The 110703-nt window shown below is 41.7% G+C and overlaps 2 protein-coding genes across 4 annotated transcripts; one reads left to right on the top strand and one right to left on the bottom strand.

Annotated features, from left to right (window-relative positions):
- Positions 1-8694: 8694 nt before the first annotated feature.
- On the bottom strand, positions 8695-66530 carry LOC115113707 (12S rRNA N4-methylcytidine methyltransferase-like). Of its 2 annotated transcripts, none has more exons than XM_029641647.2 (6): positions 66428-66530; positions 65583-65831; positions 29532-29668; positions 23462-23653; positions 18525-18703; positions 8695-12741 (listed from the first exon to the last, which is right to left on the bottom strand). In XM_029641647.2, exons 2-6 carry the CDS (start codon positions 65826-65828, stop codon positions 12308-12310), a joined length of 1188 nt encoding a protein of 395 aa, XP_029497507.1. In that variant the 5' UTR covers positions 65829-65831; positions 66428-66530; the 3' UTR covers positions 8695-12307. The 2 variants fall into 2 exon arrangements, with proteins under 2 accessions (XP_029497507.1, XP_029497506.1); XM_029641646.2 differs by lacking the exon at positions 66428-66530 and adding an exon at positions 66130-66335.
- A 64-nt stretch (positions 66531-66594) lies between these two features.
- LOC115112766 (kinesin-like protein KIF18A) lies at positions 66595-92476 on the top strand. Of its 2 annotated transcripts, none has more exons than XM_065013134.1 (18): positions 66595-66724; positions 67117-67449; positions 67771-67928; positions 68103-68207; positions 68335-68445; positions 68573-68770; positions 71185-71361; positions 71600-71674; positions 71784-71893; positions 72711-72873; positions 73030-73194; positions 78780-78901; positions 79732-80000; positions 82379-82438; positions 90418-90823; positions 91244-91333; positions 91454-91551; positions 92102-92476. In XM_065013134.1, exons 2-18 carry the CDS (start codon positions 67140-67142, stop codon positions 92236-92238), a joined length of 2754 nt encoding a protein of 917 aa, XP_064869206.1. In that variant the 5' UTR covers positions 66595-66724; positions 67117-67139; the 3' UTR covers positions 92239-92476. The 2 variants fall into 2 exon arrangements, with proteins under 2 accessions (XP_064869206.1, XP_064869205.1); XM_065013133.1 differs by having other exon boundaries at positions 66597-66724; positions 71182-71361.
- The last annotated feature ends 18227 nt before the right edge of the window (positions 92477-110703 follow it).

Genomic DNA, 110703 nt, shown 5'->3' on the forward strand with positions numbered 1-110703 from the left:
TCCTTACATCCCTGTTAGTGTGCATTTCTTCATTAACAAGGTAATCCATCCACCTGACAGGTGTGGCAAATCAAGAAGCTAATTAAACAGCATGATCATTACACAGGTGCACCATGTGCTGGGGACAATAAAATGCCACTCTAAAATGTTGTCACACAACACAATGCCACAAATGTCTCATGTTTTGGAGGCAGCATGCAATTGGCATGCCGACTGCAGGGATGTCCACCAGAGCTGTTGCCAGTGAATTGAATGTTCATTTCTAAACGATAAGCCACCTCCAACATCATTTTGGAGAATTTGGCAGTATGTTTAACTGGCCTCACAACAGCAGACCACGTGTATGGCATCGTGTGGGCGAGCGGTTTGCTGATGTCAACGTTGTGAACAGAGTGCCCCCATGGTGGCGGTGGGGTTATGGTATGGGCAGGCATAAGCTATGGACAACGAACACAATTGTATTTGATCGATGGCAATTTGAATGCATAGAAATTTCATGACGAGATCCCAAGGCCCATTGTGAGGGCCATGTTTTTAAGGTATCTGTGACCAACAGATGCATATCTGTATTCCCAGTCATGTGAAATCCATAGATTAGGGCCTAATGAATTTATTTCAATTGACTGATTTCCTCAGATGAACTGTAACTCAGTAAAATCTTTGAAATAGTTGCAAGTTGCGTTTATATTTTTGTTCAGTATAATTCAATGTGCGGTTTCCTTTGTTCATATTTACCAGGTTATGTTAGAGTTTCGTGTGTTTGTGTCCTGTCTCCGTGTGGCTGTGTCCTGTCTCCGTGTGTCTGTGTCCTGTCTCCGTGTGGCTGTGTCCTGTCTCCGTGTGTCTGTGTCCTGTCTCCATGTGGCTGTGTCCTGTCTCCGTGTGTTTGTGTCCTGTCTCCGTGTGTCTGTGTCCTGTCTCCGTGTGTCTGTGTCCTGTCTCCGTGTGGCTGTGTCCTGTCTCCGTGTGTCTGTGTCCTGTCTCCGTGTGGCTGTGTCCTGTCTCCGTGTGTCTGTGTCCTGTCTCCGTGTGGCTGTGTCCTGTCTCCGTGTGTCTGTGTCCTGTCTCCGTGTGGCTGTGTCCTGTCTCCGTGTGTCTGTGTCCTGTCTCCGTGTGGCTGTGTCCTGTCTCCGTGTGGCTGTGTCCTGTCTCCGTGTGTCTGTGTCCTGTCTCCGTGTGGCTGTGTCCTGTCTCCGTGTGGCTGTGTCCTGTCTCTGTTATTCTGGTTGTGCGTAATAGGAACGTACAAACAGAAATAGGCTACGTTGCCTGCGGACTACACTTTGGAATCAGTACATTGAACAAGATACAATTATTGTCCCATGTATGAATGGGGATGGAATATCATTAATAATCATTAATTCTGATAAAGATGAATGTACCAATGTAACAATGGATGTGGAAATTGTATTTTACAATGTAGTTGTAATTGCCAATGTTGTAATTGTATGATCCTGGGAGGGGCCAAGTGCTTATGTACTGAACCTGTTTGAGCTCCTATTACACATATTCGATTTGGTTTCTCAAGGGGAGGCTCCAACTATGGATAACTGCATACTTGGACTGTTTCTGAAAGTGGGCGTTGCAAAAGAAGTGGGTGGCTCAACAGGGATGGGTGTAAAATCAGAGCTTCATTATTGGTCAGACCGGCCATAGTCAGGATCACCGCTGGTCAGCTTAATGTTTACATTGCAGGTTAAGAGAACTTATGTAGCAGGTTAGGAGAATTAACGTAGCAGGTTAGGAGAATGAACGTAGCAGGTTAGGATCACTAACGTGGCAGGTTAGGAGAGTGAGGTTAAGGTTAGGAAAAGGGTTAGGCTTAGCTAAAATGCATAGCAGGTTAGTATAATTAGTATAGTCAACCTGCCTTGCCTTCTGCTGATGTCATTCATTTACCACTGCTACAAGGTCCCTATTTTACAATTACATAATCAAAATGTGCTGTAGACAAAATAATCAAAAGGGCTGTCTGGTAGCCTCAATAAATAAACAAATATTTGTAGTTGAACAAGTCCTTGCATGTATAGATTTTTTTTAACTTGACTTGAAAAAAACTCGGTGTAACGCTCATTCCTTCGATGATAAACGCGAATCCGACCATCACTCCAGGTGATACAAAACCGCGACTCGTCAGTAAAGAGCACTTTTTGCCAGTCCTGTCTGGTCCAGCGACGGTGGGTTTGTGCCCATAGGCGACGATGTTGCCAGTGATGTCTGGTGAGGACCTGCCTTACAACAGTCCTACAAGCCCTGAGTCCAGCCTCTCTCAGCCTATTGTGGACAGTCTGAGCACTGATGGAGGGATTGTGCGTTCCTGGTGTAACTTGGGCAGTTGCTGTTGCCATGCTGTACCTGTCCTGCAGGTGTGATGTTCGGATGTACCAATCCTGTATAGTTGTTGTTACACGTGGTCTGCCACTGCGAGGACGATCAGCTGTCCGTCCTATCTCCCTGTAGCTCTGTCTTAGGCATCTCACAGTACGGACATTGCAATTTATTGCCCTGGCCACATCTGCAGTCCTCATGCCTCCTTGCAGCATGCCTAAGGCACGTTCACACACGAGCAGGGACGCTGGGCAACTTTCTTTTGGTGTTCTCAGAGTCAGTAGAAAGGCCTCTTTAGTGTCCTAAGTTCTCGTAACTGTGATCTTAATTGCCTACAGTCTGTAAGCTGTTAGTGTCTTAACGATCGTTCCAAAGGTGCATGTTCATTAATTGTTTATGGTTCATTGAACAAGCATGGGAAACAGTGTTTAAACCCTTTACAATGAAGATCTGTGAAGTTATTTTGATTTTTACGAATGATCTTTTAACCTCTTAAAGATCGGGTCTTGAAAAAGGGACGTTTTTTTTTTGCTGAGTTTATATCACTTTTGCAACAAACGGTCAAAATGAAGACCAGAATTGACGTGTTTCACTATAACCAAGCCTAAAACATTTATTTTAAATTTTTATGAAAGTTACTCTTTAAGGCCAGGATTCAATCAGATTAAAGTTAACCCGCAATCACCGACAAACGCATAACATATCATTGTTTTTGTTTAGGCGATGTCGGAGGTGTAACTGCATTGGTGCTGTCAAATTGGTGAGTGGCTGCTGTTGGGGTCATTGTGACGAAACCACACCCATCCTTATATCCCACCCACGTTAGTTCAGAATGAGAAAGTGTCGGACATACAGAAATGACACTCAAATTGAAAATCATAAAACAAAATAAGTATTGATATCAGCCTAATCAAGGTTTAGTGGCCTAATATTCTGAACAATAATCCCTCCTATGATTGAAAGCTAGCTGTAATCATCGGAAGCCATATGAATCTCAAGACAACAGCAGAACAACAATAATGGATGATAGTAATGTCTCAGTATGCACTTTGGGCTGCATAACAGGTTCTTTACAAAGAATAAATGTAAAATAAATATCAATATGGAAAGCACCTCCACACCACACCTGCCAACTCCCACTGCTTGCCCTTGTACAATACATTTAGTGTTTTAAGCAAAAGGGTACAGTACACACCTATATTCGAGTGTGATACAACTCGTTATTACCTAACACCTGAAAACAATGAAACATCCTGTCCAGCTCCAGATATTCTCTTTTGTTTTTATCAGTCTCCTCACTATTTGAGCTCACAAACAGAAACTTAACGTCTTGTGTGCTGGCTTTGAAGAATAATAAGGATGGGGAGGCTGATGTGCACCTCTCTCCCCTGTGAGCATGCCTGCCTGTGAGGAGGATACGGAGAGAGAGGACTGGCGTGCGCCATAGATGAAGTGATCCTCGTGAGGAGGAGGCGGCACATTGAAGCAGATGCAGAGAAATGTGAGAGGGTGTCAGTGAGACTGGTGATGACGCGCTCATGGCTGCGGAGAGCTGGCGAGGCCGCGGCCCTGGCTCTGACTCACCTCATCCCCACGAGGCCTCCTGGCTGACGTCACTCGGCGGGCTGTGGCATTTCTCTGCTTCAACTTCACTTGCAGGCAGGCGCACTCGAACCCTCTCCTCTAAAAGACTAACAAATGTGTACACTCCCTCCTGCAGTCTCATTCACTCACAGCCTCTTTTCTGGCATATTGCTGTTTATTGCTGCTCATGTCAACACTTGTCTACCTAATGATTCCCTCTTAACCCTACTTAGTGCTGGAAACAGATGTGAATGGCTGGGTATATCATTTTATCATGTCTACAATATCAAATTAAATGAAAAACAATCACACTGGACTAGATCACCAACTGTTTTCTCCAGAAAAGTGACACTTTTAGTCTGTTTGCCACCTTTGCACAGGTCTCATGATGCAATAGTTGCACCACATTATTCAATGGGGTTTGGGCTGACCAATTTGGTTTATACCTTTTGTTAAGTTGGGGAGAACGTCACTGGTTTTACTACTCAGGGAAACATGTATATACTGTGCATTAAAGGACCATGATGCTGCAGGTTTGTGTACATTGGTGGCCTCTCCTTTTGAATGAAAACTATGCAAGAGAACAACACACACAAACACCACAAGTTAACAAAGCATAGAACAGTAAGAGGCAGGGGTACGTTGCAATTAAATCATAAGTGGGCCGACCTCAAATGTGGAAATTGTACGTTATTATCTCGCCTGGCAAATAATGCATCAGTGGTAATTGCTGTGGCACTTACGTCTTGTTTTGATCAATTACTTGTAATCAGCAATAATCATGTAATTTGCCTGGTAGAAACCAGAAATACCAACGACTATTCCTGTCTCTTTTTTTGCCCTGCCTCCTCTTGCTCCCTTTCTTTCTCTCTGGTAAAATGTCAAGCATGCGGTAAAAAAAACAACTGCCTGATTCAATGGTAATTGTATCTGTTAATAATGAATAAGGACAGTCTTAGTCATGCTGCTGGGCAAGAGGGAATGTTTTGATGTGGAATATTAGACTAAAAATCATTGTGTTAAAACTGAGATGGAAGATACAGTAGTTGTAGCTGTGTGTGTGTTCGAGTGTGTGCATGTGATGTGATTCAGTCAGAGGAGGCTGGTGGGAGGAGCTATAGGAGGATATGCTCATTGTGATGGCTGGAATGGAATAAAATGGCATTTTTATATGTTTGATGTGTTTATACTATTCCATTCCAGCCATTACAATGTGCCCAACCTCCTATAGCTCTTCCCACCAGCCTCCGCTGGATTCCATTTTTGTGTTGTACATACTGTACTGTACTTCAAATGCATCAAAGACAGTAGCCCCTAAATGAACCATTAGTATCCAAAGATATTGACAGAGCTGCGGTTCAACAAGGCCATTCAAAACTACAAAAATATAGTCGGTTAAGGATAAAATATATTATTACAATAATTTTATGTTCCTGACTCCACTGGGGATCCTTATTTTTTGACCAATTAGGATCACCCATTTCTCTGTGCCGGTTACAAAGCAGAGCGCTGTTAAAGTGGAGCTTAATTTCATGTGGGGCAGCTGTAGGTTTGTGCAGTGACTCAGGCCTGTGGCAGCCAAGGAGCCGATGACCATCTGGCCAAGAGGGTCCTCATTGGTCATGTTTATTTGTCCTCCACATTTTGACCAGTGGAGGCTGTTGAGGGAAGGATGGCTCACAATAATGGCTGGAATGGCGCAAATGGGATGGAATGAAACATGGAAACCATGTGTTTGATACTATTCCACTCCAGCCATTACCACAAGCCCATCCTCCCCAATTAAGGTGCCACCAACCTCCTGTGATTTGACCCATAGCAAACACATTTTTAATTTAAAATACATCTTTGACACTTGATCATGCTGTTCCATAAATCATTTCAGCTACACCATGCAGCACAGTGGAATAATATAGGACTGCTCACAAGTGTTTCAATTCACCTGGGACCGGATTGATTCTGGTAACACTATGGATCAAACAGACAAGGTGACAGTGTAAAATGAGGGAGGAGTCATAAAGACATGAAAAGGTTTAACAGAGGAGAGGAGGAATCATAGGAACCTTCCCTCTCATCATCTAATTAAATGCTCCATCACAGCTCACAAATCCAACACCAGGGATCATTAACAGTCTCTTTGGCCCTGATTAAAAAAGGAATCACCCACCCCGCTAACTGCATTAGAGTTCACTAACGATGAGAGACAGATGCCGTGACCATTATAGACAGACCACAGGACTCCTATTGGTACACTGCTCCAGCAATCTGACACACCAACAGGGTAGCTGCTGATAAGCTGTCAGGAGAGACCAGGCTGAGGAGGACTCCATTTGGGCCATACAGGAGGATGTGTTGCTTTTGTATGGAGTAAATGACACCTGCAACAAACCCTGTCATTACCTAAGGGTGATTGTTATGTCTGCAACCTCCAATTCACTGTCTTAAAATGGTGCCACGGTGAGAGCCCATGGACAGCCACTGGGAATATTACAGGTCGCAGTGCAAACGTGATTTTCCTAGAGAAGGGTAATGCAGCCAAAGTGGAAGGGCCGCTGGACTGAGTCAGGGCCCCCCGCTGTGAGGGAGATGATTTTATTATGCCGCCACTATTCAATACGTTGCCTCATTGGTGTTGATTACTGATAGCTCCTGGTTTCTGGGCTTCGTCATTCCCCACTGTGCCAAAGAATCCTCCTGTCAGTGTGATTTCCTTTAAAGCACCTGACAATTTTGTTATTTTAACAAACGACCAATAAAAAGAGATTGGTAAAAAATAACCCATCTCAATTCATCTGTTCCCATGTACGAAAATAAATTGCATTTTTCAAAACTCCAAATTCATAAATGGACTTTGGTGAAGCCTTAACCAACATACTTTTTCCAATAGCCATACTGTGCTTACAAGCTAGAGCACATCTAACCTCAGGCCTGGAGAATTTACTGATGAGGAAAAACTCCTGGCCCCAAATCCTACAGTAATGTCTGTGCCCTGTGTAAATTACATTACAGACTCAACACAAGGTATTCCCCTAGCTCTGGGACTTCTCAGCCTGTCCAGTATGTTGATCATTATTATGTGAGCAGAGTGATGTGGAATTCAGTCCATTCATACAGTCCACTGGGGAGTCTGTCTCCAGGGTATCTACTGTCCTGAGACGAGACCACTCTACCTCAGGTTACTATGTAATCTGACAACGCAGAGGGGTGCATTCTATTACAGGTGAGAATAAAATAGATTATTTTGAGAACAGACTGAGTCAGAGGGTGGATATTTATGGTTGGGTTCAAGGCATTAGCTATGCATTCTCAGGAGGGGTAGGACTTCATAAATACTATTTTCATTTAATATTTTATTTTCCATATCCAAGTTTTAATCGAAAGTCAGCAAAATGCAGCTGAAGCCCCCACTACAGTAGCTGTGCTCCCCAGCTCCGCTTCAATGTCGGTCTTCTCCCACAGCCCCTGCGTCATTCACAAAAATCATTCAAATGGCTTTGACCTCAAAGCCTTTTTCATTGAGAAATCTTTTTATAGCAGGAGCAGCAGAGACAGGCGGGAGTGAGTGAGAGCAGGAGGGTGGGAGTTGTGGAGGGAGGGGGTTCGCAGACTGTGCTGTCCTTACCTGACTAGCAATGTACTCTGAGCCACTGCTTCTGCTCCTCTCCATCTCTCAGAGGGGGAGCCATTGGCCGGCACATGTGTCTGTTTCATCTCGTGTGATGAGCTATTGGCCAAGATACATATCTCTTCTGCTTCGGATAGTGAAAAATTGGCTGGAGCAAGCAACAGTCAGACTGTGCAACTATTGAACAGTAAACCATTGGCTGGAATATCCCTCTGGTTAGGGATTGGCTAGAGAAGGCTTTTTGGCTCAAACTACAGCAGTGCAGACAGGTTTGAGTGAAACAGTGAGCTAGTCTTGGAAACAGGCAAAAATACTTCAGCTCCTTTGTTCATCTCCCAGTTTAGCAAGAATGCACAGCACACACACAGCCTACACACGCATGTAGAGCTCCGATTCCATTGGTTGGGTCATGGACATGTCTTCAATCATTGACGTTTTCCCAATTTCAAGAGGATGTCATTTTGTCAGCCATACTAATTGAATCTTAACATGATTCTACCCACTTTTTTCATTAAATGCATATTTCATATATTATCTTTCTTTTATATTCTTCATTCTATACTTCCTTTTTCAAAGCTATGGATAGTGTTCCAAGACTTATCATAAATATAATTTCCCTTTTCCAAGGTGACTCGACAGCGGGGATCCAGCATGCACGCTCAACCTCCACAAATAGCCTACCCCCCACCACCATACCATCTCCACTCAGCCCACTCAGGATTTCACATAATGGACAAAAGGTGTCTAATTATGGCTAATTAGAATGAATGCAAGCAGGTATCTCATTACTTGCCCAGATATTCTGTTGACTCACATTTTTAATTGGTACATTAAAAGAAACAGTACGCAAAGTCAGGGTGGAGTTAGGAGATGAATGTATTCATTTTGGTCTAGAATGAGCAGCCCAAAAGTAATCCACAGAGCAGGGAACAGGAAGTGTTAAACATTCTTTCATTGCCCCTCCCCATTGTAAATATAGCCAAACTTGTGGAAACATCTGGAAAAGTGTCAAATCGTTAATTAAGAAAGCAGATCCATTCATAGCTTTATCCTTTGTCTCCTGACAGAAAGGCGTATTCCAATATGGTCAAGGCTGTCAAATCTATTCCTTTTTGAGACATATAGTAAACAACCGAAGCATACACAGAGAAAAGGACTGGATTTCATTTTTTATTTGCATTCAGTTACAATTTTCCTCTGTAAATCCTTTCTCAGAAAACTGAGGTGAGTTAAGAAATCGGTTTTGTGAGTTTGTTCCTATGGCAACTGACCCAATACACACCTTTTGTTAGTACATGGGGACGGACGTGTGTAACTCGTCTGCACACTGAAAGACTTAGCCAGAAACAGGCTTCTGAGAACTGATTAACATCTTCCTGGTAGGTATTACTTATTACTTGGTAGTAATTCAATCCAAGGATTGATTCATGACTGTTAATAACAGAGCAAGTTATCCCAACGACTGTTCACTTACGCCACTGTTTCCATGGTAATTGAGAACATACAAGTACAGGTCAGTCTCATTTACAGCCACTGACATATCTGCTTTATGCTCAAGATTAACTCAATTGATGTTCACAATGAACAGTCGTGGCCAAAAGTTGAGAATGACACAAATATTAATTTTCACAAAGTCTGCTGCTTCAGTTTGTATGATGGCAATTTGCATATACTCCAGAATGTTATGAAGAGTGATCAGATGAATTGCAATTAATTGCCAAGTCCCTATTTGCCATGCAAATTAACTGAATCCACAAAAAAACATTTCCACTGCATTTCAGCCCTGCCACAAAAGGACCAGCTGACATTGATTCTCTCGTTAACACAGGTGTAAGTGTTGATGAGGACAAGGCTGGAGTTTACTCTGTTATACTGATTGAGTTCGAATAACAGACTGGAAGCTTGAAAAGGAGGGTGGTGCTTGGAATCATTGTTCTTCCTCTGTCAACCATGGTTACCTGCAAAGAAACACGTGCTGTCGTCATTGCTTTGCACAAAAAGGGCTTCACAGGCAAGGATATTGTTGCCAGTAAGATTGCACCTAAATCAACCATTTATCAGATCATCAAGAAGTTCAAGGAGAGCGGTTCAATTGTTGTGAAGAAGGCTTCAGGGCGCCCAAGAAAGTCCAGCAAGCGCCAGGACTGTCTCCTAAAGTTGATTCAGCTGCGGGATAGGGGCACCACCAGTACAGAGCTTGCTCAGGAATGGCAGCAGGCAGGTGTGAGTGCATCTGAACGCACAGTGAGCCAAATATTTTTGGAGCATGGCCTGGTGTCAAGTACAGACTGATATTCTGCAAAAGGTACAGGGATTGGACTGCTGAGGACTGGGGTAAAGTCATTTTCTCTGATGAATCCCCTTGTCCGGAGAAGACAAGGTGAGCGCTACCATCAGTCCTGTCTCATGCCAACAGTAAAGCATCCTGAGACCATTTCTGTGTGGGGTTGCTTCTCAGCCAAGGGACTGGGCTCACTTTTGCCTAAGAACATAGCCATGAATAGAGAATGGTACCAACACATCCTCTGAGAGCAACTTCTCCCAACCATCAAGGAACAGTTTGGTGACGGACAATGCCTTTTCCAGCATGATGGACCACCTTGCCATAAGGCAAAAGTGAAAACTATGTGGCTCGGGGAACAAAACATAGATATTTTGGGTCCATGGCCAGGAAACTCCCCAGACCTTAATCCCATTGAGAACTTGTGGTCAATCCTCAAGAGACGGGTGGACAAACAAAAACCCACAAATTCTGACAAACTCCAAGCATTGATTATGCAAGAATGGGCTTCCATCAGTCAGGATGTGGCCCAGAAGTTAATTGACAGCATGCCAGGGCAGATTGCAGACGTCTTGAAAAAGAAGGGTCAACACTGCAAATATTGACTCTTTCCATCAACTTCATGTAATTGTTAATAAAAGCCTTTGACACTTATGAAATGCTTGTAATTATACTTCAGTATTCCATAGTAACATCTGACAAAAATATCTAAAGACACTGAAGCAGCAAACTTTGTGAAAATTAATATTTGTGTCATTCTCAAAACTTTTGGCCACAACTGTACGTTACAAGTCTTAATATTGCCAAATCGGGATCCATGAACAAGAGCATGCAGTGTAAAACAGAGAAAAAAAAAATACAAAAGTTGACAGGTTATGAGAAGTGGGTAGAAACAAAGCAAAGTTTGTTAAATTGGTTCAAGTTAGACAAACTTGGGAGAACTGAAGAAAGCTTTAATTTGGTCAGGTGGCAGAGAGGGTGTACAGGAAGGAAAAGGCAGATGATGTGTACAGGTGCTGACGGATATCTATAGAATAATTTATGGTTGGAATTGTCACCACTTGCACGATTATGAGTCACAGTTATATAGTGGTCATCAAAAGGGAGAGTCACATTTTTAGTTTTGAATTCAGATTCCAAACACCAGGTGTTCCATGTCTGAATCATTCCTGATTAGATGGGAGAAATGGGGGTCTACAGAGTAAGGGGCTTAGAACCCTTGGACCATCCATTAAAGACCAGATCAAACAGGATTACCATTCTTATTTCAAATTGAATTCAAATAACCATGACGACTGTGTGACGTTGACTGACCTCAAAGAGAGGGGCGTCAAAATTCTACATACGGCATCGTTTCGCAGAAGATTAAAACAGCAAACACATTTAGACACAGTTAAATGTTACTTGTGCTGTTTAGTTTCCAAGGTAACAAGAAGTGTATATTTAGAGTGTACAGAATGAGGCAGAGGGGAAGAAAAGTGTTGATCCTCTTGATGAAGCAATTACAAATAGACAAAGTCCAATAGCACAGATCAAAACAGCTCATCTGTTAACAGTTGGAGGAGAAGGCTCATGAACGAAACAGTCATCCGCTCATTCACCACCACTTGTGACACTTGAGTCACTTGGTATTTAAAGACATTACTGATTCATGCAGTGCAGTACACATTCGGCCAAAACTACCTAGGAAGTTGTTATCTCATTGCTGGAGTATACAGACATCAGTGAGGGAGGTTAGTGCCTACATCCGTTGATCTGGATACTCATCAGTCGGTTGGAGGCAACATTGTTCTGATGAATTAATCAGTCAAAAGAGCAAAGACATTATGGGTTCAGCCAATGGGGAGAACTGAGGAAACTCAGAATTCAAGACAGAACTGTTACTGTATGCAACGTTGTCAGCTCAGCCATAAAGTAATGCAGTACAAATTGAGTGAGTGAGTGAGATACTTTTTGTCTTCTGTATCTCTGGCTTCAGCCTAGGTTGAAGATACCCAGATTAGAATATTTCGAAAAATAAACAGATTCATGGGACCGTTGCTAACTAGCATAGCTGGCCCCTTTGTTTTCTAATTATTTCTCATTTATGCAAATAGTTATGGGATATTAGAATCCTTATCTTAACCTTTGTTATCTTCAATTTAGGCTTCAGCACAATTGTATTTCCTATACTTCAAAAATGGTACACAAATCACTTAAACTAAATGAAATAAAAACTCTGTGCCAACACACAGTATACTACGAACTAAAGAGCACATGCCTACATGGATTGTTGACTGTTAGTGCATGGCAGTTAAATACCAGTCAGCCTCAGCGTTCCACCATTAACAAGGCACTTGTTCTGTATGTCACCCAACCGACACCAGTGAGACTGTGCCTGGATATGATCAGTATGGTCGTGTCTGACGAAGACCAGCCTGGTGGTTCTGTAGTCTAGTTAAAAACAAGGAGGATTTAATTGGTGCAGGTTGAGGCCAAGTTCCAGAGGGTTATTGTTTGAATGCTGCCCTGAGTTTGGCTGAGCGTCCCCGTGGATTCTCCAGTACGTCTTCTGCCTGTGGCATCAGCACCCCTCTCTGCAGGTCAACCCAGTGACCACTGTCCTTTTCCCCACCCTTCTCTTCTTCCTCCTCCTCTTCCTCCCATCGCTGGACTCTCTGACGGACACTCCGGCGGGGTGGGGCACCTACATCCTCTCCATGGAGAAAACGCTTTACCAAGCGGTCCTCTAGTGAATGGAAGGTCAGCACACAGAGGCGGCCGCCAGGTTTAAGCACTGTCTGAGCAGTGCAGAGTCCAGCATGCAGTTCATTCAGCTCATCATTGACAAACATACGCAGCGCCTGAAATGTCTTGGTGGCAACGTGTGAGGGTCGCTGAAGCCGATCTTTGCGGGCATAGAGAGCGCTGGCAGCAAAAGATCCTAGAGACAAAGAAATGCTTTTATTTTAAATAAATCAAACAGTTGGCATGAAGCATTTATATAGCGCAGGAAGCATGTTATTCACCTGGAGAGCAGCATACCTGAAATGTTTCACATTCAATCCAGGAGACACGTGGTTCTCAGCAACAGACCAAAAGTCTCTCAGCTCTCTAATGACGCTTAGTTTTTAACCTAACTCGCAGTCTGAATAAGCCCCAATCATAGCCACATTTTCCCATATCTTGTCCAGGCTGCAGCTTTAATATGTGATTGACAATGACAGTAAGTAAAACCTGTAAATAAACAGGTGCTTGTGATAATATTGAAAATAAAGTTGTGGTTCTCACTCAGATTACTCTCTTTTCATCCCCCCCATTTCTAGCAAATAGCCTATAATGGTTGCCTTTGCTTGTGTGGTTTGATGACGCCATGTTCAGACAGACTGTGTTCAAGTAAGCTCAGATGGTCATGTTTGCATTTGGTACTGTTTGAAGTGCCACAAAACAATCTGTGCTGGGTGAAGAGCACGACCACTCCTCCCTGCTCCCTGGCACTGATTGACAGGCAAGGGGTCCAGACTGCAGTGCCTTCCTGGCTGCTGAAGCGCTGCTCTGTTTCCTATCTGGAGCTTTGGTGTCCCATGTCCAGAGTAATGCCAGCATTGACGTAGGACCCAGCCCATATGTGTACGTGAGAGGAGAAGACCTGGAGGGTGGGAGAGAGAGCGCGGGGGGAGGAGAGGAGAGAAGAGAGAGAGCAAGAGATAAAGCAAGAGAGAAAGCAAGAGAGAGAGGGGGAGAGAGAGCAGTGTGGCATTTCTCTCCTCCTGCGTTAGACAGCACTGACTGTGAGTCACCCAGCAATCAATAGAAAACCTGCGCTGCGGCCGTGGCCCAGCCTCACCAAGTTGTTCTCTCTCTAATTCATCTTTCAAGGGTCCCACAGCTAGAGTGCATGAGGAAAAAAAGCAAAGATGCCACAAACAGGCAGACTGGGAAAGCTAACAGAAATCTAGCTATATCCAAACAATCTCACTGATCAACTGAACAGGCTGAACAAATAGCATTGCCAAACAGACACCAAATCCTCCAGACCTGTTGGAGGCAGCGGAGTTCTGAAACCCCTCTGGGATGTGGTGGTTATTCCCATTTTATAAGACCAATCACTTTGTCTTCATCGCTAATGGATAAATAATCATCTAAAAATACGTTTGTCTAATGTTATTTGCTACAACCCTGACATAAAATGTGGAAGAATTACAAAAAAGCTTAATTATTAACGAATAATTTAGTCTAAGAATGCCCTTGTTTAAATACATTTCTTCTCCAGGTGATGTTACCCCTGGTGATTGTCTGGTCCGAAGGCTGACGTGATGGACTCTGTCTTGCTATGAAATGAAAGGGTATCGCTGAGCTGTACATGTTCTTCTCCATCTCATTTTGTTTCTATAAAGGGGGTCTGGGAAAGACATTCACTTCACAATAATATTACAGCAATTACTTCTCAATAAGGACAGTACTGCACTGTGGAACAACACACCACTAAAGATAAGGGATCCAAAGTACATGGCTTCATTTGGAGTCCTGGAAGAACCATTCCTAGGCAGCCATACACTGCCTGTTTATGCACAAGAGTATTTCAGACTGATGCTTGATTATTAGTTCATAAATCCTGTGTTCTATAAAGCAGTGAGGCACTTGAGGATGTATTACATCATTAATATTGTCAGCGCTTGAGGCATGAGTGCAACGGACTGCTCGTGAACTCTCCATGGAGCTTGGGCTTGTGCCGTGGTGATGATTTGTTTCTGTGAGCTGAAACCACCGCCTCATTCACAGTCTGTGGTTAGTGAAACACCACCGCCAAATGTCACCAAGTTGCAGACACCATGACGAGGATAGAAAACATTCACATTAGAATGTTATTCTTTTGAGGTTGTTTAACCCTGGAAAGTGTGATTTAGAAATCAACACAGCGTTGCAATTCTAAGGGCTGTTCATTTATAATTGAAGAAAACTAGTGTCCATTTAGCTGGGCAAACTTCACACTGACACAATGCATTTATTGCGAGGCAAACAGCCATTACTAACCGCATCCGTCACGTGAGTGAATGTTGAGTTGAAAGGCCACACACTCCTACAACAGTCAATCATGTTATCCTCACTAACTGTGTCCATCACCATATCAAGGATGTGCCTGTTCACTCTGCTGCGTTAACTCTCAACACTGTGAGTCCATTTGAGATGCATTAGTGGTTGGATGCACCACTCTGACCCAGTGAATAACAGAGCCTATATGGCAGGGGTAGACAACTAGATTCATCCGCGGGCCTATTTTTGTCGGAACGGATGGTCAGGGGGCCGGAACATAATTAGAATAATTTTACACTGCAAATTGACCACACCTTAGCCTAAAAAGAGATTGTTATTTTCAAATACAATAATTTCATACCTTGATTACATTGAGCCATGACATATATATATAACTTTTTGTTGTTGTTGAGAATTAAACACATTTTTAGCTGAATTCCTGGATATTACGGTCTTATTTGACAAAATAACGTGTTGCTGACCCCTGCTATATGGGCTAAATGGATTGCTCTCCATAATAATATGTTACGAGTTCTTTAAAAAAATATATGAAAACATTTTAGGGGCCTCAGTCAGCCACAGCTGTGTGGGTTAACACAAAGGAAGGAAGAGAGAGACAAGGAGATGTATGGAGGGAGGGAGTGAGTGGGGGGAGCAAAAGGCTCCCAAGGCACCTGTCATTATGGTGTCTCAACACCTTCAACAACCCAACCACCACTGCTTAATTTGTAACAAAATAGATGCTGGGGTGCAAGCGAGAGGGGGTAGGGAGGACTCATTAGGCATTACTGTTGACTCTGGCAGGGAAGGGGTTGGGCGACAATCGGCTTAGAATTAATATATATAAATATAAAACTGCATGATTGTGTTATGCAAATGTATGTAAGCTAAACACACAAAATTAATTATAATAGTCTAATATTTGATTTGTTAGTGGATTGTAGATTTTGTTCATCATACCCCGAAAATATTTAGTTGTATTCATATACATTTTTATAACCTATGGGTTGGTTAAGTCATATTTATTTGACTGGTTTGTCTATTTCTGTGGTGTTTTTCTCCTCATGAAATCAGATCCATGTCCTTTAGCTAGCTCTGCTAAAGAGGTTAATAAACAGATGAATCAAATTCAAATTTCGGAATTACGTTCAGTACAATTAACTCTGAATGGCTCTATTGAGGCAGGAACTATTTGAATTAGTACGTCACTACATTTTCATAATACAGGTGAATGGAAAGGAAATGTAGAAGGCAGGTCTACTACTCCTTATAGAAGGGCTGCAGGGCTACTACTCCTTATAGAAGAGCTGCAGGTCTACTACTCCTTATAGAAGAGCTGCAGGGCTACTACTCCTTATAGAAGGGCTGCAGGGATACTACTCCTTATAGAAAAGCTGCAGGGCTACTACTCCTTATAGAAGGGCTGCAGGGCTACTACTCCTTATAGAAGGGCTGCAGGGCTACTACTCCTTATAGAAGGGCTGCAGGGCTACTACTCCTTATAGAAGGGCTGCAGGGCTACTACTCCTTATAGAAGGGCTGCAGGGCTACTACTCCTTATAGAAGGGCTGCAGGGCTACTACTCCTTATAGAAGGGATGCAGGGCTACTACTCCTTATAGAAGGGCTGCAGGGCTACTACTCCTTATAGAAGGGCTGCAGGGCTACTACTCCTTATAGAAGGGCTGCAGGGCTACTACTCCTTATAGAAGGGATGCAGGGCTACTACTCCTTATAGAAGAGCTGCAGGGATACTACTCCTTATAGAAGGGCTGCAGGGCTACTACTCCTTATAGAAGGGATGCAGGGCTACTACTCCTTATAGAAGGGCTGCAGGGATACTACTCCTTATAGCAGAGCTGCAGGGCTACTACTCCTTATAGAAGGGATGCAGGGCTACTACTCCTTATAGAAGAGCTGCAGGGCTACTACTCCTTATAGAAGGGCTGCAGGGCTACTACTCCTTATAGAAGGGATGCAGGGCTACTACTCCTTATAGAAGGGCTGCAGGGATACTACTCCTTATAGAAGGGATGCAGGGCTACTACTCCTTATAGAAGAGCTGCAGGGCTACTACTCCTTATAGAAGGGCTGCAGGGCTACTACTCCTTATAGAAGGGATGCAGGGCTACTACTCCTTATAGAAGAGCTGCAGGGCTACTACTCCTTATAGAAGAGCTGCAGGGCTACTACTCCTCGAAGAGCTGCAGGGCTACTACTCCTTATAGAAGGGATGCAGGGCTACTACTCCTTATAGAAGGGATGCAGGGCTACTACTCCTTATAGAAGAGCTGCAGGGCTACTACTCCTTATAGAAGAGCTGCAGGGCTACTACTCCTTATAGAAGGGCTGCAGGGATACTACTCCTTATAGAAGAGCTGCAGGGCTACTACTCCTTATAGAAGGGATGCAGGGCTACTACTCCTTATAGAAGAGCTGCAGGGCTACTACTCCTTATAGAAGAGCTGCAGGGCTACTACTCCTTATAGAAGAGCTGCAGGGCTACTACTCCTTATAGAAGGGATGCAGGGCTACTACTCCTTATAGAAGGGCTGCAGGGCTACTACTCCTTATAGAAGAGCTGCAGGGCTACTACTCCTTATAGAAGGGATGCAGGGCTACTACTCCTTATAGAAGAGCTGCAGGGCTACTACTCCTTATAGAAGAGCTGCAGGGCTACTACTCCTTATAGAAGAGCTGCAGGGCTACTACTCCTTATAGAAGGGATGCAGGGCTACTACTCCTTATAGAAGAGCTGCAGGGCTACTACTCCTTATAGAAGAGCTGCAGGGCTACTAGGCTTCCTGTCACTGTAGTCTATGAGGCTTAAGAGATCTGCATCCTGATCTAAGTGTGCCTGCAAAAAGGTAGAGAGATGGAGAGAGAAAAAGAAAGACCCGTCCAATAAACCTATAGCACACAATCATTTCGGTCCTGAACACCCCCAACCATTGCGCTACAAAGTGTGCCCCCTTACACAAATACAACCTCCCCTCCCCTCCGCCCACATGGCATTCTTCCCTAGGCAACGGTGTCACCAGCAGCCTAGCTGACCCCTGGGACCCGCACGAGTCAGGACCTCTCGGATTGATTGGAATAAAGATTGCTGGTGACTCGCTCTGCTCTTCAAGAGATCAAACAGCTGTCCTCCCTCACACCTGTTCTCCCTGTGTGACGCACGTAGCGCCTAGCTCCGTAACAGCCATTGAGAAGACCTCTCTTTCTAGCTCTCAGAGGGAAGCAAAAAATATATTTTTAAAATGCATTAAAAAATGATGATCCATCCTCAATGTGTGCATGAGTGTGTGTGCATGTGTGTGAACGAGACGGGCTGCGGGGATGGGCATAAAATAAGACAGGGTGGGAAACGAAATCAAAAGCAACAAAGGGGAGGAGGAAGACGGGAGTAAGGGAAGGGAGAATGGGGGCTCGTGTGAAAAAGAGAGGTAGTCACTCTCTCTTGTCAGAGCGGCAGCCGCACCCTACGCATCTCTCCGCCTTATTACTAGTAATCTCATCAGGAAAGGGGTGCGAGAGGCATCCAAAATCCAGACAGGAGAGGATGATGCTTGAGATTAGAGCCATCGTGATTTTCCCCTAGACAAATAGGTCCCACAAGGAGACGGGGGCTTAATATTTCCCTACCGTTTCTGCACTGAGCCTCTAAGACGATGTAGGGAATTAATGAGGGTACCTGCCACCACGCTGGCCAGCTGCTGTGTCCGGGTGATGGGGTAGACACTGCGTGCCTCCACCATGGCCGAGGCTATTTTCCTGGCATGCCTCTCCTCCCCATAGGCAGTGAGGATGGACGCAAGCGCCTGTTGATCTAAGGCGTTCACAACGTCAGCGGCGCAGGGCATGTCGGGGTACCTACGCACAAAGAAGAGCCCAATTAGGCTGCTTGACGTCACGTCCTTGCTGACAGCGGCGAAGTCCGACATATCTCAGACACAGCTGAAAACCTCTGTGGCTACCAAGGGAGATGTAGCCAGTGGCAGAGCCATATGTCTATATTTGCCAGTTCATTTGTCTCCATTTACTCATCGACAGGTTCTCGGTACATCTCGTTAGAGAAACATAATTAATGTGGATAAAAATACACCAAAGTGTTTGGAGGGAAAGACATTTAAAGCTTTAGATTAATAACGTGCCAATGATCATACATATCATGTGTCGTTTTAGTTTGTGCTGGGAAACAAATGCAAAAGGTTATGTCAGAGGAAAAATCAACGCTGACCTCTGCATATTAAAATTCCACATACGCCTCAACAGATTGGAATGCATAGAAAAGGAGCAGGCACACAAACATCACCTGTACAGTAGACCTTGAAATAGACAGTGTAGACGACTATCTACAGTCGGAAGTTTACATAGACCATCGCCAAATACATTTAAACTCAGTTTTTCACAATTCCTGACATTTTATCCTAGTAAAAATTCCCTGTCTTATGTCAGTTAGGATCACCACTTTATTTTAAGAATGTGAAATGTCAGAATAATAGTAGAGAGAAAGATTTATTTCAGCTTTTATTTCTGTCATCACATTTCCAGTGGGTCAGAAGTTTACATACACTCAATTAGTATTTGGTACCATTGCCTTTAAATTGTTTAACTTGGGTCAAATGTTTCATGTAGCCTTCCACAAGCTTCCCACAATAAGTTGGGTGAATTTTGGCCCATTCCACCTGACAAAGCTGTTGTACCCGAGTCAGGTTTATAGGTCTCCTTGCTCGCACAAGCTTTTTCAGTTCTGCACACAGATTTTCTATAGGACTGAAGTCAGGGCTTTGTGATGGCCACTCCAATACCTTGACTTTTTTGTCCTTAAGCCATTTTGCCACAACTTTGGAAGTATGCTTGGGGTCATTGTCCATTTGGAAGACCCATTTGCAACCAAGCTTGAACTTCCTGACTGATGTCTTGAGATGTTGCTTCAATGTATCCACATAATTTTCCTCCCTCATGATGCCATCAATTTTGGGAAGTGCACCAGTCCCACCTGCTGCAAAGCACCCCCACAACATGATGCTGTCACCCCCGTGCTTCACAGTTGGAATGGTGTTCTTCGGCTTGCAAGCATCCCCCTTTTTCCTCCAAACATAACGATGGTCATTATGGCCAAACGGTTCTATTCCGGTTTCATCCGACCAGAGGACATTTCTCCAAAAAGTACAATCTTTGTCCCCATGTGCAGTTGCAAACTGTAATCTGGCTTTTTAATGGCAGTTTTGGAGCAGTGGCTTCTTCCTTGCTGAGTGGCCTTTCAGGTTATGTCGATATAGGACTAATTTTTACTGTGGATAAAGATACTTTTGTACCCGTTTCCTCCAGCATCTTCACAAGGTCTTTCGCTGTTGTTCTGGGATTGATTTGCACTTTTCGCACCAAAGTACGTTCATCTCTAGGAGACAGAACGCGTCTCCTTCCTGAGAGGTATGACAGCTGCGTGGTCCCATGGTGTTTATACTTGCGTACTATTGTTTGTACAGATGAACGTGGTACCTTCAGGCGTTTGGAAATTGCTCCCAAGGATGAACTAGACTTGTGGAGGTCTCCAAGTCTTGGCTGATTTCATTAAATTTTCCCATGATGTCAAGCAAAGAGGCACTGCGTTTGAAGGTAGGCCTTGAAATACATCCACAGATGTTGTCAATTAGCCAATCAGAAGTTTCTAAAACCATAAAATCATTTTCTGGAATTTTCCAAGCTGTTTGAAGGCACAGTCAACTGAGTTTATGTAAACTTCTGACCCACTAGAATTGTGACACAGTGAATTAAGTGAAATAATCTGTCTGTAAACAATTGTTGGAAAAATTACTTGTGTCATATACAAAGTAGATGTCCTAACCAACTTGCCAAAACTATAGTTTTTTAACAAGACATGTGTGGAGTGGTTGAAAAACGAGTTTTAATGACTCCAACCTAAGTGTATGTAAACGTCCGACTTCAACTGTATAAACTTGAGATCTGCCATATGAACAATTATTGAAAGAGGTTCATTGGTCATTTCAACTAGGGTAACAGAACAAGGGTAATATAATAAATATTTTTTTAAAGGAATATGAATTACAATAAAATGCTTTATTGAACTTAGTACAATTGTCATACCTTATCATAACCTAAAAACAAAGGATGTTTTGCTCCCTGTCTGAGAGACAAAAATATGTAGCTTCAAATAGTGTTTAAAATACATTACCTTTGAGGTTCCTCAAATGGGGCAAAAATAAACCACATAATTGACCGAGATGGGTTTTTACAGTGTAAATGGGTGGTAAAGATAAAGAACAGATGCAAGCCCTAATATATTGTTCATCTACAACAGCAAGAGTGACTCATTCATTCATCGAACACTAACATGATATTAACCACTCTGCTTTGCTACTGTGAGATGTATCAATCATTTTGCTGCTGTAAGGGTTGGCCGATGCGGCGGAATCCTACTGATTATACAATAACAATTGCCGTTCCTCTCCGCAGAAACATAATACCTGTCAATTTGAAAAGCTCATGTCACATCACTGTCAAAGTCCTCGGAGGCAAGGATAGATTGATAGACTACAAATTCCAATGTGCATATATATATATATATATATATATATACACACACACACACTCACACACACAGTGGGACAAAAAAGTATTTAGTCAGCCACCAATTGTGCAAGTTCTCCCACTTAAAAAGATGAGGGAGGCCTGTAATTTTCATCATAGGTACACTTCAACAGACAAAATGAGAATCCAGAAAATCACATTGTAGGATTTTTAATGAATTTATTTGCAAATTATGGTGGAAAATAAGTATTTGGTCAATAACAAATGTTTCTCAATACTTTGTTATATACCCTTTGTTGGCAATGACAGAGGTCAAACGTTTTCTGTAAGTCTTCACAAGGTTTTCACACACTGTTGCTGGTATTTTGGCCCATTCCTCCATGCAGATCTCCTCTAGAGCAGTGATGTTTTGGGGCTATTGCTGGGCAACACGGACTTTCAACTCCCTCCAAAGATTTTCTATGGGGTTGAGATCTGGAGACTGGCTAGGCCACTCCAGGACCTTGAAAAGCTTCTTACGAAGCCACTCCTTCGTTGCCCGGGTGGTGAGTTTGGGATCATTGTCATGCTGAAAGACCCAGCCACGTTTCATCTTCAATGCCCTTGCTGATGGAAGGAGGTTTTCAATTCTTTCCTTTACACGGATCAGTCGTCCTGGTCCCTTTGCAGAAAAACAGCACCAAAGCATCATGTTTCCACCCCCATGCTTCACAGTAGGTATGGTGTTCTTTGTCCTCCAAACACGACGAGTTGAGTTTTTACCAAAAAGTTATATTTTGGTTTCATCTGACCATATGACATTCTTCCAATCTTCTTCTGGATCATCCAAATGCTCTCTAGAAAACTTCAGACGGCCTGGACATGTACTGGCTTAACACGTCTGGCACTGCAGGATTTGAGTCCCTGGCGGCGTAGTGTGTTACTGATGGTAGGCTTTGTTACTTTGGTCCCAGCTCTCTGCAGGTCATTCACTAGGTCCCCCTGTGTGGCTCTGGGATTTCTGCCTACTGTTCTTGTGATCATTTTGACCCCACGGGGTGAGATCTTGCGTGGAGCCCCAGATCGAGGGAGATTGTCAGTGGTCTTGTATGTCTTCCATTCCCTAATAATTGCTCCCACAGTTGATTTCTTCAAACCAAGCTGCTTACCTATTGCAGATTCAGTCTTCCCAGCCTGGTGCAGGTCTACAATTTTGTTTCTGGTGTCCTTTGACAGCTCTTTGGTCTTGGCCATAGTGGAGTTTGGAGTGTGACTGTTTGAGGTTGTGGACAGGTGTCTTTTATACTGATAACAAGTTCAAACAGGTGCCATTAATACAGGTAACGAGTGGAGAACAGAGGAGCCTCTTAAAGAAGAAGTCTGTGAGAGCCAGAAATCTTGCTTGTTTGTAGGTGACCAAATACTTATTTTCCACCATCATTTGCAAATCATTTCAATAAAAATCCTACAATGTGATTTTCTGGATTTTTTCTCTCATTTTGTCTGTCATAGTTGAAGTGTACCTATGATGAAAATTACAGGCCTCTCTCATCTTTTTAAGTGGGAGAACTTGCACAATTGGTGGCTGACTAAATACTTTTTTGCCCCACTGTATATATAAATAAATAAATATATAAATACATATATATACATATATACACATATATATATATAAATAATATATAAATACACACACACACACACACACACACACACACACACACACATACCTATGGGAATAAATTGTTGACCCAAATGACTTTCCTCTCATGCCAGTGACAGAAGCAGGGAAATAAAATTGCCTCCACAGATTATAAAATTTCCCAGCATGATGTAGGAAGGAGATGCCGTATGTGTGTTGAGGAACACATACTATGTTAGAGTAACCTGGGCTGAAGGTAGTTCAATGTATCCTCCAGACACATAGGCCTATATCATTAATAATCACTGATAGTACCCTATAATACATAGTGATGGACATAAAATGACAATAATGCTTTGTGCAACTTGTGGTCGAAATCGTGCACGGAGCCTTCACCGTGCACTGCCACTTTAAGAGCGCATCAGCAGTGTAGGGGTGATTATGCGTGGTCCCACCTGTCTGCATCCATCCTCATGTCCAGAGGGCCATCCTTACTGAGGGAGAATCCTCTCTCGGGACAGTCCATCTGCATGGAGGAGCAGCCAGCATCCAGAAGAACAGCATCCACACTACCTGACTGCAACCTCAGTCTAGACAGCAGGGCTCCCAGCTCACTGAAACGCCCCAGTAACGGGTGCACCCGGCCACTGGGGGAGGGAGGGAGGAGGGGGGACCTTTCATCAGATAATTAAATGTCAGGAAAGAGACATGGAGAAATGGGTACAGATTATGTAAACACATTCAACACAGGTCAGAAATACTGTACAAGAATTTGTACAAAAACTCCTGTTGACTCTTCCTGTTTGTTATGAATGCTAATGAGAAAAATAAAAAGCACTATAAAAACCTTTAAAGCAAAAGTGGTGGACAGAAAAAGTCACCCTTTCCTTGCTGTTCAACACCTGTCTCCTCTGGACCCCATCCCCATGCAAATCCTTCCTGTACAACACACAGCCTCCTGCCTCAACACACACACAGCCCTGTACAAGACACAGCCTCCTGCCTCAACACACAGACAGCCCTGTACAAGACACAGACTCCTGCCTCAACACACACACAGCCCTGTACAAGACACAGCCTCCTGCCTCAACACACAGACAGCCCTGTACAAGACACAGCCTCCTGCCTCAACACACAGACAGCCCTGTACAAGACACAGACTCCTGCCTCAACACACACATAGCCCTGTACAAGACACAGCCTCCTGCCTCAACACACACACTGCCCTGTACAAGACACAGCCTCCTGCCTCAACACACAGACAGCCCTGTACAAGACACAGACTCCTGCCTCAACACACACACAGCCCTGTACAAGACACAGACTCCTGCCTCAACACACAGACAGCCCTGTACAAGACACAGCCTCCTGCCTCAACACACAGACAGCCCTGTACAAGACACAGACTCCTGCCACACACACAGGTAGTGGGATCTTCCAATCACGGTCATGCATTTTTCATGTGACCTTTTCAGATAGTCAGCAGAGATGATGGCTGGTGTGAGCTAGAGGGGCAGCCATAAATCAGCCTGAGGGGTCACCCAACACTGGCAGACAGAAAGGGAGAGACAGAGGCGAGGTCTTACGACACCACACCAACCTGACATATAACGTCTTCCACATCTCAGCACCGCAGACAATTGCGATCCCTCCGCATCTAACATCCACTAATCTCCTCTCAATAGTCTTGTTGAAATAAAATAAAAGACCCCCATTGCGGCAATAAAGATATAATAGCAGTGGCCATCTCGATAAGGTCTCTCCCACTAACGGCTTAGCAAGGGGCGTTACCAAGCAGCCCTTGGGGTCCTTGTGTTTATACACCCACTGACGCTTGAGAGACCAAAGGTTGAGTGCAGCATCTCGCCCGCGCTGTCAGGCCAGGGCTTTCCTTATCATGCTCTAGAAGTTTTCCATTCTTCGCTGCAGTCATTAATATGCTGTAAAATCTATAGCAAGGCATTCTCCACACCCACGTGCTTCACAGACCCGTCCACCCCCTCCCGGTCCCATCTCAACAGAGCAGTGCCCCCAGACAGAGCAACCATGCCTACTGTGTACCAACACAGTATACAGTAAGACCTTATGTCAATATGCTGAGAATTTATGGCTTCTGCAGCTCCTTGGTTTAAGACCATTTTTATCAATCAGGACTCTTGATGCAAGTCCCCTAAAAAGTTACATTGAGTATAAAATGTAATAAAGTGTAGGAAAACTGAAGGGATATCATATTATCCATAGATTGTTTCATGGACATAAAATCTAAAATGTACAAACCTTTGTAATCCCCCTAATTCAATTAAACGTGGTTACCATGGTAAACAACACAGTGTGTGGAGATACATTTAATTTCATCCAGGTAGTTGACTTGTTTAAATGCATCGTAAGGTTTAATCATAAACTTGGTTTGGTACAGATGGTGTCGTGTCAACTCTTCTAGCCTCCTCCACAAATCTTACATTGTCTTCAGCAATAAGGCAGGCAGGCAAGGAGAGGAGGTGGATTAAGTAATGAAGAGACAAAGACCCTAACAAACTGTTCTTATAGTAGTTATGGCTAAAACGTGTTGAACTACAAAAGATTATGATGGAGCTTTCTTAGTAAGGGATTTTAATCTATGGGCTTTATTAATTGATAATTGCAAGAGATGAGACACTGACCAAGTGGGCAATTTCCTTATCATTAGTAACCATTTTCAGTTACTATATTTAAGATCCTGGTTATTTTTTTCTACACACCCTCAGCTATGCCGGTTGAACTCCCCAACACGCTGAGGAGGCTCCGATGCTCTGTTTCTGTGAGTCACAGGAGGATTTAAGAATATGCAAAACAGTTATAACGTTTTTTATTGATTAACTTCTTTATGTGGCTTAGACACATGGTTGGATATATAAATGCCTTATGTAAGGTGTTATATTATTAAACATGCCCAGTTTCAGAAGTGTGTGTGTGTGTGTGTGTGTGTGTGGTCCAAGTATAGGCTTATAATTGCTTTAGAGAACTGATCTATATGTAATTGTGCAACCCACAACATTGACATCATTCTTAACTTAGAACTGAATAAAAGGTTGTTGTTGTTTTAAATGCCATCTCCCCTGGCCCACCTACAACATGTTAAATGATTGAAGAGAAGGCCACATTGGGGCATATGGTGGATTGAATGACCTTAAGTAAATGCTGGACGATGCCCTGCCCTGCTGAGTGAGGTAACAGGGCTCCAGGCAGGGCAACCTTGTTTAAAAAAATAATGATGAACTGGTTATTGTTACAACCACTCTCCTTCACGTGCATGTGTCAAACTATGGCCAGTAGGGACACTCTTCCCTCTGGATAAGGTAGGCCCCAATGCCCCAGGGTGGTGACTGGGGTTACTGTCCTGCAAAGAGCGCCATTCGTCAGATGAGATGTTAACACTGAGGCTCTGACTGTCTGTAGTCACTACAACTTCCATGTCACATATCACATTAAAAGGTGTTTTGGGAACTGCTTCCATTTAAGTTCATTAGGGTCTTCAGGACGTGTGAAGATTGGCCATTAAACGGCAAAACTTCTGTCTTTCTTAATCAACACCCTGTTCCAATTTCTGTCAAGGTTCTCCACAAGTGCTCAGCTTGCATCTATTTTTGCTACTTGCCCCAGAAAATGTCCCCAGTTGTCCACAAATGTTATAAAGAAAGCCCTTCCCCTGTCTGTGTACTGTAGGCCCATCCTGGAAGTAAGTATTGGTGGTAGTATTGGTGCCCTGGAGCAGGACCTTAATAAAGGAACAGAGTTTTGAGCTGCTGCAGTCTACTTCATATGAGTGTCTGTCACCTGGTTATATGGGTTTGAAGTAGAGCAGATAAGGGTTTGCCTACACATATTCTGTCATTGTAAATAAGAATTTGTTCTTTACTGACTTGCCTAGTTAAATAAAGGTTAAATTAAAAAATAATTAATAATACAATTCCTCTGTTGGTTTGTTTAATCTTTTAAGCACTTCCTCTGACGGATGACACAGATGTACAGTACGGATGTACTGTGTAAAGATTGTGTCCTTTGTTTTCCATTTTCATGACTGTAACCTGAACACATTACACAAAAATGCACTATTTTCAGCAGCACTTGAAAACACACATCCGCAGATGCCATTCCCCTCCCAACGCCCCATCTTGAGGTAAAAGTGCCAGGAGTCCTCACCGTTGAGTGCTAAGCGTGTGTGTGTGTGTCCAACGTGATGCGCTGCTTCTCCACAAATCAAGTCTGAAATATTCCCCAGTGCTGACCTGCTCAGCTCCTCTACCTGCGTCACTAAGGCCTAAGACAAGATGCTGATTGATTGCTTTCAGCAGGGGAGCAGTGATGAAAATATCTACAGGACATGAAAAAAGAACACACACAAAGTACCACTGGCGAAAGATGCTTGTGTTTGGTTTGGAATGTGAACTTAAGCAACCTCAACTCTAGAAGTTTAAACTAAACTTAAAAATAAACAAATTTAGCATGAAGTGTTTAAGATGTAAGCCTAAGACTAAAGAGAGTTAGAGCTACGTAGATTCTCAGTAGAGTGCCACAACTAATGTCGTTTCCCCTTTCTTCTCCCTGGTAGGCCTGTTCACTAGATTTCACCCTAGGAGAGTGGAATGGTGTCTAAAGTAAACATGATATATCAGATACTGGCAAAATATTGCGATACTGGTATCGTCTCAGGCCTTCTTTCATTTTGATTTTGGCACAAATGAAAATGTGCAACTGATTTGCCCATTGCTTGACGTTTCAACATTGTCTCAATGAAGAGTTCAGCGTTCGACTAGCCATGTGTGACATGTACGCACAGTTACAAGCCTGATAGAATTTGCGGCAGGCTTCATACCATAGTAATACAGATGAAGCCTGAGTTGGAATCTGAAGCTAATTGAAGCTGGTTAGCTTTAGAAAACCCTGAGTAGATCCAGCTTCCTTCGTAGGATACCCCTCAGACCACTGCAACCAATGTGAAAGTTGTCAGGGCGTCTACTACGCTAGAAAATCGAACTCTTCCTCTGGGCACTAATCTAAGCAATTACATAAGTGCAGATTCACATCGCTCTTCAATAGTTTGCATCAAGGCTGTACTTTTTGCAAGGCAAAAGAGAAGTGAAATCAGTGAGGATAAAAATACGAGAGAGAGAAGAGAATGCTCTCCAGCCCTGTTGTGTGGAGGCATTACGTGGGCTGCAAGGGTCTTTTATACAGGCTTCCAATAATATTAGCTAATTGCTAGATTTCTCTGGCTTCTCTCAAATCGTGAGTGGGTGTGGAAGGGTTTATAGCTGGGGTATATTGCTGCTGACAGAATGGCGTACTCTGATTTTCTATCTTCCGTCTCATCCCCCTCTCATAGGCACGTTAGTGTAGCAGACATTCCCCCCCGAGAGAGGTTTCCCCGGAATCTACGTAAAAGGATTCCTACCCACGCCATGGTCTTAGGAACATCTAATTTTCATCCTCCCTCATGCACTCTCGCTTGCTCTCGCACACACTCTCTCCCTCATTATTAAACACAGTGGCCCGGTGTCTCCCTCCTCTCTCTTCGAAGTTTGCTGGGCTCTCCTCTCTCTTTACCTCCCACTCACCACTGACGGAACCTCAGTGGGAGGCAGCATCTCCCTCACACTGGGGCCGTGGGCCTCTGTTCTGACAAATGAGACGCCAGGCCCACCAGCTAAGCGTGGGGGGACTGGGTTTAAGTCTCCCTGACACAATGGATGTGGATGGTTTGTGAAACGAGGGGCTTTAACAGCAGTTACTCAGTGATTCATTTTCTTTCAGGGTTTGAAGGTTGGCAGGGAGGTGGAGAGGGTTGGGAGCTGGGATGCAAAAGGCTGTATCATGATCTAGCTAACCTTCAATCCAAACTATGATCCATAAATTGTTGACTATATAACTTTGAGGGAAAATAACCCACATAACAGCATTAACAATGCAAGCACATACCAATCACATTCGGCAGTAGAGCTATTGTGAATCAGACTTTATTAGAGTGTCTATTCTGTTTTGTAGTCTCACTTCAAATAACTGCCTCTAAAGCATGTATATATTAATCATAATGTAAGCAGGTACAGTGAAATTAATTGCATTGTAGGTAGCCTACACAATTTACAATGACTTTTATGTTTCTGCATATTAAGATGTGTTAAAGGGATCCTTTGGGATTTTGGCAATGAGACCCTTTATCTACTTTCCCAGTCAGATGAAGTCGTGGATACAATTTTTATTTATTTGTGTCTAACGTTAGCACCATTTGTAACTAGTTAGCAACTTCCTTCATACTGCACGCAGAGACATAAAAATGGTATCCATAAGTTCATCTGACTCTGGGGAAGAAGAAAGGGCCTCGTTGCCAAAATCCCAAAGGATCCCTTGATGTTCATTGACATTTCTACATGCAGATTACATTTGCAAACAAATGTATTTTGACTTGCAAATCTGTGAAATATGTGACTTAAGTACAATGTATAGCAATATTATACATACCACTGTAATTATTATAAAAAAGGCAATCACCTGTGTTCCTTGGCCAGCTGTTGAGCTAAGCTGAATGCTGTGGGGTCTCGGTCTAGAGCCACGACTGTCACCTCAGGAGATGCCCTCAGGATGGCTTTGGTGTGACCTCCACCTCCAAAAGTCATGTCCAGAACAACCTATGGACACAGACAATAGGTAGTCTGATGTCAAGGACAGTGCTTTCAGAGGCCTTACAATTACAACACTCTATCAATTAGCCTATACATGGTCCACATTTCTAAGGTGATTGCTCAGAGAATGATTAGTTAGCATACCTCAATTCCTAATGCACTATTACACTATGAAAGACTAAATAATCATGAAATGTCCAATCATATAATTGCAATTATATTATATATTATTGCCATTGTATTAATTGCTATCATGCACTTAAACATAGTTGTGAACATTTGAAGAACCTTTTAACCAACCGTGCTTTTTGAGTCTCTTTTTGTTGTCACAAAACAGCTATCTAGATAGACAGTTCTCCATTCGCATCAAAAAGTCAATTGTTTAGTCATCCTTGCCCCTCTTGAAAGATCTTTGTCAACTCAGCCTGCCGTCCAAGCTACACCCCAGCCCCAAATTCCCTGGACGATCTAAGCTACACCCACACATCACACAATATGTGTCCTGATAAATAAAAATGCCACTGAAAAATAAAGACTTACCCCCAATAGCACCTTCTGAAAAATGTACAATTAGTTTGACTGCCAATCTCTTTCTGGAGTTATAAGCTCAGCCCCTGCACATACTTTATCACGAGCCTTCTCGGGTCTCTACTCCTCCCGTTACGGGGTCTGAGACGCCGAAGCCCCTCACCATTAGCTCTGACAAATTGAAAACCCTAGTCATTGGCGACTCCATTACCCACAGTATCAGACTTCAAATGAATCATCCAACGATCATAGACTGTTTACCAGGGGGCAGGGCTACCGACGTTAAGGCTAATCTGAAGATGGTGCTGGCTAAAGCTAAAACTGTCGAGTGTAGAGAGTAGAGGTCGGCCGATTATGATTTTTCAACGCCGATAGTGATTATTGGAGGACCAAAAAAGCCAATACCAATTAATCGGACGATTTTTTAAATGTATTTGTAATAATGACAATTACAGCAATACTGAATGAACACTTATTTTAACTTAATATAATACATCAATAATAATCCATTTAGCCTCAAATAAATAATGAAACATGTTCAATTTGGTTTAAATAATGCAAAAACAAAGTGTTGGAGAATAAAGTAATAGTGCAATATGTGCCATGTAAAAAAGCTAACGTTTAAGTTCCTTGCTCAGAACATGAGAACATATGAAAGTTGGTGGTTCTTTTTAACATGAGACTTCAATATTCTCAGGTAAGAGGTTTTAGGTTGTAGTTAATATAGTATTTATAGGACTATTTCACTCTATACCATTTGTATTTCATATACCTTTGACTATTTGATGTTCTTATAGGCACTTTAGTATTTCCAGTGTAACAGTATAGCTTCCATCCCTCTCCTCGCCCCTACCTGGGCTCGACAACAGCCACCCTCGAAGCATCGTTACCCATCGCTCCACAAAATCCGCAGCCCATGCAGAGCAAGGGGAACAACCACTCCAAGTCTCAGAGCGAGTGACATTTGAAACACTATTAGCGCGCACCCCGCTAACTAGCTAGCCATTTCACATTGGTTACACCAGCCAGTTGATAGGCTTAAAGTAATAAACAGCTCAATGCTTGAAGCACAGTGACGAGCTGCTGGCAAAACGCACGAAAGTGGCGTTTGAATGAATGCTTACGAGCCTGCTGGTGCCTACCATCGCTCAGTCAGACTGCTCTATCAAATCATAGACTTAATTATATCATAATAACACACAGAAATATGAGCCTTAGGTCATTAATATGGTCGAATCCGGAAACTATCATTTCGAAAACAAAACGTTTATTATTTCAGTGAAATACGGAACCGTTCCGCATTTTATCTAACGGATGGCATCCATAAGTCTAAATATTGCTGTTACATTGCACAAACCTTCAATGTTATCTCATAATTACGTAAAATTCTGGCAAATTAGTTCGCAATGAGCCAGGCGGCCCAAACTGTTGCATATACCCTGACTCTGTGTGCAATGAACGCAAGAGAAGTGACACAATTTCACCTGGTTAATATTGCCTGCTATCCTGGATTTCTTTTAGCTAAATATGCAGGTTTAAAAATATATACTTCTGTGTATTGATTTTAAGAAAGGCATTGGTGTTTATGGTTAGGTACAGCAGTGCAACGATTGTGCTTTTTCCGCAAATGCGCTTTTGTTAAATCATCTCCCTGCGTTGCATCAATTATATGCAACGCAGGACACACTAGATAAACTAGTAATATCATCAACCATGTGTAGTTAACTAGTGATTATGATTGATTGATTGTTTTTTATAAAGATAAGTTTAATGCTAGATAGCAACTTAACTTGGCTTGTACTGCATTCGCGTAACAGGCAGGCTCCACGTGGAGTGCAATGAGAGGCAGGTGGTTAGCGCTGTAAGGTTGCAAGATTGAATCGTGGCCTGTTGAGGAGTGACTGACTCCATCCTAGCAGGAGGGGTGCTCTCATCTTATCTACGAACAGAGACAGGGCTCTAACTCCCCTAGCTCCACAATGAGATAGGGTGCAGGCCAGGCAGCAGGCTGTTAGCCAGCCTGCCAGCTTAGTGGAGTCTGCCACTAGCACAGTCAGTGTAGTGAGCTCAGCTATCCCCATTGAGACCGTGTTGGTGCCTCGACCAAGGTTGGGCAAAACTAAACATGGCGTTGTTCGCCTTAGCAATCTCACTGGAATAAAGACCTCCTCCATTCCTGCCATTATTGAAAGAGATTGTGATACATCTCAAAATAGGGCTCCTTAATGTTAGATCCCTCACTTCCAATGCAGTTATAGTCAATGAACTAATCACTGATCATAATCTGGATGTGATTGGCCTGACTGAAACATGGCTTAAGCCTGATGAATTCACTGTGTTAAATGAGGCCTCCCCTCCTGGTTACACTAGTGACCATATCCCCGCGCATCCCGCAGAGGTGTTGCTAACATTTACAATAGCACATTTCAATTTACAAAAAAAGTTTTCATCTTTTGAGCTTATAGTTATGAAATCTATGCAGCCTACTCAATCACTTTTTATAGCTACTGTTTACAGGCCTCACGGGCCATATACAGCATATCTCACTGAGTTCCCTGAATTCCTATAGGACCTTGTAGTCATGGCAAATAATATTCAAATTTTTGGTGACTTTAATATCCACATGGACCCACTCCAAAAGGCTTTCAGAGCCATCATCGACTCAGTGGGTTTTGTCCAACATGTCTCCGGACCTACTCACTGCCACAGTCATACTCTGGACCTAGTTTTGTCCTGTGGAATAAATGTTGTGGATCTTAATGTTATCCCTCATAATCCTGGACTATCGGACCACCATTTTATTACGTTTGCAATCACAACAAATAAATCTGCTCAGACCCCCAACCAAGGATCATCAAAAGTTGTGCTGTAAATTCTCAGACAACCCAAAGAATCCTAGATGCCCTTCCAGACTCCCTCCACCTACCAAAGGACGTCAGAGTACAAAACTCAGTTAACCACCTAACTGAGGAACTCAATTTAACCTTGTGCAATACCCTAGATGTAGTCGCAACCCTAAAAACAAAAAACATTTGTCATAAGAAACTAGCTCCCTGGTATACAGAAAATTACCTGAGCACTAAAGCAAGCTTCCAGAAAATTGGAACAGAAATGGCGCTACACCAAACTGGAAGTCTTCCGACTAGCTTGGAAAGACGTACCGTGCAGTATCGAAGAGCCCTCACTGCTGCTCGATCATCCTATTTTTCCAATTTAATTAAGGAAAATAACAATCCCCCCAAAAAAATGGATACTGTCGCAAAGCTAACTAAAAAGCAGCATTCCCCAAGAGAGGATGGCTTTCACTTAAGCAGTGATAAAATCAGGAAATTCTTTGAGAAAAATATAATATAAATATACATTTCGGACTCCTTTAAATCTGCGTATTCCTCTAAAGCTCAGTTGTCCTGAGTCTGCACAAATCTACCAGGACCTAGGATCAAGGGGGACAATCACGTTTTTTAGTATTTTATCTCGACACATTAATGGAAATAATCATGGCCTCTAAACCTTCAAGCTGCATACTGGACCCTATTCCAACTAAACTACTGAGAGAGCTGCTTACTGTGCTTGGCCCTCCTATGTTGAACATAATAAACGGCTCTCTAGCCACCGGGTGTGTACCAAACTCACTAAAAGTGGCAGTAATAAAGCCTCTCTTGAAAAAGCCAAACCTTGACCCAGAAAATATAAAAAACTATTGGCCTGTATCAAGTCTCCCATTCCTCTCAACATTTTTAGAAAAAGCTGTTGCGCAGCAACTCAGTGCCTTCCTGAAGACAAACAATGTATACAAAACCTTTCAGTCTGGTTTTAGACCCCATCATAATGGCGTCAGACCGAGGCTCTGCATCTGTCCTCGTGCTCCTAGACCTTAGTGCTGCTTTTGATACCATCGATCACCACATTCATTTGGAGAGATTGGAAACCCAAATTGGCCTACACGGACAAGTTCTGGCCTGGTTTAGATCTTCTCTGTCGGAAAGATATCAGTTTGTCTCTGTGAATGGTTTTTGCTCTGACAAATCAACTGTAAATGTCGGTGTTCCTCAAGGCTCCGTTTTAGGACTACTATTTTCACTATATATTATACCGAATGATGTCATTCGGAAACTAAATGTAAACTTTCACTGCTGTGCGGATGACACACAGCTGTACATTTCGATGAAACATGGTGAAGCCCCAAAATTGCTCTCCCTGGAAGGCTGTGTTTCAGACATAAGGAAGTGGATGGCGGCAAATGTTCTACTTTTAAACTCGGACAAAGCAGAGATGCTTGTTCTAGATCCCAAGAAACAAAGAGATCTTCTGTTGAATCGGACAATTAATCTTGATTGTTGTACAGTCGTCTCAAATAAACCTTGGCTTTACTCTGGACCCTGATCTCTCTTTTGATGAACATATCAAGACTGTTTCAAGGACCGCTTTTTTTCATCTACGTAACATTGCAAAAATCAGATACTTTCTGTCCAAAAATTATGCAGAAAAATGTATCCATTCTTTTGCCACTTTTAGGTTAGACTACTGCAATGCTCTACTTTCTGGCTAAAGCACTAAATATACTTCAGTTAGTGCTAAACACGGCTGCTAAAATCTTGACAAGAACCAAACATTTTTATCATATTACTCCAGTGCTAGCCTCTACACAGGCTTCCGGTTAAGGCAAGGGCTGATTTCAAGGTTTTACTGCTAACCTACAAAACATTACATGGGCTTGCTTCTACCTATCTTTCTGATTTGGTCCTGCCGTACATACCTACACGTATGCTACGGTGTCCTGGCAGAATCAGAATTCTTTAGGTAACATTTATAAATAAGATGTTTTCTTAATATGTATAAGCATGCTTATGTGGGAAAAGTTACTTGGGGCCCAGAGAGGGGAGAGGTCGGGTTAGTCTTATCTGTGAATGTGTCTGTAAACTATTCCTAAAACATGTGAAGGGATGGTGTGATTAATGGGGAACCAGTTAGGTGGCTCCACAATGTCTGTGTGCCAGTCACATCTCTCTGTAAGCTTGTCCAGGAGGGGGTGTATTTGATATATGCCATTGGATGAGGTAATGTTTTTGGTTCTAAGTGGTACCAAGAATGAGATAAGAGCTTTTGTTTAGGAGACCAAACTGAACGATAATTTATAGCTAATTCTATAAATTATGGGATACTCCTTTTTCTGGTAAAAGGTTATTTCCTAAGATCTGTTATTCGTCATGCGAGTTTTGATTGGTGTGTCTTGGCTATAAATGATACTAAGGACTGTTTTGTAAGCAATCTCAGAGAATAGATTTATAGACACTGAATTGATCTGAGAGTCACAGGGCTATGGTGAAGCTCATATAATTAAAAATGTACTTTATGATAACTCGAACTTGTGTGTGGTTTGCTCTCTCATGATTTGGTAATACAGGAAATTTCCACAACAACGTTCACAAGACACAGGCCTCCTTAATGTCCCTAGAATTTCTAAGCAAACAGCTGGAGGCAGGGCTTTCTCCTATAGAGCTCCATTTTTATGGAATGGTCTGCCTATCCATGTGAGAGGCGCAGACATGGTCTCAACATTTAAGTCTTTATTGAAGACTCATCTCTTCAGTAGGTCCTATGATTGAGTGTAGTCTGGCCCAGGAGTGTGAAGGGGAACGGAAAGGCACTGGAGTAACGAACCGCCCTTGATGTCTCTGCCTGGCCAGTTCCCCTCTCTCCACTGGGATTCTCTGCCTCTAACCCGATTACTGGGGCTGAGTCACTGGCTTACTTACTGGTGCTCTTCATTGCCATCCCTAGGAGGGGTGCATCACTTGAGTGGATTGAGTCACTGACGTGATCTTCCTTTCCGGGTTGGCGGCCCCCTTTGGGTTGTGCCGTGGCGGATATCTCTGTGGGCTATACTCAACCTTGTCTCAGGATGGTAAGTTGGTGGTTGAAGATATCCCTCTAGTGGTGTGGGGGCTGTGCTTTGGCAAAGTCGGTGGGGTTATATCCTGCCTGTTTGGCCCTGTCCCGGGGTATCGTTGGACGGGGGCCACAGTGTCTCCCGACCCCTCCTGTCTCAGCCTCCAGCATTTATGCTACAGTAGTTTGTGTGTCTGGGGGCTAGGGTCAGACTGGAGTATTTCTCCTGTCTTATCCGGTGTCTTGTGTGAATTTAAGTATGCTCTCTCTCTCTCTCTCTGAGGATCTGAGCCCTAGAACCATGCCTCAGGACGACCTGGCATGATGACTCCTTGCTGTCCCCAGTCCACCTGGCCGTGCTGCTGCTCCAGTTTCAACTGTTCTGCCTGTGGCTCTGGAACCCTGACCTGTTCACCGGACATGCTACCTGTCCCAGTTCTGTTATAATCTCCACTCAGCACAGCCAGAAGAGGACTGGCCACTCCTCATAGCCTGGTTCCTCTCTAGGTTTCTTCCTAGGTTTTGGCCTTTCTGGGAGTTTTTCCTAGCCATCGTGCTTCTACACCTGCATTGCTTGCTGTTTGGGGTTTTCGGCTGGGTTTCTGTACAGAACTTTGTGACATCAGCTGATGTAAGAAGGGCTTTATAAATACATTTGATTGATTGATTGATCACTCTCTGCATCATCACTGTGAATGGGGATTGTGGAAAATGGCTGTCTGTGAATGAGCATTCAAATAAACAAATGGTAAAATTGTTGAACATAGTAAATAATATTGATGACATTTGTCAAAAGTATTTGTCTGAGAAAATCACTACATAGTTTTGTAGAAATTACCCATTGATTATTTTCTGAGAAAATCACTACATAGCTGTTTCTCCACTACCTAGCCGCCTCTCTCTTTTACTTCAGTGGTTTGTAAAATAATTGAGTCATCCAGACATCTTTTTAAAACACCTACAGAGCTGTTCTCTTCCAGTGAACAAAACACAATGAGCATAAACAAGTTAAGATATAACTTGTTAATCAAGGTAATTTGCTTATAGATCAGTCTATGTAAAGTCTATTCACTCCCCGACTGTTTTGGCTCACAGCTACGGTTTCCAGCTTGAATTGAAGACTCTCGGGTATCGGGTTACATATCCACATCCATTGGAGGCTGGGAAGTCCCGCCTAAACTTTCATTCGCTGGTCAGACTGTCTGTACATTTTTGGTGGAAGGATAGGTCGCACCCTCATATGCAGCACAGAGTTGGAAAACTAAGAACCTTCCATATAGATAGCATCTAGTTGTTCTACGATAAACAAATGGTTTTATAAATTATATATTTTTTAAATGAACAATTTGTAGACAGTCATTATTCATACTTCATTACAGCAGGACAACAAGTATAGGAGACGAAGGCTGAGATCTTAAATTCGTAGAGTCACTAACCAACTCTGTGAGATGTACAGGAGGGGAGGAAAGAATGAATCAAGGCAGTACTGCAGGAAATAAGGATACTTTTCCAACCCACTAGTTATATGATTAATTATTACAGTAAAAAGGCAGCTGAACTCTTACAGGATGTAATTTATGAAGTTTATAGTAAATATACAGTACAAGTCAAAAGTTTGGAAACCTACTAATTCAAGAGTCATGTAGTAATCATATGCAGTAACCACAAAATTGTTACACAAATCAAAATATATTTTAGATTTTAGATTCTTGAAAGTAGCCACCCTTTGCCTTGATGACAGCTTTGCACACTCTTGGCATTCTCTTAACCAGCTTCATGAAGTAGTCACCTGGAATGCATTTCAATTAACAGGTGTGCCTTGTTAAAAGTTCATTTGTGGAATTTCTTTCTTTCTTAATGCTTCTGAGCCAATCAGTTGTGTTGTAACAAGGTAGGGTTGGTATACAGTGAAAGAACCGACGCTGGAGTCGAGAAGCAGGTATGGGGAGTAGAACATTTAAATAAGGAACTAACAAAGAACAAGACAGGAACTACGTCAGCACACGGGTACACAATTACAATCAACAATCAATGCAGCAGCAGGTAACAGAGATGGGGAACTGACAAATATAAGGGAGGTAATACGCTGATGCGAGTGACGGGGAAAGGCAGGTGTGTGTACTGATGGTGGCAGGAGTGCATAATGCTGGGGAGCGTGGCATCTTCGAGCTCCAGGGAGAGGGAGCAGGCACAGGCGTTACAGTACCCACCCCCCCACCACAAGCCTGATGGGCCGGCCGAGGAATGGGCGCTGGACAAGCCAGCTGGGTATGAAATCCAGACAAAGCGGCAGAGGCGTGGGAGCCTGACGAGCTGGCTGGGCTTCATACGAAGCACTCCCTGATGCTTCGTATGAAGGCTTCTGCATTGATTGTCTTATATCCTTGTGCTGACGCTGTTCCTGTCTTGTTTTATGTCTGTTCCTGATTGAATGTTTGACTCCCCGTACCTGCTTCTCATCCCCTGTGTTGGTCCTTACAGAATGCAGAAGCCTTCATACAAAGCATCGGGGAGTGCTGATGTTCTAGTTGTTGGTGACATCTACATTTGAGATTTTTGGTTCCAACCGCCGTATCTTTGTGAGACGCAGAGTAGGTGAACGGATGATCTCCGCAAGTGCGATTCCCACCGTGAAGCATGAAGGAGGAGGTGTAATAGTGCTTTGCTTGTGACAGTGTCTGATTTATTTAGAATTTAAGGCACATTTAACCAGCATGGCAAGTTAAGGAGAGTGATGGAGTGCTGCATCTGATGACCTGGCCTCCACAATCACCCGACCTCAACCCAATTGAGATGGTTTGGGATGAGTTGGACCGCAGAGTGAAGGAGAGAATGCCAAGAGTGTGCAAAGCTGTCGTCAAGGCAATGGGTGGCTACTTTTAAAAATATATTTGGATTTGTTTAACACTTGTTTGGTTACTACATGATTCCATATGTGTTATTTCATAGTTTTGATGTCTTCACTATTATTTTACCGTGTAGAAAATAGTCAAAATAAAGAATAAGTAGGAGTGAGTTGGTTTCCAAACTTTTGACTGGGACTGTATATTTTTACACCCCTCAAAAATATCTCTCTACATTTTGGAAAGGAAACAATTTGCCAACTTTTGTGTCTTATTTGGGACAGAAGACTAAAGGTTGTCGGCAAAGTCTGGGTGAGCGACCATAAAATTCTAGTCTTGTCACCTCTAACTGGTTCAGACATGATCCACTCCATTGCCATAAGGAAGAACAGGGGGGCAGGGGTTGACCAGGGGGTTAAATGTCACTAGGTATGTTTTTTTATTTGATCCTGTCACAGAGACAGAGCTTTTCCCTGTCAGGACATGCTTGCCTTTTTTGTGTGGCTGTCAAACAGAAGGTGGGGGCCAAGTTATCCACACAGATTCTGTGACAAAATGTTACTTTACTGCCTTTCCATTCATTTTCTTTTTCTACTATAAAGAATGTTATGTAAAAATGATTGAGGGTGTGCACAAATGCCCAATTACAGAGCAGCCTACAGTACAATTATCTACATTGCACTTGCATCCAATTACAGCAGATGTGGTCATATTGTTATGCTCCCAGTGTAATGGGGCATGGCTTTGGAAAAAATGTATGACGGAAGAAAGAAAACGGCAAGCATCACATTTTTTGATTAGACCACAAATCATTTTGAATAGAATTTGTTTTGATGACAGTTTGTGTAGATTCTTACCAACGTATTCAGCTCATCTGGATGAGGTGGTTCATGGTGGTTTTGTGAAGAGTAACTTTTCCTGAAGACTTGTGTTAGCTCCCAGAGTGTATGGCTAGGCTTTAGCTCATCGGGATAACAGTCTTGTGGCATGCGAGACAGCTGGGTTTGAACCTATTTGTTGACATTGGTGCCATGCCTCAGATCGGTCTTTGCAAGAAGATCCTCAAAAGTGGGTAAAGTTGAATGAAGATGGTTTGGTAAGACATGCTTGTGCATTGCCTGAGAGTTGAGGACTTGTGATACATCCCGAGCTAATGACTACGATTCAGCTCAGTGAGCTAACACAGTCTTGTGGTGTGCAGGAAACCCGAGTTCGAACTCAGTCGGTCACATGTACATAACCATAAGTATTCAGTAAACACAAATTTTAGCCACACTGTACTTTCAATATCTTATTTTTTTCTTTCTGTGCCTTTACAACCATATGCCTATTTATTTTGGGTTGGAAGGGAAATTGTTTTCAGCGTCTCTTAACAGTGGATGCTCCCTAACCATTGCATTTTTTAAGAAAGTGAAAGGAAAACATTGCAGTCAAGTTGTCTGTGGCTTATGACTTCTGCCTTTTGTCACATTGCATCAACAAAAAGGGCTTTTTGGTGGCCAACAGATGGAAAATGACAATGGGAAATGTCTTCCGTTCCCCACAGAAACATTAAACATGCCGATCGATAGTGACGTCGGAGGTGGGGTGTGTGTGCATGTGAGAGAAGAGGTGATCAATGGCGTTTCCCTCTCCCATCTCCCATCTAAAGCACAGCAGCAGATGGGGCGGAGGTGTGGGCTAGTGGGATGAGTCACACGCATAATGAACTCGCCTGTTGTGCCATTCAATACAAAAAAAAGAAAAAACAACAAAATTACAAACTGCAAAGTCTGCTGGCCTTTAACCAACATGTTAAATAAGACAACATCTTATGGCACAATAGGAACTGTGAAATGACACACACAAACACTATCATACACAATCTACACACGCCTTCTTTAGTTGTATTATTTGTATATTGTTGTATTTAACATTTGTGTGACTGTTCTCGTCGTGTTTTGGTTTGTTTTTGTGTGGACCCCAGGAAGAATAGTTGCTGCTTCGGCAAAAGCTAATGGGGATCCGAATAAACCAAACGTTTCAAAACCAAAAGGGTAAGTATATGCTACTAAAAGGCAAACTAGTTATTAGCCTAAACAAAAATTCACAAATTCTACAGCACAACGCCAGAGTCATGTCTTAAGTGTAAAACTAACATTATAAACTGTGGTTCGAGCCCTGAATGCTGATTGGCTGACAACCGTGGTATATCAAACCGTATACCACGGGTATGACAAAACATTTTTTTTCACTGCTCTAATTACATTGGTAACCAGTTTATAATAGCAGTAAGGCACCTCAGGGATTTGTGGTATATGGACAATATACCACAGCTAAGTGCTGTATCCAGGCACTCTGCGTTGCATCGTGCTTAAGAACAGCTCTTGGCTGTGGTATATTGGTCATATACCACACCCCCTCAGGCCTTACTGCTTAAAAATCCAAAAGTTATGGGCGGAGTTAGAAAGTTGGCGGTCAGAAGTATTACAATGTAAATGTACTTTTAATCTGTTTGTCTGCATATGTCAAGACATGGCATTTGAGGGTGCAGTAAGATACCCAATGGGTTGGGCAATACTTTCATCAATCATCTTGAAAAAACATGTACTTAAAAACTGGAAATCAGCCAATCCTGCATCATTAACACAATGGAAAGGTCAAATGCTCTATTATCTACATTTTTTAAGTGTGTGGGCGACGGAGAGAAACAAAATGGTGCCGTTTGAGGCCATGTGGCGGAGAGTGATACGGGCGCGTGAGCAGGTGGGTCTGGGCAGGGTGATGTTGTGGATGTTTGTGTGAGTTTGTATGTTGTCGTTTGTAAATTGATGTTTTGTATTGTTAAAAATAAAATCGTACAACAACAAAAAATGGAAAACTAGTCTTCTATGGGGGCAAGCAGGGGATCCAATCTCATCAACTCTACCTCAGCTCAGCTCAAGCCTCCTAAATCTTTAGAACTGTGGCCATAGAAGCAACAATGCTGATCCTGCCTAGGTGATGTGGATTGCTAAAGTAGTAAGTCGAAAGTGATAATAAACAGTGTAGGCTTACTAGGCTATGTGGCAGTATTGGAATCAGAGGTAGATAAGGAGGAATCCACCTATGAGCATCAACTAATAAAAACTTTTTTTTTTAAATGCCTTCTAATACAGTATTAACCTGAAGCTAGTAAACCTGTTAATGTAATCACAGCACAACCCACTCCAGTCTAGACACCAATCCTCATGATGTCTCCTAGCCCAGTCTAGGATAACAAGGACTGCCTCTGGGCATGAACAGATAATCTATTACATTTTTAATCCATGCTTTAGATGTATGATGGGAAGATCACCACCACCATGACTGCTCATTGAGGATTAGGCGTGTGAACACATGGGACCTTTCAAGCTTCGGGCACCAAATACACCCCACAGTCCAATTTTTGGGGGAATGGTAAAACGTTTTCAGTGTACACTACATCGACTAAAACCAGATATACACTACGTAGAAAATAAAATTGACCTATATATTTGTTAATAAGATCATCTTTGAGAACTATCGACCACCAACAACAAAAAAGGCACAGTCAAGGAGAATCAAAAATGTATACATTCAGGAGTATTTTTTATCATGGCAGGATTTGGTTATGTTTGAGTTTCTCAGATAGCATAAGCCATGCCAAAATGTGTAGAATTTCAGGAAACTGGATTTTAAAACTGCAATTATTTCTCCATGCTCAATTGCAAAATGTGTAGAATTAAAAAAAAATTGGCTTAAAAAAAAGCAACATTTTGTCTCTGTGGCCAAGAGAAGTGTCGCAAAAAAATCTGGTCGGCGGCGCACCAATGGCCAAGCCCATTGTCACCCCCCACATATCTAAGCCCCATTTTGATCCAGAAAAAAACCCTGCCTATGTGTTAAACCTCATGTGACAAATGGAAATATATCCTACTACGGGAAGGAGCATGCAATGCAACAAGTCTACCAGATCCAGCAGTGTCATTGGAGGGTATTTTCATTTGTTTACCCACAACTCTCCTCCTGTGATGTATTTTTAGAGCATGATGTCTGTTTTGAAAAAGAAAAAGAGAAAAAGCCTCAAATAAGAATGCCTTGTGTAACATCTACAGAGGCCATCATTTTATGTGATCCTTCCCCTTTAAACAACCTGCCATCTCGGCAACCAGACGGACCAAACAACTCCCTGAAGGATTTGGCTATAATGGGCTTGGCATTTGCAGTGACGATTGACACTGAAGTTGGATCAAATCATTCGCATACATACAGAGGGGTGTCTGTAGTGCTCTAGCCAAGTCTGCCTGGACCAAGACATCCTGGATCAGGCAGGAGGGGAAAGATATAAAGAAGCTGATTAAACTGCATGATCATTACACAGCTGCACCTAGTGATGGGGCCAATAAAAGGCCATTCTAAAATGTGCAGTTTTGTCACACAACACAATGCCACAGATGTCTCAAGTTTTGAGGGAGCGTGCAATTGGCATGCTGACTGCAGGAATGTCTACCAGAGCTGTTGCCAGATAAAATGATGTTCTTTTCTCTACCATAAGCTGCTTTCAAAGTCGTTTTAGGGAAATTGGAAGTCTGTCCAACCGGCCTCACAAACACAGACCACGTGCGTGGCATAGTGTGAGTGAGCGGATTTCTGATGTCAACGTTGTGAACAGAGTTCCCTATGGTGGTGGTGGGGTTATAGTATAGGCAAGCATAATCTATAGACAACACAATTGCATTTTATTGATGGCAATTTGAATGCACAGAGATACCGTGACAAGATCCTGAGGCCCATTGTCATGCCATTCATTCAGCATGATAATGCACAACCCCATGTTGCAAGGATCGGACACAATTCCGTGAAGTTGAAAATGTCCCAATTCTTCCATGGCCTGCATACTCACCAGACATGTCCCCCTTTGAGCATGTTTGGGATGCACTGGATCGACATGTACGACAACGTGTTCCAGTTCCCGCCAATATCCAGCAACTTCGCACAGCCATTGAAGAGGAGTGGGACACCGTTCCACAGGCCACAATCAACAGCCTGATCAACTCTATGCGAAGGAGACGTGTCAAACTGCATGAGGCAAATGGTGGTCACACCAGATACTGACTGGTTTTCTGATCCATGCCCCTACCTTTTTTAAAGGTATCTGTGACCAACAGATGCATATCTGTATTCCTAGTCATGTGAAATCCATAGATGAAGGAATAATGACTGATTTCCTTATATGAACTGCAACTCAGTAACAGTTTTGAAATTGTTGTGAGTTTATATTTTTGTTCAGTATACTTTAAAATGACTAAAACAAAATCAAAATGTGTAGAAATGATAATGGACCTACATTTAAACAGTTTCTTGACTGTCCAGATCACTAATAATCACCGGAATTAAAGCTGCACAGTCGAAGAGTATAGAAATGTTCAAAAACTATGCAAGTTTTGACGGCGAGGAAATATAACCAATATTCAGTGCGGCGCCCCCAAAGACCCCGGTTAAAGATTGAAGACGGCCACCGAGACAAAATTAGTTTGACACCCCTGTCTTAGATGAACATATGTTAATGATGAGGTTGTAATCTGATTTGACAAGGCAGGAAGAAAGGTAAAGCAATCATAACAGGTGAGACATACATCTTGAACCTTAGCCTTGTGAATGATCATCAATATACAGTTGCATGCATGTCCACTAATTAAGGGATGTAATATCTGCCTTTTCCAGCAGAGGGAACAGGAGAGTCAGGAGCGCACCAAGTGTCGCAGTTGGGCATTGAACCTACAAGGCAGTGGTAGTTTGCAGGGCAGTTGGGCATAGAAACTACAAGGCAGTGGTAGTTTGCTGGGCAGTTGTGCATTGAATCTACAAGGCAGTGGTAGTTTGTAGGGTAGTTGGGAATTGAAACTACAAGGCATTGGTACTGTAGCTTGCAGAGCAGTTGGGCATTGAAACTACAAGGCAGTGGTACTGTAGCTTGCAGGGCAGTTGGGCACAGTCACCTCACTGCATTCCTCTAAACACCTTCTATGCTCAACATCCTAACAGAAACAGGGGAGAAAAGTTAGATACTGCTTAAGGGTAAAGTTACACAATAGCCTATATGAAAATCCTTCTGGGATGCCCTTGCATTTTATAAAATGGTTTTACATATCGAGTTCATTAGTGATTTAGTTCATGCAGACATATGACAGTCTGGCTATATGAAAAAAAAAAGGCCACATCTCGATAATCTCCCTCTTCAGTTCATTAGGAAAAGGGGACAGGAACCTGAGAGATGGCAGAGGACTCACGAAAATCCTACTTGTGACTCCCCAGCCCGGGTCAGTTACAATGAGGGATCTAAAATGTCATTGAGGGGAGTTTTTAAATATCTTGTTACACTAACAGACAGACCATTAGGGAGACCGATCCACTGGTACAGGATCGCTTTCCTTGTCGCATCTGTTGCCATGACAGGGATGGGGGAGTGGGTTTGCATTTCCCCCGTCACTCAAAGTTCAGAGCAAGATTAAGTATACATAAATTTGTCAATCTTGTGATGGAGTGTTTGTATTTTATGTAGGGCACTCAGTGTCTTCAATGGCTAATAAAGGTGCAGAATGTGATGGGGGTGAGGGCAGTTGTCATCGACTGGATGGCTTTATGGTTGAGAAGCAGAAGTGTCTCCTGTATAGCCATTGCCCATGGATTCACTCAATTGCACGGAAGGCAGGCGGCCAACTGGCACTTACTGGTTAAGGCTATTAAAAAGCTGTAAAGAACTGTTAAACATCTACATTTACACTGAATCTTAAAGACTGGTGATAAAATCTTGGAATAAGGTCAATGTGCTTTACAGAAGAAGATGTTTTGTTTATTAGGGTCAACATTTCCCTCTCATCACAGACACGTGCAGATCTCACAAAAGAAAAAACATCTTAGTGCTAAATCAGTATTTCTCGCTGCACACCTGTTCAGGAATTATAATAAGTCTGGGCCGAACACAGGGAGCGAATAAAACATCATACTGAAAAAAAGATGTACAGTATCTGGACAAGCCAATTGGCAGGTAGCCTGGCAGGTATGGGCCAGTAACCAAAAGGTTGCTGGATCGAATCCCAGAACCAACAAGGTAAAAATGGGTTGTTTTGCCCCTGAGCAAGGCAGTTAACCCCCAACAACTGCTCCCTGGGCAGCAATGATGTGGATGTCGATTAAGGCAGCACACCATACCTCTCTGATACAGGAGGGCTGGGTTAAATGCAGAAGACACATTTCAGTTGAATGCATTCAGTTGTACAACTGACTAGGTATCCCACTTTCCCTTTACTTTAAACCAAGTTCTGTTGCTCCAAGTGCACATATAATTTACAACTTTGCACAGTGAAACAGAGTTCACACTTCATTTAAAATAGGTCTGCTTCAGAACAGGCAAGCCAGAGCCACGCTGAAGAACTTGCACTAATATACCGTATGGACCTCTGTAGCACAAGATGTATCAATATTTCACATTATTAATCAAGGTCAGACTCATTCCCACTAGGATAACTTACTATATACAAACATGTCACAGAAACTCTTAACGGAATCCAATACAAACCAAGTGGAAGTTTAAAATGTTACAGAAAAGAAATAGCAAGCTACATCATAAAACAAATAATTGTCTAGGCATCATACACCAAGGCTTGAACAGCAGCAACACAAAAGGCAAATGAGAGGTGAATATCTCACGGACAAGAAAACTTCTAGCAATTACTCTGTCAAGACTGAGGTTATTATGTTGATCGGCTTCATTGCTGTTCGTGGCCAAGACACATGTGGTCTCTTGCCTCAACTGTCTCTACAGGCTTTGAATAGACCTACCTGAAAAACTTCCCTCTGTGTGTGTGTGTGTGTGTGTGTGTGTGTGTGTGTGTGTGTGTGTGTGTGTGTATGTGTGTGTGTGTGACCTGACAAAAAATGAGATGGCAAGAGGGTCGTCTTCGACTACCTTGCTGTATGTAGAGGTAATCTCCCTTTTGTTAATGGAATGCAGTAGAGTTACAACAAATACAAATATTCTTTGTCCATTCAAACCTCTAGAGATTTTAAGTAAAGATTTATTTTGGAGAAAGCTTTTAAGCTAGCAAGAACAAGACAGAACTGCATGAGCCAAAACATTTGTTACTATAACCACCCTGTCTGAGTAGGTTTAGGGAATATTTCCTAAACAAATGAAAACATTAGCAGCTGAATTCCATCAAGAAAAAGATTCAGAGGCCCAGAGCACACAGTCTTTAGTACCCTACCATAACACCTCTGTGGAGAGTCCGGCCAATGGCTGCCATACTAGAGATCTGACCCATCCTAACCTCGGAACCCATTAGCACATCTCTCACCAGGTAGCTAGTTAACTCTATCTTCATATTTATATGAATGTCTGTTACGAGAGATTAGACCCATCACGATGTTCACAAAATCGTAACTGCCTTTTGTAGACCAAGACAGATTTTTCAGTCCAACAAGTCAGCATGTAAAAAAACAATTTCATGCAAATCAATTGCAAAACTACAATAACATTTTTTTTACAAAAACAAGTTAGATTTTTTTGTGATTTTCCAGAAATGTACTTAAATCGATAATCACTTAGGCTTCTACCTTCAGTTTATACATCTTATACACATTTTACAGACAGACAATCTATTTTTACAATAGTTATATTTAGTTTGTTTTTACTCCTTCCTCTATTTCTGATGTCCATCCAGTTGGATTTCTATTTGTAACTGTGCTATTTCACAAAAGTTCTGAACCTATATACATTTGACAGACCCCGTATGTTTTACATGGTTTATCTTGCCATTAGTTCCACCCTTCAGCTCCATTCAACCGCTCCCATCTATCTCTCAACATCATCCATTTTGGATTTCTATTTGCCATATATTTTTCAACTCTGCAGTGATGCTTCACAAACGAATTGAACCTTTCTATTTGCATAGCTTCTACAGATTGTAAATTAAAAATATATTTTTTTGCTAAAATAATGATTATATTATTGATTGATTAACTATGGCTTTTCAAATCACCCAGTATTGCTATCTGGAGCGTTAGTTCTAGGCAAATGTTGCAATTCTTCAGCCATTCCTGGACCTGTGACCAAAAACGAGCTACATATGGACAATAGCCAACTAAATTATCTAATGACTCTGCCTAATCACAGCAGAATCTGCAGAGCTGGGAAGATTGTATATATACAGTGGGGCAAAAAAGTATTTAGTCAGCCACCAATTGTGCAAGATCTCCCACTTAAAAAGATGAGAGGCCTGTAATTTTCATCATAGGTACACTTCAACTATGACAGATAAAATGAGAGAAAAAAAATCCAGAAAATCACATTGTAGGATTTTTAATACATTTATTTGCAAATTATGGTGGAAAATAAGTATTTGGTCACCTACAAACAAGCAAGATTTCTGGCTCTCACAGACCTGTAACTTCTTCTTTAAGAGGCTCCTGTCCTCCACTCGTTACCTGTATTAATGGCACCTGTTTGAACTTGTTATCAGTATAAAAGACACCTGTCCACAACCTCAAACAGTCACACTCCAAACTCCACTATGGCCAGGACCAAAGAGCTGTCAAAGGACACCAGAAACAAAATTGTAGACCTGCACCAGGCTGGGAAGACTGAATCTGCAATAGGTAAGCAGCTTGGTTTGAAGAAATCAACTGTGGGAGCAATTATTAGGAAATGGAAGACATACAAGAACACTGACAATCTCCCTCGATCTGGGGCTCCACGCAAGATCTCACCCCGTGGGGTCAAAATGATCACAAGAACGATGAGCAAAAATCCCAGAACCACACGGGGGGACCTAGTGAATGACCTGCAGAGAGCTGGGACCAAAGTAATAAAGCCTACCATCAGTAACACACTACGCCGCCAGGGACTCAAATCCTGCAGTGCCAGACGTGTCCCCCTGCTTAAGCCAGTACATATCCAGGCCCGTCTGAAGTTTGCTAGAGAGCATTTGGATGATCCAGAAGAAGATTGGAAGAATGTCATATGGTCAGATGAAACCAAAATATAACTTTTTGGTAAAAACTCAACTCGTCGTGTTTGGAGGACAAAGAATGCTGAGTTGCATCCAAAGAACACCATACCTACTGTGAAGCATGTGGTTGGAAACATCATGCTTTGGGGCTGTTTTTCTGCAAAGGGACCAGGACGACTGATCCGTGTAAAGGAAAGAATGAATGGGGCCATGTATCGTGAGATTTTGAGTGAAAACCTCCTTCCATCAGCAAGGGCATTGAAGATGAAACGTGGTTGGGTCTTTCAGCATGACAATGATCCCAAACACACCACCCGGGCAACGAAGGAGTGGCTTCGTAAGAAGCATTTCAAGGTCCTGGAGTGGTCTAGCCAGTCTCCAGATCTCAACCCCATAGAAAATCTTTGGAGGGAGTTGAAAGTCTGTGTTGCCCAGCAACAGCCCCAAAACATCACTGTTCTAGAGGAGATCTACATGGAGGAATGGGCCAAAATACCAGCAACAGTGTGTGAAAACCTTGTGCAGACTTACAGAAAACGTTTGACCTCTGTCATTGCCAACAAAGGGTATATAACAAAGTATTGAGATAAACTTTTGTTATTGACCAAATACTTTTTTTCCACCATAATTTGCAAATAAATTAATTTAAAATCCTACAATGTGATTTTCTCTCATTTTGTCTGTCATAGTTGAAGTGTACCTATGATGAAAATTACAGGCCTCTCTCATCTTTTTAAGTGGGAGAACTTGCACAATTGGTGGCTGACTAAATACTTTTTTGCCCCACTGTATGACATTCTATTGGAAGCAAGAATTTTGTATAGTAATTTAAATTGAAAAACTCGAAGTTTTGAATCCGGCGTTGTTTTGCGTATGAATTCATAAACTATGTGCCATGGAATGGGTACATCGCAAATCTCTTCCCAACTACTTTGCAATCTATATGGCACAGCTGTCAGTTTTTTGGTCCTTAAATGAAATTGGTATATGTTTTTATTTATCATACTTTTCTTAAAACATTTATGTTCTTTAATACAGAGCCGTCATACAAGTTCCTTACTTGTTTCCCCTTCTACTTGCCTCTTCCATTTTTGTGGCAATGCTGCAATTAATTGGAAGAAAGAAATGGACTTAGTGTGCAAGAGGAACTGTCCCCGGGACCCAGAGGTGAAATTAGCTGTCCAATGTTTCAGTCAGTTCTACCTAGCACACACAGTCAGTGGATGAGCTCTACCTTCTTTCGCCCTTTGCTAGCAAGGAAAATAGCTACCACATAGGCTATTCAAGCTGCATTAAAAAATATATATATATTTGCACTTAATAATTTTCTCATTATTAGATGAACTCAACATAATCAAATAAATCCATATTAATTCCTTTAGGGCTTAGGGTGAGGGATCTAGTGTATTTTAAACTAATTTGCATTGCCCTTAAATCTAGCCTAACATCAAACCACATTGGCCTATATCATCATTCTCTGAATCACAGGACATTGGGTGAGAACAAACAAAGGATTCCGTTTTTTTTATGGCAACCAATTCTGTCATAAATTCATAGCTTAATAATTGTCTCATTCGGGTGATCAACTCTTTAATGATCCTACAATCACTTGCTGTTTTACAGATCATGAGGCTACCACGTCGTGTCCCCAAGCCACACTGAGTGGAGGAGGACAGAGGGAATTGGGAGATAAATCTTCTCTCTCCATCAACGCCCCCAAAGATGTTTCTAGATGTTACAAATGCCATCGACAACTCCTGTCCGAGCCTCCTCTTCATAAAGCCCCTGTCAACCCTGCCTCCCACGGTAGGTGCCCTGAGACTGCCTTAACAGATACAGTGGTGGATGGAAAAATAAGGAGGAGCCTGTATATGAAGCCCTTAATTCTACTGTTAAAATAGACTGCAATGAATCACATACTGAACTTGTCAGCAAAATACATTGCTAGACAAATGTCTGAGCTATATCTGATGTGAAGAGTACTTTTTCCTCTGTCAAATACAAGCAAAAATGTTTCACAGGTAAAAGTCCAATATGGTGGCAATCTAGTCTGGAGGCAATGAATGGCAGCAGGTAATGAGTTATTTGAATGTTCCAGGTTAAGGAGAAGGAACAAACTCTTCTAAGTGTGTGCATGAGTCATCACCCCATACCCAGAATTCTAGACAGATTTTGCCCTGTAGGTTAGTGATTCACCAGCACCTCTTATTTTCCAAATAAATTTGGACTTACTCATTTATATCATCACCATCAAATAATATGCAGATAGATAAAACATTTAAGATAAAACATTTAAAATAAAAAGGCTTGTGAAAAAGTGTCGACAGATGTACGCAGACATCACTCGACTGAAGGAAGTGTTGATTTGAAGAAAAAAAAAAAGAAAGTCTAACGAGAGTGAAATTTGATGAGTAGGCTGAATCCAAGCCATAGCTTTGAGGTACAGAAAGGATGTTAGTCATGCCTGCTGTCTCTGGGAGGAGGTGGAACTGAGAATAACAAAACAAATATTATAAAGCTTGAACTAGGGGCGTAGCTTAATATTGCACCAAAATATTTTGATTGCCATTCATTTGAAATATTTCTTCCCACTATAGAGATGAGAAAAGCTCCAGAGGTTGGGGGATGAGGGGAAGGATTTAAAAGAAATGGCAATGCCAAAAAGCTCTTCTTAATTCATTTCAACAAGAACAAAACAAAAACAGGGTCAAACATGATACAGCGGATCTTTTCAAAATGACTATGCGGTCGGTTGGTGCCCATTTTAAAAGACTCCACTTTGTCAAATGGATGAGAGAGTGTAACAGTATTGTCAACACGGCGTGCAAAGGAAACAATGCAAACTATTTATAGCCCAAATGAAACCAAATTGAAATGAGGGGGTTCAGGGGTAGAATCCTCTAACTACTGTATATTCACAAAATGTAAAGAAGCAGCGGGAGAAATGGCTTCCTTCCTGAAGGTGAATTTCATGGTACTAAAGGAAGACAAAAGAAGAACAGGGTCATGTCCATTAGTATGTGTCAAGTGTGGCATCAAGCTAAATGAAGACCTCCCAGTGAAAGAGTACTCAAAGAAGAAAAACAATCTAGAAGCATATGAAGAGATGCTTCTGGTAGTTGAAGGCTCCTTTCACAATAACCGATGAAAGAAATAGAATTGGGGGCAGGGAGTGTTGGATGGGTTGAGAGACTGTGCCATCCTTCATCATGTACTGCAACGGTTTAAAGATTTCCTGATAAAGTGGATGCCCCAGGCAATTTGAAGACAGGAATTATCATCAGTCCAAAGCTAGCTATTTTGTATACATCTAGCTGTTAGAAAGGGGGTGGTGTGTAGCCTACTAAGTGCACAGCTTTTCTAGTTCAACCTCTCAGACACTATCAAAACACAAGAGAATTTTCACTTTTTAAGCATTAGAAACCCCTGAAAGTCATTAAGGCACCAAAACATCCTCAGATGTTAATCTATTATCTTTGTTTTGCGTTGTATATGTTTTGTATGGTACAGTTGTAAATGGCACATAATTCAATGTTGGCAATAATATGCAGAGGTTGGCATTCCTGGACGTGCTATGGGACTGGGCAGAATAATCAAGGATGAGGAGTAGGACGGAAAAGAGTGTTGTGGGCCTGATCTGTTAAAGCCACAAAGCAAGCATTGATCCACAGTAAACAGCCTTCGTAGTGAAGCTCCTTTGAACAATAGATGGGCAGTTGAGCTTGACAATTTTCATCAGCGCACTTATACTGAAAAATAAAATAAAACAACTTCAAAGATTTTACTGAGTTACAGTTTATATAAGGAAATCAGTCAAATCCAAATAAATTAATTAGGCCCTCATCTATGGATTTCACATGACTTGGAATACAGATTGCTCACAGATACCTGCGTTGTCTCACTCACTTCAACGGCTGTTTGAAGTCGTACATGTCGATCCAGAACACCCCAAACATGCTCAATGTGTGACATGTCTGGTGAGTATGCAGGCCATGGAAGAGCTCGGACACTTTCAGCTTCCAGAAATTGTGTACACCTCCTTGCGACATGGAGCCATGCAATATCATACTGAAACATGGTGATGGCGGAGGATTAATGGCCTGGAAATGGGCCTCAGGATATCATTGCAGTATCTCTGTGCGTTCAAATTGCCATAGATAAAATGCAATTGCGCTCATTGTCTGTAGTTTATGCCTGCCCATACCATAACCCCACCACCATGGAGCACTCTGTTCACAACATTGACATCAGCAAACCGCTCGCCCACACAACACCATACCAGTGGTCTGTGTTTGTGAGGCCGGTTGGACAGACTGCCAAATTCTCTAAACCAACTTTGGAGGCAGGTTATGGTAGAGAAATTAACATTAAATTATCTGGCAACAGTTCTAGTGGACATTCCTGCAGTCAGCATACCAATTGCATGCTCCCTCAAAACCTGAGACATCTGTGGCATTGTGTTGTGTGACAAAACTGCACATTTTAGAGTGGAATTTTATTGTCCCCAGCACAAGGTGCAGCTGTGTAATGATCATGCTGTTTAATCAGCCGATATGCTAAACCTGTCAGGTGAATGGATTATTTTGGCAAAGGAGAAATGCTCACTAACAGGGATGTAAACCAATTTGTGCAAAGAATTTTACGCTGCTGCTACTCTCTGTTTATCATCTATGCATAGTCACTTTAACTATACCTACCTGTACATATTAACTCTGTACCGGTACCACCTGTATATAGCCTTGCTACTGTTATTTTCACTGTTTTCTTTTTATTTTTTATTTCTTTACTTATTGCTTACCTAATACCTATTTTTAACTTAAAAATTGCACTATTGGTTAGGGCTTGTAAGAAAGCATTTCACTTTAAGGTCTACACCTGTTGTATTCGGAGCACGTGACAAATAAACTTTGATTTGAAATAAGCTTTTTGGGCATCTGGAAAATGTCTGGGATCTTTTATTTCAGCTCATGAAACATGGGACCAACAGTTAACATGTTGCGTTTATATTGTTGTTCAGTATAGTTTCTGGAGCAAGCACTAACCCCAATATAACTGTAGTATAATTACTTTGCAAGGAAAACAAGCTGTAGTCTAGGTGTTGTACTAAATACGCTTTCCAAAGTTGTACCAAAGAAAACCATTGGAAAAGCTGAGTAATCTAATGAGTAAACAAATATTAATGAGGCTGTTTATATCGGAGTTTGATAAATTACAAACAAAATATATGCCTATGCTGCCATAAAAACAGAAGACACGGTGTAAAGGTATGAATGAAAGTTTGAAAAATAAATCTGTAAAAAGTAGGCAACTTATCATCAAGATTATACTACTTAGTATCAGTATTATTAAGGGAGAAACTGTTCAAGACCCAATCAAGAAGCAGGTTTAGGACTAAGCTATGTGCACAGGGTAGGAGTTGAACAGTGGGGGAGAGTGCATGTGTTCAGATACCTGGTCTTCCCCTCCAAGACTCTTATTTGTTTGTTTGTGTGGGAGCAGTGAATTGGTCTAGCTCCAATTAAGGAAACGGAAAGGGGGATACCTAGTCAGTTGCACAACCGAATGCATTCAACCGGCATGTGTCTTTCACATTAAACCCAACCCCTTTGAATCAGAGAGGAGAAGGGGGTTGCCTTAATCGACGTCATTGGCGCCCGGGGAGCAATTGGTTACTGGCCTTAACCGCTGCGCTACCTGCCTCCCTTCCCAGGCTAGTGCTTTAAGGGTTATTGGACAACTAAAAATACAAAAAACGTCTCAGAAAATATTATTGTGACAGATTCTGGGTATTCCAGCTTACAGGCATGTTTGAATATGAACTTCCTTTGAAACAGACTTGAAGTTGTCAAAACATATCAAACCATATTACAATTATAGTACAAATGTAGATTTCTAATACTTAGCTGGCAGGCACATCAAATCAAATGTTATTTTTCACATGCTCAGAATACAATACAAAAACCTTCTCGTGAAATGCTTACTTACAACCTTAACCGATAATGCAGTTCAAGAAATAGAGTTAAGAAAATATTTACTAAATAAACTCAAGTAAAAAAAATTATAAAAAGTAACAATAAAATAATAATGAGGATATATACAGGGGGTACCGGTACTGAGTCAATGTGCGGGGGTACAGGTAATCAAGGTCATTTGTACATGTAGGTAGGGATAAAGTGACTATGCATGAAATCAGACTGAAGACTGCTTGTTGAAAGTGTTAAAAGCCCTGCTGCACCTACCCTTCACTACCCCATACCAATGTTTCCCCAATAACAATAACAGCAGAATCATCCTGGGAATGACAGAGCCAACTCAACCCTACCTGCAAGCCAAATATGTGGCACTTCACTTCCCTTCACTAGCCCAGTGTTTATTCTGGGGCTGTTTGAGCCGCATTGAGTGTGCTTGTACTATGACACAGATACAATGCAAACAGATGACCTACCCAACTAACAATAAGCAACAATCCCAGTGCATACAGGGAGCTCTATGAGCCTGTTTCGTACAAGCTAAGGCAATATGTGTGTAGAGTACACCATTCATAACTGGTACTAGTCTGGTTGCCCCAATTTCTGTTAGACAACAATATATGCTAACTGAGAGATTACTCGTTTGTCACTTTGAGCCTTGAACATTTACAATGTTGGAAACCCAAAATGTTCTACTTTGGCTTGGGCAGTCCTAGATTTTGTTTTGGTTGCCCCTTGCAGCTATATCTGCATATCAAATCTCACATCTTTCATGACGCAACCATTTGGGTTTGTGGGACATCATTTATGAGGACTAACATCTGCTGGTGAAGACTGCTTAACCACATATCCTTTCATTCTGGTTTTGCCAGGGTGAGAATATATATATATATTTTTGATTTTTTTCCACAGCTGATTAGATGCAGGTGTAATTCAGCACCACAAGGAGTAATGCATCCTACCCCACCTGAACCCTGGGCCACTAAGCAGCCTGAGCAGGAACCAACACCGCAGTATAATCCTACTTTCAATGGGCTCAGTGTAGAACATTTATAGCACTGGAAAACCATTATTTAACTTTACACAATCATGTACATAGTGAATGCATATGACCTTATGAGTTCGTAGATAAATTCAACATATTAAATTGTTGCCGTTAGTATCGATACTGTATCGTATCGTTGTGTGGCCATGAGGTTTAAAAACCTTGGATTGAGCTCCTACTTGATATTGTGTTTGTATTGCAGATAAAATATTGTTAACATTTTGTTATATTAAAGCTCAATGCAGATTGACCAAATCCCTGCTATAATCTTTTCAGGGGTTTTATTGAATGTGAAACATTCATGTTTATAAAAATTCACCTTCAGCAGTACTTTTTAACATTGCTAAGTGAAATGTATTTTCTCTCAGGAAATGGTCTCCCTGGTCATCATGAAATTTACAAATGTTTTCTTATATCACTAACAGTGGAGTGATTCCTTATTTTTCCCGGACCCTATTTTTAGCTATATTTTACATAAATAAATTAGTCATGTATTCAATTAATCAATTAGTTCATTCCCATGAGATAGTGAGCTGTGTGGCTGCTGATGGCTGATGCTTAGAGAACTAACAAGACACAAGTACAGGAAAATTCTGATAAATAGGCAAGAGTGATGTATGTTTATCAAACACTCAACCATCATTCAAGTACTATCCATTAACTCAATAGACAGTCACGTAGAGAAGTGTTTCCCAACTCCAGTCCTCCAGTACCCATAACACAACACATTTTTATTGTAGCCCTGGACAAGCACACCCGATACAACTGGTCAACTAATCATCAAGCCCCAGATGAGCTGAAAGAGGTGCGTTTGTCCGGGCTAAAACAAAAATGTGTACTGTTGGGGTACTTGAGGACCAGAGTTGGCAAACACTGATTTAGATGGCATGGGCTGCATTTAGACAGGTAGCTCAATTGTGATATTTTGTTTCACTAAATTGGTCTTTGAACCAATCAAATCAGCTCTGAAAAGGATCTGCTGTGATTGGTCAAAGGAACAAAATAACATATTTGAATTGGGCTACCTGTGTAAATGAGACAAAGTCAGTCTGGTCTAAAGTATGCTATACATATCACTGTAGACTGAAGGTCATGCCAAAATGACTACATGTCAACAATCAGTCAACAATCAGTTCAACTGGATTTGCTGGCAAATTCATGAAATGTTTTACATCAGTGATGAGTTTAAAATGTTGAATTGTACATCAATAACCAATGATGATTACAGTGCCACAGTGTTTGACATGTCCTGTATGATAGGAAAATGACAGCACAGTGTTAGGGAGGGTCACAAAACGAAACAAGACAAAATGACAGGCTTCTCAACTCACCCCCTCTGAACTTGCCTCAGACAAGAGAGCTAGTTTAATTTCCAGCGCTGTATTACACTAGCACTACAATTGTTCCATATGCTTACCAAACCTCTATGACCTGTGTATGCACTATACACAGGCCCCATTACTTATGAATGCCTTTATTGGATCGATGCATTGTTAGCTGCCCCCCCCCCCCTCCCCCACACGGCTGTCAAAAATAAACACAAAACCACTAGGGGGGATCCATGGTGGCATGAGCATACTTGCAACAATAAATGAATAGGGGTACATACTTTGAGGACTTGTCACATCAGGTGATTGGCTAACAACTGCACTTCAATTAAATCTGAGGCTGTTTCCCATTAGTTCAAATTAATATATACACTGATTGTTTAAAGCAAAACCTGAACAATCCAAAATAAAGTCTATTGTAAGCCCCGTTCAGCAGGTATAGCCAGATGAAAGTTGTGTCTCGGCTACTGATATTGCCTGGGGTTGTTGGGCATGCAAAAATACTTGTAGCTCAATGACAATTACATGCAGTTCGACACTGAAGTAGACACATCAGTTATCACAAAAGATGAGAGGTATTTCAGAAGGTAGAAAGAAACACAATTCGTAACGTTTAAATAGATGGTCTGACTGATGCATGCTACATTTGGATCGGTTTGGGGTCCGCAGACCGATGCACTTCTATCTTAAACATTTGAATTGGGGACCGATGCGTATCGGTAAATAGTTACATCCCTAATATTAACCCCCAAAATAATTCATCTGCCGTAACTTTACTGTATCATAGCTAACAATTATTACATACATCTATTCATAGGGGTGGCTCAGAGATAGATAGAGGACGAAACATTGTATCTGTCCCATTATGGCGTCTGTGAGAGCATGGGCAGATGAATTGAGGCCATCACCATTTTGAAGTAGTACATTTTCTTCTTCTACTACTATTTTATGAGTTGGTAAACAAACTGAAAGGGTCCATACGGCCACCTGCAGTGTGTTATTTGTACAGGTATGAAGCCAAGGTTGGCAATTTACTGCCACCTACATGGAATGTGGAATGTTTGCTCACGTGTAGAATTCATTGGCTGATCCCTTCTGGTGACCTGGATGGAATTATGTGATCCTTCCTTAACCCATAGGAAGTCCCAACCAGTTGACTACTTCAGAATGGTGAAAGTCCTCAATGGCACTGCCTAATCTAAAACATGCTTTTGGGTACTAGAGTCCTCTATCCATCTCTATGGGTTGCCTACACTTCCAGGATTACAAGCTAGCTAGCATCAGATCGTCTGAGAAACCTTGAAGGTTCTGATGAGAATATGAGGAAGATATGTAACTTCTTATAACATGTCAATCTGATCTTAAAAGCACGTCTCGGCAGAATTTTTTTATTATAATATATACATTTATATATGTTTTTTAATGTGCAGTTGGGCAATGATTTGGCAGCGGTGGTGCGCCGCTGCTAAATAAATATAGGGGAACACTGAACCCCATACTCCCCCTCACCCCAAAGATAATAATAACTAATAAAGGAAATATTAGTGGACATAATGATAACATTAAATTCACAAGCATAGCTGGAGATGTACTTTTTCAGGAAACGGTTTCATTATGGAGATCTACTGTAATACATTTAAGAGAAATCCTCATTCAAATAATGCAGTTTTTGAGCCCTCATTCAAACCCCAATCAAGGACATGTTGCAGGGATGAGTCATCATCTCAATCCAGCTGTCCACGGGGCATACATCTGATTAGCATACCCACGCTCACACACCAGGCGCAAATGTAAATATTGTAATAAAACCCTCTGTAATAACATTGCTCTCGTGTCTTGGAAAGGCTTTGCTTTGTTTATTTTTCCCACTTTCAGCAATATTGTATGACTGTGAGCAAGTACGCAAATAATAGTTATTAAAACTGGATTTCAGGTGCAGCTTTCTGAGATCCTTCTACAGGCAGCCTCCTCTCTATTCTGTTCCTTATGCTCGCTCTCCTGACATTTTTATCATTAGTATAAATATCATCCTCATTATTGACAACATGAGTAACCATCAAGGCAGATATTCAACTGTACATTTTGATCTCAAGATATCAATAACTGAAGTCAAATTCATGGAACCTGTTGACAAAACAAGCACCTTCTGCACACGGTAATGTTCTCATTTGTAATGTAAGCAACTAAACAAACTGGCACAAGGATACGTTTGGGTGTGATACGATAAACACGGCTATATTCACACATTATGGACTTGTGCCACTAATAGTTTGCATGTAGAGTACATTGATGTACATGTATCTAAATGAAACTAAAGCCGCAGACTGTGTAAGATGAAAGGGTTAAAGTAGCTCAACATGACAGTCCGGTGGAGCACCCACAAGGGGGTTGTCTGCTCAGCAATGCTGAACCACCTGCTGCTCTATAGACTCAGGCACCCCATTTCACTAATGAAGTCCCAGACTCTCTTTCACACCACGCCCCCATCACCACTATGAAATGGTCTACTCATGAAAGTAATGAGCCAGGGAGGGAGAGAGACTCTGCTGGCCACTGATAACCTCAGACTAAACTTGCAACCTTACGAGACAAGGGCTTAATATCTGGCCGTCAATCAGCCCCGGCGTCCCTAGCTGGAGTGTTTAATTACAAGGATCAATTATTCACCAGCCTCCTCTTTTACTACACTGTGCTCCGAAAAACAATGGAGGAGTGAGAAAAAAAAACATTGGCCGTGGCCCACAGGGGGCCCCAATTTTACCCTTGGGGGACAGTTAACCCCCTGCTCTTGTACATACACAGAGTGTGCAAAACATTATGAACACCTGCTCTTTCCATGACATCGACTAACTGATCAGGGGAACCCAGGTGAAAGCTATGATCCCTTATTGATGTCACCTGTTAAAGCCACTTCAATCGGTGTAGATGAAGGGGAGGAGACAGGTTAAAGAAGGATTTTTAATCCTTGAGACAATTGAGAAATGGATTGGGTGTGTGCGCCATAGAGAGGGTGAATGAGCAAGACAAAATATTGAAGTACTTTTGAACGGGGTATGGCCAGGCGCATTGGTTTGTGTCAAGAACTGCAACGCTGCTGGATTTTTCACACTCAGTTTCCCGTGTGTCAAGAATGGTCCACCACCCAAAGGACATCCTTTGTCTATGGGAAGCATTGGAACGCTTTTGACACCTTGTACAAAATATCAACAAATTGAGGCTGTTCTAAGGGAAAGGGGAAGGTGTTCCTAATATTGAGGTCCTTCTACTTCAAAAAGCACAAGAAAGAAGATTTCGACTCCCAACATCTCAGATTGTTCTGAAATTGTTTCTGTTGTTAGAAACTGATAAGATTCTGTATACTGGTTGTTAGGGTGGGATTGGCGTGGGGTGCAGGGGGTCCGTGGGTGGCTTTTGACTATTTATTTGGATTCCGCATATCTTACCCCCTGTTAGAAAAAAGTTTGGTTCAAATCAGATGTTAGGAATTTATTGAATAGTATATGAATCCTATAAATTAAAAATTGCCAATTTGAGAGCAATTTAATTAGCTTAATTTATCAGAGATCAAATTATATTTCAACAAAATAATGTTGCAGGAATGTACAAGGAATGTATTATCCATTTCTAACTACGGAAACTATTTCAGAACAATCCGAGATGGTAGGTGTCATGTCATGAAATGACCCACTTCCAAAACTGTCATTGGCATGGTTTTAAAGTCAGTTTTAAAGCTAGTTTCCTGCAATTTTACATATTTTGCCATAGTATGAGTACACAGCATAAGCCATCTGAGTGACTCAAACATTATAACAAAATCAATGTGGGCCTCATGCCATGACATTTTTTTATTCTACATGATTCTCCACCATAATTTGCAAATAAATTCATTAAAAGTCCTACAATGTGATTTTCTGGATTTTTTTTCTTCTCATTTTGTCTGTCATAGTTCAAGTGTACCTATGATGAAAATTACAGGCCTCTCTCATCTTTGTAAGTGGGAGAACTTGCACAATTGGTATCTGACTAAATACTTTTTTGCCCCACTGTATAGCGCCATTATCTTTTCTACATACTTTATATATGATTTAGTCGTTTAAGTTTACACTGAAACATGTAAACAAATATGTATGTTTTATGATATTTTTGGGAGTGGAGGCAACGATTTAGCAGCGGTAGCCTTTATGTAAATGGATCTATTTATGTAAATGCATAGGCAACCACAAACAGTTGCAAAAGTCTCTGGATAAGAGCCAGTTAGGTCATCCATTTCTTCACTTATTTATTTAACAGATTGAACTATAGATTTAAAAAACTATTTATGCTGAGTAAATTGAATCTCTGCAGTTCAGCACATACACTTTCCTGTCTCCCTGTTTTTCAGACAGCAGAAAGTATAAAGGTGCTTTGATTTCCTTCATTATTTGGCTAACAAATATCATTGGAACTAAAACAAAAGGACATTGTACTTGTTATGTATTTAAATTCAGGTAAGGAGAAGGTGTAACACAGGAGGCCATTTTAATTCCACAAGGGGGAGTGTGGTGAGACTGCAGTGGCCACCTCGTTTTCCCTGCTAAAGCAGTAGTGAATCTTTCCCTGGACACCCAGTTGACGGCTCATTAATCTGCCCTGGCGGAGGTCCCCAATCCTGGCACCAGAGAAAAGGATTCCCCACACCTTGTCCTCACTCTCACCTGCCTGGGCAAACCACTGAGATAAGGAGGGGACGAGAGCCACAACAACAAGACGGGGGATTCCTGACAGCATAAAAACAAAGAAATCACTTCCTGCACGTGGAGCCACCGGGATGTCATCTGTGAGTGGGCGTGTGAAAGTGGGGGGGGACCACACATACGGAGAAACACTCACCCACTATCATCTGTGGGCTTGTAATGAGGGATGCTGGAGGAGAAAATCTATTGCAGTGGTCGTGGGTGGACCTGACAAAAACAAAACACTCAACAATATTGAGTTCCGGGGCTGGGCGACAGGCTTTTAGTTCATACATTTTGAAAAGATGTCTCTTTTCCTAAGAGTGATTGGGGAGGTCGTGAATGGGGGCTGGATAAATGGTTCAACTTGCTGAGAAAAGTTCAAACGTATTCTTTCTTTTTAAATATTGTATAAAAGCTATGTTCTACACTTGCAGAGAACACTTGTGCAAGACAGTTTTCTTCATTGTTTCATTCAAACAATTAGGTTACAACAAAGGGAGTGTCAGGGATGATGCAGGGGGTTCCATCAAGGCTATTAACTTAGCCCGATTAAAAAAGACGAATTGTATCATCAGCCAGGGTGTAACACAGTGATTTATGATTACTGACTGATGGGCTAGGAACACAGAGATACTCTCTGTATGTTCCTAGCTGACGGGGCAGCCCTGACATTATGTGGTGATGCTGACTGACACTACCTTCTCTAGTGTATTATGATCAGTCATTAAACTAATGACTTGCAAGTATCACAAGGAGTGACAGAGTAGGGGATACCGTACATCAGGTGGACTTTTAAAATATGGCCATCCTATTCATCCATTTCAAAATCTTAGTGGCACTTTGTTAGTGTTAGTCATCTTCTGACACCTTCTTACTTTGATTCAATTGGATTTATTAGAGTCATTTTCATAGCAATAAGCAGCCAGAAATCCTGTTCCTCCACGTAAATAAAATACCCTATCCTCCAGCTCCTCCTGTCTTGAGTAAAGTAATAACCTCCAGGTCAGGAAAAGCCTGATTCTGCCCTGAGAAAGGATATCCTTCTCCAAGCCCCCGACCGCCGTCTCCCACATCACAGTTTACCTTTAGGCCTCACACTGCCCATTATTCAATTAGCCAAATGCTACAATTGCATCAAGATGATGAAGAAAATTAGGTTAAAATGGTTATCCGGCTGGCTAAGCGCATTCATGTTCAAGGTGAATAGAGAAATATTAAATTGTACAAACTGTAATCTTTTGAGAGCTAATTTGGTGGTTAATGAGGCCAATCTAGTTTGGGTAATTTATGGTTGATGGGCAGGGAAGGAAGGCCAGCAGGAGAGCAACACTGTGGCTGCTTGAGATAAAGCTCATTTCTGGAGTATAAAAAGGTTTTACAAGGTCCATCTCTAGACTTATCAACTATCTCTAGACTGATCAGCACAATTAAGACCTAAGCCCACAACCTTATCGTCATTTCTGTAAGTAGTACAATCAATTGTTATTTTAAGGGCTGTGCATGTGCATCACTACTAGCCCTGACAGTGTGAGAGAAATGTGGGGAAATATCACAGTCCACCTGTGTAGATATCTGCGCTGGACTTCATGCGTGGGAAGCGGCGGGGCATGAAAGGCTACATTGCCATTTACCCACTTTGGTGTAATTACAGCATTTGCTCTCAGATACCCATCATCTCCCTAAGTGCTCCATTCATACACACTATGCTTAGCCTGACAAGAGCAACTACGCAGGGTTGATTGCTTTACAATAGCAGATCAAAATATTAATCTGACTCAGTTCAGTGATTTAAGTGAGTATTTGGCTAACATGGAGCGTGGGTTTCCTCCCAGTCATTGACTTGTCAGTGAAACCCCCACTTAAACAAACAGGGTCTGTGATTACACTATCTAGCTGCTCTACAGGACAGCTGATGAAAACAGAGTGCAGACACCTGATTGCCTGACTGGTTCATTAACAGAAATGGTGGGGGATTTCACATGGAGAATCTCTACCATAAGAATTTCTACTGTAAGACTGCTTCAGTGTTTACATGTATTGGTAGCTGTTTATTTACATGTATACATTGACCAAGGCTGCTATTACATATAGCCTAATAGACCACATGAATGAAAAAACATTTTATTTATTAAGCGCATGTTTGTGAGGTCTTATATTACAGTTTATAAATAGTTGCCATTATCGTTGCAATGTTTCAGCGAGCAGTCTGAACATGACGCATTTGAATTCTCCATCAAAGAGAAATTACAGTAAGAGCTGGATTCAATCAAACATGCCAAAGTAGGCTTAGTGTTTATGTAGTTTCTATTTACACAGCTAGCCTACTTCCTGCACACACAAGTGTCTCAGTCTGAAAGTTGAAGAAGGTAAGATGGGTGTGCAGTACCCAAAACATTCTGCTAATGTATTTGAGTAAGGGGGAGTGGACTGAGTATGCCAATGTGTATATACTGGAATGCTGGTTTGACAATGTTGCTACGAGTGTAATTACAGCATCATACACAAGTAAGCACAACTTAAAGGGGCAATCTGTGACTACCACATCCCACATGGACTTCTAAATGAATTATGTATACCCACTGATTCTTGAAGAATACCTTATAAATTCCTCAAGAGCTTAGTTCAACTGTCGTACCCCATCAGAAACCAAAATATTGGCTAAACTGGTTAGTAATTATAAAACACTACGGCCTCAAAACATGGTTAAAACTCAAAATGTTGCATCATGGATAGTCAGTCCATACATAGCTCTGTCTATGAATATGAAAGTGGTTACATTTCTCAAACCCCATCCCTCAGCATTTTACCAAAACAGTGGCAGGGTGTCTTTATTATTGTTTAAACAGCAGATTGCTGCTTTAATGTAAAGTATTACAGCTTTTAATTACTGTTCTACGTTGCCGGTCTTCCAGCTTTTAATATGTTTTATTTCAGCATTTGGGGTTGAAGCACAAACTGTATCAAGCAATACCGTAATATATATGCATCTAGGCTACACCCTAGATAGGGCCTGTCAATGTGCAGTGACTAGAATTACATTTAAAAAATCCATGTAACACTTGTTTTTAATGGCAAGCTCTTGGCAAGCTTTATTGGGACAGTTGGCCAATGGGCGGACATTGAAGGAGTTACAGTAAGAGGTGCTAAAGTTCAGGCAGGAGTGTTGCAGACAGCACTCTATGTCCTGCCAACAGCCTTACGATGGCACAATGCCTGACTAAGATGTTGACCCCCACCTGCCCTGTCCGTGCAGCATCTCTCAGCCACCCAGGGGGCCCATAAAGTCTCCATCAGCACTGCCCACCAGAAACAGAAGGCCTTTGACTCATGTCCATCTGTCCTGGTAGTATGTAAGGGAAAGCCAAGGTAGTGGGATCCTGGTGACTTAATGTGCCCTCTCAAGAGAAGTAGCTCATCTTATGAACTGAGAAACAATGTTAGGCCACGAACAATCTTTCAAAGAAAGCAGATTTCCATATGATTCTTCATTGGGGTAAAACAGGCAAAATGCACAACAAACCTTACCTGCTGTTCCATAGAATATTTAACCATCAAGGGCTCAATAAGAAAAGGTGGGTTGACACACACTTACAGCGTATTTAGAGAAGACTTACCTGGCCAGGTTGAATATCTAAACATCGGAGCACTTCTTTAAGCATGACAGGTGTGTGCAGTGTCTGTTCAGCCAAGATGGTGGAGTCATCTTTAAGTCTGTCCTGGTGACCAGGCTCCATGGGAGCAAAGCCAGAGTAAGACAACCTACTCCCCTTCCATGGCTGGCTGACTCTACAAGCAGCATCAAGAGCCACTCTCCATGATGATCTCAAGGTGGGACAAGCAGACACATGCTGGCATGCCATGGTCTGAAGAGAATTGGGAGGGGACAGACATATGATGAAAGTGACATGACAAACACACAGCAACTTTGTAAGATAATATTCTAGCTAGTGGCTAATGCAATAAATGCCACTAATTATGGATGGCATAAAGAATGGTATTAGAGAGCTACAATATGTAGCTAACATTTCTAGCTAAGCTAGCTAGGTATCAGAAAATATAAAGCATTGATCCGTTATTTCTATCTAGTTATCCAGCTACAGTAAATAGCTAGCTACTTAGCCAACTACACAGTAAATCAAATCAAAGTGGGCTCCAGGGCACCTTTTACAGTAGAGTACAGTACTCAGTAGAAGAAACCACGTTGAAGAGTTGTCAAATTCCAAAGTGGAGAACTGCGAAACAATTATTTGTGTAGCTAACTTGGAAGTTACTAGCGTAAGACAGCCACGAGCTAGCTATTCTCAGGTGCATCTTCATAAAAAAACTCTCGGGGAAAAGTGTTTGGATATGTGAGTTCCGTTCAGCTGTAGTAGCTAGGGTTACAACACCTTGAATAGCTTGCAACTGGACGATGCAAATCGTACTTAGGACATTGGTATTGACGCAATATTATACTTACTTTGTTATGTTAGCTATGTGTCATAATGGTTTCAATTACATTATTTTAAATTTAAAAATGCTAGATAATAGCTGGCATACGAACAGATTTTTAAAACCACTTCCTACACCAATACTGCAATCAAATGACGGCAACACCAAGCTCACCAACGTCACTCAAGGTGCATAGCCAATCAGCTGTTGCGAAGGAAGAGGGGGCTTGTTTTTGAAAAGACGCGCTCGTCTTGGGAGAAAAAGTAGCGGTGGCTGTAACGTTACTTGCTAACAAGCCGCAAATGTGAGACAATTAGACTCTAAGGTAAGCTGTGGGTGTATTATCCTTCGCTCCAGAGCAAAAGTAATGTTTACGATGTATTTTACAACTCGCAGCACTTGCTGTTTTCGCTCGGAGGTGAGCTTATATGGCTCTTTGTGGACTGCTAATGTTAGCTAGCCACAACAAAGCACTACGGGCGACGAATACACGATACATTCAAGTCGCCCTGTTCTTTATGTAACAACATATTTGTATATGTTCACTGCTTAAAATGTAATGTTGTCGATTGCAAGTAGCTAGCTATGTTATTACATCTGGCCACGCCCAATTCCACAAAGCCTGGCCTCTGCGCCATTCCATTGGAGTATATCAGAAACATCTTTCACCTTGGAGTTTAGTCAGCTAAAGCATCTTCCTTTTGATCTCTCAACTAGATCAATACACAATAAGAAGAGTCATGGACGTGTGCAGCCATGTCAAAGTGGTTGTTCGTGTGCGGCCAACTAACGACAATGAGAAGTGCGAGAACTTCAGGAATGTGGTCCAAGTTGTGGACAACCACATGCTAATATTTGACCCCAAGGAACAGCAAATGACATCTTTCGGGGGACCAAGAGTTCGAAACAGAGATGTCAACAAGAGAGCCAATAAGGACCTGAAATTTGTCTTTGATAATGTTTTTGGGGAGGATTCTTCTCAGGTGGATATCTTTGAGAACACCACTAAAAGGATACTTGATGGAGTGTTGAATGGCTTTAACTGTACAGGTAATAAAATAGGCCTAAGCTTACTAATCTTTACAGGACTATACCATCTGATTAGTAGGCCTATGGCTATGTGCACATTGAGACAGACTTTGTGTAAACAGTGTTTCAAATAGCTTAATTTAAATGAATGTCATAGTACAGAGGCCCATTTTAGAAATAGTCATTAGTATGCTACAGTAGCCTATATCTTTGTACTCCATTTAGCAGTTAAATTCCAATACATTTGGTGTTACATTTAAACCTACCAAAATCTGATTTATTTTAATTTGGGTGGAAGTTTTGATCATGTTTATTTACTAATCCTTCTCTGAAATGTTGCAGTCTTTGCTTATGGCGCAACAGGAGCAGGCAAGACACACACCATGTTGGGCTCAAGCAATGACCCGGGTGTGATGTATCGCACCATGACGGAGCTCTTCAACCGTATGGATCAAGTCAAGGAAGAGAAAATATTTGATGTAGCATTTTCTTATCTTGAGGTAACTCTTTGATTTTGTCTGTCTGATTTTTCAATTAATAAATTTACACAGAATTCAAGGAAATATCTTCCTCCATCATACCTGGGAATTAAAGAAACAGATTTTATTAATGAACAATCAGGATTTAAATTGTCAATAGAAATCAGTCAAGTTTTTGTCATAACTGGTTTGCAGGTCTATAATGAGCAGATCCGGGACCTCTTGGCTAATGTGGGCCCTCTTGCAGTGAGGGAGGACCCCTCGAAAGGAGTGGTTATCCAAGGCCTTACTCTGCACCAGGTTAGTGATCAACAGGTTATTTGTTGTGTCTGTCAGGTGTGTTGTAGTTTTTCTTTTTTACATCTCTTTTTGATTTATGTGTTCTGGTTTTATTTGTTTAAAAGTATTCATGTGACCTCTTTTGTAGCCTAAGTCTGCTGAGCACATCCTTGAAGCTTTGGATTATGGCAATCGGAATAGAACGCAGCACCCCACTGACATGAATGCCACCTCGTCACGGTCCCATGCTGTATTTCAGGTAGGCTATCTCAATGGAGTGGCGTCATCTACCTTTCCTCCTTTACCAGACGTTGTGTCTGTCAGGTTTACCCACTGAAGTCACTGGACAGGTGAAGATGAAATTGTTGGTGTTCTTGCCCCACTAGATTTACTTGAAGCAACAGGACAGGACGGCTAGCCTTAATCCAAATGTCCGTGTGGCCAAAATGAGCCTGATTGACCTCGCTGGCTCCGAGCGAGCAAGTGCCACCAATGCAAAGGGAGCACGTCAACGGGAAGGCGCTAACATCAACCGTTCACTCCTTGCCCTGGGAAATGTCATCAACGCTCTGGCTGACCCTAAGGTATGTGTAAAGCATCTTGATTCATGTTTCTGATTGAATAGGACCTTAAATTATTCAAAGGAAATGTTTCTGCTCATAGAATACAATATAATTCATAATGCTGGTTGATCTTTTGACAATAAAACCCAGGGGCATTTCTGTGTGACTCGTAAACAATGTTGAGCAGGCCTTGGTGCTGCGTCCTCACCACTGAGAATACACAAACTTATGTCTAGATTTAACACTATGACAGGTGTGTCAAACTAATTTTTCCCTGGGGGCTGCATTCGGTGTTCGAAGTCCAGAGGGATGCACTGAAACTTCTATTTCCTTGCCATCAAACTTGGCTAAAGATAGTGCTCCATCTATCTATCTATCATTTTTGGAATTTTCAATGCTCCCAGATTGTCTGGCTTTCATTTTTGGGATTATAAGCGAGCTGGACACAGTCAAGAAACCGCATGAATGTAGGATCATTATCTTTTCTACACAGTTTCCATTTGGTTTAGTCATTTTAAACTATTGAATTCATTCCCCCACACACACACTTTTATCCAAAGCAACTTAGTCACGTGTGCATACATTTTATTTGTGGGTGGTCCCGGTAATTGAACCCACTACCCTGGTGTTACAACTGATTTCTTATGTTTATCCCGCCAGTGAATGGTGTTAGGGTTATACCTTGCTGTCATTCATTTTCTCTGCCAGTTGATTTCTGTGGTCACACTGCATTTTTTAAGATAATGTTTTTTCTTGTTGTGGATATTTAGGTTGGTCTAGTCTAATTTATTCTGTCTTCATTTTGTCTGTATTTTGTTTAATTGATTGCAATTTTACATCCTACTGGCAGTAATACTCCCCTGCTCAATCGTTGCCAGAAAAAAAGTGAGCAGCTCCCTGTGATTCAAGGAGCATTGCTTGGTCTGTTAGCAAGCCAAGTATTTGGGAAAATATTTCATTCCAGTTGCATACATTAACCTGTCACTGAGTCGTCTCGGTTTACCACTGTCCCTGGGGATTCCACAAGCAGGCCACTTGCATTTAGGAAATGCTGCACAAACATGCCACCACTGTACTGACATTTTTTGTTTTGTTTATTTTTATGGCACCGTTGTTCGCTTTAGGGAATGGCACCTTGATGTCCCAGCTTGGACTGGTCCCATGGCCATGAATTGCAGTTGCATATTTAGCCTTTGTGGTTTTCTCCATTGGCCCATTTCCTCTCTCTCAGGCTGTTACTCTGTACATTGTAAATCCTGCTCTGGCGAAAGACTCACTCTGCTTAATTGGGACAACCTCCTTTAAGCTGCAAACTTTAGGCTCCCATGGGATCAGCTGGAAATATAAGGGTTTCCTGGTTCCAGATGTAGGTTTCGGCCAGGGAGAACAGCTGGGCAGCCCCCAGCCCATTGCAGATCACTTTTCCTCTGCAAGTTCCTGGTAATTCCTGCCATTTGAATCTCCATGTGACTGTGACTCACCTGAACAGATGTAATGTACTCAAGACGCATGTGTGCCATTAGTGAAGCCAGGCTGAATTCAGACATAGCACATTCACACCAGCAGAAGATAATGTGCTTGGGCGTTTTTATGGAAACAAATAGCTACCGTCTGCCAATAAGAATGTGTATATACAAAACATTAAGAATACTGTCCTAATATATGCACCCCCCCATTTTGCTCTCAGAACAGCCTCAATTTGTCAGGGCATGGACTCTACAAGGTGTCGAAAGCGTTCCACGGGGATGCTGGCCCATGTTGACTCCAATGCTTCCCATAGTTGCTGGATGTTCTTTGGGTGGTGGACCATTCTTGATACACACTGGAAACTGTTGCGCATGTAAAACCCAGCCGTGTTGCAATTCTTGACACAAACTGGTGTGCCTGGCACCTACTACCATACCTCGTTCAAAGGCACCTAAATATTTTGCCTTGCCCAGTCACCCTTTGAATGGCACACATACACAATCCATCTCTCAATTGTCTCAAAGCTTAAAAATAATTATTTAACCTGTCTCATCACCTTCATCTACGCTGATTTGAAGTGGATTTAACAAGTCATCAATAAGGGATCATAGCTTTCACCTAGATTCACCTGGTCAGTCAGTCATGGAAAGAGCAGGTGTTCTTAATGTTTTGTACATTCAGTGTATTTGACTATTCTAAAATGCCCCCCTATACAGCCTTATTTGTGTGTTGTCACTGGGCATTTACTGTATGCCTTGAGTCCCAAAGGGTCATAGGACTGTGGTCAATTCCATTTTAACGCAAGCAAGTTGGAATTAATTGATATAAATAAATAAAAGTATTAATGTCCAGTGAGGTTTTTCAGACCTTTCCCCACCTCAAACCTGAATGTGTAGGCCTAACCATTTCCTGTTTTACACTTTTACTCTTCTCGGCTAATGTTGTTTTTTCTTTCTTTATTTTAGCAGACTAAGAAAGCCCACATACCATACAGGGACAGCAAGCTAACACGACTCCTTAAAGATTCTCTTGGCGGGAACTGCAGGACGGTCATGATCGCCAACATTAGCCCCTCCTCCAAATCTTATGACGACACCCACAACACACTGAAATACGCCAACAGGGCCAAAGAGATCAAATCATCGGTCAGTAAACTACTCACCCATCCCAACAATGTTATAGGATTTACTTAGGCCTCTTTGGCCGTGCTTTCCTTAGTGTACCTTCGTTTGTAATAAACTCTGTTTTTAAAAGCCAAAAATAAGTTCAGAGGTGGTTTTGACAGTGAAACTTATACTACATGGCATTTCTTACAATATTTCTGTTTGTAATGCCTCTCTTTCTCCCTCCATGCATTTTTACGTGCATCTACCTGTCCTTTAGCTCAAGAGTAATGTTGTCAGCTTGGACAGTCACATCGGCCAGTATGCAGTGATATGTGAGAGGCAGCGAGAAGAGGTAATATAAGATGAAGCACCCATCTCTACTACACAGGCTGGAGGCCTTTATGGTCAGAAAAGGTGTGGACATAAATTGTGAAATGTATCAATGGTTTATGCCATTTCAGATCGTTCAATTGAAGAAGAAGTTGAAAGAATATGAGGAGAGGAAGATGGACCCTCTTGTTCCTGGAGGCTCTAATACCATCTCCAGTCAGAACCAAACAGAGATTCACAAGTAAGCACTTATTTCTTGTGCCAATGTGCATGCAACAACCAAAAGGCAAAACTTGTATTTATATAGTAATACAAGTGAGTGTTTTTCTTTAAACTTGTACACTTTAATTGAAATCCATAGATAATTTATAATGTTGAGGGAAAAGTACTAAGCCCAAGGACCTGGTGGGTGGAGAGTTTGCTCTGCATTTTTGATAAGGGCAGCTGTGAGCCACGGAAATTAAGCTACACAATATATCGATATTAGCTAAAAATGTCCTTCCTTCAGTCCCCTCTGAGGGCTGCAGTGGCATCTGTTTAAAAAGGGAGAGAGTGTAGGGGGGCGGGGGGGGTGGAAAGCTGAATGAGTCTCATTCCCACGCATTTCATTCACCGGCATCAGAATTCACAACTCGCACAATGTGAGGCTCTGAAGAGAGGCAGCATGCTTCTCACACAATAAAAAATTCATCAGTCTGGCAAGGCCACGGCGGCTCCTACGTCACAGGGGTTACATTGGAGAGTGCAGTCACATCTCAGCGGCTGCTCTCCACTGTCTGTTTATTTATTTACCTGCATACCCCTCTTCCTTTACTATAATAAGACATTGTTGCAAGGCCTCTGCCTTATTAGGTAAAAGCTGCTGAGGGTGGTCCAGGGCAGCTGCCTGATTTGAACACTGTTCAACCTGTTGAGTTGTACAATAACATGACATTGGATTTTTACTTGAGGAAGGGCAAACACTGAAACCTTTTAAATTTTTATAAATATTTGCCCTCCATTATTAAGCAAAGACTCCATTTAACAATAACTGGCTGGTTGCCCCTTTTTCTGGACAGGGTGTCAGAGTCCCTACAGAGCATTTTCTCCAGCCGTACTCAGATCAGGAGGGAGCACCTTGTTCTGGAGCGCCAGCTGAAGGAGAACGAGTTACGTCAGCGCCACAGCGAGGAGTGCAACCAGCAGGCCCAGCTCTTCAGTGCCAAAGACAAGACTGAGAAGGTCTGTTAAAGGCCCTGCTTATCACCATGTTGTTTTAGCCAGAAAATGGTCCCAGAAGGAGCATGTCTTTTATGATGTACCAGTGATAGATGGATGTTTTAAAGTGCATACACTCCTTTGTCGTATCCCAATCTGACATGCTCTGTTGTTGAATAGGCCACCTGCAAGCACGAGCGCAAGCTGGCTTCCCTGCTCACACAGCAGCAGCACATCCGCAAGAGGCTGGAGGAGGCTGAGCTGCGCTTCCTTGAGAACAACGGCTTGCTGCACCGCGTGGAGAATGACATGAAGCTACTGGGACCGGACTCCCAGCCACCAGTGGTGAGGCAACTGCTGGAGGGGTCAGGAGATATGGTAGCTCTTGACCCAGGGGTGGTATTAGTGGTGTGATATATGGGTTATTTTGTTCATGTACTGGTAGGGGAAATGTAGAGGAAGATGGTCTCTCCAGGATTCCGTGATCATATTTTTTGTTGTTGTTGCTAAATCAACAATTCCCTGCATATTATATGAGGGCTTGCAAATTTGACAAATCACTGCACTATTTCTGCATAAAACAGTAAAAACATTGCAATGTTATCACACAGCTGACCCATCACCGCAGTACAAAAAGAGGGCTCACAATTTGATTTGAACTGCATTTGTCATATGCACCGAATACAACAGGTGTAGTCCTTACTGTGAAGTGCTTACTTACAATCCCTTAACCAACAATGCGGTTCAAGAAAGAGTAACACAATAAAATAACATTAAATAGGCTATATACGGGGCGGCAGGGTAGCCTAGTGGTTAGAGTGTTGGACTAGTAACCAGAAGGTTGCAAGTTCAAATCCCCGAGCTGACAAGGTACAAATTTGTCGTTCTGCCCCTGAACAGGCAGTTAACCCACTGTTCCTAGGCCGTCATTGAAAATAAGAATTTGTTCTTAACTGACTTGCCTAGTTAAATAAAGGTAAAATATATATATGCAGGGGCAAAGGTTAGTCCAGCTAATTTGTCCATGTAGGTAGGGGGAAAGTGACTGCATACAGTAGGAAATAGACAGTGAGTAGCAGCAGTGTAAAAACAAAAGGATGGGGGTAGGGGTCAGTCAATGTAAATAGTCCAGGTGGCCATTTTCTGAAATGTTGAGCAGTCTAATGGCTTGGGGGTAGAAGCTGTTAAGGAGCCTTTTGGACCAAGACGTGGAGCTCCGGTACTGCTTGCTGTGCAATAGCAGAGAGAACAGTCTATGACTTTGGTGACTGGAGTCTTGGACAATTTTTTGGGGGGGCCTTCCTCTGACACCGCCTAATATATGGGTCATGGATGGCAGGAAGCTTGGCCCCAGTGATGTACTGGGCCATGCTCACTACCCTCTGTAGCGCCTTCGGTCGGATGCCATGCAGCTCTCGATGGTGCAGCTGTAGAACTTTTTGAGGATCTGGGGACCCATGCCAACTCATTCTGTCTCCCGATGGGGAAAAGGCATTGTCGTGCCCTCTTTATGACTTTCTTGGTGTGTTTGGATCATGATAGTTTGTTGGGATTGCGGACACCAAGGAACTTGATACTCTTGACCAGATCCACTATAGCCCCGTCGATGTGAATGGGGTCCTGTTCGCCCTTCCTTTTCCTGTAGTCCACGATCAGCTACTTTGTCTTGCTCACGTTGAGGGAGAGGTGCTTGTCCTGGCACCACACTGCCATGTCTCTGACCTCCCTATAGGCTGGCCATCGTTGTAGTGATCTACCACTGTTGTGTCGTCGGAAAACTTAATGATGGTGTTGGATCACGCAGTCGGAGGTAAACAGGGAGAACAGGAGGGGACTAAGCACGCACCCTGAGGGGCCCCAGCGTTGAGGATCAGCTTGGCAGATGTGTTGTTGCCTATCCTTACCACCTGGGGGCGGCCCATTCGGAAGTCCAGGATCCAGTTGCAGAGGGAGATGTTTAGTCTTTTGGGTGAATTTTGGCCCATTTCTCCTGACAAAGCCGGTGTAACTGAGTTGGGTTTGTAGGCCTCCTTGCTCGCACGTGCTTTTTCAGTTCTGCCCAGAAATGTTCTATAGGATTGAGGTCAGGGCTTTGTGATGGCCACTCTAATACCTTGACTTTGTTGTCCTTAAGCTATTTTGCCACAACTTTGGAAGTATGCTTGGGGTCATTGTGCATTTGGAAGACCCATTTGTGACCAAGCTTTAACTTTCTGACTGATATTGCTTCAATGTATCCACATAATTTCCCTGCCTCATTGTGCCATCTATTTTGTGACGTGCACCAGTCCCTCCTGCAGAAAAGCACCCCGCAGCTTGATGCTGCCACCCCCTTGCTTCAAGGTTTGGATGGTGTTCTTTGGCTTGCAAGCATCCCCCTTTTTCCTACAAACATAACCATGGTCATTCTGGCCAAACTGTTCTATTTTTGTTTCATCAGACCAGACTACATTTCTCCAAAAAGTACGATCTTTGTCCCCATGTGTAGTTGCAAACCGTAGTCCGGCTTTTTTGTGACTGTTTTGGAGCAGTGCTCCTTGCTGAGCAGCCTTTCAGGTTATGTCGATATAGGACTTGTTTTTACTGTGGATATAGATACTTTAGTACCTGTTTCCTCCAGCATCTTCACAAGGTCCTTTGCTGTTGTTCTAGGATTGATTTGCACTTTTTGCACCAAAGTACGTTCATCTCTAGGAGACAGAACGCGTCTCCTTCCTGAGTGGTATGATGGCTGCGTGGTCCCAAGGTGTTTATACTTGCGTACTATTGTTTGTACAGATGAACACGGTACCTTCAGGCGTTTGGAAATTGCTCCCAAGGATGAACCAGACTTGTGGAGGTTTGGCTGATTTCTTTTAATTTTCCCATGATGTCAAGCAAAGAGGCACTGAGTTAAAGGTAGGCCTTGAAATACATCCACAGGTAGCTTCTAAAGCCATGACATAATTGTATGGAATTTTCCAAGCTGTTTAAAGGCACAGTCAACTTAGTGTATGCAAACTTCTGACCCACTGGAATTGTGATACAGTGAAATAACCTGTCTGTAAACAATTGTTGGAAAAATTACTTGTCCTCCACAAAGTAGATGTCCTAACCGACTTGCCAAAACTATAGTTTGTTAATAAATTTGTGGAGTGGTTGAGAAACGATTTTTAATGACTCCAACCTAAGTGTATGTAAACTTCCGACTTCAACTGTAGGTGTTCCTTTTGAGTCCGCAAAGAATTTCAATTTTAAACAATCATGCACATTTATATGGTTCAATCAAGCCACACGTCTCAACACATTTTTTTCCTTGTCAGTGCATTGTTTCCCGCAAATATCACAGAAAATCCTCACAAAATCCAGGAGGGATTGTGAAGATTTATTGACAATGCTGCTTAATTGTAAGCTACCTAAACTAAGCCTTCTTTTTGGTTGCTGACTCTCTGGATAAGATCCATATAATAAACTAATTGCTAATTATACATAGAAATGGTTCTACTTATAGTTAAGGTGAACTATCCCTTTTTAATATGTAATTTTTTCATCTCCCAGAGAGAATTGGGAACGCATCACAGGAAGTTAACTCTATGCTACTTTAAAAGTGTATATATACACTGCTCAAAAAAATAAAGGGAACACTTAAACAACACAAACGCATAAAGATCATTGATCCATTCACCTCAGTCATCCACCAGTGTACAAGAGCAATAAAATAAGCACAGTTCTAATTACCTGGAGAACAGATGGAAGAAAATAAACTGTCACAACAAGTTTGGACGTATTTGCAAAAAATAAATATATATACACTGCTCAAAAAAATAAAGGGAACACTAAAATAACACATCCTCGATCTGAATGAATGAAATATTCTTATTAAATACTTTTTTCTTTAGATAGTTGAATGTGCTGACAACAAAATCACACAAAAATTATCAATGGAAATCACACTTATGTGAAATCAAACTGTCCACTTGGGAAGCAACACTGATTGACAATGAATTTCACATGCTGTTGTGCAAATGGAATAGACAACAGGTGGAAATTATAGGCAATTAGCAAGACACCCCCAATAAAGGAGTGGTTCTGCAGGTGGTGACCACAGACCACTTCTCAGTTCCTATGCTTCCTGGCTGATGTTTTGGTCACTTTTGAATGCTGGCGGTGCTTTCACTCTAGTGGTAGCATGAGACTGAGTCTACAACCCGCACAAGTGGCTCAGGTAGTGCAGCTCATCCAGGATAGCACATCAATGCGAGCTGTGGCAAGAAGGTTTGCTGTGTCTGTCAGCGTAGTGTCCAGAGCATGGAGGCGCTACCAGGAGACAGGCCAGGAGACATGGAGGAGGCCGTAGGAGGGCAACAACCCAGCAGCAGGACCACTACCTCCGCCTTTGTGCAAGGAGGAGCACTGCCAGAGCCCTGCAAAATGACATCCAGCAGGCCACAAATGTGCATGTTTCTGACCGTTTCAGCAGACCGACTCCATGAGGGTGGTATGAGGGCCCGACGTCCACAGTTGGGGGTTGTGCTTACAGCCCAACACCGTGCAGGACGTTTGGAATTTGCCAGAGAATACCAAGATTGGCAAATTCGCCACTGGCGCCCTGTGCTCTTCACAGATGAAAGCAGGTTCACACTGAGCACATGTGACAGTCTGGAGATGCCGTGGAGAATGTTCTGCTGCCTGCAACATCCTCCAGCATGACCGGTTTGGCGGTGGGTCAGTCATGGTGTGGGGTGGCATTTCTTTGGGGGGCCGCACAGCCCTCCATGTGCTCACCTGAGGTAGCCTGACTGCCATTAGGTACCGAGATGAGATCCTCAGACCCCTTGTGAGACCATATGCTGGTGCGGTTAGCCCTGGGTTCCTCCTAATGCAAGACAATGCTAGACCTCATGTGGCTGGAGTGTGTCAGCAGTTCCTGCAAGAGGAAGGCATTGATGCTATGGACTGGCCCGCCTGTTCCCCAGACCTGAATCCAATTGAGCATATCTGGGACATCATTTCTCGCTCCATCCATCAACGCCACGTTGCACCACAGACTGTCCAGGAGTTGGTGGATGCTTTAGTCCAGGTCTGGGAGGAGATCCCTCAGGAGACCATCCGCCACCTCATCAGGAGCATGCCCAGGCGTTGTAGGGGGGTCATACAGGCACGTGGAGGCCACACACACTACTGAGCCTCATTTTGACTTGTTTTAAGGACATTACATCAAAGTTGGATCAGCCTGTAGTGTGGTTTTCCACTTTAATTTTGAGTGTGACTCCAAATCCAGACCTCCATGGGTTGATAAATTTGATTTCCATTGATAATTTTTGTGTGATTTTGTTGTCAGCACATTCAACTATCTAAAGAAAAAAGTATTTAATAAGAATATTTCATTCATTCAGATCTAGGATGTGTTCTTTTAGTGTTCCCTTTATTTTTTTGAGCAGTGTATATATATTTATTTATTTATTTATTTTTTGCAAATACGTCCAAACTTGTGACAGTTTATTTTCTTCCATCTGTTCTCCGGGTAATTAGAACTGTGCTTATTTTATTGCTCTTGTACACTGGTGGATGACTGAGGTGAATGGATCAATGATCTTTATGCGTCCCTCACACAGCCAGTTACCTAAAACCATGTAGATGTTTATTTTCTCTTTATCATCCCTCTTCTAGGAAGTGGCACAGAACAATGATTAATCCGCTTGTCAAATGTTCTCTCTGCTGTCGTTTCGTATACTCTTTTACGTCAGAGTTGGATGACAGCTTTTTTTTCTTACCCAGAAGACAGGTTCTCAGAGATGAAGCATGGCACAAAATAAACCCCTCAAGACTCATTGTCTTGTGCGTCACTGATGACTCCCTGCCAGCCTGTTCTCTAGCTGTGGTCAGGGCTACTCAATATGTTCCCTCGTGGTCATTTCACCAGCTCTTCCACTTTCCCCTTTCCCGTCCAGGTACTCCAGAAGGACCTTCGCTGCCACAGGCTCCAGCTACAGGTCGAGGACCTCAAGCAGCACATTGAGCAAATGACCCACCTCATCGGCATCCAGGACCAGGAGAACAAACAGACTAAAAAGTAGGTCATTTTTCTTTTTTAGTATTAAACACGTAATGTTGTCACCATACCAAAACTTGGACTTCCATACCGATATTCATTGTTGTATTTGATACTCTTCACCCCAGTGATACCACAGTGGAAAAATACCTCACTTACTGTGTAAAACATGTGGCCAAGCCAACGCTCCAGCTGGAAGCTACTGGGTGTGCAGGCTTTTGTTCCTGTTGAGCAGCTGATTGCTGGAGTCTGGTATACTACAGCAGGACTGGAACAAAAGCCTGGCATTGCGTGCCAGAGTTGAATCATCCACCTGTATCCACTGAAGACCGAGAGTAGAAATGCAGTGATGTTACTATAATATAGTCTTAAAGGGGTTTGTCAGACTTTTCAGACCTGTCAAGTAGACTTAAGTCAATCTGAGCCAATACTCCACAACATCTGTTGTACAGATATTGCCACATGTTTTAGAAGGAATCTTCAGGCCTCAAGCCTACATGAATGGGTAAATATGGTCAGGTAGATACAGACATATTAAGATGGGAATGATATGAAATAATATTTATGAAAATTGGAGTATGAGTCATGTGACTCACACTGTACTATGTGAGTATGAATGGCTGTGTGCCATCCATACCGGTGTCATACATTACCTCCAGAGAATGTACAGTGTCGTTGTTGGTTACTTATATGAATTAGTGAATAGAGACTATTAGTCTTTTGAATTACACTATACTAGGTGTTGCATACATGTGCAAAAAAATTCACTTTGGCAACTTTACACTATAGATTGTGATACTGACTCAACAGAACATCTTTTAAGCCTGAGTTTCTTGCTTTCTTCTGTTCAGAATGGTGCACATGCTGCTGCCTGCCTACAGCAGACAGTACTGGACGCTGAGGGGGTCGGGCCTGGTCACAGCTGCCGACGAGGCTGAGAACCAGGACCTGGAGCACCTGGTCCTCAGGGAGAGGGGTGTGGTGTGGGCCGATCAGGAGAAGGCCGGGGAGCAGAAGGACGAGGAGACCCAGGCTGAGGGTTCCAGGCTTAGGCCAGAGCTCGTACCTATCCTGTCATTTTCACACCTCATCTGTCCCCATCAAAACAGTCCCTGCAGTAGTAAGTCATGACTTCACATCTTATGTTGTTTTAAAAAAACGCAGACTTAGCTTCAACTCCCAGTGACAACGATGACATGTAATTTCCCCCTGAGGGGTAAACTACAAAGCTATTGACTTTCTGCTTCATTAAGAAAGCTGAAGTTCAATATGTGTTTTTGGTTGATGATTTAATTAGACCATGCCCATTCTTTCTAGAAAATCTAAATATATTTTGGCAAGTTAGCTGGCCATTGATCTTGCTTTGTAGTATACCCCCCTGGGTGACTGTTTAATCCTCTGATGTAGTGCTTTATTTTCAGGCCACCAGTGGCCATACAGCAATATCTGGTGGCCCTGGGCTATTGGGCTCTATTTACTGTTGATCATGGGAGCCTACACACACGGGAGCCACCATTCTCCAGGTCCTATCACACCCTGTATAACCCAGCACCAGTGCGCCATCAGGCCTCCTTTCATGACATTCAGCCCCTAGGAGACAATGGAGCGTGAACCAAAGCTGGCCAGCAATACTTAATTACTATGTTGCTGTCCATCATATGTCAGCAGGTGCACCCCGCACCTGTCCCCCTGTACCAGTCACATGCTTGTTTCCCTGTGTCTTTTATTTAGTATTTTTGGCCCTGTCCACTTGTGCTTGTAGTTGAGTGATATCCTGTAATTTGACCCTCCTTTCACAAGCCATGAGCACAAATGTATGATACCAGATCTCAATAGGTCCCGTCTGTTTGTTCTATTCCCTCTGTTTTCACCTTGCAATGACTATCCTGAAGACTACTGTTATTATATATTTAAAGCTACATTTAGTTAAATGCCCAGTGCAATCAAAACCTGATTTCCTGCATTTTATATATATATTTACACTATGAAATTGTAAAGATTATGATGCTGCCCATTTTTAGTTTAAGAAAAGACAGTCTAAAATGTCTGTGTTTTGGTGGGGTGGCATTTTGGCCTGCCTGGTGACATCACCAAGTGGTAAATTAGAAAACGTTCCAAACCTCTCTGCCAATAACAGCTAGTTTTCCCTTCTCCATTCAGACCACTCCCAGACAGTCCTAGAAAACTTCTTGCTTGAGAAATTGCGCTTGGCTAAGAAGCAATATTTGTTTATTTTTGACCATTTTTAATTGAAAACAATCACAGTAAGGTACTTAATTGTTACCCAGAAATGATTTCATATTTTGATTAAAAATGGCTGCATTGAACCTTTAACCCCTTACACTTGTGGGAATTGGATAGGGATAGAGCTAAATTTAAATGTTTCTTAAAGAAAAAATATGGAAATGCATAATCATGGTAGAAATTAGAAGGGAACAGTTAGGAGATTATGGAGAAATTATTAGACTAAAGGTGAGGCCAACCGTTCAGCTGACACAAGACTGAATCCAAACATTACACTGTTGATTTTATGAGCATTTTGAAATTTACAGTAATTTGCCACATTTGTTTTTTAACAATCTGGGACAAGTGGGTGAAATTTGAGCGCTTGTTCTATTGCCAACATGACTAGCAAAATGATCAAATGAGATCTTAGTGTTAGGCTTTCACAAAGCAATTCAGAGAAACCGATTGTAATTTTGATGCGCACGGAATGGATTCATGAGTAAATCCAAAATGCCTGGTTCGCGGCAAATTTTCTTCACAATACAACAAACAGGCTCATTTGTTCCGGACAACTCCGGGTATAACGCCATGTTATCTTGTAACTGTACATCAAACATAGTAATCATAAATATTGAGAATGTATATTACATAAGTTTTATGATATGGAAATGTGAAGTGCACATTAGGACTCATGGGTGTTGGGCTTGCTTGTATGCCATCAAAGCAGTATTTATTATAATCCTTAGCGTCACATCTTTCAAAATACATAGAGTCCTTGTAATTTACAGCATTTCCCTCACTCAGACAAAACATTTTCTAAAGTTGCCCAATTAGCAGGAGGGATTGGGGCAACTTCTTGTCGTGTGCGGTGCTCAAATTCAGAACGGCTGTCAGTCAAAACCCAGACAGAGCTGTGAAGTGAAGAGCCTGAGATCTGACGTCACGTATAGCATGTTACTGTACTGTTCCAATTTAAGAGCTTATCAATGTCCAAAGCTGACATTTTCAACCCATATACGGATACAAGTGTAAAGGGCTATCCATTTTTTAACCAGGCAAGTGTACAATCGCAGACGTTGCTACACAGTTCATGATGATTATTCACATTTACCACAGCCAAATGCTGAGGCACGATTGTGTCTGTTCTATTGATAACTGTGCAGGCTGAGCTGTGATGCTAGTCATGCTGTGTGTTGTGCTGATAACTGGGGGGGTGGCATGGTATTCATGAAGGAGGCGGTGTTGTTGAACATACTGTTGTCTGTCACTCAGGTGCTGAGAAACATAAGAGGAGAGTCTCGCTGCGCCTTCAACCCAATCCATCATCGAAAGGTAAACCTGTCTTTACTCTCCCTCAGGCCTGCTAACCTGGTCATTAATCTAACAGCTTGCCACATGGAATCCTTCATAGTGACAGTCCGAGGGGATCAAATATGTCCATCAAAGTCATCACTCCTGTGGTAAAAGCTCTGTTTCAGCTGTTAATTGTTCATCAGCAATTTCAGTTGTGATAAAACTGGTTTCAGAATTCACTAGTATAAACTTGGGGTGTTAACAGAGAAGGATTGTTTCAGAAGACCACAAGAACTGAAATGGTTAAAATAATGAACTGACAATATTAAACATCCCCTCTGTAGTGCTCAAACTGAAGTGAGAAATGAGTAATATTGATTTGTGGATTAACAGTGGTTTTTGTTTTATTCCCACTGATCACTGGTGTTTAGTGTAACAACAGGGGTGTCAAAGTCAAATGGACGGAGGGCCAAATAAAAAAATCAGCTACAAGACGAGGGCCGGACTGTTCGAATGTTCATTGAAAATTTTTTAAATGACGCATATAGTCTAGTGAACCTAATTGAACCTACTGAAAACCTAACAAATATATTACAATATGATCAGATAAATAAAGCAATATTTTCTTATGGCTCTGTCAGTAATCTTTAATTTTCAACAGACACAAAAGACAAATTTCCTTTATATAAATATCCCCATAACATGAACATTAAATGAAAGAAACCGGTATTCAAGGCACCATCAGTAGACTATATTTTCTATTTTAGCAAAAGTGGGCTAAATTTACTTCAAAGAAAAAACAATAATAGCAATTTTCTATCATCCACTCAACTGAAATATTTTTAAAATATAATTGGATTGAAATACAAAAAAATAAAGTGCAAAAATCTATTAATCAAAAACAACACTTTGTTTAAGGAGAAGTAACATGCAGTGAAAACAAATATGAAATTTTAACTTTTAAACTTGAACTGAGTAAAAACTCTAAATATGTGATTGCACAGTAATGTTCACTTGTTTGAGGTTGAGGGTGATACTTGGTGGTGTCCCATCTTTTCCACAAGTTCATCAATGTTCGGGGTAAGGCTCTGAGCTGAAGAAATCCTCAGAATTGAGTGGAGGTGTTCAGCAGTAAGTCGACTTCTGTGTGATGTTTTGTTCAGGTTCATCAAAGAAAACAGTTGTTCACACAGGTATGTGCTGCCAAACATAGACAACGTTTGAGCAGCCTGGATGCGCAGCTGGGGCATTGTGCCGGGAGGAAACGGGCGAACTCCGCAGCACCCACTGCCGCATATTTTGCCCTCAGTGCATCATTGCATTGGAGGTCAATCAACTCCATTTGGAGGTTTGGTGGTGAGCTTTCCACGTCAACAGCAAATGGGTTACCGAGCAGTTCCAACCTGCTTTTTGTGCTTCAAAGTCAGCAAATCGGCGAAGCGGCAAGCATACCTATTTTATCAGCCAACTGTGTGCTCGGAACGCACTGGTAGAGAGCTTCTCTTTCATGGTCTGGCAGCTGGGAAAGTGGCTCAAATTTTCTTTCCGCATCTGCGTCTCCCACAGAGTCAGTTTGGTTTTAAATGCCTTCACTGTACTGTACATATCAGAGATGACACGATCCCGACCCTGCAGCTGCAAGTTTATTGCATTCAGATGACTCGTAATGTCACACAGAAAAGCCATTTCACACAGAAACATTTCGTCTCGGAGTTGTGTTGTGTCTTTCCCTTTGCTGTCCAAGAACAGACAAATCTCCTCACGAAGCTCGAAACATCTTTGAAGCACCTTTCCCTGGCTTAGCCATCGCACCTCTGTGTGATAAGGCAAATCACCATGCTCCGTTTCTAACTCCGTCAGAAATGCCTTGAACTGGCGGTGATTCAAACCTTTGGCTCTGATAAAGTTAACTGTGCGCGTGATGATGCTCATTACATGCTCCATTTTCAAGGCTTTACCGCACAACGCTTCCTGGTGTATGATACAATGATAAGCTGTCAGCTCACCTGTCGCGTTTTCCTCTTGCATCTTTTCCCGTATCTTCGCCACCAGTCCGCTCCTGTGTCCACACATCGCAGGTGCTCCGTCGGTTGTCAAACCCACGAGTTTTTCCCAAGGCAGCTCCATCTCATTTACACATCTTGACACCTCTTCATACAAATCATGCCCCGTAGTTGTGCCATGCATAGGACGTAAAGCCAAAAACTCCTCTGTCACGCTTAGGTTGGAGTCCACTCCGCGGATGAAAATTGACAACTGGGCAATGTCAGAAATGTCGGTGCTCTCATCCACAGCCAAGGAATATGCAATAAAATCTTTTCCCTTTTTCACAAGCTGCTCTTTTAGATTGATGGACAACTGGTCTACTCTCTCGGCAATGGTGTTTCTGCTCAGACTCACATTTAAAAAGAGTTGCCTTTTTCTGGGCAAACTTCGTCACAAACTTTAATCATGCAGTTTTTGATGAAATCCCCTCCGTAAATGGCCGGGCTGATTTAGCGATCTCTTCTGCCAAAATAAAACTGGCCTTGACAGCAGCCTGGCCTTGTGATTTGGCTTTTTTGAACAGAGCCTGTCGAGATTTGAGGCCTCGTTTTAATTCCTCTGCCTTTTTGTAGCCTTTGTTCCATGTCCATATTCTTGTTTTTGTCCGCGTGTTTCGTTTCATAATGTCGTCTCAGATTATACTCTTTCAGTACCGCCACACTTTCTCCACACAGAAGACACACAGGTTTTCCAGCTACCTTCGTGAACATATACTCCGACTCCCACCTTGTTTGAAACCCCCGGTTCTCAGTATCCACCTTCCGTTTTGCCATTTTTGATGGGTATCTGAAAGTTAATTTTACTGTGATGCTGACGACTGCTGTGCCAATAAATATTGAAATGAAGCAGCCTACTGCTCGGTGCGTCACCTTTGCATTGTGGGAAATGTAGTATTGGTGCGTGTAAAAGATCTGCGGGCTGCCGGCTTGCTGCGGGCCGGTTCTAATAATAAATCAAGATCATCCCAGGGGCCGTAAAAAACCTTCTTGCGGGCCGGATGTGGCCCGCGGGCCTTGACTCTGACATATGTGTGTAACAACTTCATTTCCCTTCTGCCATCCTCGAGATGATGGGATATCAATTGGCACTTCAACTGATTCTTAAACGAGGAAAAATAAAATAGGCAAACTGTTACAGAAACTTAAAAGTATTCCGACATGAAATAGAATGTGATTTCCAGTTGTGCAGCACTGCAGACTTTCTGGTCTGGAACTAAAGATATTTAGTGAAAATGAAATGACACTCGAGACCCCTTTAGAGAAAGAAAAGGACTGGGAAAACCTTTAGGGAAGTACAATAAGGAAGTATGTGAAATATGGCCGTCCAAATTGTCTGTAATGATATTTTCTGCTGAACAGATGTTCTACACTTGATTGAAACACATTGTGGGAAACGTCGGCTACATTTTTAAAGAAAACAACACCAGACGACCACAGCGCAACAGGAAATGGCTTTAAAAACACTTTTTACTAGGGCTGGCACAATTACTGTTTAACCATCATGAAAATAAAATAACCCTCGTAAGTTTTAACTTTTTTTTGTGGAACGGCTGGCTGAAGACGGGACGGCCAGACATTTGTACGGTTGAGTCTGTTTCTACGGTAACATGGACTGTTAACAATGTGAGAACTTTACTCCTTGCTGAAACAAGCAAGGTGTTGTAGCAAACAGGCAGCAGAACATGCAGTCAGGAGCAGAGCAGAGGAGATGTGTGTATTTTATTTAGCTATTTGAGCTGTAATAACGGTGACCACGGTCATTTGGCTGACCAATAACCGTCATCCAAAATTCCATGATCGTCACAGCCCTTTTCCTTTTTTTTTGCGTGTCTTATCTACTTCAGAGTGGCTTTTTGTGATTGTGCATTACATGAATGGCCTTAAGGGTTTATCATAGTCCAAAACCAGTACACATTTGCACTGTAGTGTTCTAGAATATTGCACCGTTGGCTTTCATACTTTTCTCATTCTGAGCGCACCTCAAGCAGTTTCGCCAACTGTCAAATCTTTCAAATGAGTAGAGGACGCGTACCAGACCAGAAAGTTGGTTGGGAATTGTGGGGCGGTGTGTGTTCGGGCTTTGTGTCCCCAGCAGATGGTCTCAGATTCAGGTAGCTATGTCACAATGGGACGCTGGACTATCGCTTCTGTGTCTGTGGACTATGATTTAAACTTTAGATATTAAATAAGATATTGTCCAAGTCATGTTACCTGTTTAGTGTGAAATCCTTGTTTTATAATGTGTTTGTGCAACTAGTATCAGCGCTTGATAATGATTGAGTATGGAGATCCTCCCTCTTCCCACCTTCTCATTACAGCACCATCTCTAAGTGGATACGAGGGCAAGTGACCCTCTCAATAGGGTTCTGCACCCCACCAGTCCAATGCCTTGCACCCATCAGCACAGGATGGCCCACACAATTTCAATCACTCTTCTCTCTCTCTCTCAACGTCATTCTGTGCCAGTCTTACTTTTTCCTGCTCGATCACTCTCTCCCTCCTTGCCCCCCTCCCCTCCATATTTTGTACTCAGTCAATCCAGCATCCAGCCCTCCCAACCCAGGCTGCTCAAACCTCATTCATGAAAATGCAAATTCACTGCAGGGAAAAGAAGGTAGGCAAGGCAAGCGTAAACGCCCCTTCCCCGTCTGCGATAAAGAGGGAGGCAGCAGCCAAGCGACCCTAATACTGTGCGGTCTCCACCAGAAATAGCACCTCATGCATGTATTAATCCTACAAGCCAAAAATATGTGATTGAAAGAACTTGGCTGCCATTTATTGCCGGGCCAGATCTCCATCAGAAACGGTACCATTTATCACTGTCCCCTCATCCTGCCTTGCTATCTGAGGTGTGACTCAAATTTCCTAAATATTGCTTTCTGCTCTTCGTATGAATAAATAGGTCCATTAATCTTCCATATCCCCCCTCCCTTTTATGATACACAAGTATGTTGTTAAAAAATGTGAGCATTGTCACTTAAAAGCTTCTACATTAAACAATTTAGTTGGTTGTTCTATTTTGTCTGTGCGGGGGTGGGTAGGAAAATTGATATGTCAAATCCACCACCACACAGTTCACATTTCTGGGAATTGCCTCCTCCTCAGTAAAATGTAGTAGGTAGGAAGCGGCGTCACAGGGCTGTGGTCAGCAGCATGTAAATGATGCAGCCGCAGTGTCTCACTGCAACAAGTGAATCTGCCTCCTCGTGCTCTGATGCAACGTGCTCTCCACTTTTACTCTTCCACACCAGCCATTTAGCCTCGAACAACCCTGCTTACGTATGTTCTTTAGGTGACAATCATCATTCTCAGCCAGGTTTTATCATAGTCTTCCTATTCTCGAAAAACATATTTATTCATGTTAATACGTTTTAAGCTCTTATTACAGAATGAAATCCCAAAGTTCTATTCATAACATTTTGGCCGGTTAACGGAAGACACGTTTTCTATTAAAACGACTTTGGTGTATATTAAAAATGTATTGTGTAGCCTATATCAATTATTCCCATTTAATCAGTTGTATGTAAAGTTAGTTGTATCTTAGTCTTGATCAAATGACCAATAATTAACAGTATGTCGTGTGTATGACTCATCCTCACTGATGACTAATATGGTGATCCATTCAGTGTAGCTGTATCCTTTGTAGGACAGGTTGCTAAGCGTGTGAGTCATCAATTATGGCTAGTGATTGTGAACCACTTATACCATGGAATAACTTATCCTATGTCCACTCCTGCTTTGTCGGCCATAAGTTGTTTTCCCTCATTCCTTGCTTTGTGTTCCATAAGGATTTTATGTGGCCTTGTTATGTTTCCTTGATTGGTTAAAGTTCAAATGCAGCAGATTTTTATCTCTGTATCAAATAATTTCTGGATAACGATTAAGTCATCTTACTGTGATTGTATTCCATAAATGTCAAAAAGAAGCAAAAATGGCTTCTTAGCAAAGAGTAATTTCTCAAGCAAGAATTGTTCTAGGAGTGGTCTGAGTGGGGAGGGGAAAACTAGCTGTTATTGGCAGTGGTTTGGAACTCTTATTGGTCCATTAACTAGTTTACCGCCTGGCGACGTCACAGGGCAGGCCAAAACTCCATCCCACCAAAACAGGCTTACATTTTTGTCTTTTCAAACAGCTGTTATTAAACAGTTATTCCAACCTCGTGGTGTGGAAATATACACTGAGTTTACAAAACCTAATGAACACTGACCAGACTGACTAGGTGAATCCAGGTGAAAGCTATAGTCCCTTATTGAATCCACTTCAATCACTGTAGATGAATGGGATTAGACCGGTTAAAGAAGGATTTATGAGACAATTGAGACATGGCTTGTGTATCTGTGCCATTGGGGGTGAATAGGCCAGATAAAAGATTTAAGTGCCTTTAAACAGGGTACGTTAGTAGGTGCCAGGCACACCGGTTTGTGTCAAGAACTGCAACGCTGCTGGGTTTTTCACACTCAACAGTTTCCCGTGTGTATCAAGAATGGTCCACCACCCAAAGGACATCAAGCCAACTTGACACAACTGTGGGAAGCATTGGAGTCAACATGGGCCAGCATCCCTGTGGAACGCATTCAGCACCTTGTGGAGTCTGTGCCCTGACTAATTGAGGCAGTTCTGAGGGCTTTAAGTCTTGGTTTCTTTGAAACATCGAATTATATTTTTATTTTGCCTCATTTGATTCCTTTTCTTCTTTCTCCTACTTAGCCATCTTCCATGTCACAGTAGCAGGGCTTGTCGGGACTGGTGAAACTCAATTTGTGAGCATGAATGTGTCCCGGCCCTTACTCCCTTACACCTCTGATTAATGTCTGCACTGTGTAAAGGTCACCAGGTTCACTTTCTTTGGCTACCTCTACACTTCTCCAACTGCCAAAAGATGAGAACCCATATTAGGCCTACTGCAGACATGGACTTCTCCTTTCAGTATTTTACAGAGAGGTTATTCCTTCATCTTTCAATGGTGGTGATACTGTCTTTTTATACCGGTGCCACCTAAGATCTATTCAGATGTGATTTCTTTTCTTAAAATATGAGTATGGTGCTTCAACACAGATGGTAAGGCCATACAGGGGTTAAAGTTCTCTAGGAGGGTGACTATTTGGGGTGTTAAAATAAAAACACTCCAGACCATACTTGAATGTCTAAGACTAGATAGAACGTATGTGAAAAATTGTAATGGACATATCTATTTTCAAATAACTGCCCTTTTTCATGACTGCAAATCTATTTTTGACAAACATATCGGTCATAAAAAAATCTGTGTAGCACTCTGAATTTCGACATCCCAATGTGGACCTCGAGGCAAAACGTTTTCCTGCCAATCTAAGATCGACTCCAGTTCCAGTCATGGGATATAAAATAAACTTTCATCCCTGGGCCATGTATGACATTTCTATGTCAAACTACTGCCATGTTGTTAGTGAATACCCACATGCTGAAGCCGACAGCCTACTGTGATTTAGACTGGATAATGCATTCTTATCTTGCACTTGAGCTCAAACTAGTAAACTAAGTAGCAAGACCTCACCAACCACTAACAAAGTGTTCTGGCTGAACAGGATGAACCCTGAACCCTCTTCAGGAAGAAGCTTATAGAACGCCCCCATATAAATGTGTGTAGAACAGATGTGACTGTCAAGTAAAACATGGAACCCTTTACGTTTTTATAACCGCAACATTCCAAAGGTCTTACCTCACTGAATACTTCCATGTAAGTGCTTGGTGGAGGATGTTTATGATTTTTTTCAATTCCATTTGACCTCTCAATTCATTAAGTGATTTGTAGAGTTAGGCCAGAATTGAAAAATATCCCCTTGTCAATTCGCAGTACATGGATTGGACTATATTGAAATGGAATTGACCTTGATGAAGTGTGTTGTGTAACTTGATAGCAATTTATTTGATCATGTATAGGCTTAAATTTCTTTGGCTTCTTCATAAAAAAGAAATCCTATTGATGTTGTTTTCTAGGCCCAGCGGCCCAGGTGACAGTGATTGAACCAATTCCCAAGAAACCTACCAGGAGGAAGCTGGCAGTGTCTCCACCAAACCCTGGGAGTGTTGTCTCCGCCTCAGCGCAGGTTCCCATGGTCCTCCAGGAGGTTTTAAGACAGGAGGGGATGTTTCCACTGCTCTACACTCCAGAGGCCAGCAGTACACTCAACAGGCCTTCACTCCTGCCTCTCCAGCACTCTGCAGTCAATGACCCCAACATGACATTTGACATTGAAGATGAAGACAATGAAGCAGCTCTTGCCAATGCTACCGCCATCCTTTACCAATGTAGCCCCAATCATCAGGCTGAGACTTCGTGCCCCTTGAGTCCAAGCCAACAGCAGGCTCCCCGTGCCAATGACATGAGCAAACCCCCCAAAAGGTGTCAAAGATGGTCATCATACTCTGGCATTTCAACAGTCCAGTTTAATATTAGCTGCTGAACAACGTAAAACAGTGCATACATTCATATATTTTCAGAGAAAGTCTTAATCTATCTTTTTTTTTTGCCTCTTACTATTACAACGATTCATAATTTTATTTTACACATTTTGTCCCAGGAGACAGACTGGCAGAAATTGTATTCGGGTTCGAGCCCGTCCAAGTACTTATTTCTAAACGTTGAGCTGCCTTGTCTTTTAAGTTTTAGGTACGAGCAAGTGGCAGTGAGAGAGCTCAGAATTGTCTAATATAACAGAGTGCGGTACTCATTCCAGTCTGTTTATATGTTTTGGTCACATGTCAGAGACTGTTCAAATATTGAGAAGGAAAGTGACATTGCCTGACTTGTTGTTTCCCGCAGACTGGAGATACCATCTCTGTTGGACATCCGACGTGGCAAGACCTACATGGCCATGACTTCGGCTGCGCAGGGCAAACGCAAAATAAACTGGTAGGTGTGGTTGTGACATACTCAAAATAAGTTGTTCTTAGTGAAGGATCAGCGAAGGAAGTGTTGTGCTGCTCAGATATTAATGTATTTCATCTCTTGTGTTTCCATCTCCCCCTGTAGCAGCAGCAGAGAGCAGGAAATCATTTCAGCACCCAAGCGCATAAAGCAGGACCCCACAGTAGTAGCAAGCAGACCACTAAGAGTGCGTCGTTTTGCTGGTGAGTGCAACAATACCAGTGTTTCTCCCCTGAAGTGACAGAGGGAAACAGTGTAGTTTGCTTTCATTCACTATTTATAAAATATATTCATGTGTGGCTTTTCCCCCCTCTAAAATCCCCATGTTCATTTCAATTAGTGGTGCTTACACGCAGAGCTTATGCCTACATCTGTCAGCTGCAACACAAAGTTCAGGGCAGGGCCAGAATATGCTTTTTTATATGCCTGTTATGAAGGACACAAGCTTTTAGAAAACCAAGCTGTTTTTAAATCTACAATGAAGGCGCTTGTCTGCCTGTTACGTATGGCGTGTATTTTATGTTGAAGGGTTTTGTTTGGCTTTTGGACAACTGCAGAATTTGGTTTCTCATCAGATTGCATACTTTTGATGTGATGTGTTTTAGACAGCAATTTGTTTTATTATTCCATTTTTGTAATTTAAAATAACCAACTTTTTTATGATGGGATTTTTCACACTGCAAAGGAAAAACATTTCATTTAGAGCCCCCGTCTCTATGGAGAGCTTCATCTAAGCATTGTGTTTCTCCTTAGGGTCAGAGGAGAACGAGCCCAGAAGAGTTATGAGGAGTGTTTCTGAGGGGAATCTCCACCTCATGGATGTTCAGAGGAAAAAGTCCATATTCTATAAAACCTCCCAGAAATTCAAGAGTGTGACAAAGAGGATGTGAGACCTGCTTTTGACCAGATGTTGCTGATGTCGTGTAGATATTGGGGAATTGTATGTAGCTATGGAGAGAGAAATTAAGTCCTATGGATTTCTTGAATCGTTTTTGCTTGAATTGTGTATGATTCTGAAGTTGTTCTTTGTTTTATTTTTGGTTGTAGAATTAATGTTTTTACATGATTTCCTACATTAACATTTGTTGTACCAATAATTTGTTATTTAGTAATAAAATGTTTAACTAATGTATGTGGATGGTTTTTACCATGAATAATTCAACTCTTCCAATCTTTTTTTTTCTTGAATGGTTCATTTCTGAGCTTTTCGCTGTTTACTGTACATATATTTCCTTTCAATGTAAAATTGAACGGAGGGGGTAGATTGACTTATCAGACATGCTGTTTTACTGTCAAGTCATGTGGCAATGCATGTGAATGCTGTTGACATGGAGACTTGTGATGTTCGTTCATTCTGCTTGTAACCCATCTGTATAGGGAAACTCATTCACCTGTGGAACTTTTTTCACTGTTCTATATCAGGCTACACATAAACATAAATGAAGGCTCATAAAATATTGTTAAAGTTGAACCGTGTTAAGAATTCCTACTCAGAGCTGTATTGAGCCCCATCTAGTTGCCACTCTAAAGTAAATACATGTTGTTTTCTACCAGCTATAACAATAGGTGTTGGGTAGCCTAGTGGTTAAGAGCATTGGACTAGTAACCAGAAGGTTGCAAGTTCAAACCCCCGAGCTGACAAGGTACAAATCTGTCGTTCTGCCCCTGAACAGGCAGTTAACCCACTGTTCCTAGGCCGTCATTGAAAATAAGAATTTGTTCTTAACTGACTTGCCTAGTAAAATAAAGGTCAAATAAAATGAAAGGTGTTGTACATGCACTTTGATACCAGCTCCCTTTTGTAATGGCTGTATATATCTTCAGAGAGAAACAATCAGACTTACATTATGTCTGGAAAGAAGCCAACTCGTCACTTTGAATTCAGTCTTTCTGTTGCACAGCATCCAATGTTGATCTTTATTTTTAGCCAGGAAGCTCAATGCCAGGTGCGCAGCCCTGCCCCCGCCCCATACACACACCGCTTTTTCTGTAACTGGTCTACACACAATTCCCCATAATGTCAAAAAGGAATTATGTTTACAAATTAATTAATGAAAAGCTTATGGTAAGCCTAAATAAGTTCAGGAGTAAAAATGTGCTCAATAAGTTGCATGGACTCTGTGCAATAAGTGTTTTTACCATTTTTAATTGAGTACCACATCTCTGTGACCCACACACAAATCTCTGTAAGATCCCTCAGTCGAGCAGTGAATTTCAAGCACAAAAAAGAGGGTGGTTTTCCAATGGTTCACCAAGAAGGGCAACTAGTGGTAGATGGGTAAAAAATAAAACCGTGACATGAATATCTGTTTGAGCATGTTGAAGTTATTAATTACACTTTGGATGGTATATCAATACACCCAGTCACTACAAAGATGCATGCACCCTTCCTAATTCAGATGCTGGAGAGGAATGAAACCACAGAGATTTCACCATGAGGCCAATGGTGATTTTAAAACAGTTTAATGGCTGTGATAGAAGATGACTGAGGATGGCGCAACAACATTAGTTACCCCACAATACTAACATAAATGAGAATGAATAGAATACAAAAATTCAGAAACTTGCAGCCTGTTTGCAATAAGCCAATAAAATACTGCAAAGTAATTAACTCCTGAATACAAAGTGTTATGTTTGGGTTAAATCCATCACCTCACTGAGTACCACTTCATATGTTCAATTATGATGGTGTCTGCATCATGTTATGGGTATGCTTGTCTTCGGCAAAGACTAGGGAGTTTTTTGTGATATAAGAAATAGAATAGAGCTAAGCACAGGCAAAACCCTAGTGTAAAACTTGGTTCAATCTACTTTCCAACAGATACTGGGAGACAAATTAACCTTTCAGCAGGACAGTTACCTAAAACAGAATGTCAAATTTGCTTACCAAGACAACATTGAATGTTCCTGAGTGGCCTAGTTAGTTTTGACTTAAATTGGCTTGAAAATATCTGTCTAGCAAATATCAATAACCAACTTGACAGAGCTTGAATATTTTTTTTAAGGGATAATGGGCAAATATTGCACAATGCGGGTGTGATTCTAACATATATTTTGGAAAAAGTCAAGGGATGTGAATACTTTCTGAAGGCACTGTATATTGTTTTGTAAAGTTGCTCTGAACCCACTGCTCGCAAGTCGTCATGACGTCAAGATAGCCTGTTGGTTTGCTCTGTACAGAGCTCGGTGCGCCCGGGTTGTGCCTGTTTTCAAGTCTGCGCTGTATGGAGATTGCGCACGCCGGGTATCCAAACTTGCATTGATTGAGATGCGGTCACTGGTCAAGTGTGTGTTGCAAGCTACCACAGCAGCATAACGTTTCATTAACACACGATAATACTTGATTTACGTCATCAATACTCGGTCTGGTTGGCTGATACGCGCAGCACAGAGGCAGAAAGACATAAAGAAGAGCGCCTGAATCAACGACCCTCTGACTCGAATCCATCCCTTCTTCAGTTGGAAGTTGCACGTGTCAGGGCAGCAGCAACACAGGGAGTCTAGACTAGCTAACCACCACTCAAATATCTACACGAGCCACTAGCCTGCCAGCCATATATCATGAGTTGGAAGATCATAAATATATTAAGTTATTATTTTAAAACGTTTAATTTTGAGCACCCCTGAAATGTCTGTGCACTGTGCTGCTCAATGCAAATATCCACACTCTGCTGCGCAAGTACTGACACCTCTTATTCACAAGAAACTCTTAATTTTGCTTTTTTCCTCCAGGAGAGGCAGGTCTTGACTAAAGTTTATTAACTTCCTCTGGGCCAATGAGGTGACGACTGCGTTTTACCCACTGACCAATGGGACAGATTGAGAGATTGTAGGTGGATGTTGCTTAGCAACTGCAGGTAGAATCTAGGATCATGTTGGTATCATTGTCTTATCTCACCTCCCAGAGAGACAATACATTTTATGTGTTGTGACTTTTGAAGATGACATCTGTTTAAATGCGTAAAATAATTTGAAGTTAAGTATTTTTTTATACTTAAACTAAAACCTTATTTCCTTTTATAACGTCACTGCACAATGTCCCTTTAAGTCAGACCACTTTTAATTTAATACAATAAATACCCAAAGCCTATACTGAGTGTACAAAACATTATGAACACCTGCTCTTTCCATGAAATAAACTGACCAGGTGAATCCAGGTGCAAGCTATGATCCCTTATTGATGTCACCTTAAATCCACTTCAATCACTGTAGATGAAGGGGAGGAGTCAGATTAAAGATGGATTTTTAAGCCCTGAGACAATTGAGACATGAATTGTGTGTGTGTGCCATTCAGAGGGTGAATGAGCAAGACAAAAGATGTAAGTTCTTTTGAACAGGGTATGGTACAGTGGAGGCTGCTGAGGGGAGAATGTCTCAATAATGGCTGGAACGGAGCAAATGGAATGGCACCCAACACCTAGAAACCATGTGTTTGATGTATTTGATTACATTCCACTGATTCCGCTCCAGTGATTACTGTTCTCCCCAATTAAGGTGCCACCAACCTCCTGTGGCATGGTAGTAGGTGCTAGGTGCACCGGTTTGTGTCAAGAACGGCATCTCCGCTGTTTTTTTTTTTAAAGATCAACAGTTTCCTGTGTGTATCAAGAATGGTCCACCAGCCAAAGGACATCCAGCCAACTTGACATAACTGTGGGAAGCATTGGAGTCAACATGGGCTGGCATCCCTGTGGAACCTTGTAGTCCATGCCCCAACGAATTGAGGCTGTTCTGGGAGCAGAAGGTGTTCCTAATGTTTGGTATACTGAGTGTATACTGCCAACCCATTGGAAAATGCCTTCCTTAATTGAGACGTAAATGTGTTATAGTACTTAATCAACGGACAGATTTTCTACTGTAGAATAATGGGGCAGGCCTACTATTATCAAATGAATACTGCTATAGTTATAGTTGTACTATTAAAAAACATTGATATGACAAAATGAAACAAAATGAAGTATTCCCATACTTTCCTAGATCCTATGTTTTTTATTGTCAGGTTGCATCTTGTATAATTTTCCATCTGAGGTGAGTTTGGCTGGACTTTTAAGGGAGGCTACTATTGATAAAGCTGAGCGCGCGAGACAACATGGTTTGGGGGGTAGATGCTGAAGTTTTAGACAGATTGCAGCTTTCTGACTGGTAAGCAGGAAAACAAGCACAGACTCCCACACAAACATATGCACTCCCCTCCTACAATGCTGCCGTCTCCCACAAGGCAGCGCGTCACAGCTGTGATCCTTTAGTCTCCTGACTAATTAGAGAAACTGAAGACTTAAGACTTCTTCTTGAGTGAAGAGTTGCTTTTTATTGTTTCAGTCACCCCCCTTCTTTCTTCCAGTAGTTTTTCAGCTTTTACTTTTACTTAACTACACTTTTCTCTGTGGCGTGTCTTGGTTCGGTTTATCTTTGTAGGTGGCTGTGTTTCTGTAAGTCTGTTTCTCAACCCAAATCCAAAAAGGATATATTAAACGTAGAGATCACGGAAGGTGACATAATACTACGTGTATGAAAGACATTATCACCCAAAAATATTACCAAAAAGAAGGGTGGCGAAAACCTCTTAAGATTCACCACTTCATCCTCAGGAGGGTCCAGTACAAGTATAAAAATAAGTAATAACAATCATTATAAACCACAAAACAAGAGCATGTCAACAGAACACAAACTCACCAACAGACAAATAGAAGTCAAGTTCTTCAATGCACCTTGTGGAAACATCATCTAGTCATAAATGCTACTATATAATACTAAATTACTCTTTGCTTGCATACACTTAAATACATTAAGACTCTGGTTACCATTCAAGCTACTGTAAACCACTCTGCAGAATAGCATTGTATCGGCAGTGTAGAAATGAACAATGATATTTTTCTAAAGTGATTGTGAAGGTAGGAATGAATTCTGTTCCTGGTAATCAGGGAGGGAAAACAGACAAAATAGTATCAAGCTTTTTTCTTGCAAGCTTAAAATCTATTTTGAGCAGGGTTTTTTTTATCAGTAAACTTATTTTCTCCTGAGCCTAAATAAACGTTTTACACTGAATCCTGTCTGCTGGCATTAGCTCTATCCCAGCATCAGCACCAAGCAAACAGCTTTGAGCCATCCCTGCCAAGTAGGGGGCCTGCCATCCTCCCTTTTCAATCTCAACAACCCCACACAACTGTGATGCAGGGTTTTTGTTAATCTCTTCAACTGTAGAGAGATTGGAACTGTTCACATTTGAAATTCAATTGCCTGCACTTAACTCTGGCTTCTCTATTTCCTACTGAGTTGGCATTTGGTCTCTGATGCTCATTAACCCTGTGTGACCCAACATTGTAAAAATACCAGACAAGTCACCCGTGATACAAGTCAGTATTTGACGTCCATCCATGTCTGAGGATGTCGGGAGAGGACATGGAAACTGGCCACTAGGGGAAATAGTGAGCGCTGTTACCTTCAAGAAGGTATTGGGGACGGGGATAGTGGATGGGTGTAAGCAACTGCCTCTGATTCCTAAGGTTGCAAGTTTGAATCCAGCAATAGAAAGTTAACCCTTACCTTAAGCATTCGGAATGAATGCTTAACCTTAAGAATGTGGAGTTAATGCCTGAACTTAAGCCTAAACTTAAGAATGTGGAGTTAATGCCTGAACTTAAGCCTAAACTTAAGAATGTGGAGTTAATGCCTAAACTTAACCTTTAAGAAATTTGTCGTTTGGAACAACTTTGAAATTTGACTTTTGAGAAACATGGATGAACATCTAATTCTGATGTGAGACCGTGAGAGCTGGTAGCAGCATACAGTGTTTTCCTGCAATCATGTCAAACACTGCATAGTGCATCTCCGTAGATGTATCTTACAATAATATTGGTTCAGTGTCAGTATGATTAATGTAGCATCAGTAGCCTCTGGAAAATGTGAAAACTGTCCACTCATCTAACACCACACTGGCCCCTACACAAGCATATGTTGTAGGTCATCCATGCATGTACATGACATGAAATATGTTTTCCTGTCTTTTATAAGATGTAGTGATTATGTACAAAACAATGTACATCTAGAAACAAACATTCTGAATCAGAGCGAGAGGCAGTTTTGTAAGTGTTGCAAAAAAGCTAAATTGGGTTTGAAGGGTTGACACACTGATAGAAACACTTGGAAAAAAGGTGCTCTCTAGAGCTTAAAGGTTTTTTTCGGCTGATCCATAGGAGAACCCTTTGAAGAACCCTTATGGGTTCCATGTAGAACCCTTTCCACAGAGGGTTCTACTTGGAGCCCAAAAGGGCTCTACCCGGAACTAAAAAAGGTTCTACATGGAACCAAAACAAGTTCTCCTATGGGGACAGCTGAAGAACCCTTTTGGAACCCTTTTTTCTAAGAGTGTAAGGCCACAATCATATTTTGATAGACAAGTTTCCTTTACAAATTCTGCAAATATGGACAACCAAATACTTCAAGAGTAACTTTGATGCCTTCTCTACACATCTAAATAACAAAACTGTATGTCTTTTTTTATGTGGTTTATGAGGTCAGAATAGTGCTGTTGACGACAATTCATGTTATGCTAGAGAAGTTCCATTGAAAGTGCTCTACAATTGAAGATAGAAAGGACAATAAGATATTACTCAAATTAAGTTATATGTTCTCCATACACAGAAAATTTAAAAAATAGTGTGTACTTTAAAACATATAAACATTTGAATTGTTCAAGTTGATCAATTTGGCTATTTCAGACAAAATATAACTTCATTTTAAATGTATATACCATTAGACAATATTTTTCATTACATGTAAATGCTTAGGACCCATTTTGATGTGATTTTAATATCATTTATGACCACAAATTGTTGTTACCATTGAAACTTTATGACATAAATAAATGCATTTGAAAGGATGATGAGGAAGCTGCGGGTATAAACTGAAGTCAAAAGTTGGAGTAAGTTGGAGGAGAGTAATACAGTATGATGGTGTTTTATTACCATGTTTTAATTATCATTATCAATCCAGTGAAACTGGCTTTTTATAAAGGGTAGCTTTGGTCTCTGTCCCATGTTGCTAAATTTAAATATTTAAAAAGGGTTTATGGAAATTTCTGTCATGCACCCTGGATTTGAAATGTAAAGCAGAGCAGTAGAAGATGGTTGCTGGGACCCACTCCCTACCAACAGAACAGGACAGAACCCTGGCATTACATTGATTTGGGGTTCTGATATATTATTTTCTGGATCTGGGCCTGCACTAGGAGATATTGCAGTCCATAGGCAGTTGCCTGACAAGTGACACCTACTTTAGCTACAGAATAAGGTAAGCTTTGCTGCACAGATTCCTTTATGCTTGGATTGCACAGGTAGAATAGCACCACAGGATTGTCTCTCAAATCTTTCCATGGTTTCCTGTCAAACTTGATAACCTCAATGGAGATGTTAGTGTCTCATTTTCAACTGGCCTCATAAGTACAGTACATGTGGATGACCTTAGATCTGCTTTGTCAAACAAGGTGAGTGATCTAAAGCAAGCTATACAGGTAACTGCCAAGATAAATACCAAGATAAATACCAACATAAAGTGTCCTAATAGATTGTTGGGCCATTATGAGCCAGAACAGATTCAATGCACCTTGGCATGGATTCTACAATGTCCAGGACTCTATTGGAGGGATGTGACACCATTATTCCACAAGAAATTCCATAATTTTGTGTTTTATTGATGGTGGTGGAAAGCACTGTATCAGGCACCACTCCAGAATCTCCCATAATTGTTCAATTGGGTTTAGATCTGGTGACTGAGATGGACATGGCATATGGTTTACATCATTTCCATGCTCACCAAACCATTCAGTGACCACTCGTGCCCTGTGGATGGAGTGATTGTCATCCTATGGGGGCATAGCCATGGTAGCCAAAATAATGGCCTGCCCAGCATTTTTATACATGACCCTAAGCACTGCTTAATGTTAATTGCTTAATTAACTCAGGAACCACACCTGTGTTTAAGCACCTGCTTTTAATATACTATCCCTCATTTACTCAAGTGGAGTGTTTCCATTATTTTGGTTTCCTGTAGCTATCAGTAACATTATTGGTCTGATAGGTCATATATGATATTCCAGACAGCTGTACATTAGCTTGTTAGGTCTTGTCAGTTTCTACTCTATATATTTATATTATGGTGCATGATTTCATTAGAATGGATTCATTTCATTAGATTGAATTCATTTCATTTTGATTTGAAACTCCTATTTGGTATCATCAGGTACCATGAATCTGCCTTGATTTATTGGTGGTTAATTTGCAGAGAGATCTTAGCAGGGTGTCTAGCTAGGAGATTGACAACACCAGTATTCAAATATAATATATATGCAGAATTGTTGGTTGGTTTGTTAGAATGGTTATAAGAAGGATAATCCTAATGCATATATTCAGTGTTTTGCCCATAAACTGTATTCTGGTCCTGGAACCATTGCTTAAAGGAATAATCCACTCAAAAGTATACATTTTTTTCATTAGTCCACTGTTGATAGAGTCCCAACATGTGTTGCATGTCAGCAATCAAGTTTTCAAGATATAGAACTTTTCAAAAAGCAAGTTGTTGCCACATCATCATGATTCATGAAGAATGGGGGGGGTGGGGGGGGTACAAATAATCTCTTTACCAGGTAATGTCTGCTGTTGTGAAATAAAGTGACATAAAATCACTATATAGCTGTGATGGCTCAGCAGTATGCTCAGCCCTGCTACCTCTACTCAGGAACTCAGCCAAAACACACCCAAAATGTATAGAGCTTGTGATGACTCACCCTCAGGGGAATGTATTGTATTGTGCATGTAGCCTTGCATTTCAGCACTACAGCTTTACCCCAGCTTTGCCACTGTGTTGTTCTCCATCTGAATCGTGCCTTCTGAGTAGGAATTTCAGATTGATAAGCGTTTAGGTTTTGAGTAAGGGATCTTCAAAAAGACATGCTAGACAAAATAGACTGAATGCTATGTAGATGATGTCTATATTCGGCCATTTTTATTTGAAAATGAACTATTTCACCCGGTAAAGAGGTCCTTTGTGAAAGGAAAACAGAATCTGAAGCTGTAATGACAGTATGTATATGTGCCACAAACACAGTATATTGTATGGTTTCTACCTCAAGGGGTGTTTGACGCAGTGATTACGAACTGATTACTGTTCAGAGCCGGTTTCTCAACCTCAACCTTCAACCTTTCCTTATTCAAATAGTGTAAAAACAAAAACACACCTGACCTTCTCTATCCAATTACACAGCATTTACTAAATTAACATGTAACAACATGGTAATACAATGTTGTTGCTATTAATTACTGCTTTACTACACAAGAATAAGTGTAACTTAATGTGAAGTGTTACCAAGAACCTAGATATCCAAAAGGAACAAAATAGGCTGACATAAGTCAATTGTATTGTAACAGGGCAATACGTATTTGTATTTAATCCACATTTTTTCGTAAAGCATGCACATTTGGAAAGGTGAACTGCTGTTGTGCATGGACATAGTCTATCAAAACAGGTTAACCTTGATCAAATCAAAGTTTATTTGTCACGTGTGCCGAATACATCCTTACAGTGAAATGCTTACTTACAGGCTCTAGTCAATAGTGCAAAAAAGGTTTTAGGTGAACAAAGTAAAGAAATAAAACAACAGTAAAAAGACAAGCTATATACAGTAGCGAGGCTATAAAAGTAGCGAGGCTACATACAGACACCGGTTAGTCAGGCTGATTGAGGTAGTATGTAGATATGGTTAAAGTGACTATGCATATATGATGCACAGAGAGTAGCAGTAGCGTAAAAGAGGGATTGGCGGGTGGTGGGTGGCGGGACACAATGCAGATAGCCCGGTTAGCCAATGTGCGGGAGCACTGGTTGGTCGGCCCAATTGAGGTAGTATGTACTGTACATGAATGTATAGTTAAAGTGACTATGTATATATGATAAACAGAGAGTAGCAGCAGCGTAAAAAGAGGGTTTGGGGGATTGGGGGGCACACAATGCAAATAGTCCGGGGTGCCATTTGACTACCTGTTCAGGAGTGTTATGGATTGGGGGTAAAAACTGTTGAGAAGCCTTTTTGTTCTAGACTTGGCACTCCGGTACCGCTTGCCATGCGGTAGTAGAGAGAACAGTCTATGACTGGGGTGGCTGATGTTGGCCAGCACAGGCCAAAGGTTTCTCACAAAGACATGGCGCAGTGCCAACACTGTGTATTAACTCTTCGTGTTAAGGTCATGATTAGGGTAGAAAAACCTGATCCGAGAGCAACGCTTCCAGTCCTATCAATCATTCCATAATATACACAGCATGTTACTCTATGCTCCAATTATGCCCTTAGTATTATACTTCCTTTTATACTTCCCTGTTTATTGAGACCCCTCACACATGGAAAAAAGCAACTGTTCCTAACATTCCCTTTAGTAGGAGTGACAATTTGTTGTTATAGAAGTTGGATTGAGGTAGCCTATCTGTACGATTTTAGTAATGAAGCTAATGTTAGCCATCTTGGATTTTCGTTATGGAAACGTATGGTCTCATCCCTCTAGGGTAAGAATATACTTTATGCAATTACAAATTTGAGTGAACTATCACTTTAAGTCTCATCGATGTCGGGGGATGAACGTAGAGTTACCTATTGTGTTGCCATGGCAGCCTTATCAAATCATGGCTACACTAGTATTATTGGTGTTAAAAGGTCCTTATGTTTGACAGAACAAGAGAATTATATTTTCTCCATTACTTTTTGTCCTTGCATTGGTAAGGCTTTTTATGTGTACTTAGAATTGTGAAGGGAGAAGATGTCCGTTGGAGTTCCTTTGGTTACATAGACATCTGGGTAGCTCATGTCTTCATCAGGAGAAGCAGACATTTGTAATTGTTGACATTCATCTGCATTTGCAACATCTTACTGGCGTTGCAAATCCCTTCTTGTTTGGACAAATATAGCTCTTAAATAATAAAAACAATATCCAGCTTATATCTGCAAGTTAGTGAGACACCCACACTCATTTACAGCGATAGGCAAATTACCTTAATGATGACTCATACCATTCGCTTAAAGACTTTTTTAAAGCACATTAAAAATCCTTTCATTCCAAGCCCAGGCGCCCCTGAGAAAGAAGAATGGTGTAAAGCTTTGCTGTGAACAGCGACCATGGGGCCATGGTTATTGTCAAAAATGCCCTCCCAAGTAAATTCCCCTGGAAACTCCCCTCATGTTCTAGTGCACAACAAACATATCAGTCATGTTTATAGAAGTGCAAATCATAAAGCCTGCATAAATAATGAGTCATTTCACAAACATGACATAATAGCTTTGTAAATCATTCATAAGCTTGTGTCATACTTGGGTGACATAGCTCATACTGGGGTGGCTACAATGGCATTACCACATGGCAAAACACATGATCTACACAGCATATTACATGTTACAGTTCTACAGTATGTCATTCTTTAAAATAGTCATTCATGTCAAATTACATGTCTGTTATACCACGGTTAATTATGGTGTGCTATAGCAGAATAATACTAATTCAACCAAGAAGTACATGCTGGAAATAATTTAATAATTACATTTTAAATGTAACCTTTATTTAACTAGGCAAGTCAATTACAATGATGGCCTATCATAAATATGTTGTGTATGGAATAGATAAAATAGCGAGTTTATCTGTAAAACCTCTGAAGTAAAATCATATTCTTATGATAGTGAATGAGGTAATTGGTGTGGCGCTGCAGGCCAGTTTACTGTGGGTGAGCATGCATCTAACATAGGTTTTCAGGATGGGACAACAAAAAAAGAGGACTTAGCTTCCCTGCCAGCTGCCACAACAATGTATATTTGTCCAATCCGATCAGATCTGAGAGTACCTCATTCCTAAAACCAGTAAGAACCTGACACTCATTTTAGGCCTCAGGCCTTAGGGGTGCAAGTGTTAACAGTCCCTGTCTTATCTGGCTGCATCAACTTTACTTTGTTGTAAAAAAAAAAAAAAATGTAAGTTGTGTAATTGGAGTCTTTAACAGGTTGTAAAAGGTACTGAAAGGATTCTGATGCAGTGATATGATATATCTTTCCTGGTCAGGGGAGACAAAAGCACACAGCAAACTGCCAGAGCAAAGCATGTCATCTGAATGGTAAATCTTCTTTGCAGTGTATTACATCCAAAGGCTTTGTGTCCCTGAATTTGGCTGGTAGAATGCACAAAGGAAGCAGTTTGTTCGCCCCTGACAAGTGTGCTTTTATTTGCCTCGGCCCTTTGATGTATCGAGAAACTTTGGCTGTGATATCCCTCGTGGACAAATGCAGGAGAAATCCCACTCCTTCGTATCATCCTTAACAATTCCTCACCATTCACTGGAGAGCCTTCATTCACTTTAAGACCTTAACTTTGAACCTTTGTGCCTACCGTCTGTTTCTCAAGTGTAATGAGGAATTTTGTATGACTTTATTGTTGGGGGTGGATAGTCGGTTGAAGTGAGGGACATGTTAGGAATCTTTGAGTAATGCTACAGAAGCATCACATCACAAACACATTAGCCCTGTGTTGATGCTTCATTAGCTGTCCTTTGGTGACATTCACCTTTGCACCTGCTGCATTTAAAAGGACTTCCAAGTTTTGAGACAAATATTCTTCCTCAATTATATTCAACATCAGTAGCAAATTGCTCACACCGGTGAAACAAAGAAAACATGTTGACAGGTTAAAAAATATTTGTTTGTAAATCCAATGGATTGAAACACAGCAGCTGCATGGGTCTGGTCATGTTCGTAGGTATAAGCTGATCATATAAAAATGCTAAGTATCTGCATGGAGCCAGAGAAGTGTGAGATTTACACAAGGCCCCAACACTGTAATTGGGTGTTGACTTTGTGTTGACTGACAGCTTTGTTCTGACTGTATGCTTGAATAAAAGTTCTCTCATCTCAGCTGCCTTCTGTGAACAATATTATGAATAGAGCCCAACCGATCATGACCCCTAAACTGCTTTTCCCATAGCATAGACAAAAGTATAGATATGAGTCCTACTCCAGTGAATAGAGTGAGGGCTTAAGATGGCGTAACAGATAGCTTTTAGGGGTGTGAAAGTTGGGTGCTGAAAAGGGATGGTATGACCAGTATTTCTCTCTCACTTATTTGTAATGGGAGTAGTTAGCTTTGAACTTGGGCCCCAGCAGAAACTTCCATGAGTATGGAAGACAGTGTCTCTGACTACTGGACTAATATCATTATATTGTAAGAATTGAAGGCCAATCTACTACACTTCAGGTAGTTATTTTTTTATATTAGTGTAATGGACTGTGTGGGTTGTCAGGCTAGTCATAAATGCAAATGATCAGGTCAGCACTCCTCGGAAGCCTGCAATGCCTTTGGCCTGGCTAAGGAACAGTATGCAAATGTACTTATTCAAATGTACACCTACCTCTTTGTACACATACATGGGCCAATGAACTACTGCTTATGGACTGAGCAATACCATCACTGTATCTGTCTGTATATGTTGTTTATTAAGAGGAGCAATTCTTACCCTAGTGAAATGGGTGTGTTCATTCTTACCCTCAGCTCAGGGAGAGGGCAAGCAGCTCTACAGACCTGCAAAAGCCCCAAAAGTAATAGCAACATGCATATTTAATTTATTTTGAAATGTACATGGTTGGTTCCGAAATGTTGCTATTTAGTGATGAGCTCAGGCAAACCTGACAGGGTATGATTTATGACAAGCTCAGAGCTGTCAGCATGCAACAGGCCCTAGCAGAGCCATAAACAAACACATATCACCCCACTGGGAAAAAACTGGTTGAATCAACATTGTTTACACATAATTTCAACAACAACAACAACAAAAATATGATGATGTTGAAATCAATGTTGAAAACTGATTGGATTTGCAAAAAGTACTTTTTTTCACCCAACTTTTTACCTAAATCCAACGTCATGGTGACATTTTTTGTTGATTTCACATTGAAGTAATATTAGTTGAACTGACGTCTGTGCCCTATGGGATGTGACAACAACAAGGAAGAGAGTTAAGAAAGAGTAAAAACATACATTGTTATGAAGGAAATTCCTGTTCCTCATCGAGATTTATTTTACCCCATATCATTGTGGTTACCTTAGGATTTTGGCCATGAAGGCCAGTCACTTTATGTCACAAGTTGGACCAACAGAATATGACTTGAGTATGACACTAGCAAGTAGACTGGGGAGGGGACATGTAATCTGATAAACCTATATTGATTCTGATGTTGCAGTGCAGCATGACAGAGAAGAACTACAAAGAGTTCAGCACACCGTGATGAGAAGATAAATAGGTTTTGCTAGTGTTCTCTTCCTAAAGGGCAGTCGAAATACGAGAGGGGTGTCTGCGTTACAAAAGCATCATTTAAAGCAATTCTCTCTTTTCTCTCTGTCCTTTTGTGACAGAAAAATACTTACTCTTTCTGCATATTGGATTCTTAAATGGTAAATAAAAAGGGAGTGAAACAGTTTCACTGTCATGCTAATAATTGTGCAAATCCATGTGCTCAGTATGCACTCATCTGTAGAGCCAAACATCCTGTAAACAGAGACATGGGGAGAGAAGTTGAAGAGATGGACTGGGATCTGAGGGTTAGAGATATCCCGCCATCAGTATGTACGCTATTTTTAGCGCAGGTACTAGTAACTCGTGACGTGAGGCACTCATTATCAATATTTATGGAACAAAGATTGAGACAGAGTAATGATACGCAATCCTCTTAGGACGCATCCACCCATAATAGTTGTCGTTACAGGCAACAAAGGAAAATGCTGATGGACAAAAAAAATGTAGGCGGGCACTTTACATTTAGTAATGATTTCCGAGACCAGGCTATGCCCAAATGTAATTAACAGGCGTAAACAAGAAAGCCGGATGACCTAAAATACATGTTAAACTATAAAGAAACACACATTCTAAATCAATAGCTACAGTTAAACAAGTTAAGGATTGTATTTTGGCCTAGCATTTTCCAAGCTAGCACTGCAATACAAACACTATTTCACCTGTTGGAGCCTACTGAAAGAAACCCAATGTAATCACACATCTCTAAGGACTGCACTACATATAAAATGAATAATGCATGAGGAATCTATTGAGGAAATGATCTTACAAACCCACAAAACAATAAAAAAAAAAAAATTTAAAAGTGATTGAATTCTACCAGACTGTGGATCTATTGATTTGATTTTGATTATCAAATCAGGGTAAAAATGATATTGCAACTCAAAACTATGTACTGTTGCTATAAAATGAACAAAAAACTAAAGCCTTCGTGACTATTGTATGAGACGAGAGAATCCTGGATAGAGAACCTACAGGTAGTTAGTTGATGATGCTGCAGGTGAAGAGTTGCTCACCCCTTGCAGAAACAGAATTTTGGGCAAATGCCATATGGTCTGGTCCATCTTTAGCAGTGGGCAGGTCTAAATAGGGGGTTTTGTACAGAATTATCATTATTTGGCTAATAATGAGCCTCAAGGGAAACATGGGCCGGTGATTTAGAAATCCCTTGGCCAATTTCAGGTCCCAGTCCGTCCCTGACCCCCACCATAATGGTGGGACCTGTGAGTAGTTCTCACAGGAGTAGGTCTAGTTTCTGTTCGTTGAGGATTCAGGAACTGGAAATGTATCATATCAATGTGTTGACTAGGAGTAACAAATTCTCATATGTTTGTTACAATGTTTTTTGCTCATACTGAGTTTTTGTGCTGACTGAAACTGAGTTCCTTTTTGTGTGCGTTGTGAATATGCTGTAATGGAACATTGTCGGATTGGTTTTCATTCCTTTGGGACTTTTGTTTCAAGATTGCTAATATGTACGGTCCCCGCTGTTAACTGACCTGTTTTGCTTTAAACATTAAGTTCTGGTACATGGCCCCATTGTAGGAATCACTTCCTGGAATGGTCTTGGTGTTGATCAGTCTTGGATCTGTCCAATCACAGCTTGGAAAGATAAGAAGAGAATAATACTAACAAACCAGTTCATCTACAACACTTAAAGTCATGTGCATGTTTTGTAGACAAGAGGTGACTGATATTGTAGGGTAGGGCACATGGCATAGGGGAGAATTCCATGCCAACTTACATGTAGTCCAGGAATCAAGTGATCAATTGGTGACCTCGGAGTCAGCCATAAGACATTGTGGTGCAGAGTGCGGGGGAGGGCATGGATAGTGGAAAAGGGGCGAGCATGAGTCAGTGGCAGAGTGTGTGAAAGCTGTGGGAGCAGAAGAAGCGTTAACAACATGACAAGTAGATGTAAGTCAAGTTGCCATGTTATGAGGAGGACTAAGGAGGACAGAGTAGGATGACGGTAGAAGACGGAGAGGTGACGGGTGAAGTACATTCTAATGTACCACCTTCTAGAGAGCTAGGCTTTGTGCTTGTGGGAGGGCTACTACTAATCAAACTTAGTGATCTAATCATGTGTGGTTCATCCACAGTTTGCCTTAATTTAGCACGGAGCTGATTGGAGTCTGAAATAAGTGAGAATTAAACTAAAGAAAATGTAGTATCCATTGCCATAGAGGGAGACTGATTTATTTTTGTGTGCTGTTATTTTTGCCAAACAAAACAGTCTTAGGGAACAGCCTTGCTGTAGAACAGGTATTGAAACTACATCCATGTTTAGTTGACATGTGATGAGAAAATACATTTTTTTACATAGCTAAAGAATAGGCTATCTGATTGTGCACAAGTGATGTTTTTGAGGGTATCAAGTTGGTTTCAGGGACTTCATAGTCTTGCACAGCCCTCTTGACTTCCATAACCCACCCCAAACACACACACAGTAACACACAAACGCACAAACACACACACACACACAGGTTGATGGAATTTATGTATGTTTACCTGGGGAATGCTATCTCTCTTTACTCTAGAAGTTGTCTCTTGGACTGGAAGTTAAAATAGACATACAGTATGTACAGAATCAGAATTAGAGGAGGTTTACCATGCATGCAAGTGTCAGTGGCATCGTGTTTTCGGGTGCAGCCCTCCGATTGAGTTGTGTTACATTGTTAAACCTAGTTGTCTAATTAGTCCAACGGTCCACGTATCCTATGTGGTGCGTGCAGTATGCATATGCTAGAGATCTAATGTAGCCATAGGCTACCATTCCTACAGTATTTGCCATGAGCGACGAATTATTAATACCATTCTGTTTCACTTATTTTACAACTCCCTAGATAGTTCGAATCCTGGTTCAAAGTTGGGCAAATATCTCCTATTACTCATGTTACTTACCAGTACATTTGTAGCGCATATAGAAGTGTCACAGGTGTGACGAATACCCCAAGCATAGCGCTTCGTCACTGCATAACAATTAGATGGCTCAGTGTTCGCGGTGCAACTGATGGAATTTTACTGAAAACAGATATCGCGTTTGAACTTGGAATTAATGGTTGTAAACTGAAACATTTAGGATTTAAACCATTGAGGTGTAGGCTACAACAAAATACCTAAACATATCTAGAAGTTTAGGGCATAGCTTAGGCTACTTGAAGACGTGGATTCACTTCAGATTTTTCTAGGCATTTGAAAACGAAGCAAATAACAGTATATTGCAAATGTAAGTATATGAGTCTGGCTCTGTTTCGTCCACAACGCTAGTTTAATTTTTTTAGCAGCAACAAGTTCTCAAAGAACATCATCTCACTAGCGAGAGGGACGATAAGAGATTGAGAATTTGTTTGTCTTATCGGGTATCATCCCACCTCTGATTGAAAAAAATCGAAATGTTAAAAGTTGTGCCGGCTTTGCGTAATATTGCCTGAGTGGTAACAATAGACAGGCAGCAAAAGCTATTAACCTAGGCTACTTCGTGCATATGTCTTATATTGTACAACTGTTAGGGGGGCTGAACATTATTGTGCAAACATAGCCTAATTTAAATAATTGAGATTGTATTCATTGAGTGGTCAGTTAGGGTCCCTCATAAACTTGACTGCCTTCGCTTATTTCAATCACGCAAGACCTCTAATGGCGTTGTCCGGGGGAGGGTATTGCGTATATCTGTCTTTCTATCTATACAGGCTTTTGTGAAAATCGCGGCTGGTTGTTGTTTGTCCTGACTGTAGAGCCACCAAGGTGTTACAGACTATAAGCACGCGGAGATTGCAAAGGGTTATTAGATTGATAAATCACCGAAGTGGTGGGCGATCTACTGAGCACAGCAGAAGTTCTCATATGATGACTTCAAACAAGACACATTACCTACCAGCATCTGTTGGAGTGAGTGGATATTAAGACACTTCTATCTCCAGGACAGCGTTGAGGAAAATGGTAAGTAACATGGAAATACAATCGAAACAGGAATGGTATCCAAGAAA

The sequence above is a fragment of the Oncorhynchus nerka genome, linkage group LG28, assembly GCF_034236695.1.
Source record: "Oncorhynchus nerka isolate Pitt River linkage group LG28, Oner_Uvic_2.0, whole genome shotgun sequence".
In the NCBI taxonomy this organism is placed as follows: Eukaryota; Metazoa; Chordata; class Actinopteri; order Salmoniformes; family Salmonidae; genus Oncorhynchus; species Oncorhynchus nerka.

Excerpts from the sequence above, each read along its gene's own strand:
- LOC115113707 (XM_029641647.2), bottom strand. The coding sequence starts at position 65,828 with ATGGCATGCCAGCATGTGTCTGCTTGTCCCACCTTGAGATCATCATGG. Across the intron at positions 23,654-29,531 it reads CAGCTGGCCAAGGAACACAG|TGGCCGGGTGCACCCGTTAC; the intron begins GTGATTGCCTTT and ends TCCCTCCCCCAG. Across the intron at positions 18,704-23,461 it reads ATGAGGATGGATGCAGACAG|GTACCCCGACATGCCCTGCG; the intron begins GTGGGACCACGC and ends CTTTGTGCGTAG.
- LOC115112766 (XM_065013133.1), top strand. The coding sequence starts at position 67,140 with ATGGACGTGTGCAGCCATGTCAAAGTGGTTGTTCGTGTGCGGCCAACT. Across the intron at positions 68,771-71,181 it reads ACGCTCTGGCTGACCCTAAG|CAGACTAAGAAAGCCCACAT; the intron begins GTATGTGTAAAG and ends TCTTTATTTTAG. Across the intron at positions 71,675-71,783 it reads GTGAGAGGCAGCGAGAAGAG|ATCGTTCAATTGAAGAAGAA; the intron begins GTAATATAAGAT and ends ATGCCATTTCAG.